At 45.6% G+C, this 133,419-nt stretch overlaps 1 protein-coding gene across 1 annotated transcript; it reads right to left on the bottom strand.

Moving 5' to 3' along the window:
* Window positions 1-21,245: 21,245 nt before the first annotated feature.
* ACO1 (aconitase 1) lies at window positions 21,246-84,562 on the bottom strand. The gene is made up of 21 exons (XM_036461312.2): window positions 84,423-84,562; window positions 63,140-63,258; window positions 61,726-61,894; window positions 60,537-60,674; window positions 50,359-50,428; window positions 50,052-50,235; window positions 49,365-49,504; window positions 47,016-47,187; window positions 45,043-45,143; window positions 43,395-43,511; window positions 42,472-42,631; window positions 41,018-41,153; window positions 40,185-40,269; window positions 38,865-39,021; window positions 37,570-37,694; window positions 35,949-36,053; window positions 34,943-35,085; window positions 32,931-33,078; window positions 28,301-28,423; window positions 25,190-25,375; window positions 21,246-21,931 (listed from the first exon to the last, which is right to left on the bottom strand). The coding sequence occupies exons 2-21, from the start codon at window positions 63,234-63,236 to the stop codon at window positions 21,818-21,820; spliced, it is 2,670 nt and encodes an 889-aa protein (XP_036317205.1). The 5' UTR covers window positions 63,237-63,258; window positions 84,423-84,562; the 3' UTR covers window positions 21,246-21,817.
* Window positions 84,563-133,419: the final 48,857 nt, after the last annotated feature.

The raw sequence follows: 133,419 nt of genomic DNA, 5'->3' as shown, positions 1-133,419 counted from the left end.
TGCATTTCCGTGGAGATCTATCTTGGGAGAGAGGCAGGCAATTGCTAGTCTAAAATTGCAGACTACAGCAATGTTATGAGGCAACTTACAGTGTCTAATGACTTCTATATATTCCCCTCTTTATTTTTAAACTGAGATAGGATTCTCATATGAGAAGGTTCCCCACATAAGCATATACAACCCACTGGTTTTGTTATATTCACAGAAAGTGGAACTATGTTGGCCAGAGGCTGGTGGGAGGGAGACATGGAGAACTGTGTTGAATGGGTGCATATTTTGTGGATTGACACGATGAGAATTCTAGTGCTTGATGACAGTGATGGGTGCACAAAATGCTGAACTATACACCTAAAAAGGCTTAAGTGGTAATTTCATGTTATGTTTATTTTATCACGATTTTAAAAGAAAACATGCCCAAGAGATAAAATGCACAGCAGACTGGGCAAAAATATTTGCAAATCATATATTCATAATGTATAATATCCAAGATATATAAGAAACCCTGCAACTCAGCAATTAAAGAACAAATAACACAATTTTAAAATTGGGCAAATAAATTGAATACATATTTCCAAAGGACATATACATAAGCACTTGTAAGATGTTCAACATCATCATTCATCAGAGAAATGCAAATCCAATCCAAATGAGACACCATTTCTAACTCTTAACAGGGACAACAGTTTAAAATGGACAGTAGGATGCCTTAGAGAAGATGTGAAGAAATCAGGACCCTCCAACGTGCGGAGGGGTGTGAAATAGGAGCCACTGTGGAAAGTGGGTCTGGCAGTTCTCAAACCCAAAGAGGATGCCATTCCTTGGAGGACACCTGCCACACAGCCTCCTGTGAGCAACTGCCTGAGGGCAGGGCCCCTGCAGGAGCAGGTGAACTATCGTATGGATCTGAGACCCCAGGGAACTGGTAAAGCCACAAATCAGAAATCTACTTACATCTCGTGATCACTGATTGGGATAAAATGCATGGTGTACTCAAAAAATACAGCTCCACTGATTTAGAATACAACATATTTTTGATCACCTAGGAGATTCAGGTTCATGTTTGAGAGAAGAGAGCTTCTATATTCTCAAAGATTTTAAATAAAATTTAAAATGAGTAATCTTTAAAAATTGCATGGGATTGCAAGGTTTATTCAATAGAGGTAGGATGATCTTTACAACAAATGATGCTTGAAAATCAAGTATCTGCATGCAAAAGAATAAAATTAGAGTCTTACCTGAACCTCTGCAAAATAACCCCAAAATGAATCAAAGACCAAAGCATGAACACTAAAATTACAAACCTTAAAATGAAAACATAAAAGAAGTACCTCATAATATTAAATGTATTAGTAATTTTGGCCAAAACAATAAAAAAGATGTTAAAGAATAGGCAACCGAAAAATAAAAAATTTCATATGATTAATTAAAAGTTTTTCAATGTCCATCCAAAGACATTATTTACTTAATAAAATGGCAAATCAGAGGATTGGAGAAACTTCTTGCAGATTATATCAGATTGGAAACCTGTGCAATGCTGGTAAGAATTTAAAATTTTGCAGCCCCTGTGGCAATAATAGAAGAAAATAAGCATAGAATTTTCAAACCCAGCAATTCATTTAACTTCTAGGTATGCACCCAAAGACTTGAAAGGAGGAACTCAAACATTTGTGCAACTATGAGGACAGCAGCATTATTCAAAGTAGTCTAATGTGGGTGTAAGCCATATGCCCATCCAGGGATGACTAGAGAAACAAACATAACACATTTACTCACAAAATACTGTTCACTTTTAAAAACTGAAAATTCTGACATGTGCTAAAATATGAGTGAACATTGAGGACATTATGTTTAGTGAAATAAACAGGTACAAAAGAAAATACTACATGATTTCACTAATGTGATATATATATGCAGAGAAGTCAAATTCATAGAGACAGAGAGTAAAACATTTCTATGTTAATGCCAGGCACTGGGGGAGGGAGGAATGCAGAGTTACTGCTTAAAGGGGACAGAGCCTGACTTTGGGGGGAGGAACAGGTTCTGAACGGAGGGTGGTGACAGCTGAGAACAATCTACACGAGCTTCATGCCACTGATCTGTGCCCTTAAAATGGTGGCAATAAGGAGTTTTATGTTACATCTACATCACTAGAGTAAAATTCAAAATTATATGTGTCATCGTGGTTCCAGAAAGTTTGTCTATCTAATTGCAAGTAAAAAATAGGTACTAATCTTCATGAACTGTGACTTTATCTCTATTTTTTAAAATGAAAATATGCCTAGAGAAAACTGATGTGGGAAGGAAGGTGAAATGAGAATAAAATTGTCTGACAGGTATTTTCTATAATGAATACAAACAAACATACAACATTTGTGGTTTGTATTCCCTAAATACTTAGCAATAGAAGTTACTATGTAATATAAAAATATACTCTCTCCATTTAAAACATTTTCACCAGAGTCACTAAAATACTAACATTAAATGTAAATCAAAGTAAAACTTCATTGAATTAAAGTCTAAAGTAAGTTTCTTGAGTGAAATCTCAAGAGCAGCCGGTTGGACACTGAGGAAGACATAATGGCTCATGGTGCACAGAGGGGCCAGGTAAAGACCATTTGCTCCCCCCTCTCCTCCATTGCTCAGCCACATTTCTCTGTAAGTGAGTCCTTCCTGGGGACCTGGAGAAAGGCCTGGGAGGGGGCACAGGACAGGAGCCCTAGGAGTGTTCCCCTTCCCTGGAGCCCTCCCAATCTGTCCCAGTCACCCCAGCACCAGGGCCTGGCCCTCCATGTCTGTGCTTTGGGCATGGCCATCCCACTCCCCATTCTTCCCAAGCCCAACTGTGCCCTCCTGAGACAGTGATCACCTCTGCCTGGGAGCCCTGCCTTTTCCACTGCCCCCCTTTGTCACAGAATAAACAGGAGCCATCAGACAGATGGCTGTTCTCAGCCCTCCTAAGGTTTTAACCAAACCCCCTAGAACTGAGAGGAAAGGCAGAGTTATGCTGAAATACCACTTGGGGTTCCCTGTGAGCTTTTGATCCTGAACCCCCTACCCAGGGCCTGAACTGCAGGTAATGGATTAACTTGGGTTCTAGTCCCTCCCTGGAGTATTGCTCAGTGTTTTCCTGGTTCTACCTGCATAGTGACCCCCAGGTGTCACCAAAGCAGATAGGATCTGCTCAGGGAGCAATTAAGACCACGTGAGCTTTGTCCCTCACCTGGAGACACAGAATTTGGCGGCCCCACCCAAGGCTATCCTAGCCAATGAGGCATGGGTAAGAGATGGGGGTGGGGCTGGCCAGGCCTCTCAGGATCCTTAAACAGGAGGCCTTGGGGCCACAGCCATGCATCAGAGACCCCTGGACCTGCCACTGCTAACTGTACCTTCTCAGCTGCGTGCACTGCAGGTGAGTGCTTCTGCGGGGCCAGGCTGGGCTAGGCCACCCCCGGACCCAGCCTGTCCACCACCTTGGGGAACAGGATGCTGGCCCCTAGTGGGAATGATCCTCTCCCATTGCTGGGCAGGACACAGCAGCCTGACCACAGCCCATTTACCGCTGGGCCTGCGCTGCCTGACTGTTTCAGCATCTGGGGAAGAGGCAGGAGTGTGGGTAGGCAGGGAGCAGGACTGCATTCCCCCAGGTCCTGCCTGCTTTCCTGCCCCTTGTCCCTGGCCAGTAACCTGAGCCTCAGAAGAGCCTGGCCCTGTGAGGGGGCAGGAGCTGGTGTGTGGGGTGTCTCTGGGCTCCATCATGTCAGGTGAGCACTTCCCTGGTTGGGGAAGAACTGGAGGGATGGGTGGCCCAGGCCATGTTGGGAAAGCTGAGCCCTGGCTGTCCTCCTGCCCACCTTCCTCTGGCTGGGCCTGTAGGAGAGAAATTCTAGTTCAAGGAGAGGCGGTTGGAAGGCACATCTCACCCTGCCATGCAGTAGTCAGGGAGGAAGTGGGAAGTGGCCCCCTAACTCCTGGGCCCTCTGTCCCTACCTGGGGTTGGGAGTCCTCCTTAGGGAGGCTCTCCTGGGTCACCTGGGCACTGTTGCTAAATCCCTGGAAAAATGGCTTTTAAATCACTCCACTGTGCACCTTGAGCCATTATGTCTTCCTCAGGTGACCCAGGAGAGCCCGAACCCCTGCGCAGGGCCTGAACTGAAGGTAATGGATTAACATAGAAACCTGGGGGTGACTATGTAGGTAGAGCCAGGAAAACACTGAGAAGTGAACCAGGGAGGGACTGGAACCCATGTTAATCCATTACCAGCAGTTCAGGTCCTGGGCAAGGGGTTCAGTGCCCACGTGACCCAGGAGAGCCTCCCTTCCCAAGCCTTTTGCTTGGTTCCTCTTTGGAGCTTCAAGATCTTGACCCATAAGCCACCTTCCCAACCTTCTCCCAACCTAAATGATCTTTGCACATCTTGTTTCCAACCTGGAGTCTTTCTCCGCTGCTTTTCCTTCAGTGACTGAATCACATACCTCCGTCTGGACTGATTTTCTCCACAAAATTCCTCATCTTTCCTCCACAGGCCTTGGATAAATTCTTAGGAGAGGGAACTCAAATATTTTGGTCCCACCTACTTTCTTCAGAAGAAGGTATGATGGGATTTTAGAAGGATCGCTCTCATCAGACTCATTTATTTTTTCTCATTAGGTGTTCGAACCATGAAAATTTCAATCTTCCTGGTAGTTCTTTGTTTGGGAACAGCCTTCGCTGCTCCAGCAGTTGACCCCAGTTTCCATGCAGAACCAAATGAATTGATTGTAATACCCGGACTTATAGTTGGCGCGGTAGGTACCATGTGAAACTGTCCAGAGGGGGCCCTGAGCAGAAGGGTCCATGTTGTTGGGGGTTTATAGCAGAGAGTAGCTTCTTCAGACCAGCTCTTTCCAAGGCCATAACTTCATGTCCCTCACCCCGCCCTCCAACTGGTCCCCCTTTAATAACTCAATAGAGCCTGTGTCCCTGTTGTGTGGGTGCCTGAGAAGAGCTCTCTGACCTATAAACACTTCCCTGGTCCTGGTTTCTCCTCCTCTCTGTCTGCAAGTGCCCTTGGGGAAGGTGAGTTAGTTTGAAAGAGAAATAGAAATAAAACATGATGTATTATATGTTTTCCTTTTAGATTAAAGGCATAATCGTAGGTATAATCCAGGCGATCATTGGCACCGTGGTTAAGACAGCCATGGATAAAAAACCAGTGAGGTTGGAGACAGAAGTCAATGTCCCCGCTGATGAGGTGAGTGTGACATGGTTGGCTGGACTCTTGTGTCCTCTCCTAGTTTATTAGCAAAATCATCTCTTGCTTCTCAACACTCTGTTTCCTTTTCCTTGAAGATCGCTGAAGAATTCCAGGCAGGAGATGTAGTGATCCCAGAGCCAGAAGCACGGAAATTGGAAAAAGCCATCGAGGATATCCTGGTGGCCATGGGCTTGGGAGAGGACAGCAACGGAGCGCCTGCGCTGAGGAAATAGCTGTTTGGACCCGCAGCCTGGGAATTTACAGCGTGGCCACCTGCTCACACCCAGGACGGGAGATCAGGAGCCTCCAAAACTTGATGGCAGTTAAGATGCACCATGGATCCAGGGGAAGACAAAGCACAAGAGACTCTATAACAAGGTCGATAACAACGGAAACTGTCCACAGGGTGCCCATGCTGTTGACAGTTCATTGCACAAAGTAGCTGCTTGAGGCCTGCTCTTCCCAAAACAATGTTTTTATGTCTATGTCCCCACAATAAAAAAATTTTTTTTTTAAATGAATCTCATTGTGATTCCAGAAAGGTTGTCAATTTAATTGTAAGTAGAAAGTAGTTACTAGACTTAATGAACTGTGGCTCCATTTTTATAAAAAAAAAATTAAAATATGCATAGAAAAATCTGATGTGGGAAGGGATGTGAGAGAAAAAGGTTTTTTTTTCTACATGCATTTTCTATAATAACTACACACTTTTAAGTAATAATGTACAATTCTTCTGGTTTGTGTTTCCTAAATACATACACTACTATTTAATACAGACATATATTTTCCTCCATTTAAAACTTTTTCACAAAATATCCTTTAAATGCTGACATGAAAATAAATCAAAATTTAAAAAAAAATCACTGAATAAAATAGTCCAATTAAGTTTCTTGAGTGAGATATCAAGAGCAGCCGGTTGGACACTGAGGAAGACATAATGGCTCACGGTGCACAGAGGGGCCAGGTAAAAGCCATTTGCTCCCCCCTCTCCTCCATTGCTCAGCCACGTTTCTCTGTAAGTGAGTCCTTCCTTGGGACCTGGAGAAAGGTCTGGGAGGGGGCACAGGACAGGAGCCCTAGGAGTGTCCCCCTTCCCTGGAGTCCTCCCAGTCTGTCCCAGTCAGCCCAGCACCAGGGCCTGGCCCTCCATGTGTGTGCTTTGGGCTTGGCCTTCCCACCACCACTCTTCCCAAGCCCAGCTGCGCTCTCCTGAGACAGTGAGCACCTCTGCCTGTGAGCCCTGCCTTCCTCCACCCACCCCTCCTTTGCTGCAGAATAAATAGGAGCCAACAGAGATGGCTGTTCTCAGCCATCCTGAGATTTTAACCAAACATAGAACTAAGTCACACTCGCGGTTAATCCACTGATGTGGGTGGAGAGAGTATGACCTGTTCTGAGGCAAGTTAGGGTCAATTAACTTGACACTCACTGGGAGGCCCCAGGAGGTCCACGCTGTTGGGAGTTTATGGCTCAGAGCAGCTTCCTGAGGCCGGCTCTGACCAAGCCTTTACTTGGTGCCACCCTGTCCTGACTCAATAGGATGTGCATCCCTGTTTTAAATGGAAATAAAGGCCTAAAGGCCATGGCGAATTCCTTTGCCTCTAGAATGAAGAATGTTGTCGAAGAGCAGAGTGGGAGAAGAGCATGAAAATGACTGACCTGCACAATCAGGAAGGGAGATGCCACTTCACCATGGCAATGACTATGAGTGTGGCATCAAGGCTTGGTTTTTTGTGTTTCTTCTCCTAGCATGCTGGCAAAAAGAATCTTGCTTTGCAGCACTCTACTTCCTTTTCCTTAAAGACCAAGAAAAAATTCGGGAGGATGGTAAATGGCTTTTAAAAGTGGGAACCCAGAAGGGGCAGGTGCTCCGAGGACCCCGCTTGGCTGTGGATTGGAGAGGGAAAGGCCCTGTGACTCCCATGAAGAACCAGGCATGCCGGCATCCAGCAGGTCTCTCCCAGAGCAAAGCCAGCATGAACCCGTGGCCTTTTGTGTAGACTATGTATCAACATGCACTTTTCTATTTTAAAAAGAGTTTTCAGATACAGGGGCTCCTGTCAGTCTTGCTATTTGTTTTATAGAAAGTGCACTTTTGAATTTTGTTTTCAGGGTCAGCATGGTTCTTGTTGGGCTTTTAGTGCAACTGGTGTCCTTGAAAAACAGATGTTCCAGAAAAATGAGTGAGCAGAACCTGGTGGACTTATTTCACTTGCAGTAATACCATCAAGGTCCATCCATGTTGTAGAAAATTGCAAGATTTCACTTTTCTAATGGTTAGCATTATCACATTGTGTTTGTGGGTGCGTGCGTGCGTGTGTGTGTGTGTGTGTGTGTGTGTGTATGTGTCTGTGTGTATTATGGGATAGTCAAGGTATGGTAACAACTTAACTGTTCTTGAATCAATAAATGGATAAAAAGGCTATTTCTTATTCAAAACACATATTCAAAAAGATATGTCGGCCTCTATGTTCATTGCTGCATTATTTACCATAGCCAAGATATGTTAAGAAAACCAATATCATCAATAGATAAGTGATAAAGAAGATGTGGTACATATCTATAATAAAAGCAGAATATGCTAATTAGACCGGATATCCTTCTGGAAAACCTTCCAGACGAAGCTGGCACTGCAGCTGCGGGATTGAGGCAGCCTGTGTAGCTGTGAGGGAGGGATCCAGGCAGCCACTTTGGATGTGAAGGCCTACTCTTGCACGAATTTCATGCATCAGGCCTCTAGTATACAAAAAGCATGATCAAGAGCCAGTACTTAATGGTTAACAGTAGTCACTACGATGTTACTGGGCCTGTGGTTAAATGCCATTTACTCAAGGACATATCCATTTTCAAGAGAGAAATTCTAGATATGATGGGTTATAAACACCTGTGTTACCTCATGTAATTTGTAACCCAAACCTAGGAGGGTTGCCCTTAACATCTTTGATGTTGACCACATGTATAAGTACATTTGGATGGTGGCCCATCCAAGGCACATGTGCTGAAAAGGCTCATTCACACTCCATGCCCATGAGTATTTGATGTTCACAGGTTCATCTGATAGAGAAATGGAGCAAAGAGTGTCTTCTTTTTATCTTAACCTTGTCATGAGCTTTGAGGTCACACTGATGAACTTCGCAGAGGTAAGTGACTGTGTCTGTGGCTTGGAGAAAACAGATTCTTTGTCCCAAATTTATTCCTATGATGAATGACATTGGATTTACCTGCATTTACCACAATGATTTACCTGCATTTACCAAGGTTCTGTGGTAGAACCTTGACATCAAGAGTTAAAAAAAAAATGTTTCAATTCAAGGATCATTTATCCATTATTTTAACTCAGACATGGCAGTAACATACAATGGTTTTAAAATAGAGGCTTTGATATATTCTGTAATTTTAGTGACCAAAGCTTACTATTTCTGGCAAAACATTTATCTACGCTCTCTTCCAGTTCAATTAAAATAATAAACCAGAACAGAAAGAAAGAAATGATTTTCATTGCTCTTCTTATCCAGAAGAAATGCAAAATGATAAATCAGAAATAAAATGTCAACCTAAGAAAAATCCAAACCTATAGATAATATTTTATATATTTTTCATTTATTTCAAAGTGGAATGGAGAGACAGAAACACTAATGCTGAGACATAATCTCTGATCAGTTGCCTCCTATAAACCCTATGCTGAGATCAAGCCCACAATTGGGGCTTATGCCCTGACTAGGAATCAAACCATGACCTCCCAGTTCATAGTTCCACACTCAACCACTAAACCAAGCCAGCTGGCTGTAGATAATTTTCACAGGTGTTTATTTGAGCCAAACAGGCAACATATGGTGGTGGTGGGAGAAGATCTCAAATATTCCAGATAATAACAGTTGTGCAGTTTCTTTTATGCATTTGAAATTAAAAAGGGAATATAAGGGAGATTATATGAAGGTTGGGAAAAGCCAGGCAAGGATTGGACTACAGGATGCTTAGTGAGATTATGTACAATTTGAGGTTGGTTACAGCTTATTGCCAAGGTGTGTTCATCTAGATGCATGGAAACAATGGACAGGGCTTGCATGTGTCAAAGATAAACCTTTTAATAAAAATGTATATAGCTGGGTTGTGACTACCCACCAAGACCTGCCCACTTAGGAATTTATGAGCAGATCGCCTTGTGAGATCACTTTCCATAGAACCCCTTTTTCATCAACAGACAGTTCAGTCAAGTCCTCATTTCCTCCCCTTTCATCATTTGGGCAGAACCATGGAACTATGCATGCTGAGGTGGCAGTTCTCCGTGGCCCTCCCTGAAGGGTTTTGTGCCTGTAGGGTGTGACTCCTACTTCTTCAGAGTGCTCAGCAGTGGTGAGCACAGCAGTAGTTTACCATCTCACTTTACCAAGCTGGCACTCTTCGAAATCACCAGGGGAGACGTTTGGTTAACACGTATATTTGCCACATGCTTGTCTTTACTACTTCTCCACAAATTGTTCATCTTTCTCTTGCATTTCCCTGGAGATCTGTATTGGGAGAAGGGCAGGCAATTGCTAGTTCACCTGCTGGAATACAGCAATGTTATGAGGCATCTTAGAGTGTCTAATGACTTGAATATATCCCCCTCTTTATTTTCTAAACTGAGATATGATTCTCATATGAGAAGGTTCCCCACTTAAGCATATACTATCCACTGGTTTTGTTATATTCAAGGAAAGTGGAACAATGGTGGCCAAAAGGGAGGCTGGTGGGAGGGAGACATGGAAAACTATGTTGAATGGGTGCATATTTTCAGATAGACACGATGAGAATTCTAGTGCTTGATGACAGTGATGGGTGCACAAAATGCTGAACTATACACCTAAAAAGGCTTAAGTGGTAATTTCATGTTATGTTTATTTTATCACGATTTTAAAAGAAGACATGCCCAAGAGATAAAATGCAACAGCAAAGTGGGCAAAAATATTTGCAAATCATATATCTCATAAATGCATAATATCCAGGATATATAGAGAAACCTTGCAACTCAGCAATAAAAAAACAAATAACACAGTTTTAAATTGGGCAAATAATTTGAATACATATTTCCCAAAGGACATATGCACATATACATAAGCACTTGTAAAGATATCCAACATCATCATTCATCAGAGAAATGCAAATCCAATCCAAAATGAGACACCATTTCTAACTCTTAACAGGGACACAGTTTAAAAATGGACAGTAGGATGCCTTAGAGAAGATGTGAAGGAATCAGGACCCTCACAACGTGCGGAGGGGGTGTGAAATAGGAGCCACTGTGGAAAGTGGTCTGGCATTTCCTCAAACCCAAAGGGGATGCCATTCCTTGGAGGAACACCTGCCACACAGCCTCCTGTGAGGCAACTGCCTGAGGGCAGGGCCCCTGCAGGAGCAGGTGAACTATCTTATGGATCTGAGACCCCAGGGGAACTGTAAAGCCACAAATCAGAAATCTACTTACATCTCGTGATCACTGATTGGGATAAAATGCATGGTGTACTCAAAAAATACAGCTCCACTGATTTAGAATGCAAAGTATTTTTTAATCACCTAAGAGATTCAGGTTCCAGTGTTTGAGAGAAGAGAGCTTCTATATTCTCAAAGATTTTCAAATAACATTTAAATGAGTAATTTTTAAAAATTGCATGGGGTTGCAAGGTTTATTCAATAGAGGTAGGATGATCTTTACAACAAATGATTCTTGAAAAATCAAATAACCACATGCAAAAGAATAAAATTAGAGTCTTACCTTAAACATCTGAAAAAATAAACCAAAAAATAAATCAAAGACCAAAGCATGAACACTAAAATTACAAATCTTAAAATGAAAACACAAAGGAAAAATGTCATAATATTAAATGTTGAAGTAATTTGGGGGAAAAAAAAAAAAGATGTTAAAAAAATAGGCAACCAAAAAATAAAAAATTTCATATGATTAATTAAAAGTTTTTCAATGTCCATCCAAAGACATTATTTACTTAATAAAATGGGAAATCAGAGGATTTGAGAAAATTCTTGCAGATTATATCAGCTGGGAAACCTGTGCAATGCTGGTAAGAATTTAAAATTCTGAAGCCCCTGTGGCAATCATAGAAGAAAATAAGCTTAGATTTTTCAAACCCAGCAATTCATTTAACTTCTAGGTATGCACCCAAAGAATTGAAAGAAGAAACTCAAACATTTGTGCAACTATGAGGACAGCAGCATTATTCAAAGTAGCCTAATGTGGGTGTAAGCCATATGCCCATCCAGGGATGACTAGAGAAACAAACATAACACATTTACTCACAAAATATTATTCACTTTTAAAAACTGAAAATTCTGACATGTGCTAAAATATGGGTGAACATTGAGGATATTATGTTAAGGGAAATAGCCAGATACAAAAGAAAATACTACATGATTTCACTAATGTGATATATATATGCAGAGAAGTCAAATTCATAGAGACAGAGAGTAAAACATTTCTATGTTATTGCCAGGCACTGGGGGAGGGAGGAATGCAGAGTTACTGCTTAAAGGGGACAGAGCCTGACTTTGGGGGGAGGAACAGGTTCTGAACGGAGGGTGGTGAGAGCTGAGGACAATCTGCACAAGCTTCATGCCACTGAACTGTGTCCTTAACAATGGTGGCAATCTGTATTTTTATGTTACATCTATTGTACATCGCCAGAGAAAAAAACAAAATTATATGTGTCATCGTGGTCCCAGAAAGTTTGTCCATCTAATTGTTAGTATAAAATAGTTACTAGTCTTCATGAACTGTGACTCCAACTTTATTTTTAAAAATGAAAATATATCTAGAACACACTGATGTGGGAAGGAAGGTGAAATGAGAATAAAATTGTCTGACAGGTATTTTCTATAATGAATACAAACATACATACAACATTTGTGGTTTGTGTTCCCTAAATACTTAACAATAGAAGTTAATATGTAATATAAAAATATACTCTCTCCATTTAAAACATTTTCACGAAAGTCACTAAAATACTAACATTAAATGTAAATCAAAGTAAAACTTCATTGAATAAAAGTCTAAAGTAAGTTTCTTGAGTGAAATCTCAAGAGCAGCCGGTTGGTACACAGAGGGGCCAGGTAAATGCCATTTGCTCCCCCCTCTCCTCCATTGCTCAGCCACATTTTTCTGTAATTGAGTTCTTCCTGGGGACCTGGAGAAAGGCCTGGGAGGGGGCACAGAACAGGAGCCCTAGGAGTGTTCCCCTTCCCTGGAGCCCTCCCAATCTGTCCCAGTGACCCCAGCACCAGGGCCTGGCCCTCCATGTCTGTGCTTTGGGCATGGCCTTCCCACCACCATTCTTCCCAAGCCCAGCTGTGCCCCTCCTGACACAGTGAGCACCTCTGCCTGTGAGCCCTGCCTTCCCCCACTGCCCCTCCTTTGCTACAGAATAAACAGGAGCCACCAGAGAGATGGCTGTTCTCAGCCCTCCTGAGGTTTTAACCAAAATCCGAAGAACTGAGAGGAAAGGCAAAGTTATGCTGAAATACCACTTGGGGTTCCCTGTAAGCTCTTGTTCCTGAACCCCTTGCCCGGGGCCTGAACTGCAAGTAATGGATTAACATGGGTCCAGTCCTTCCTTGGAATACTTCTCAGTGTTTTCCTGGTTCCTGGTTCATAGTGACCCCGAGGTGCCACAAAAGAAGATAGGATCTTCCCAGGGAGTAATTAAGAGCACATGAGCTTTGTCCCTCACCTGGAGATCCAGAATTTGGTGGCCCCACCCAAGGCTATCCTAGCCAATGAGGCATGGGTAAGAGATGGGGGTGGGGCTGGCCAGGCTGCTCAGGATCCTTAAATGGGAGGCCTTGGGGCCACAGCCATGCATCAGAGACCCCTGGACCTGCCACTCCTGACTGCACCTTCTCAGTGCGTCCACCACAGGTGAGTGCTTCTACCGGGCCAGGCTGGGCTAGGCCACCCCAGGAACCAGCCTGTCCACCACCTTGGGTGCAGGATCCTAGACCCCCCAGTGGGAAAGATCCTCTTCCATTGCTGGGCAGGACACAACAGCCTGACCACAGCCCATCCACCACTGGGCCCGCGCTGCCTGACTGTTGCAGCATCTGGGGAAGAGGCAGGAGTGTGGGTGGGCAGGGAGCAAGGCTGCATTACCTCAGGTCCTGCCTGCTTTCCTGTCCCTTGTCCCTGGCCAGTTCAGAAGAGTTGGGCCCTGTCAGGAGGCAGGAGCTGGTGTGTGGGGTTCCATCATGCCAGGTGAGCACTTCCCTGGTTGGGGAAGGAGTAGGGGGATGGGTGGCCCAGGCCAGGTGGGGGAGCTGAGCCCTGGCTGTCCTCCTACCCGCCTTCCCCTGGCTGGACCTGTAGGAGATATTCCAGTTCAAGGAGAGGCGGTTGGAAGGCACATCTCACCCTGCCATGCAGTAGTCAGGGAGGAAGTGGGAAGTGGCCCCCTAACTCCTGGGACCTCTGTCCCTACCTGGGGTCAGGAGTCCTCCTTAGGGAGGCTCTCCTGGGTCACCTGGGCACTATTGCTCAATCCCTGAAGCAGCCTCTTGCTTGGTTCCTCTTTGGAGCCTCAAATTCCTGACCCATAAGCCACCCTCCAACCTTCTCCCAACCTAAATGATCTTTGCACATCATCTGGAGTCCTTCTTTGCTGCTTTTCCTTCAGTGACTGAATCACATACCTCCATCTGAACTGATTTTCTCCATGCAATTCCTCATCTCTCCTCCATAGTCTTGGATAAGTTCTTGGGTGAGGGACTTCAACCTTTTGGTCCCGCCTACTTTCTTCATAAGAAGGTATGATGGGATTTTAGAAGGATCGCTCTCATCAGACTCATTTATTTTTTTCTCCTTAGGTGTTTGAACCATGAGAGCTTCAATCTTCCTCGTAGTTCTTTGCTTGGGAATAGTCTTCGCTGCTCCAGCAGTTGATCAGAGTGTCCATGCAGAACCAAATGAATTGATTATAATACCCGGACTTATAGTTGGCGCGGTAGGTACCATGTGAAACTGTCCAGAGGGGCCCTGAGCGGAAGGGTCCATGCTGTTTGGGGTTTTGAGCAGCCAGTAGCTTCTTCAGCAGCTCTTCCCAAGGCCATAACCTCATGCTCCCCCCTCCTTTTACTGACACTATAGGGTCTGCATCCCTGTTGTGTGGGTGCCTGAGAAGAGCTCTCTGACCTATAAACCCTTCCCTCGTCTTGGTTTCTCCTCCTCTCTGTCTGCAAGTGCCCTTGGGGAAGGTGAGTTAGTTTGAAATAAAATGAAACATGATGTATTATATGTTTGCTTTTAGCTTAAAGGTATATTCACAGCTCTGATCCAGGCGATCGTTGGCGGCGTGGTTGGGACAGCCATTGTTCAGAGCAGACCTGTGAGGTTGGAGACAGAAGTTCCCGCTGATGAGGTGAGTGTGACATGATTGGCTGGCCTCTTGTGACCTCTCTTAGTTTATTAGCAAAATCATCTCTTGCTTCTCAACACTCTGTTTCCTTTTCCTTGAAGATCACTGAAGAATTCCAGGCAGGAGATGTAGTGATCCCAGAGCCAGAAGCACGGAAATTGGAAAAAGCCATCGAGGATATCCTGGTGGCCATGGGCTTGGGAGAGGACAGCAACGGAGCGCCTGCGCTGAGGAAATAGCTGTTTGGACCCGCAGCCTGGGAATTTACAGCGTGGCCACCTGCTCACACCCAGGACGGGAGATCAGGAGCCTCCAAAACTTGATGGCAGTTAAGATGCACCATGGATCCAGGGGAAGACAAAGCACAAGAGACTCTATAACAAGGTCGATAACACCGGAAACTGTCCACAGGGTGCCCATGCTGTTGGCAGTTCATTGCACAAAGTAGCTGCTTGAGGCCTGCTCTCCCCAAAACAATGTTTTTATGTCTATGTCCCCACAATAAAATTTTTTTAAAAATGTATCTTATTGTGATTCCAAAAAGGTTGTCAATATTATTGCAAGTAGAAAGTATTTACTAGACTTCATGAACTGTGGCTCCATTTTTATTAAAAAAAATTAAAATATGCATAGAAAAATCTGATGTGGGAAGGGATGTGAGAGAAAAAGGTTTTTTTTTCTAAATGCATTTTCTATAATAACTACATATTTTTAGGTAATAATGTACAATTCTTCTGGTTTGTATTTCCTAAATGCATGCACTACTATTTAATACAGACATATATTTTCCTCCATTTAAAACTTTTTTACAAAATATCCTTTAAATGCCGACATGAAAATAAATCAAAATTTAAAAAAAAGTTTCTTGAGTGAAATCTCAAGAGCAGGTGGTTGGACACTGAGGAAGACATAATGGCTCACGGTGCACAGAGGGTCCAGGAAAAAGCCATTTGCTCCCCGCTCTCCTCCATTGCTCAGCCAGGTGTCTCTGTAAGTGAGTCCTTCCTGGGGACCTGGAGAAAGGCCTGGGAGGGGGCACAGGACAGGAGCCCTAGGAGTGTTCCCCTTCCCTGGAGCCTTCCCAGTCTGTCCCAGTCAGCCCAGCACCAGGGCCTGGCCCTCCATGTCTGTGCTTTGGGCTTGGCCTTCCCACCACCATTCTTCCCAAGCCCAGCTGCGCTCTCCTGAGACAGTGAGCACCTCTGCCTGTGAGCCCTGCCTTCCCCCACTGCCCCTCCTTTGCTGCAGAATAAACAAGAGCCACCAGCCTAGATTATACTGTTCTCAGCTCTGCTGGGATTTTAACCACGCATAGGACTAAGTCACACTTGGGGTTAATCCACTATGGTGGGTGGAGGGAGTCCTGTAAGGGGTTTGCCTTCTCCCAGGTTCACTGAGGTATGACCTGCGCTGGGACAAGTGAGGGTCATTTAACTGAGCCTTGACACTCACTGGGAGGCCCACAGAGGTCCATGCTGTTGGGAGTTTATGGCTCAGAGCAGCTTCCTGAAGCTGGCTCTGACTAATAGGATGTGCATCCCTGTTTTAAATGGAAATAAAGGCCTAAAGGCCATGGCGAATTCCTTTGCCTCTAGAATGAAGAATGTTGTCGAAGAGCAGAGTGGGAGAAGGGCATGAAAATGACTGACCTGCCCAATCAGGAAGGGAGATGCTGCTTTTGCCATGGCAATGACTGAGTGTGGCATCGAGGCGTGGCTCTTTGTGTTTCCTCTCCTAGCATGTTGGCAAAAGGAATCTTGTTTGAAAACACTCTACTTCCTTTTCCTTAAAGACGAATGAAAAATTCTGAAAACTGGTAAATGGCTTTTAAAAGCGGGAACCCGGAAGGGGCAGGTGCTCCCAGGACCCCGCTTGGCTGTGGATTGGAGAGGGAAAGGCCCTGTGACTCCCATGAAGAACCAGGCATGCCGGCGTCCAGCAGGTCTCTCCCAGAGCAAAGCCAGCGTGAACCCGTGGCCTTTTGTGTAGACTATGTATCAACATGCACTTTTCTATTTTTAAAGATTTCAGATACAGGGGCTCCTGTCAGTCTTGCTATTTGTTTTATAGAATGAACGCTTTTGAATTTTGTTTTCAGGGTCAGTGTGGTTCTTGTTGGGCTTTTAGTGCAACTGATGTCCTTGAAAAACAGATGTTCCAGAAAAATGAGTGAGCAGAACCTGGTGAACTTCTCTCGTGCTCAGGGCAATGAGGGCTGCAGGGTGGCCTCATGGATAATGCCTTTGAGTACATCAAGGACAACCAAGGCCTGGACACAGAGGAATCCTACCCATATCTCCCATAGGTAAAAGGGGCTTGTTATTCTGTTATTGTTCCAGCTCTACTTTAGAAATTCAGCACTTTATTGGACAATCTATTTCTGCAAACTCTATTAGCTTTGCGCAGTTCTCAGTTGATATGGCTAAGGTAGTTTTTCTATTAGCATGTTACATGGAGATGTACTTTCCATTCTATAATGTATATTTCTCCATGTATCTCATGAGCAGCTACATGTAGTGCCTTACTGAGTAGACACACCAGCTTGTTTTTTAAATTTCAAAACATCTAATAGCATGTCTCCTTCTGAAATGCTTTATATCAAACTTTTTTTTAATTTAGAAATTTACTCAGTTTAATCTACAAGCTTTATATAGCTTTAGATAAAACACACACACACACACACACACACACACACACACACACAGCCGAAACCGGTTTGGCTCAGTGGATAGAGCATTGCTCTGTGGACTGAAGGGTCCCAGTTGGATTCTGGTCAAGGGCATGTACATTGGTTGCAGGCATATCCCTTGTGGGGGGTGTGCAGGATGCAGGTGGTTGATGCTTCTCTCTCATCAATATTTCTAGCTCTCTGTCCCTCTCCTTTCCTCTCTGTAAAAAATCAATTAAAAATATTTTAAAAAAAATAAAAATAAAAAATAAAAAAACATGCAAAATCAACAATGTAAAAAACAGAAACAAAAACCAGTGAAAACAAGACACTATTTCAAAGTCTGGGCCCTTGTGACCTTCTAAATACAAGAGTTCTGAAGTTGTATATGCCAATTGGAAGAATAAGACAAAATTATGAATGGAGCCATGACATTTCAAGAAACAAAATTGATGTAGCTAAAATGTGTTTGCACTTTAGACTACAACATGTAATAATTGCTAGGTTGAAGTTCACCATGCAAAAAAGGGCATGGGTTTACATTGCAAAAGGTGTCCACAATGCATTAGTGACATTCTTTTATTGACAGCTGACATAAATTCATTTAAAGAGAAATATTTTAAGCCAAAAAAAGTTCCCTTTTTTAAAAAAGGGGCTTTAAATATTGTTGCCATTTTTATGGTTTCTTTAAATGCCCCTGGCTATTCCCAGAGGTTTTTTTTTCCCTTTACTTTTTCTCATTTGAGTCTTAGCACCCATTTAAGTTATGATGCTTCCAACCTTGCATGGCTTGCAATTGCCCAGAAATAAGACCACTGTTGAACTACTACAAAAGTATAAATGAACCTTTTAATGCCGCTATCTTCTCTGTTGCCTGTGGAGTCTCTGCTGAATCAGGATCAAGCTCCAGAAATAGACAGAAAATGAAAGCACGCTGTTTGCCAGGACGCTGTGGGATAATACTGATGTATATCAAACTTTTCAAATTAATTTTTTATTGTTTAAAATATCACATATGTATCCTTTCCCCCTCATTGACCTCTCCCCAGCTGCTCCCACCCTCAGCACATGCCCTCATCCCCCTACTGTCTGTGTCCATTGGTTTTGCTTATACTCCTGAATACAAGTCCTTTGGTCTCCTACCCTTCTTTCCAGCCTCCCCCACAATTTTCCCTCTGAGGTTTGATGGTTTGTTCAATGCTTCTATGTCTCTGGACCTATTTTTGTTCATCAGTTTATATTGTTCATTATAGTCCACATATGAGTGAGATCATGTGATATTTATATTTCTTTGACAGCATATTTTGCTTAGCATAAGGCTCTCCAGCTCCCTCCATGCTGTTGTAAATGGTAAGAGTTCTTTCTTTTTTATAGCAGTGTGGTATTTCATTGTGTAGATGTACCACTGTTTTTTAATCCACTCATCTGCTGATGGGCACTTAGGCTATTTCCAAATCTTAGCTATTATAAATGGTGCTGCTATGAACATAGGGGTGTTTTGATTTCTTGGGATATATTCCTAGAAGTGGGGTGACTGGGTCAAATGAGAGTTTCATTTTTAATTGTTTGAGGAAATTCCACACTCTTTTCCACTTTATAACAAACTTGACTTGAAAACTATTAATCTGCAAACTGTCATGACCTCCTGTTATCAGGGAAGTGAGTAGTAGTAATCAAGATCTTCCCCTTTAACTTTGAAAGAATGGAATCTGCAGATGTAGGCCCGAGAATTCTACTGCCAATGACCCTGACTCCATTAATATTCGTAACCAAGAGAGGCTCCTTATGGAGGAAATGGCAGCTGTGGGCTCCTCTGTCGCGATGGAGGCAGGTCGGTGTCGCTTTCAGTTCTACAAGAAGGTAAGCATTTGCCTTTGTGTAAATTGAGGCAGAGTAACAGAGAAACATTGATGACATAAGACAGGATCGCCTCTTTCTTCAGTGTGCAGACTTCAGTGTGAATTCCTCGGTGTGTGGATTTAACACAGCTGTTCATTCTGTACATGTAATGTCTGTACCTGATGTTTCTATGTGATATAACTTGACCCTTAGCTCCATGTTAAGAACTTCATAAATATGTTTAAATAGCTCTATGATTTGATTGGTATAGGAATACTTTACTTTTTGTCTAATTGTTAGACCTTTCAAATTTACCAAATAATTTTACTCTGTAATTAAATTAAAAAGACCCCTTGGATCTGGTCATTTTGTGTTCTGTGCTGTTTCCTTAGAAGAGTAGAAAGATAGTGTTTCAACTAGTGGTCTGTTATGCCTCTTAATAAGTTGATTAAAAAAAGATGTATTTCTGATATGTTACAAAAGGGCTTAAATCTCTAACCTAAAAAAAAAAGATTTTGATTTGATTTTATTATTTTTTAAAAATATATTTTATTGATTATTTCACAGAGAGGAAGAGAGAGGGATAGAGTTAGAAACATCGATGAGAGAGAATCATCGATCAGCTGCCTCTTGCACACCCCCTACTGGGGATGTACCCGCAACCAAGGTACATGCCCTTGACCGGAATCGAACCAGGGACCTTCCAGTCTGCAGGCTGATGCTCTATCTGCTGAGCCAAACTGGTTTTGGCATGTTTTATTTTTTATATTTAAATCTTTATTGTTGGGAGTGTTACAGATGTGCCCTCTTTCCTCCCCATTGCCTTTTCCAACCGGTTCCTGCCCCGCCCTGGTTCTTCACCACCTTATTGTCTGTGTTCACAAAGAATGCTTATGGGCTATAAACGTTCTTTGGTTAATCTCTTCCCATCCCCTCACCCTCATTCCCTCTGAGATTCCTCACTCTGTTCCAGGTTTCCAGGCCTCTGGTTCTAATTTATTCATCAGTTTATTTTGCTCACTAGATTCCTTGTTTGTTTTGATTTTTAGAATCAATTGTTGATAAATATGTATTTACTGCCCTTTTTTGTTGTTGTTGTTGTTCATAGGTCAACACTCAACCACTGAGTCATGCTGGCCAGGCCCCTAATTTTCTTGATGTTAAGGAGTTTTCCAATCTAGCACCCACTTATTTTCCCAACCCTATTTCCCATTCTTCCCCTTTGTTCATTGTTCACTTCAGCTGACCTGGCTTGGTAATTTTTTCCTGTTGGGGGAGTTGTTCATGGGCTGCAACTGATGATCTGTCTCCCCCCTTCTGCTGCCTCCGTACCACCTTCCCCGAATTCCCCCGCTGGCAGCGGGCTCTTTTGAATGCCCGTAACCCTCTGTAGCTCTTTCTTATAGCACTTCTCATTTCCACCTACCGGTACTTCCGGTGTAAATATACCTCACTCTCCATTTCCTAGAGGGCTCGTGAGGATCTGTGCTAGTTCTTCCTCTCTCTGTGCCTGCTCTAAGGAAAGGCCACGGGAGCACACAGCAGAAGGAAAGAGCACTTACCAGAAAAATGAATTGGCTGGAACCTTGACCTTGGGCTTCTAGCCTCCATAACTATTGATAGAAGAAAATAAGTTTCTGACGTTTGAGCCACTTAAGTCTACATTTTATTATTGCTGCCGGCACAGAATGAGAGACATGTGCCCTGAAACAAATTCAGAAATGAAAACGACCAGATAAACTAGAGGACATAAACTAGAGGACACACAAATCAAAGTGATGACCTGCTAACTATACTGCCTGCTGCCTGCTTGTCTGCTCCCCAACAGGGCCGAGACCACGCTGGCTCCCCAGCCCTCCATGTTCCCCGCAGATCACTACGGTGGCTGTAAAAACAGGAGAACCTGAAGGTCAGCCAGGCTTTGGGAAGCTAACATCTGAGATTCGCTCTGTTCTCAATAGCCCAAAACGTTAGCCACGCGCACAGCAGAATTCAATCCCAAAGTCAAAAGGTTTTCCTTGAAAATAGACTTAATTTTATTCAAATTAGAAATATCTGTCGCTCTCTGACAAACCACCTCCAAACAAAGGTATCCTCTGGACAAATGAAAAAAATTTTAAAGATAGTAAAAGAAAACTTCACATTTCTTTAATGGAGATCGATCGATCGAAAGTTACATAATCAGAAAGTGTTAACCTCTGACCTGTCCACAGGTGTGTGGACCATTCACTGGGAGGGAAAGGGGAGTGGGGAGTCGCAATCACCACTGAGATTTGAAGTTGCAGAAGTTCACATCTACCCTGTCAGTTAACACACAGTAACAGGTGAGCCGAGGAGAACCGAGAGGCAGAGGACAGGGCGTTCCTTCTGAGAACACCTATCTGTGTTCAGCTGAGCAGGAACAGGCCGAGAGTAAAAAATCAACGTTCTATGATCGGTCACTTTAAAGACAAGCTCCGTTCCTTCTGGCACTACTGACATTCCACCTCGCTAGCTTCCAAATTCTAGAAAAAGGTAAAAAGATTAAAAACAGAGAATGGAGGAACTGTTGCCGGGAACACAGTGCTCTGGGCCCCATCTGCCAGGCAGCACCCGCGGGGCAGGGCGCTGGCTTCTGCACCGGGCTCGGGGCCGGCTCCGCATGCTCCGCACGCTCCGGGCAGGACTCCTGGGAAACCGGGCTACTGGGCCATCTTGCGGATCATGTAGTTGAGGATGCCCCCGTTGTGGAAGTAAGTGAGCTCCACGTCGGTGTCAAACCTCATGACCGCCTGGAAGGTCTTCCCAGTGTCCAGCTGCGAAGACAAAGACGCAGAGAAGCATCACGGGGGAGCAGGGGGGCAGCTCAGGAGGAGGAGCATGTGCCGCCCCGGGTCAGCACCGGGGAGTGGACCAGAGGGGACCGCACACTGGCACTGCCTGGGGACGTGGGGGTCTCAGGCCCGCCCAGACCCTGATTCAGACGCTGCATTTTAAACATCCCCAGCGACTCATCCACATGGGAAGGCACTGCAGTGTGAGTGATGGACGGGAGAGGCACTGAGGGTGTGAGTGATGGACGGGAGAGGCACTGAGGTGTGAGTGATGGACGGGAGAGGCACTGAGGGTGTGAGTGATGGACGGGAGAGGCACTGAGGTGTGAGTGATGGACGGGAGAGGCACTGAGGTGTGAGTGATGGACAGGAGAGGCACTGAGGGTGTGAGTGATGGACGGGAGAGGCACTGAGGGTGTGAGTGATGAACCTGAGAGGCACAGAGGGTGTGAGTGATGGACGGGAGAGGCACTGAGGGTGTGAGTGATGGAAAGGAGAGGCACTGAGGGTGTGAGTGATGGATGGGAGAGGCACTGAGGGTGTGAGTGATGGACGGGAGAGGCACTGAGGGTGTGAGTGATGGACGGGAGAGGCACTGAGGTGTGAGTGATGGACAGGAGAGGCACTGAGGGTGTGAGTGATGGACGGGAGAGGCACTGAGGGTGTGAGTGATGGACGGGAGAGGCACTGAGGGTGTGAGTGATGGACGGGAGAGGCACTGAGGGTGTGAGTGATGAACCTGAGATACACAGAGGGTGTGAGTGATGGACGGGAGAGGCACTGAGGGTGTGAGTGATGGACAGTGGAGGCACTGAGGGTGTGAGTGATGGACCTGAGAGGCACTGAGGGTGTGAGTGATGGACCTGAGAGGCACTGCGCGTGTGATGGACGGGAGAGGCACTGAGGGTGTGAATGATGGGTGGGAGAGGCACTGAGGGTGTGAGTGATGGACGGGAGAGGCACTGAGGGTGTGAGTGATGGACGGGAAGGCACTGAGGGTGTGAGTGATGGACGGGAGAGGCACTGAGGGTGTGAATGATGGACAGGAGAGGCACTGAGGGTGTGAATGATGGATGGGAGAGGCACTGAGGGTGGTGAGTGATGGACGGGAGAGGGACTGTGGGTGTGAGTGATGGACCTGAGAGGCACTGAGGGTGTGAGTGATGGACGGGAGCGGCATTGAGAGGCACTGAGGGTGTGAGTGATGGACGGGAGAGGCACTGAGGGTGTGAGTGATGGACGGGAGAGGCACTGAGGGTGTGAATGATGGACGGGAGAGGCACTGAGGGTGTGAGTGATGGACGGGAGAGGGACTGTGGGTGTGAGTGATGGACCTGAGAGGCACTGAGGGTGTGAGTGATGGATGGGAGAGGCACTGAGGTGTGAGTGGGGATGGGAGAGGCACTGGGGTGTGAGGGTGGACGGGAGAGGCACTGAGGGGGAGGATGGACGGGAGAGGCATTGGGGTGTGAGTGATGGCGGGAGAGGCCTGAGGGTGTGCGTGATGGACGTGAGAGGCACTGGGTGTGAGTGATGGACGGGAGAGGCACTGAGGTGTGAGTGATGGAGGTGAGGGCACGAGGGTGTTAGTGTGGACGTGAAGAGGCGCTGGGGGTGTGAGTGATGGACGGAGAGTCACTGAGGTTGAGTGATGACAGGAGAGGCACTGAGGGTTTGAGTGATGGACGGGAGGGCACTGAGGGTGTGAGTGATGGACGGTGAGCGGCACCTGAGTGTGTGAGTGATAACCTGAGAGGCACAGAGGGTGTGCGTGATGGGCGGGTGGGCCCTTAGGGTGTGAGTGAGGGCCGGGAGCTTGAGGGTGTAGTGATGACCTGAGAGGCACTGAGGGTGTGAGTGATGGACCTGAGAGGCACTGCGCGTGTGATGGACGGGAGAGGCACTGAGGGTGTGAATGATGGGTGGGAGAGGCACTGAGGGTGTGAGTGATGGACGGGAGAGGCACTGAGGGTGTGAGTGATGGACGGGAAGGCACTGAGGGTGTGAGTGATGGACGGGAGAGGCACTGAGGGTGTGAATGATGGACAGGAGAGGCACTGAGGGTGTGAATGATGGATGGGAGAGGCACTGAGGGTGTGAGTGATGGACGGGAGAGGGACTGTGGGTGTGAGTGATGGACCTGAGAGGCACTGAGGGTGTGAGTGATGGACGGGAGCGGCATTGAGAGGCACTGAGGGTGTGAGTGATGGACGGGAGAGGCACTGAGGGTGTGAGTGATGGACGGGAGAGGCACTGAGGGTGTGAATGATGGACGGGAGAGGCACTGAGGGTGTGAGTGATGGACGGGAGAGGGACTGTGGGTGTGAGTGATGGACGTGAGAGGCACTGAGGGTGTGAGTGATGGATGGGACAGGCACTGAGGGTGTGAGTGATGGACAGGAGAGGCACTGAGGGTGTGAGTGATGGACGGGAGAGGCATTGAGAGTGTGAGTGATGGACGGGAGAGGCACTGAGGGTGTGAGTGATGGATGGGAGAGGCACTGAGGGTGTGAGTGATGGATGTGAGAGGCACTGAGGGTGTGAGTGATGGACGGGAGAGGCACTGAGGGTGTGAGTGATGGACAGGAGAGGCACTGAGGGTGTGAGTGATGGACAGGAGAGGCACTGCACGTGTGATGGACGGGAGAGGCACTGAGTGTGTGAGTGATTGACGGGAGAGGCATTGGAGAGTAAGTAAGGGCCTTTTTGGGCAGTAGTCACTGTGTCTGGGGCATGGTCTTTGAAGCCTCTCTCAGGGCTCCCTGCAGAGGGAAGTGCCTCAGGCCAGGTCAGCAGGTTTTGTTGGGGTCCCTAAGGCACTGGGCCCAGCTCCTCACTCTGTTCACAGACCTCAGCAGCTGCCTCTGCCAGGGAGTCTAAGCCCCCCTGGGAACTTGGTGTGGGCACGTCCTCCTTTCCTCACCCAGGAAAAACTCGGGATGGGGACAGCGTCAGTTGCCCTCCCCCTGAGCTTTCACCACTCGTCTCGTCGTCTCCGGGCTAAGTGACACTGGGAGGAATGGGAAAGGCTTGAGGTATGAATGGATCACTCTATGAATGAACAGAAATACGGGGTATGTTCTGCGGCAGGTAGAGAAGGGCCCGGTAAAGACTCTTACGTCTAATTTAGTCCTACCCTTTGTTTTTTCTTCTTCCAAGTCCCACTGATTTCCTTCTAACGATGGATTACAAACACAGGGTCCCCGGGAGCTGCCCTGGCCTGGAGAGGCCCCGGCTCACCTTGACCTGGACTTTCATTCGTGGCTTGAGGTTCTCTGGGATGCTGATGGTGTATCGCTCGCGCCCTGTGAGTCCCAGGGTGTCTGCCGTCTCCCCGGGGAGGTACTCGAGGGGGATCACGCCCATTCCCACCAGGTTACTGCGGTGAATGCGCTCGTAGCTCTCCGCCAGCACGGCCTTGATTCCCTGAGGACCAAGAGAGGGGTTTGGACACAGCCCGGGTTTTCCTTAGACACACACAGACTCAGCCAAAGGCTTCCTGAGTCAAAACTCTTCTCACAGCTGCATTCTTTGAAGTCATGGTTTACACAGAAAGCTACCCCCTCGCTATAAATAACACAGAAGTCAGTGCTAAATGAGTGCCTACACACAACAGGCACTGTGTGAGCCCGTAAGTGGCTGCTCTCATTCCCCTCACCACGCCGGGCGGTCAGGGCAGCGTCTAGCATGCTGAACCCATGCAGTATGAACACACACTGAGCCACTGTGCGACGCAACACCGCTTAGCAAGCTCCCACTGTACCTGGAACCAAGTCTATTATGACTGTAGGCCCACTGGCAGACACGGAAGACTTAATCAGAGAAGCAACTTATAGAACATACTAGCAGGAGAGTAAAGAATTACCTACTGTGTGCTTTTATACTTCCTGCTACAAGAACCAAATTCTATGGAATATAATCTTGACGTTAAACTATTTATGAAGTTCATTTTACTGGCAATCTACCAGTATAACTGGCAATACACAACAACGATCGATAAACCAGGATACTTGATTGACTAAAACACCCTATTTCCAAATATTACTTAACTGTAATAGAATATTATGGTACCCCCAAAAGGTCTCTTGATATCTAGGGTACACTGTGAAGAACATCCTTGCATAGGGGTCCCCCAGGGAGCTTGTTGGGAATGTAGAATCCTAGAGTCCTGGCCGGGTGGCTCAGTTGGGTAGAGTCATCTTGATTCGATTTGCCAAGGTTGTGCTGGATCCTCGGTCAGTGCACATACAGAAAGCAACCAGTGGACATTTCTCTCTCTGTCTCTAATCAATCAATACAAACAAACAAACAAACATGTTTTAAAAATGTAGCATCTCGGCCACTCCCCCCGATCTACTGCAGATTCTCACGCAGGGAGTGTGGGCAGGAGGAAGAGAGTGATCCTTGCCAGTCATGGAAACCATGGCTATGGAGCAGTGGCTCTCAAATTTGCTGCATATTAGAATCATCAAGGGAGGCTTTTAAAATCTGACACCAAGGCCTTTTTCCCTTACCTGTTAAACCATAATCTCTTGGGATGAGATTCAGGCACAGGTGTTTTTAAATATCCCAGAGGTGCTTCCAAATTTTAAAAATTTATTTATTGACTTTTAGAGAGAAGGGGGGGGGGGAGAGAAGGAGAGAGAAATATATATATAGAGAGAGAAACATCGATTTGTTGTTCCACTTATTTATGCATTCATTGGTTGATTCTTGTATGTTCCCTGACCGGGGATTGAACCTGCAATTTTGGTGTATCAGGCCCACACTCTAACCAACTGAGCTACCTGGCCAAGACTGTTTCCAAATTTAAAAACAAATTTATGGAGGAAGGGAAGATTCTTCAGGATAACAGATATTTTGGATACATGTATTACATAGTTATTGGGGAGGGGGAGAGTATAAATCTTTGTAAATGCATACTATTCATGTCCCTAGTTCTGTATAAATGGCTGTGCAGGCCTGTCAATGCCACAGATCCCAACTGTGTGACCCTCTCTGTATGAATTCACCCGGGAGACTGCTGAGTGGCCCTGGCTGGGCAGCTACAGGTTGAAGTACATGGAGTCTGGGCAGCCAGGACTCAGAGCAGCTCTACAGCGAAGTCTAGACTCTGGAGCGCCCCCTGGGTGCTGGTTCTCCTTCCCTCCCACCCACTGACTGGCACCACTGTTAGTGACCAGTTCCCTTCCTCAAACCTCTTCCTTCTTTTCTCTGGTTCTTTTCAGCAGATTCTAAAAGAGCAGACCCCTGACATACTACCAAATAATCAGATAACTTTTTTTTTTTCCCTGACAGAGCAAAATGATTGATTAAAAAAAAAATAGGTGTTAGTTAGTCAGAGATTTTCAGAAACCTAGCTGTCTGGGGCTGCCTACTGGACAGCCACATGTTTACAGTACTTGTGGATACCACCTATTTAGGGTTTCCCAAGTGCATGGATTGGCTGGAGCCACAAGTTATCTACATTGACATCAGCTAAGCCGTTTTGCCTGCCCTGAGGATTGGAGCCGGCAGCAGAATGCTGAAGAGGTGAGAGCTCTCTGCTGCCTGGTGTGGCCCCACCTCTGGGGAAACCTCCAGGTCAAGCCCTGAAAGGCTGAAGGGTCTACAGAGTGTCCTGTTCGCACAGAGTCTAAAGAGACTGTCACAGGCAGGAAAGAGCACCGCAGGAAGCACGTTCCCTGAGTTTACCCAAAGCTCAGGCTCCTGGCTGTTCCCCTTCCAGGACCCTGGCAGCCCGGTCAGCAGCCGCAGCCCTGGCTTGTTCCTCAAGTTCACCTGGGACAATGGCCTTCAACAAATGTCGGGTCCTCAGCCTCTGAGAACATTATGAAAACATTATGAAAACATAAGGACGCCCTCTCTCTGTGCGAACAGGACACTCTGTAGACCCTTCAGCCTTTCAGGGCTTGACCTGGAGGTTTCCCCAGAGGTGGGGCCACACCAGGCAGCAGAGAGCTCTCACCTCTTCAGCATTCTGCTGCCGGCTTCAATCCTCAGGGCAGGCAAAACATAATGGAATTTCCCCCTTAGAAAAAGACATACAACCTTTTGGATATGATTTCAGAGACTGCACAGACTTTCCACCCAGCTGTCCTACTGCGACCCCCAGAGAACACGGTTCTGGGACATGACTGGTCTGAGGGAACATTTCATCTCCAGATCACTCTTCACTGAGAGAAGGGAAGCCAGTGCACCAAGAGGCAGGGGAGGAACAAACGCCACTGCTTTTCTGAGCTGTCTCCCACATCGTGGAGAGTAAAGCACCAGGATGGATTCCTGGCCCCTCCCAGCGTCCCTTCCGGTCCATGGGGCAGCTGCCCCGGGATGTCCCTATGTCATACTCACCAAGAGGAAAGGGCCCTTGGCTGCCCAGTCCCGGGAGCTGCCGGAGCCGTACTCTTTGCCGGCCAGAATAATCAGAGGAAGGCCCGCCTGCTGGTACCGCTCAGCGGCATCAAACACATCAAGCTGAGGAAGAGAAACGGAAGGTATTACAGATGTGGTAAAGGCACAGAGTGCAGACACAGGCCTGGGAGACCTGGGAGGGTGTGCAGGGTCTGAGGTCTGCAGTGAGCCAGGTCAGTGCAAAGCCAACGGAAAACTCAGCCAATCCACAGGTTGGTCTACAGATGCTTGATCTACAGATTCCCAATGAGCTCCATCTACCTACACCGACCAAATTATATTTTACTAGAGGCCTGGTGCACAGATTCGTGCACATTGGAAGGAAATTAATTAGAAGGTGACTAGCGGGGCAGGACTGAGCTAGAGAGGCTGGACATGTCCTGGAGCCAACTCCTGCAGTCCCTCGCTGGCCAGCCGCACATGGGGCAGTGCTGGGGCTCAGAGGGCGTCTGTGGAGTGAGCAGGGTGGGGTCCCTCAGCCTAGCCTGCGGGCATTAGGCCAAAACCAGCAGTCCGACATCCCCTGAGGGGTCTGAGAGCGCGAGAAAGCATTCTGCAAAGTTGCTGCCTCTCCACAACTCCTGTGTGAATGTCTGCCCCCTGGTGGCAGCGAGCATCATCCCTACAAATAGGTCAGCTGGTTGCTTAGCCTTTTATATGCATAGATATTCTCTTAACTGAAATGGTTGGTTATGAGGGTTTTAGAAAAACATTCAAATCCTAAGGCATCAAGGGAAAAAGGAAAATAGATTAGATTGTTTTTTCCTCTTCCATTGACTTAACTATTTAAAATTAAAAAACAAAACAAAAAAAAAAAAACAACACAGAATCCCACCTAAACCTGGATTTCAACTCAATATCAGAGACTTGTTGATGGTCAATTGTGAAGGGTAGCAAAGCACAAAAAGGTAAGGTTCTGAAATCATTTAAAATGCAAACTTTTATTAGTCACCCTTCTGCATAGAGGTCAAGATAGAGAGAGTAGAAATATTGATGGGTTAATGCCCAGCATTAAAGGACAGGAGAAGATGAATATTTTAGTGCATATGAGAAATACCGAATAGATTCATTTGGTCTCACAGGGGCTCTGAATACTGAGCTGAGACTTCACAGACACACCTCATGCCATTGCTAGTGGTGGAGCAATGCAACAACTGTGTTTCCCAGGTACTAAGTCGGAAAATAAAATCCCTCTAGAGAGTGCTCCCTTTGGAAGGTATTTAATCAAACCTTCAAGCCAGCATTGATAAACTACTGTTTTGATGGACCGCAGGAGCCTATGGTTAATTCTCCAGGGCCTTGGCTAAATCTGGGTGGAAGTTTGTATCTGTGCAGCTGGACCGAGCTCATGAATAGAGAAACTTACAAAAATAGTAAAAAGCCTTTCTGTCCAACCAAATGCTCTAGACTGCTTCAAAGACCAAAAGGAAACACCCTGCCTGATACTGTCAGAGAGATCTGTTACCAGCATTGGGAGTTAAGAATGTGGGAGTTGAGTTTGAATCTGTTTTCAGAACTACTGCAAGCTGAGCACCACGGCAGAGCAGGTCATGAAACCCCCGGTCCGGGGGACCAAGCAGCTCTGGATTCCGTCTCCTGACTGCTGTTATGGGAGCCATGCTGCCTGCTAACCAGGCTAGCGTGGGAGCTCTGCTCTCTCCCTCTCCTAGGAAGTTTCTCGTGCTTCTGTGCCTCTGAAACTCCTAGGTGTTAGGTGTGAACAGTCCATTCTCCATTTCTCCAGTTTCATCACATCCCCTAGTTTGATGAGGATTAGATTCTCTTAAGCACCATTCCCAAGAATCCCTCTGCACCTCTCCTGCCCCCGACCTCCCGATAGAGGGACGTCAGATGGCTGGTATGTCAGTATTGGGTATCTGCATTATGATTATGTAAACGCTATTTACTGCTAAATCAGGTAATGTACCATGACTTATCTTTCTTGGCAATTTAAAAACTATTTTCACTGAAATTAATAATTTTCATTTTGTATGTGTGCTGACCAGTTTCTAAGTTCCTACCCATTAATTAATCCCCAAACAATCTGCCTAAAGCACAAATCTCCTCGAAAGACACTCAGTCGTATCAGGCAATCTATCCCTGAAGTCTTTTCCATGGGGCTTTGCTCCTGGAGCCAGCACTGCTCCGTATGGGCTGACGGCGCTCTTGGGGCACCTCCCGAAACCAAGGGGCCTTCCACCTGCATCCTAGGGGTTCCCAGCCCTGCCTTCCTCTGGACCCGACACCTTCCTCTCTTTTGGTGGAACACTGTCAGCTAGCAGCTTCCCAAGACAGAATTGAGGGATATCTTTTACGTTTTTGAGTATCTGAATATATTATTACTTTAATTTCATTTGACTGGAGTATGAAGGAAAGACCTGTAAGGGGGAAATCAGTCTAAGTTCCCAGTGTTGTCTCGGCGCCGCTGATCTCCAGCACATTGTATATAACCTGACTTAGCTTCTCCGCGAGTTTCCAGATCTCCTTTTTTTAATCCTCAGCCAAAGATATGTTCATTGATTTTTTAGAGAGAGGAAGGGGGAGAGAAATTGATGTGAGAAACATGGATCAGTTGCCTCCTTGACTGGGGCCAGGGATGGAACCCGTGACCCTTCCGTGCTCTAATGAACTGAGCCACGCTGGCCAGAACCCCACTGATCTTAACTCCCCAGGTCATCTTCAGGCGCTCTGCTGGGCACTCGCGGGCCTTGCAATCTGGAGTCTTCCATCTTCCCTTATGTGAGTGTGCGACCATCTCCACTCTTCTCTCTTCAGTGTCTCTCTTCAGTCAGATGTTAGGATTCCTCAGTTCAGTCTTTACTTTTCTTAGTGTCTCTCTAATTTCTGCTCTATATTTTGAGAGATTTTTTTTCAACCAACCAACTCTTCCTGTGAAATTTTTAAGGATTTTTTTTTAATTCAAAGAGCTCTTTCTTGCCCTCTGATTATTTTAAGCAGGAGTGGGGAACGTCTGGCCCCTGGGCGATATATAAGGCCACAGAATCATTTGGTCTGGCCCTGCCAAGGCGTTAGGGTGAGTTAATTAGATGTTTGACAAATATAGCAGGCTTCTTTTTGAGTTGATAATTTCGTATGGCCTGCGAATGATGTTAAAAATATCCAAATGGCCCTGGGCAGAAAAACGGTTCCCCACCTCTGCTTTACAGCAACAGAAAACCATCTCATCACTCTGAATAAACAACGTTTTTTCAGTTTTCTTCTATTCTTTGCATTATTTGTGTACTCTCCCTTCTTCCCTGTCCTTAGCCTAGGTCTGTCTTTTGAGTTCTCAAATGCCTGTCCTTCTCTGCTCTGTCTCCTTATTTAAGAAGCACCGAACATCTGGCCGGAAGTTCTGTCAGGATGGGCTCGCAGATAAGTGACGTTCCCTGCGACAATCAGTGCCCGGAGGCCCCAGTGCTTGTCATGGCAGGGCCTCCCCTTGGTCTCTTGCGCGTCCTGCCATTTAACTGTATCCTTCTTCATCTAACAGTTTGCTCATTACCCCTGATCCACCGGACATCCCTGGCACGAGCTCTGTGCTGGTCCTGGTGAGTAGTGACTGTCTGTGAAGAGACTTCACAGAAACACGATCGGCGGCAGGCGAGGCGGGGGGCACGGTGAACAGCACTGGCTTCGAAGCCACACTCCCTGGGTTTAAACTCCGTGTCTCTGCCTGCGGCCGGAGGGATACATGAGCTCTCGATGCCGTGGGTGCCCAACTTAAAATGTGGGTAACTATGGTACCCGCTTCTAAGTGTTGTTACGAGTATTAGATTAGACAATGCATGCAAACAGCTTAGAACAGTGCCTGAGACGTAGTAAGTTCTACGTAAATATTAGCTGTTATCGCTTTAGAATAGGTTGGGAAGGTTATTTCTCAAGTGGCCTAGCCCGTTTCCAGCAGCTTCGCCACATTCCTGGGGAAGGGAGGTGACACTGCGGAGTAGACATCAGACTGGCTGTTTCACGTGTCCCTCCGTGTGTGTCTCAGCCTCGGCGCCTGCCAAGGGTGACAGCGCAGTGAGGCAGGAACGCTCAGGCTCCGAGGGAAAGGCACTGCTGTGAGCCTCACAGCTGGCCTGAGGTGGAGCTGGGACTTGAACCCGGGCTTGTCCGACTCAAAGGGCAGGCTTTCCCGGCCTCTCTCCTGCCCCCCAGCAGACAATTGCACCAGCACAGGTCACATACGGGTTCCCTGTGGGACCCGAGCAGGCCTCCACATGCCTCCTTTCCTCCTGGGATGCTGCACTCAATGAGATGCCAATGCAGCCCTAAAACAGCACGTCTGGATAAACACCCCCACCTTCGCCTGAATTCCCTCCAACACTCGGACCTCGGGCATTTCAGTCAGAGCCTCCAGGAAAGCGGATTTAGTCAGGCCAAAGGCAGAGCCCCTGAGCAGGACGAGGAGGTTTCCTGGTTAAAGGGCGCCCCATCCCTGATGAGCTCCACAGGGATGGGGTGGCAGGAAGCCAGAGGCAGGGGGGCAGGGAAGGAGCTAAGAGCGAAGGCGAGTGACCAGGGAGACGCCCAACCAGCCAGGGCCGGGCGAGGGCACCATACTCACCACTTCTCCAGAAGGCAGGTGTATCGTCTGCGGTGCCTGCTTGTTCAAAAACTTGTTTAGTAAGCGAATGTTGGCAAATGTGCCCCGGGCCATGATGGCATCGTTGCCGCGGCGGGAGCCGTAGGAGTTGAATTCCCGCGGAGTCAGGCTGCCAAGCAAGTGGAGGGGAGCCGTCAGTGATGGGGGAAGATGGCCCCAGCTTCCCCCAAGGAAGGGGAAACAGGAACCTCGGTATTCCTCTCCTCTACCAAGAACGCCCTCCCAGGCAGCACACTGTTCCCACAGTCTCAACTGAGGCAGCTGGGCGTGCAATCCCAACCTCCACTCTGGGGGCTGAGGGGGGGCGGAGAGAAAGGAAGGTGGAACTAAATATTATCCCAGGCCAACCTCTGCCTTACAAATCTGGGTAGAAAAATAGGAGGAACTCTAATAAGAATATTTATTTCATTTATTCAGTAAGGAAGCCTATGAAGTTTCACAAAAATTAAAATATCAAAAACGAGTAAGAAAGCCCTGGCCAGGTGGCTCGGTTGGTTGGGGTGTTGTCCTGTACACCAAAGGGTTGTGGGTTCAATCCCCACTCCAGGCACATCCGGCAGGTGAACTGTCGATGCTTCTTTCTCACATCAATGTTTTTTTCTCTCTCTCCCTTTTTTCCTTTCTCTCTAAAATCAATAAACATAGCCTTGAGTGAGGCTTAAAAATAAATGGGTAATAAAAAGTAAAGACGAATAATCAGAGTAAGTTGGTCAGGGGTCAGGTGGAGCCCCAAATGGGGGAAACATAAACTATGTCCCATTAGCTAACCAGAAGGGGGGTTCAGATTCACCCCCCAGTTATCAGGAACTGAACTAAAAGGGAAGACACACCACTGGCAACAGGATTTACAATTTCATAAGATAAACGTCAGAGCAGTGCCAAGGAGGCAGAGTAGCTATTCCCTCTGGCCCTGAGGTCAGAGAAAAGCCAGGTCGGGGGGACCTGAGAACGTCAGAGGCAACATTTTACCACGAACACAGCGACCCCTCCACAGGCTGTTCATTAAAACGCTAGGAAATGAGTGTGAGTGTGAATGCGATTGAAAGGATAGGTCTAATTGAGGATCAAGAGAACCTATAAGTGGGTTTCAGGAGCAACTAAAATTATACCCAAAATGTTATGATATGTGCATTTTTCTGAGAAGGCATTATATTTGCTTTTACTCAATTCCCTAAAGAGTCCATGTCTCAAAAGAGGTCAACAATCACCAATCAAAATAAGGTGTTGGGTTTTGCTCCTCAGATTGGCTCTGGGCCCCTCCCAGAGGAAGCTGATGGGGAGGTGGGGATGGGAACCAGGAGTCTCCCCAGATGATTCTGATTCAAAGTGAGAGTCAGATGGCTTTGACGAATCTGGGTCTGCCAGCTAACAGCAGAAAACGCTGGTATAGCACCTGTTAAAATCGGTACAAGACCGGACTGCTGAGAGCGTGCGTGAACTGCCAGGCCTAGAAACAGTTCCCTGTAAAGAGTGTGTCTCTGCCGGGAAGGCAATGCAGTTCATGTTATGTTCCCGCTGAGCGGATCAATGCAGCCAGACTCTGCCGCGGTTAACAGCAGACCCTGTGCTTTATCTACTTGGCAAGCCGGGGGGACGAAGTGATACCATGTTTCCCTGAAAATAAGACATCCTCCAAAAATAAGACCTAGCGCATGGAAAAATAAGACATCCCCTGAGAATAAGATGTAGCGCATCTTTGGGAGCAAAAATTAATATAAGACACTGTCTTATTTTCGGGGAAACAGGGTAGTTGAGCCGAATGCATACACTTGCTCAAAGAATGTCCCCGCTTCCCTTGAGAGGGCTCACATGATGATGGATTCACCCACAGAAGCTTCAAAGCAGCCAACAAAAAGACGGACTGCTCTCCTAGCGCCACAGTCTGCTTCCAACGGGACCAGGCGGAAGAGCACTGCGGGCCTGGCCATCCCCGCTGCCCTCAGTGGTCCTCAGCTCGCCCCTCACTCGCTTACCCTCTGTTAGTCAAGTAGCGAGCGGCAGGGCTGTTTCTGGCGATGTTTCCAGCCGGAGAGATGTGGTCAGTTGTGACTGAGTCTCCCAGATTGAGCAGCACGTAGGCGTCCACAATAGACTTAGTGGGCTGCAGCTCCAAAGTCTAGCAAGGAACACAACGAGTCAGCCCAGCCAGCGCGGCCCCGTGCACCGAGAGAAGCTGGTTCAATTCGTGCGCGGGGTTTTATGCTTGATCCCTGGTGGGGGGTGTGCCGGAGGCACCAGATCAATGATTCTCTCTCATTGATACTTTTATCTCTCTCTCCCTAAAATATATATATATAATATACCCTATTTGTTGCGTTCTCTCTTTATATAAAAAGAGAATGCAACAAGTAGGGTTGGCCCAGGTTTCTGCCAACAAGTCACAAGGGAAGTCTCAACGGTGGTGCTCTGTGGACTGAACCAGGTGACAGCCCTAATCAGTACACAGGAAATTCTAGGGTGTTTTTTCTTTTCAGTTTTATCAGGGGCGCTTAGAAAAGTACTGGCCCTGTCCCTTCCAAAGCAATAGGGAAGCAGCTGCAAATGGCATTCTCTTTCTCCATGTGCACAGAACTCTGACTTCTATCCCCTCCCCTCCCCAGAGGGACCCACCCTGGCCAGCAAGGAGTCCTTGACCAGCAGTTTCGGGGAAGCGTTCCCTGTCTGAGTGGGTCTCAGGGCTAGAGATGGCAGGCCTGCATGCTCCCGGGAACAGCCCTCGGACTTCACCGAGACCATGCCCAGGTGGCAATGGATCCCCAGGGGTCTCTACACCCACACACAAGCCCTTACAGAGAAACTGAGGTCTCACTCCAGCCACTCCCATGTTCCCCTAACCCTCCCCAGTGGCATGCGCTTGGGCTTGTGGAGGTTTGAATGAAATGGTTGTTTATACCAAAACAAGGTATGGGGTAATAAAGTAGATGTTATAAGGAAAGAAACTTTTGAAGAATTCAGGTTGTTAAAAATAAAAAGTCATACCAGGTTTTCAAAGAACGGTGGTGACTTAATGTATGTAGATTTGGGATTCCAGTAATACAGCGTATCTGATGGGGCTGCCAAGGCATTCCAGCTTTCATTCACAGTCTTTACAAAAAAAAACACAAAAACACACACACACACAAAAAAAGGCCAATCCAGCTACATTCTAGTACAAGGAAAATTTAACACATAAACCCATAACACATATTTGAGCTACGAGTACAATATAAACCATTCTTATTCTAGTCACACAAAAGAATTCCTTTATACTAAGACAGTGCCATGCTAACTAACTTAACAATTCACATGCACTACAACAGGCAGCCCCCAAGGACCCCAACTGCCCCCACCCCTGGACTCACACCCTACAGGGAGCCCCTCCTGCTGAGTGTGACTCATTTCCAAGGTCAGGTTATACGGAGACTCTGCTTTCTATGTCCCTCCGCCTCTCTTGCTTTCTCACTCGCCCTGATGGTGTGAGCTGCAATGCCGCGAGCTGGGTGGAGACTACCAGCGAGGCCTGTGGCTGATGGTCATGAGGAACTGAGGCCCCTGGCCCAGCAGCCCTGAGGTCCCGCCACACTGCGTGAGTGCCTTACAGGTGCAGCTCCCCAGCTCACATCGGACTGGAGCCCTGCCACCCAGGTAAGCTACCCTTGGGCCCACAGACTGTGAGATAATAAGGGCTTGCTGTTTTAACCCACTAAGTTTCCAGGTAATTTGTTGTACAGCAAGAGATAACTAATCCATATACTTACAAATGTAATTTAAGAAAAAATAACCCAGATTTGTAGCGAAGGGAAATCATTTAATCTCTGAAAATTTGGGGAAGTAGACTTCCAGGTCACATGGTCATTGGATAGCCAATCACAACTGCTTTGCATACAAATTAGCTTGAAGTCTCTCCACAGTTCCATTAACTCAGCCTCTGAATGCATACATTTAAATGCAATGCCCACCAAACTCCCTCAGACCATTCGTTTCCCAAGGGCTGCTGGGGGGAGGACCATAGAGAGTCTGCCGTCTGGTTTCAAACCCAAGCCCTTGTCAGCAGGCTGTGAGTCAGCCTAACACAGAAAACAGGGAAAGAAATAACATCCAAGGGTCTCAACAAATAGTACTAAGCCCCATACATTTTATCCCCACTTGTAAAATGCTCAAAAAGGTTTATTTATTGAAGCAGTTTGGTGCTTTCTACTGAGTGGCTTTTATGTATTTGTTGGCTTGTTTGCTTATTTACTTATTCTTAAGCATCCAAATAATTGTGAGAGGTGTGGTCCCCCAACCGACTCCACCTCAGTGACACCTGGGGGTGGGTCCTCACCCACAGGGACGCCACAGCCCCGGGGCCTGAGAAAGGGAGAGTGATGGAGAGCTGGCTGGGAACCACACACAACCTGAGGCCTTTCTCCCCGCCCACATGTCTACATATGGCACATCTGGGGGGTGTGGGGTTTGTAAAACTGTGAGTCACGGAGAAAAATGACTGAGAGCCACTTCCCTATTCTCCGAAGAGGGAGTTATGAATCGGTTCCACCCCTATTAGCCTCCAGGTCTGCAGAGCTGACGCTAAGGAGCAGCGGGCCCTTAGGTTCTCTGGGCGGGGTGGGTGGGCCCTCACCTCTATTTTCTGATACACCTCCTTGAACATCCCAGGGATGACGTACTGACGCTCCACCGCCTGGATCTCCTCTCTCGTCGGCCAGATATCCTTCAGAAACACCTGCTGTCCCTTTGCATTCACCCCTGGGGGAGGAAAAGTGTTTATTAATGAAAAACTTCATTCACACCCTTTTTTTTTTTTATCCCATACAGTCGAGTCTTGTTCTTGGCGGTAGTTATATCTATCCAGTCCATGCCGACACTACAGGGTGAATCCTAAATCACGGCCTGAGGAAACACAGGGCCGGTGTCTGAGCCTCTAGCCACAACATTTCGGTCAGCTAATCCGTATATAGCCTGGCTTTATGTGTTTTATTTACAGGCGCCTTAGTTAACACATGTCGTTGGTGCATTAACACTGAACTCCCTGCCAAGGGCTCGATGACCGTGCCTAAGGAAGCCTACTTAGCACAGACGCTTCACAGGCCCCCTGGGCATAGGGTCACCACACAGCGCTCCGCACCCTCCTGGGGGCCATCTGAAACAGTGACATGGCCTGCAAGCAGCACAACAGTGCAAACACCTGGCAGGAGGAGCCCATGGGCAGGTCGCTCATTTACAGGGCGGCCGCTGAGGTAAGACGGTAGGGGGCTGAGAAGGTGTGCCTGGCATGACTCGGTTTCCCCGCTCTGTGCGTGCCTCTGAATGACTTCAGAAGCACGATGAGCACTGACTTTGGGGGGTAAAGTATACATTTTAGTGAACAGGCAAATCTGCAAATATGGAATACACATGTAATGAGTCCCTCCTGTACGTCTAAGTTATAATTTCCTAGAGGCGAATTAAAAGGGCATTGTTGTCATATAATCTAATTTGCTTAGAGTGAACTGAGGAGGGGACAGGAAGCAAGAAAACCAGCGGTAAGAAGACAAAGCATCCTTTTGTCTGAATGTGGGGAGGGTGTACTACCGGAAGGTGTTGCCGCAGAAGCAATGCCTGTCGTTAGGTTACAGCAGGAGATGGAAAAGGGAACTGGAGAAGCCGGCAGAAGAGCAAGCTCTCTATGACTCTCTGTACTTCTTTTCTGTCATCCCGTGCGCTTAGGGAAATCATTAGTTCTTTCAGTTACGTCTGGCTGTGTATTGAGGAATAGAGAAAAGACTCTCCTCCCTTTTCACCTCACCTCTGGAAGTTCTAGGCTTCATTATTTATTAAGGAAAGCACTAGTTCCCTTTCAATTACATTTTCAAATTCATTGTGGGGGGAAGGAGGGTTATAAATTTCAAATTTATAACCCCGTAAACAAAGTCTTACCCAGTGGCTCTTTCTCAAAGTCGATCTTGATGGTCCCAGCAATTGCATACGCTATCACCAAGGGCGGAGAGGCTAAGTAGTTGGCCCGGGTATTGGGATGGACTCGACCTTCAAAATTCCTGTTCCCCGACAGGACTCCGACAGCGACAAGGTCTCCCTGGGAGAGGCGAGAGAGGAATCAGGTCACAGGAAACGAGATCGCTCCAGCGGCTCATTTTAGGCCATTTGCTGAGTTTTCCCACCACCAGGACGTACTAGCTCTCTGAGCTTTCCTGGCGTGGGTCCTCTCCCCGAAAGGAGAGCACACAGGATCTCCCAGGGAGAGACCATGTGTGTCAAAAGACACAGAGAGACGTGGTCACCGGTTTCTGCTCATGAGAAGATGCCAGGTGGCTCAGAGGCAACATCCTGGTTATTTTGCTGCCCGGGGCCTAAGAACAGGCGGGGAGGACTAAAAGTTGAAAGCTCCAGGCAGCCACGCTGACTTGCATGGGTTCAGTCCATGCAAAGCAAACCTAATAGTACCGTATTTTTCGGACCATAAGCCGCACCGGACCATAAGACGCACCAGTTTTTAGAGAAGGGAAATGAAGAAAAAAAGATTCTGAAACAAATAGTGTCCTAAAATATTTTATGTGCATTAAAACCCAACATCACAGTCATAAACACATGTAATCAACCCTGTAAAGTAAACAGCAGCATTTAGAACCATTTTAGAGCCGGGCAAGCACACAGAGACCACACAGAGCCAGGCAAGTAAAAAAACTTTTTTTTTAGAGTATATGTGTAGGCTATATTTGGACCATAAGACGCAGGGACTTTCCCCCCCCACTTCTGGGGGGAAAAAAGTGCGTCTTATGGTCTGAAAAATACGGTATTTGTCAACGTTACAGAATTTATGGGGCAAAACCTAAGCCAGTGCAAGTCAGTGTAGACTCCTGTGGGGGAAGGCTTCTCTGACGTGGAACCAGTCTTCAGATGAAACAGTCTGGAGCCCCCTGGAGTCAGGACTTGCACTCATGCCCACTTGTGTCCAGGCGCCACGCTGTCTTTGATGTCCATTCTCATCTCAGTGTCACAGGCTCTGGAACAGGTGCTATTTGTCACCTCCAGTGGACAGTACTGACCGACCACTCAGGTGAAGAGAGGCTCATTAACCTGCCCAGGTTACCTAACGAGGAAGTTTAGCTTGGCCTCAACGGCCATACATCTGGTCACATCCCCTGCTTCCCTAATCCTTCTTTGAAATGACCAGTGTTCTGGTCACACATCATATGAGAAGAGGCCACAGCGCTTAAGACCCACAGCCCCTGGAATTACCTGCGTGATGGCTTCCACCACAGGCTCAGGCAAGGGCCCGCTGTTGCCAATGCAGGTCATGCACCCATAGCCCACGACATCAAACCTAGAAGCACAAGAGGGAATGCTCAGAACGCCCCCTGCTGGAACAGCTCCCGGAGAGCGCTGCCTTAGAGGAGAGCAGCCCATGAAATGAGCCTGGGACAGCGCAGTTCCCTTACAGCGTTCTTTCCGGAGCATCGTTGATACATTATTCATCCATTCTAGACCATTCCATCAGACTCCCTTTTGAGCAAATTATAAAAATAAGCCTAAGTGAAAGTTAAAATATGCCACTTAATTGTCTCTATTCAGTATTTTTATCATATATTCCTAAGGGTTTCTGACTGTGACAATGCACATGAATAAAACCTCTGACATCCGAATTAGGAATAGTCGGGAAGCTGGGGAAACTGTCTGGAAACAAATAACTGAAGTACCTGAGGAATGAGAACACCTCAGCCAGGGTAAGAATGCTTCCTCACCAAAGGGCAGCTCTCGGTGCCGAGCCAGCGCTAAATTGAGGCTCCTACTCCGTGGCAATGTGAAGGTTAAAGGTAAGGTGACCAGACGTCCCGATTTTTAACAAGTTGTGCCACCTCCCAAGGCGTTTTAAAAAAGTCCCAGGAGGTGAGACAAATTGTCAAAAATAGGGACTGTCCCGTCAAAAACGGGATGTCTGGTCAACTTAGTTAAAGGTCACTCACCATCTGACAAAATACCATCAGATGAGCTTACATCTGTTACAGGTGACACAGCAAGGTACATGTGGCAGACACACGACAAAGGCGACGGCGTAAAAGAAGGTCCCTCACCCCAGCTGAGACAGGTAGGGCATGACTCCGCTCTCCCGCAGGTAGTAGGTGACCACCCCGCTCCCAGGAGACAGGCTCGTTTTGATGTAGGGCTTCACGGTCAGGCCGGCGTCCACGGCTTTCTTGGCCAACAAGCCTGCGGATGGCAAACACAGGCACACTGTGGGTGGCCGCCTCCTCCAGGTCCCGGGACAGTCAGGAAAGACACTGGCTCTTCAGTCTGCATTCCCGGCCCCTGCCAGACCACGCCCCGTTCACGTGGGCACTTTCTGCTATTTCTGCTGCTTGTTGGAAACGCAAAGCTCACTGGCCGAGAGCAATCTTTCTGTTTTATTTGGATGAAAATTCTAATTGGAAGGGTCCCTTTTGAAAGCATCTGAATGGTGCACTGGCTGGTGAGGAATACAGTCGGTCTAGATGTAAAAATGTCTTAAAGTGGAAGATCAGGGGCTCGTGGGCCACAAGACTTCCACAAACGCAGCCCATCCAGGGGCCCTGAGGCCCCGGTGCTCTGTCTGAGGCTGCATCGCAGAGGCAGAAAGAAACGAGGAGAGCCCTAGCCAGTTTGGCTCAGGGGACAAAGATCGGCCTGTGGATTGAAGGGTCCTGGATTCGATTCCGGTCAGGGACACACGTCGGGTTTCGGGCTTGATCCCTAGTAGGGGGCATGCAGGAGGCAGCCAATCAATGATTATCTCTCATCACTGATGATCTCTCCCCCTTTTCTTTCCTATCTGAAATCATAAAAAAAATATTTTAAAAAGTAAGAAATGAGGAGAGGGGGTGTTGAGACACAGAAAGCTATAGACTCGCTGGCGACTGCTCTTGAGGAACCTGGTCTGTGCCAGAGAAAACCAGCTTAGCGGGCAGCAGCTGGCTCCTTGGTTTTCCTGTGCACCATCCAGCTCGTAGGGAAAGGGCTGTTGTAACTCCATCATCTACAGATGTGCTGCTCAAGAGGAACCATGGGGGAGGCTCAGAAATGTGGAAACGTAAGGAGACCTTATAGTAGCAAAAGTCTGTATGCAAATGTTAGCTCCTTAATCAGAACTGCAGACAAGGGCTGTGTCCTACCTCAGGTGCGCTTGACTACAAACCTAAGCCTGAATCCCACTGAACAAAAGGGCCCAGCAGTGTGGAACAGGGAACCACTTGCGTGGGAAATTCGGTTTTTTTCTTCTAAAGTCTGACATAAGGTTTTGGGCTTTGCCAGAAATTCATCTTCCTTTGCTTTCTTCTACTTATTTTCTGGTTTATTCTAACCACCGTTATGCATTACTTGTTCCACTTTAAGTACTTTGCTTTGGATGCTATTTATTGTGAAAACATATGTGGGCCCATAAATTCCTACATCTGGGAAAGACAAGGTTCAGGGACCCACATGCTGAGCCCCTGGGGGGATTTCCACCCTCAGGTCCCCCACGTGCCCCGGGGAGGGTTTCCAGCGCACTCACCGGCCCCGAGCATCACGGACGGGTTGCTAGTGTTGGTGCAGCTGGTGATGGCGGCGATGACCACGGAGCCGTGAGCGAGGGTGAACTCGCTGTTGTTGTAGATAAACGTCTTACGGTCGTCGTGATGGTCCGGAGCAACCTGGAACCCCTTAAACCCTTGCTACAGGAAGAAAAAAATAGATATACAAAAAGAAAACTTCTCACTTTAAAAGATGAGAAATATTTTGAAAACTATAACATTAAAGGGCAATTCTTAACAAAACATAAATATCATGGCCAATAAAATCCAAAATACTATAGTAAAATTAAAGTTCTCTTGAGTCTTTTAAAATCTTTACAATCAGCAGCCATCATTCTAAATCTTACTCTTGCTTTGAAATTAGCAATTGCTTCCTTTCTACCTAAAGACCGGACATGTTAAAACTACAAATTTAGTTTAAAGTTAGTCTCAGTAGAATTCAATGGCATTATTGTAGTTTAATGAGGTCACGGATTCTCACCAGATGGAAATTTAGAAAAAGGGGCCATTTGGGTCAGATTCAGCCATGAAGGCTCCAAAGAAGAGATGCCTGTCTGCCCTGAGCCGGAGGCCACCTTGTGAGCAGGGGACGGAATGAACAGCAGCACAAGGGCCAGCCAAGCGTGGCGAGTAGAGGGAAGGAGGTGAGAGCTGCATGTGAAAGCAGATATGCTCTAGAAGGTGGGCTGGATCATGCTTACACACGGCCAAATGCTCTCAGGAGGCAGTTTGGCCTCCTGGCTGGTGGGGAGCATTGAGGACGTCAGGATGGAGAAGACCAGCCCCGCTGGCCAGGCTCCTGGAGGAGTTATCTCGAAATGGGGTGGACTGAAGCCAGGCATTAGGTGAGCAAGCATGGGGCGGGCCGGGTTGGGGAGGGCCTCCACCTGCTCCCGGCACTGACCTTGGCTCCGAGGCAGCTCTCAAAGTCCTTTTTCATGTCGGACACAGCGACTTTGTCCTGAGGCCGCTTGGGTCCACTGCAGCAAGGCACTACCGTCTTCAAATCTAATTCCACCACCTGCCGCCCGGGAAGGAAAGGAAGCGTGGAACTGATGTTATACCCACACAGAAAGAGCAGGAGCCAAGTCAGAGATCTCAGAGCACTGCGATCATAAGAACCAACTACACCACCACATTCACAGCCAAGGAGGTCAGTGTCCGTTTTAACTCCTAAGGGATGAATCTCCAAAGATGAAGATGGTCACGCAGGCAGTGTAGACAGCAAGCAGCCAGGCCACTCTCAGGAAGAGCAGGTGGGCATGTGGCTGCTGTCTAGCACCTTCCAGCCAGCCATCTTTGAAAAGCAGCTCCTACATCCTTTTTATTTTAAGTTGATCTGGGATGGGTTTTCTACTGAAATGATATATAACCCATTATACTTTTCTAAGATGATTTGGGAGGGATGCAGCCATCAAGTCATCAATGCCAGGAAGTGGGCCCTACTCTAATGCAGCACTTCCCTCCCTCAGTGTCATATGAAGGAAAATGAGGGCCCCACCTAGTGTGCCATCTGCTCCTGGTTGCTAAGAAAAGTGTGGATTCATTTGGCACCCTAGGAAAGGCTTAGTCATTGGGTAAATCATAACTAGTTGACCTGTTCACACCTCCATTTCTTTTCCATCTACATATATAAAAGGCTAATATGCTAAGTGTCTGTCCAGGTAATGATGTCACATAGAAACGCCTGGCTTCCTCTCCTTAGCGACTAGCCTTCTTGGAGTTCCTTCAGCCCAGGAACATAACTTGCTTTACAGCCAGGTGGAAACATTTTACACTGTAACCAAATGTTTGTGAAGCATTTTCCAGTGCCTCATCTCATTTGATCCTCACAGAAGTCCTGGAGTAAGTAGATAGTACACTTGGTAGGATACTATTTTTTTTTAATTAGCCAGAAAATGGAGATTTAGAAAGTTTAGAAACTTGACCCAACTGAACAGAAGAAATGGTGGACCTTGAAAATGATTTCAGGTTTTCTCACTGTGCAGAATATAGTCAAACACTGCTGCAGTAAAATATTTTACCCCTTGTTCTTTCTGTGTGATTTACAATAATAATCTGCTTCATGTTGATATTTATTGCTGTGTTGCTAACAATTACCTGAAAGAGAAGTTGGGGTGCTTCACTGGGCTGGAAAAAGCTTAGCTAAGTCAGAAAGCAGGTCTAATTAAGCAAGTTTAATCTATATCTATAAAAGGTTAAGTTGACTCGTGCATGCATGATACATAATAAAGCTCTTGCTGGTGCCAATTACATGTGTGTGTGTTTCCCTCTGACATTGTCGATCATGAATTTGGCTTGATTGACATGATTAAGGGTGAATAGTGATGTTAAAATATTTCTTCTAATTAATTTCCTTTCAATGTGCACAAATTTGTGCACCAGACCACTATTCTTTAATAAGGAGGAGCTTAGCCTTCAGTCCTTTTGGCGAAGTCCTTCTCCAAGCTCCTCTACTAATTTTCTACAAGTACAATCTCCAAAGAAACCACACAGCACTAAAACCACAACTCAGGAAGAGGAAACACAAGTCTGTGAAGGTGCTCTCATACCTGGGCAAAGTCTGGGTCCTGGGAGGAGTCACTGAAATCCCGAAACATTCCTACAGCCTGAAGATACTTCTTAATGTACTTGACCTTCTCTTCATCACGACCTAGGGGGGCATTTTAAGAGGAAACAAGAGATGTTAATACTTCTGGCTACTACCTCCACCAGCGATTATACAGTGACAGCATTTCACTTTCACACGACAGGCCTGCTGATGCCATGGCACTCAGGCCACTAGTCTGACTCTAGCTGATCTGCTGTTCCCTGCAGACTATTAACCGACCCATGGTTCCTAAGGAAGAGGCTATGAGAGGCTCCTCGTACCTGTAAGCACTCCCCCTTCTCTTTCTTATGCTCCTCAATTAGGAGCAGCCTACGCCTTGGCACATCCTGCCTCTGCCTTCACCTCACCAGACTCCCGGCATCCCACATTATTATTGCTAACATAATAGTCCACCTCAATCCCACAAGTCACCAGCTAGGAGCACTTCCTGGGTGCCCGGCTTGAATGCATTATCTCAATCTCTAATCGTTTATCATGACCTTAGGAGACAACTACTGTTATTATTCTCATTCTCAGATGAGGAAAACTTGGCTCCAGATGAAGTAACTTTCCCATGAAATACAGCCAGAACATGAAAGAACCAGGATCAGAACCTGAGTTTGACTCCAAAGTCCAAAGTCTTAACTCATAGTGCTGCATCACCAGGAATATGACCCTGAACGCTCAGCACTTAATCATGAGACCCTGGCTGCAGGAGATATTCCTCAGGAAGTATGCCCAAAGGACATGCAGTCCACCCATGCCCCTGAATAAAACTGTTTGGAAGCCTGATTCTCAGACCCACCACACAGCAGCATTTTTATTTGCCTGTTTCTTTGACATGAATTGTCAAGGTCATCAGCTTCTAGCACCGGCCTCACAAAAGCCGACTGCCCGAGCTTCACTTACGTGTTTATCCTGACCTGTGGTTGAGCCCACTGCTGATTACGTCCCACAACATCCCTTCATGAAGATGCGCGGGAGAAATTTAATAGATGCTTCAAATGTGGTGCCAGATCACTACTCAAGGGGACCCCTCCAGCGGCAGACACTAATCTTCGCTCTGGATGGTTCTCCAGCTTTCCTCCCGCTCCCCTCCCCGCCATCCCTTCCCTGCTCTTCTTGAGCTGGATTTCTTAGTTATTTATTCTGCCCTTTAATTTCTATATCGTTTTCACTTTCTTTGGAAATCAAGATAGGTAGCAATTAATCAATTTCGATGTGGCTGTATTTATAATAAAAACTTTTTTTTTTTTTTAATTAACTTTTCATGACAATCGTAACTCTACCAGGAAACCTCTCCTTGGGAAAGTCTGGGAGAAGCTGGGAGTCAGAGTGTGAACGGGCCTTATGAGACCCACTGGGAGATGGGCACCCAGTTCTTACTGTGCCCGCTACTCCGGTTGCGAAAGAAACACTGGCCACTGTAGTGCACACAGGACATGGGTGAGGACGCTGGAGTTTGCTCCTTTCTCCTTAATGCCTTCGTTACAATTCTAAGAGTCATGTGGGAACTAAAAGGTCTCCTCTATTTCTGTCACATAGAATGAGGTAGTAAAAATAAAACTATTTCATGTTACCTTCTTGCTCGATATGACTCCGTGGCTTCCTAGAAGGTGTGGAATAAAAACCTCACTGGTCACTGTGGCCTCTGAGCCTGTGTGGATCTGGTTCCTGCCTGTCCACCCCCTAACCTCACCTCCCACGGCCTCAACCCTCGGCTTCCAGAGAAGCCGAGCTCTTCCTGATGGCTGCGCCCTACCCACTTCGCACCTGCTGGTATCCCAGCAATCACTGTGACTTACCGAGAGAAGAAAGACGTCCGCAGATCTGACCCCGTGCCCTGCACGGGCTGGAAGCAGCAGGCTGTGCCCGATGCTGTGTCTGTGAAACGTTAGGAAGGGCCCTGCTTCTCGCTTGCGGTGTTACACTCACCTGTCTGCACCAGGTACTTGATACTAACTTCATCGACCGGGAAAAAGGCAGCGGTTGCTCCGTACTCTGGACACATGTTGGCAATCGTAGCTCGGTCAGCAATGGACAGCTGGGCCACCCCTGGCCCGAAGAACTCGACGAATTTCCCCACTACCCCAACCTGGCGGAGGTGCTGAGCGGCAGAAGGGAAAGGTGTCAGAGTGGACAGACCACCTCTGAAATGCAGAACTATCACCGTATCACCGCCTTACACTTCCTACCAGCTAGCACGAATGAGCAGAAACAATAAGCTAGCTCCACGTGTTATTGGTTACTTTACAGAACAAACCTTGAAAACTAATGCCAACTACATAGAACATGGCATCCGGACTGGAAGCTGAAGCAGAAAAGGGACATTACTGCTAGTAAAAACACCGGCCACGTTTCTGCTCGGCTAACAGTGCCATTCATTACAATGCCAGCCTCTGTATTTTGATAAATGCACCACGGTAGTGCCAGGTGGCATTTGGGGAAGCTGGGAGAGAGGTAACAGGAGTTTTCTGTATCATCTTTCTATAAACTCTCCTGTAAACTTAAAATTAGGTCAAAACCATTCTTAAAAAAAAAATAGTAATGACATTAAACAAAGAAAAATATTAAGAAAAGGGTTCAAAAATGTGAAACACTTTTTCTGCGATGAGATCACTGGAAATGCCTGTTAGTGCTAAAAGTAACTGATGGCTTGGGTAAGTAAGTGGCTATTTTCAAGTGTATAATGGACAGATTTCCCAAACACAGGTACAGGTCGAATGTAACCGAAAGATCCAGTCGGGTTCCCCGATCTTTCCCAGGCGAGCCCCTGGCCCCGCAGGAAGCCAGCTCCAGGAATGAGGGCAAACACAGGGACAGGCTCTGTTGGTGACGTGGTGAAATTTTGCCAAATTTTGTGTGCAAGCCTCATATTATTCCACATTGGAAGAGCAATGCACACCCATCTATGATTAGCTAGTGTGTTCAGATAACTCCAGTTCCAAGTTCCACAGAGATTCCATCAAAGGGGACCTTTCCTGGGCCTTTCCCGGGATAGTGTCCATCCCAAACATCCCAAGCCTCCAAGCTCATAACCAGAAAAATTATGTTTTCGATAATAAGTCAATTACTTTTCCAATAATCTTTCAAAATAAAGCTGCTTTCTTTTTGCAAAGCAAGCAAATCCCACAAAAACAAAACAAAACACAAAAAACATGATTATTTCCTAAAAGGACTAAAAGAAAAAAAAGGGAAAAAACAGTATTTTCCAGTTTAGAAAAACATCTTTACAATAATGTAATTTACAGTATAGAGCAGTGTTTTTCAACCTTTTTTGGGCAAAGGCACACTTGTTTCATGAAAAAAATCACGAGGCACACCACCATTAGAAAATGTTAAAAAATTTAACTCTGTGCCTATATTGACTATATATAAAGTAATTCTCTTGAATAGGAATCAAATAAACACAAAGAAAGTATTTTATAATTACTTTATTATGAAATATTAAGTAAACAAAATAGTGAAAAATTATAAAATTCTTGTCTTGTCTGCACCTACGGCACACCAGGCAACATAGTGTGCCGCGGAACAGCGGTTGAAAAACGCTGGTATAGAGAAGGGAGTTTAAAAAGCCCAACATTAGTCACAGGAAAAGTCTGTTATTTACATTTAAGGAAGAACCATGGGAAAATGTAGTAAAAGTATATTCAGATATAAAGGAATGATTCTTACAGCCTCAGGGTAGTGGTTATTTCTGGGAACAGAGAAGACATCTTAAAGCATATGTATTACACTTCATTTCATAAGAAATATAGAGAGCTCTGAAGCAAAGTGTCATCATCTATCAAGTCTATGTGGTAGGCATATAAATATCATGTTTACTACTGTGTATTTGAACTATTTCACAATTTCAAAATAAGATCCAGCTGGCTGGTGTGGTTCAGTGGTTGGGTACCCACCTATGAACCAGGAGGTCACAGTCTGATTCCCTGTCAGGTCACATGCCTGGGTTTCAGGATTGATCCCCAGTAGGGGGCGTGCAGTAGGCAGCTGATCAATGATTATCTCTCATCATTGTTTCTATCTCTCTATCCCTCCCTCTTCCTCTTTGAAATCAATAAAAATATATTTTTTAAAAAGAAAAAGATCCATAGAACAGTAAAATGAACCTAAGACTTAACCACAGAATTATCCCTTATCCCATCCATTGCCTTTTAAAATCATCAACATACAGTTTCCTAGCATTTCCCAGAACACACGGAGGCCAAGAGGGACCCATCACGTATTTCCCCGTGTGTCACTGTGACTCTCCAAGACCACAGAAGGGGCAGCGTCTGTTACCTTGGTGATGGTTAGCACGATGTCAGTGGATGTGACCAGAGGGTGGGGGTTTCCCATCAGCCTGTAGCCAATCACCTGCGGAAGCACCATGCTGATTGGCTGACCCAGCATGACAGCCTCTGCTTCGATGCCACCCACACCTGCAAGGAGGGGCATGATAAAACAATGCTTCATTACTCTCACCGTATCCCCAGGCAGAACTCAGAGTCATTAACAGGCAACAAACCCAGTTACAACAGTACTAGCTACTAGAACAGAGTTATGCTTCTAGAAGAAGCAATGACCTTCTCCCTCCCTCCCTCCCACAGACGTTTTAATGAATGTTACTCCGAGTGTGGTTCCCCAAACACCTGCATCAAAATCCCTTTGATTTCAACCAAGTGGACCGGGGTGTATATGTGTGTGTGTGTGTGTGTGTGTGTGTGTGTGTGTGTGTACAGGAACCTCCACTTGTAACACACACACAGGTGATTTCAGTTATTCTAAATGACCCTGACCCCTATCCCGGTTCACGTGTCCAAACAAAGGCAGGAGGCATTTTTCTGGGCACTGGAAATACAGCGGCCAACAAAGCAGGCCCAAATGCCTCTCGATTCTGTGGTCACACAAACCCATGCTCCTGGGAGCAATGGCGCCAACATCAGCCAACGCACAGCTGCAGCACGGAACACAGGGAAGGACACTCACCCCACCCGAGGACGCCCAGGCCGTCGATCATGGTGGTGTGCGAGTCCGTGCCCACAAGGCTGTCGGGGTAGTAATATCCATCCTGATCAAACACCACTCTGGCCAAATACTCCAGGTTCACCTGGTGGATGATCCCCGAGCCCGGGGGGATGATGCGCATGTTGCGAAAAGCCTGAGAGCCCCACTGGGATGGAAACACGGGAGAACACGCTGAATGCCCGAGGCGCTCCCCGGCAGCCCAGCTCCCGCACCTCTCCCTCGCACCCACATCCGGAAAGGTCACCCCCGGGCCAAACTCTGTCCATACCTTTAAAAATTCAAATCGTTCTCGATTCCTTTCAAATTCCAGGTCTTGATTCTTCTGTAAACTGTCTGCCCTGTCGGAGAGAAAAACCAAATGTATGAAATGTAAGAGTTAGAACGTTACTTGTCAAATTTATTGGAAATGAATAAACAAAATGGTAATTTTATCTGCAGGCCCGCTGGGTAGTGCTGTACATTCATTCACGTGGGGAAGGAAAGGTAATCAGCAGAAGTAAAAAGAATAATGATTTGATTAAAGTGACTCCTACAATCTCTTTAAACATGGCGGGTAGAAAATGGTAAGTGAACTTAAGTTTAAATGAATTCAATCACAATGTGAGACCCATAGGAACGGACTCAGGCATTCCTGACCACACCAGCAGCTTAGACAGTTAAAGAACCCTTGTTCCTCTCCTCCCTGCTCATCCCCAGCCTCCCAGCAACTCCTGTCCGGGCGGAGCCACGGCTGGGCTGGCATTTTCACCTGTTCATGTTGGGAAACAGGGAGCAACGGGTGCTGGGAGGACAGGCATTTACAGAATCATCACCTCCTCTCTCTCGGACAGAGGTCCGGAAGAGGATGGGGCCACCCAGGAATGTCTGTAGAGCCCAGGCTACATGCCGAGGTTTACTCAAAGCCACTCAGCCCTTCCGGAATGACACCGGCCACTCAGGGCGTCAAGACACTTTCCCAGGATTTTTGTGATCCAACTACATTGTGTTGACGCAAGGTAGGGTAACTCATCGTTGCAGCTTGGCGGGTTCGGCACACAGGGGCGCTCATACACTGTATGTTTTGGATTGCGGGAACATGGGGAAGGTAGTGAAATTAGTAGCTTAGACCCAAGGATGGCCTTGTTAATAGCTAACACTTACTGACATTCCCAGGAACAGCCCTTCTCAACTCCCTTCTCATCCACAACCTCATGACATGAAAATAAAACTATTCTAATGTTTTATTTTTCTCATTTAGTCCCTATAATGACCCTTTGAGTTGGGCCCAACTAATATCCACATTTTTCAAGAGGAAACTGAGACAAGGGAGGGTAAAAGCTTGCTCAGGACCACACAGCAGGTTATGGTGGAACTGGGACTCAAACCGGAGAGTCCGACTCCAGTACTGATGCTCTAACCCCCCATGCTGTGCTGCCTCCCGTAGCTGCTGCTGCTGCGGAGACAGGAGCAGTCACGGTGGTTGTGGGAGTGGCCGCAGCCAGCACAGTAACCGCAGGAGCTAAAGGCTAGGATTATGTCCCCGGTGCCAAGTGTGAACTCAGTCAGGTACTACTGTCACCCCACCGAGAAGAAGAGGAAGCTGAGGCACAGGAAGTTTAGTAATTCATCCAAGGTCAGGTGCATGCAAGTCACAGAGCTGAAGCAGGCCTGATGGTCCTGGGCCCCTCCTTCCACCCCCACACTCCTCCTCCGCCCCTTTCCTTCAGTGATCGGTGCTCTGCAGAGCCCGCCTCGTGCCGCACGGAACACAAAGAGCAAAAGCAGCAAGGGCACCGCCGTGGCCGGGAGCTCAGAGCCTGGAATTCAGGCTTCCCTCTGGCACCCGGGACCCAGGCTTCCCTCGCAGCCCAGGCTGCATCCAGAAGGACGTCGTCTAATTAGCATATTACCCTTTTATTATTATAGATGGTACTCCAGAAATTCACCAACAGTTTTCACAGATAAGTTTTCACACTCACAAAATCTGGTCGGAAATTGTTATGATATCCTTGTTGAGATTTTAAAAATGGTTATTTCCGAGATAACTTTGTAAAGCCTTACAATAATGTGTTAGTTAGATCCTCAATGCCTAAAGATGATGTGAGGTGAATTAATATTATTCAAATCAGGCAAAGAGCTTGGAAGTATTTAACTGAGAAAATTTACCACCCTACCACCTCTACCCCATTTTTCTACTTCATTTCTGGAAAAAGCTGGAAATACGCCCACAGCACACAGTTGCACAAAGACTGACACATATCCCATTTGATTCCTTACAAACATGAGGAAAGTGACTAGGAGGTCAAATTGCAAAACCAAACCCAAGAAATAAAACAAAACAACACCAATGAAAACATTTCTAACAGAAATGTTCTGTTTAATTAGAAAAGAAACAAAACAGATCTGCTAGATTTGGGTATCAATTTAGAATCAAAGTTCACCTTATATTTGCTGTTTTATAAAAATACTAGATGCCCAGTGCACGAAATTCATGCAGGGGGAGAGGGAGTGCCCCTCAGTCCAGCCTGCACCCTCTCTAACCTGGGATGCCTTCAGGGATGTCCGGCGGCCCGTTTAGGCCCAATCATAATCAAGGATTGTTTCCTCCCAACTGCTTACCTATCTGTATGCCTGATTTCTCCTAACTACTCCACTGCCATCATGATTACTGCCTAACTGCTCCCCTGATGGCCCGATTGCCCCTAATTGCTCTCCCTTGCAGGCCTGGTTGTCCCAAACTGCCCTCCCCAGCTGGCCAGGTCACTCCCAACTGCCCCCCCCTGCAGGCCTGGTTGTCCCCAATTGCCCTCCCCAGCTGGCCTGGCCACCCCCAACTGCCCTCCCCTGCAGGTCTGGTTCCCAACTGCCCTGCCCTTCAGGCCTTATCCCTCCCAACTGTCCTTCCTTGCAGGCCTGGTTACCCACTGCCCTCTGCTGAGGGCTGGTCACACCCAACCCTGGTTGCCCCTAACTGCCCTCCTAGGCAGGACTGGTCCCTCCCAACTACCCTCCCCTGAGGGCTGGTCACACCCAACTGTCCTCCACTGCAGGCCTCTTTGCTCCCAATTGCCCTCCTCTGCTGGCCCGGTCACCCCCTATCTGCCTTCGCCTGCTGGCCTGTTGCCCCCCAACTGTCCTCCCCTGCAGGCCTGGTCACCTCCAACTGCCCTCTCCTGCTGGCCATCTTGTGGTGGCCATCTTGTGTCCACATGGGGACAGCCATCTTTGACCACATGGGGGTGGCCATAGTGTCTGCTGGAGTGATGGTCAATTTGCATATTATCTCTTTATTATATAGAATTTTTGTACTACAGTATAAATGGAAATGCCAATAAAAAATTAAAATCAGAGTTGATGATGTCAAGGTTTAAAAGTTTAAAAAATCACACTGAACTTGGTGATAACCAAAAATAATTAATTGCTTAAGTCAGGAGGTCTATGAATGGTGAGAAGCGAGAAAAGATTTCAGACATTAAAACAATTGCAATTCTGTCTCCACCAGGCCAGCAAAATGAGGTAAATCCATCCACAATGAGAGTTTCCCAGAAACATCACGTTGGCCATGATTTTGTGAGGCCACTTTTTATGGCTTCTGAAGTGGGACTTCAGGAAAACATCATTAATCTCAAATAGGATATTTTGTGTATGTATTTTTAACTCTTCCTTTGAAATCAAACATTAAATTAAGCTCATGTGATGTAAGAGGAGGGGGCATGGGGGAGACATGTTGCCTAAGGATAGATTTAGAGTCGAAAGGAAAGGAAGAGCTGGCTAGCATGCGATCTGTCTGTTCCAAGAACTGTCAGCTACAGAGCAGACTTCTCTTTATCTTGGATTTATTTGGTTTGGATATTGCCAACACCAACTGGAGAATGACCAGTTTCTACGTTTCTCTTGAGGCCGTATAGAACCTGCTTAAATCCCCAAAGAAGCAAGTAACGGTTTCCTTTTCCCCTCTGAATGGATTGTTTCATATTCTTAAATGCTATTTCATTATAAGATAATAGCTTATTGCAAAACTGAAAAGCAATTATGATTCTAGAAATAACTGCATTTCACTTTCTAATATTGTGCACCTGGCTCATGGAGCTGTACGACATAAGCAGGTTCCAAGTGTTACGTAGCACATTGTAAATATAACTGTAAAAGTTATCTTACAATTTACTTTAAGGACACACAGTAATTTAATAAATCATTCCCTTTTATCATATATTTAGAACGCTTCTACATTTTCATTATTATAAATAATGCTTTAATGAACACTAGTAAATCATTAAGCTTTTTTTCTGTATCTGTATCAGTTAAGCTTGGAAATTCCAGGACAAAGGTTATCAGTTTTTAAGGATCTTGATACAAACTGTTTTCATCATCTCTAAATTACAGTGCTATCAGCAGTGCATAAAAATGTCTCCTTCATTACACCTTTATAATTAATAATGTCTATAAGCTTGAGTATATTGATTTCCTTTTGTGACTGTGATGTACCACTTTAATCAATTCCCTATGTTGAATTATCACTGTGCCTCTAGAAAGAACCCCTCTTGATCATGATGGTAGTATTTTTTAATGTATTGTTGAATTTGATTTGCTAGTATTTTGGTTAAGATTTTTGCATTGGTATTGATATTGGTCTGTAGATTTCCCTTTTTGGGGGAATATTATCCCTGCCAGAATTTGGTATCGGTAGTATAAGCCTCATAAAAATGAGTTAGGAAGCATTGCATCTCCTCCAATTTTTTTTGAAAGACTGAGAAAAATAGGTATTAAATCTTTTTTGAATGTTTGATTAGAATCCACCCAGTCCTGGGGTTTTATGTCTTTGGAGGTTTTAATTAACTCAATTTCCTTACTATTGATTGGTCTATTTAGATTTTCCAGTTCTTTTTTTTAATTATTATTATTTTTTATTAATTGCAGAGGGGGAGAGTGAAAGTGAGATAGAAACATCAATGATGAGAATCACTGATTGGCTGCTTCTTGCATGTCCCCCACCGGGAATTTAGCCACATCCTAGGCATGTGCCCTGACCGGGAATTGAACAGCGACCCCCTGGTTCATGAGTCAATGCTCAACTACTGATCAACACCATCTGGACAGATTTTCCAGATCTATATGATTCAGTGTAAAAAAGTTATATATTTCTAAGAACTCTTCAATTTCTTCTAGGTTATTAAATTTGGAAGCATGTACTATTCTTGTATGGTCCTTTGTATTTCTGTGGTGTCCACCGTAACTTCTCTTTTTTCATGTCTGATTTTGTCTATTTCTCTTTTTTTTTCTTAGTGAGTCTTGCCAGTTTGTCAATTTTATTAATCTTTTTAAAAACTAGCTCTTGCATTAATTTTTCTATTGTCTTTTTCTTTTATATTTCTTTTAGTTCTGCTCTAATTTCTATTATTCCCTTCCTTCTGCTGACTTTGGGCTTTGTGTGTTCTTCTTTTCCTAGATCCTTATATTGAAACTAGAAGCCCAATGCACAAAATTTGTGCAAGGGGATTGGCCCTCACAACTTCAGTGGCTTGCCTGGGCCCTTGCAGTCCCGGCTTTGTCCAGAAGATATTCAGCTGTCTGGTCTAATTAGCATATTATGTTTTACTATTACAGATATGAGGTTGTTAACTTGGAATTTTTCTAAGGTAGACCTGCCCCAGAATGTAAATTTCCCTCTTTTCACCACTTTTGCTCTATCCCTAAAGTTTTGATATGTCACACTGTTATTCTCATTTGTCTATGTGTCTTTTGATCTCTCCTTTTATTTCTTCTTTGACCCAGTCATTGTTTAGTACCATGTTGCTTAATCTCCACATATTCATAGCTTTTTCCATTTTCCTTTTGCAGTTGATTTCCAATTCCAATGTATAGTGGTCAGAGAATATGCTTGATGAGATTTCAATCTTAAATTTGTTGAGGCTAGCCTGGCCAAGTGTGGTTCCATGGTTGAGCATCAACCTGGAGATCACAGTTCAATTTCCAGTCAGGGCACATACCTGAATTGCTATCTTGGTTGCCACCTGGGGGCATGCAGGAGGCAGCTGAGCAATGATTATCTCTCATCATTGATGTTTCTATCTCTCTCTCCCTATCCCTTCCTCTCTGAAATCAACAACAACAACTATATATATATATATAAATTATTGAGGCTAGTTTTGTGTCCCATCATATAGTTTACCCTTGAGAATGTTCCATGTGCAATAGAGAATAATATATAATCTGGTGTTCTGGAATGAAATACTCGGCAAATGAGATTATGCCCATTTAGTCTAAGTGTGGAGTAAGACCAATACTTCCTTTTCGATTTTCTGTTTGGATAATCTATCCATAGCTTTCAATAGGATATTTAGGCCCCCTACAATAATCATGTTTTTGTCAGTTTCTCCCTTAATTTCTGTTAGTAGTTGCTTTAGATATCTTGGTACTCCCTTACTGGGTGCATAGATATGGATAAATGTTATATCTTCTTGATGTATTTTCCCCTTTATCAGTATACAATGTCCATCCTTGTCTGCTTACTTTTTATTTTGATATCTACTTTGTCTTATATAAGTATGGCTGCACCTGCTTTTCTTCGGATGCCATTTGCTTGGACTATCATTTTCTACCTTTTCAGGCTGAGCCTATCTTTGTCTTTGTAGCTTAGATGTATCTCTTGAAGGCAGCATATGGTTGGACTTTGTTCTTTGATCCAATTGCCACAAAATCAGAGCATTTCCATTTAGGGTGATTATTGATGTCTGAGTATTTCCTATATCCATTTAAACCTTTTGCTTTCGGGTAGCTCTGTGTCTCTATTGTTTTTCCTTGTGTCTCTATTGTTTACTCTATTGTCTGTTATTTTAGTTTGGTGGCATTCTATAATGTTTTCCTGTGTTGTTGTTTTTTATGTTAAAATTTTGCTGTTGTTGTAACCATTAGGTTTATGTAATAGGAAGTTTCAGATAGGCAGCAGTCATTTTGCTTCTGTTAGCATCTTATCTCTATTTCCCAGTGCAAATTCAGACCTTTATCCTCCTCCTTTTATATTTTTGTTGTCACAAATCATCTTCTTATGCTGTGAATGTCTTTCCAAATTGCAGTAGCTATGTCTTTTCTTTAAAAAAAACAAAAAACACACGAACGTTTTTACCTCTTTTAATCTTTACACTGCATTTCAGAGTACAATAATCTATTCTAAATAATGAATTGCCATTTCCTGTTTCTGTCTGTCCATGAATCATCTTAGACATGTCTGTTTCAGGGCTTGTGGTGATAAACTCCCTCAGCTCCTGTGAATGAAAATCTTTATTTCTTCTTCATATCTAAAGGACACCTTTGTTGGATATATTATTCTTGCCTGGCAATTTCTCTCTTTCAATAGTTTGACTATTTTATTCCACTTTCCCCTAGCTTGTAGGGTTTCTGCTGAAAAATCTTATACTTTAATGAAATTTGCTTTATAATTTATTATCTTCTTTCCTCTGGTTGCCATGAGAATTATTTCTTTGTCATTAATTTTTGACAGTTTTAATATATGCCTTAGAGAAGGCCTTTTTGGATTGAGATACTTAGGTCTTCTGTTAACTTCTTGGATTTGAGGATCATAGGTTGGGGAAGTTCTCACTGACTGTTTGAACAGGCTCTCTGTTCCTTTCTCCTTCTCTTCTCCCTCTGGCATACCCACTAATCTTATATTGCTCTTTCTGATGGAGTCCAATAGTTCTCTAGAGTTCTTCCATTTTTATTTTCCTCCCCAAATCTCTTTCTTCTTCCATCTGTGCCATTTTAGATTCCTATCTCCAGAATCACCAATGTTTCCTCCATCTAGTCAGCTCTTTTTCCTCGATCTGGTCAGTTCATTCTTCATCTCTTTTATTTAGCTCTTCAGTTCCAAAATTTCTATTTGGTCCTTTTTTTTTTTTTTTTTTTTTAAGTTTCAATCTCTTTGGTTCGTGGATTTTATTTGTGAGTTCATTAACCTTCCTGAGTTTTCTTACATCTCACTGAGGTTTTTTTCACACATGCAATCTAGAATTCTCTTGTCATTTAAGGCACACATTTTGCTATGTTTATTTTCTGGAGATTTTTCATTACCTTCTGAGCTGCCTTGTTACCCTGGTTATTGGGTGGACTGTTTCTCTGTCGAGGCACTTATGGGAATGAGATCTGCCTTTTTAAGAGTGTTTAGCGGATCTCTATCAGCAGATTGATAGGAAGAAGTCTTTCTTTTGGTTTCCAATAGGTGGCGCTGAAGCATGTTTTTATTTTATCTTGAATTGCTTTGGCTTCTCAGCTCTCTGAAGGGCAGTGGGAAATGCTCTGTATTCTCTGGGGAGATGGGTGTCCCCTCACCAGGCCACCTGGGTCTCAGGACACTGCCCTCAAGGAGTAAATGTGGTGGACAATGGTGCTCCAAGCTGGTGGAATCCCAGCACTGCATCCTGCAACTAGATGCTGCTGGCCGTGTGTACTGTCTAAGCCTCTGCTGGGCTCAGCTGCAATGGTTTGGGCGGGATGGGTTGGGAAAGGCCAAGTCATGCATGTATGGCTTTGCTCTCCTCCCACTAACAGCAGCTGCCACCCCGCTAACGCCAGACTTCTGTGTTTCTACCCATCACTGGGATTAGCCATGGTGTGCCTGCTGCTCAGGCAGGAATGCTCTGCTTCTCCAATTCTCAGGGCTGCAGACACTGTGCTGTGTAACCGACACTTGCTGCTAGAGCTTTTGCTGGGGGCAGATGTGAGCTGTGGGAGGGTGAGGGAAGGCAGGCTCTGGGAAGGAGGGAAGAAGGCAGGTTCTATGGCTTTGTTTAGTGCCTGGTAATGGCAGCTGCTGATCCACAGCTGCTGCAGCTGTTCTGTGTCTGCCCATTACTGGGTTCAGCTATCCCATGTGCTGGCCACTCAGGCAGGGATGTTGACTCTACCTCTCTACTCTTCAGGATTGCAGAGTGTGTCCACTGTGGCTCCTATCTTTGTCTCCCCCCACCCCCCCCTTAGCTCTGATTTGCCCACCTTCAGATGCTTTAATGCATGGATCTCTCAGACGTGTTTGTGTGTTAAGCAGGGAATCCTCTGTTGAATTACAGATGCTCAACTTGTAATTTCAAGGGGAGAGATCAGAAGGACCTCTTGCAATGCCATACTGCTGACATCACCTTCCACATCTCCCTTTATATATTAAGAATAATAATCCTTGACCATATTTGTTGCAAATATTTTTCAAGTTATTTCCTGTTAACTTTGAAGTCATTAAATCTATAGATTTCCTCCTTTTGTTTTATTCATTGCTTCAAAATTTAGAAATGTATTTTTCATAAAGATTTTTGACACATATGTTCTTGAATATTCTTCTAAATTTTATGACTTAATTTTTTAATATCAATACCTTAATTCATATGAACTGCTATGTCTACCAAATAATTAATTTTCCCAGGATTATATGCAGAATAATTATTTATTTCCTCACTGATAACTGATAAGAACTTCTAGGTTAAGATACCAGCCTTCTAGCAGGCCCTGGCTGCCTTCCCTTGTGTAATCTTGCAATTACTTCTGTGACTTTGGACTTAATTGTGTAACTTGCTTTGACTAATGTCCTTGTGACTAGAAGTGAACGTATGCCAGTCCTGCTCTGGGCCTCAGTATATAGTGGGATCCTGCTTGCCTTTGTGAGCCTGTGAGGAGAGGCTTTCTCCTCCACCTGGGCCCCAAGAGAAGCTCACAGGGAGCGGTGCTTCCCGGCTGCCCCGCGGATGTGCAGTGCAGGGCCAGCCGCTGACCAGCCAGGGCGGGACGAAGCAGAGCTGCCCCTGCACTCAGCTTAGATCAGCTGACCTCCCAGTCAACTTGTAGACGACGTGTAAGAAATAAATTCTTATTGTCGACTGCCATGGAGATGTTAGCGTTACTCGAAGAATTCTGGGGAAGAGTGAAAGGAGTATCAAACAATAGAAGAAAGAACAAAGGAGAAAAAAGGCACAGGCATTATAGAAACCGATATGGAGAGGGGGAGATAGTCAAGATATAAAATAGTTACTTGAGATTAAAAAATAAAAAAAGTGGATTAAGAATCCAGTGGTTAAAAACAACAAGAAACCTAAAAACCAAACTCTTAAAGTCAAACAAATACTTGCATTGACTAACTCTCATGGCAGAAATTCATGTGAATGTTTCCCCCTAAGACTTGAAGCTGGATTTAAACACAGGCTGCTCACTCCAAGAAGTAAACAGGAAAAAAAAAAAGGGGGGGGGGGGGGAAGAAAAGGGATTTTAAAAATTTACCCTAACCCACAAAATAAAAAGCTTCACTGCAAAATCTATATTAAGTTTGAGTTTTCCTAAATATTCCTTTTAAATATTTTCTTCATTTATTTATTAAATAATTACACACACACACACACACACACACAAACACACGCGCGCATGCGAGAGACTTACACTCCAATACTTTGCACAGAGCAGAAAGCCCAGGTATTCGCTTTAATCTCTCACCTTCTGTTGAAATCAACTTGGATGGAATGATCAATCACAAGGTCGGCAGGGCAGATGGGGTTTATTTTCTCTGGATCTCCTCCTAACTTTTTCACAGCGTCACGCATCGCAGCAAAGTCTACCACGGCCGGCACACCCCTGAGGAAAGAAGGGATTGAGCAGAAGATAAATCTGGCAAGCATGTGTCACTGAGTTTTTTAGCTTTTGTCTCCACTGACAAAAAATTGGCAATGAAACGCTCATCAGTGGAGCGAACAATGACTTAGGAAAGTGAAAGTTTCTGACCACATTTCCTTGAGCAGAAATCACCTAAATAATAAGTGCTATGGCGGAGCCGTAGGTCTATGTGCAGTTTTATCACTGCATTAAAGTTAACAACCAAGATGGTCTAAGTAGAGGAACTTTGGGAAAGTTGGTGCTTAAAAACTCTGGAACTTTTACTGCCATGACTGTTTCCCATTCACATGGTAGGCTGACAAAGACCTAGAGAAAACATATGAACACAGATTCAACGTCAGACCAAACTTAAAGGAATGAATATAATTCAGAGAAATAGGTTATAAATCAAATGTATAAGTGAATCCTTCCATTCAGTTATATTAGAGAATAAAATTAAATTTGGGTATCTTACTTTAGTAAAATAAAATTGGGTCTCCAGAAGGAGTAAATTAATATTATTTAAAAATAGAAAGGTAGTGAGTGCTATCTTAAAAAAGAGGCCGATGGGGAGCAAAGAATTCTGGGAACAGCAGGATGTGAACTGGGGCTTCACGGCAATAGGTCAGGCATTCTGAACTCCTATCACTCCTCACGGGACTGCATGTCAGTGTTCAACTGCACATCAATGTTCAAGTACAGTTGTTTGAACCTTGTCTCCTGAGTGGCAGGATGTGGGGGGAAAAGATTCTAAGATAGCTCCACTCCTATGTCTGTCCCCCTTCGCTGGTACATTTAGGACTGCAGTCCTCAAGACCAAGGCAATGACCTTTGTCACTGGAAGAGGTGGAGGGAACACATCCCAGCTTGCCTGAAACAAGCCCTTGCTGCCTAGAATCAATAGCTCCCTTTTGTTTTCAAAAGTGTCTGGGTATGGGGTGATAAATTATATAGTCACTGTGGTTGGCTTTTTATTTAAAGCTTTCCTTAAAGGCTGACGAGGGAGGCAGAGAAGAACAGAACGAAGGCTCACGTGAAATCCTGCAGGATGACCCGAGCAGGCTTAAACGGCACTTCTATGTTCTTGTGCTGCATGACATTCCAGTTTAGGATATTTTCAATGTCATTTTTCTTCACCAGAAATTCATCACAGTTCCGAATGGCTGCCTCCAGGAGAACTCTGATCGAAAATGGTAAGCGTCCTAGGATAAAGGAGAAAGCATAGCAAAACAAACAAAAATCATGAGACTCTTTATCTTAAGAGATCTTTAAAGCCCATCTCTATATAATTTACATATATAAAAGGCTAATATGTAAAGTGTCTTCTTGGGAGTTTGACCAGACCAGGAGTTCGGCCACTCGCTATGACGTGTGCCGACCACCAGGGGGAAGCACAGAATGAAGGAAGGCCCCAGCAGCTGGAAGAAAGGCTCTGGCAGGCAGCCAGAGGGCCCAATCAGCCCTGACGGGTGGCCCAGCCTAGGGACCCTACCCGTGTACAAACTTTGTGCACCGGGCCTCTACTCTTGATATAAGGCATTAGACTATTTTTCCAACAGGGAAAGAGGGTAAATGTAAACTGATTTTAAAAGTTTAAAATGTGAAGGTATTGAAGATATTGAATGGATTTAGGACAAATTCAGTACCAGAAAATACCCACACACTAGGCAAAAACAAAATATTACAGTTAATTCTTTCAGAATAAATGGTTGCCTCACAGATCATGAAAGAAATCAATGTAGATATTTAATGTATTATATGTTAGCAAATGAAACACACATACTCAGAGAAATATTTCTCATGAAAACTAATGTCCAAGAAATGAGAAAATAACTTTTACAATTATTATAATTAAGTATAGTAACATACATCTCTCCAAGGAAATAAAATCCCAAACAGCATATAGTGTAGTAACTGGGGTTTCTAGGATAAAACAATGGTAATTCATAAGAAAACTACTTTGCTCATTTAAAAAGGAAATGTTCTATCCTGAAATATGAAATTATTCCCCAATATTATCTGGAAAAGACAAGAGTATAAAGATAGAAAAGCACAGGATTTGGAATTAATCCTATTCTGTGTAACCACAAAGTTGTTATTTGACCATGTCATTGACTCTCTCTGAAATTCAGATTCCTCAGCACTTGTTGCACTTTATAAATATGATCTCTAGGGTTGTCACTCAGATTAAATGATATAATACATATGCTCAAACACTCCATAACCTATAAAATGCTACGTAAATGCTACATGAATATCATCATTACTACTACTTAAAAATGAGCAATCCAAGGTGTGTGTGTATTTATAAAGCTTAACCCAAGACGTGTTCTCTGCTATGCCTTTTTCAACTCTCCTAAAAGCTAATTTATTATATAGCATAATTATTATGCAAATGAGATACCAATTGCTGCCAAAGCACTTACTTCATAGAGCCATGTACCTACCATATCTTGAATCGTTCAATTTATTCAAATTGAAGAATTTCTTTCCTGGCTGTGCAGGATCCAACGGCTCAGCGAGGTGTGCAAATGGGTTGCTCATGGTTCCTGATGGCTATGTGTCCCTGAAAAGGAACAAGAACATTTAATTTCTACTCTCAGAGCTGGACCTCATTTTATTTTGATGAGTGTTTGTTTCTAAAACAATTATGGTACACATTTATTTCAAGAAATCATTCATTATCTTTTCAGAGAGGAAGGTGGGACGTAAATGAATACATGAACGATCTTAGCAAATAAAATGGGTTTCTGTGAAGCTATTGTGAAACCCAGCATTCACCTCTGAAGAGAGCATCAAGTCCCAAACTTCTTTTTTCTTCTTTCTACAATTTCCAAACATTTCCCCACTGATAAGAAACAGAAAGAAGTGAAATGAAGGATGTGTCTCATGGTAAATCCTGTTTATTTGAACAGACCTTTGAGCTGGACTCATGACTCGCTTGACAGGTAATATTATGCAACTGTATAAAACGTGGACTTTGGAAATGGGGATTTAAAAGCCACTGCTTTCTGTTGTAAGTCTCTGCAGCAATGTAAGTAAATGATAAATGTGCTGGTCAAAGTGTTCCTGACTCACTGTTGTATCTGACGACAACAGAGTGTTCACAGCAGGGAATCTTTAAGGTAACACTGTGGTGGCATCAAGGCCCAAACTTCAATGATAGGTTTGCAGGAGACCCTCTACCCAGCACTGGGCAGAATTTCTCTTTTTATAAATTACTAGAGGCACAATGCACGAAATTCATGCACAGTGTGTGCGTGTGTGTGTGTGTGTGTGTCTGTGTGTCTGTGTGTCCCTCGGCCCAGCCTTTACCCTCTCCAATCTGGGACATCCCTCTCACAATCCAGGATTGCTGGCTCCCAAATGCTCACCTACCTGCTTGCCTGATTGCCCCTAACCACTTCTGCCTACCAGCCTGATCACCCCTTAACCACTCCCCTGCCAACCTAACTGCCCTCCCCTGCTGGTCCAGTCAACCCTAACTGCCCTCCCTCGCCAGCCTGGTCAACCCTAACTGCCCTCTCTTGTCAGCCTGGTTGATGCCTAACTGCTCCCCTGCCAGCCTGGTCCCCCAAACTGCCCTCCCCTGCAAGCCATCTTGTGGTGGCCATCTTGTGTCCACATGGGGGTGGCCATCTTGTGTGTTGGAGTGACAGTCAATTTGCATATTGCCTCTTTATTATATAGGATAAGCAGTGAACAAGGGAGGACATTGTTTGTGGCTTCCACACAGATAAACAGCGATTTCAAATCATATCTACAACTTAGAGCGGAACATTTTGGGGTGAGCGACAGATACTTGCTCTCTATTCCTATCCCTTGGGCAAAAATCCTTTAATGAATCCATTCCCCAACAGTGTTAATTTTAAGATACAAATAGTAACATTTCCCTAATTGATCCAAAAATTTTATGAGTAAATATTCAATATAATTTAGAGATGACTAATACAAATGATCAACATATTGCTGTAAAATGTATTAAAAAAAATGTATAGCAAACAACTCTTTGTGGAGATAAAAAGTTACAAATGGGTCTTTTATCCAAAGACAGGTCCCTATCTTCATCAAGACATAAAAGGGACTGGTTCCTTTAAGAGGGACAGAGGTTTCCAAATTAGATCGGGAAGGAGGACTCAGTCTTACCATAAACCCCTTTGCATGGTTTTGCATTTTTAGCTGTGTACACATATAACTTTGAAATAGGGCTTTGTAACATGCTGTGTACACATAGAGCTAACTTTGAAATAGGGCTTTGTACATATAATACTGTGTTTAAAGTCCAGTGCTAGGTAGTTCTGGGGGAGGAAGCTGGCTGAGAAGCAGCCCCTGCCCTCCTGAGGCCAGCACGGGTGACAAGCCAGACACCTGCTGGGCAAAAGAAGCCGGAGGAAAGAGCGGGTTGGGTGCCAGCAAAGCCATTCTCCTGGGAATGGCTTCTGTCCCCTGGTCCCTGTGGGTGTTGTAGGAGCTGCCATCATGGGGGGAGGACAGTATCTGCCTCAATTTGGGCCAATCCACTTCCTTCTTTAAGAATTCTGGAACTGAAACGAAGAAAGGCTAGCAAGGGACAATGGAACATACTCAACTGTGCTTATAAAAGTACTAGAGGCCCGGTGCATGAAATTCACATGGGGGGGGGGGGTGTCCCTCAGCCCGACCTGCACCCTCTCACAATCCAGGACCCTGGGGGATATCCTAATGTCAGTTTAGGCCCGATCCTGCAGGAATTCCTGTGGGATTGGGCCTAAACTGGCAGTGGAACATCCCTCTCACAATCCAGGACTACTGCCTCTTAACCGCTCTCCTGCCTGCCTACCTCATCATCCCTAACCACTCTCTTGCCTGCCTCATTGCCCCTAACTGCCTCTGCCTTGGCCCCTACCACAGCAACTTCGTCAGGAAGGATGTCCAGAATGACATCTGGAAGGTTGTTCGGTTGTCCAGTCTAATTAGCATTTAATTATGCTTTTATAATTAAATATGTGCCCTAGAATCTGCCTAGAATTACCTGGGATCTTTCTTGTTAAATATGAGTATTTCTGAGTATCCCCCTTGAATTACCAAATCATAATTGATTGGGAGTGGGGGGGCCGGGGAAGGGGGAGTGTGTGTAGCAGGAATCAGTTTTTAATCTCCCAAATGTTTCAGACACATTTCAGTTTGAGAACCACTGGTGGACACTGTGGAGTAGGAGCTTACACTTAATTCAGGAGGTAGCGATGTGCCAGGAGAGGTGTGTAAATGTACGAAAAAAAAGAAAAAAAAAGAAAAAAAAAGGAGGGCCAAGCTCAAAGGAGAGAGGGGTCACAACCACAATGCCTCCACGGCCCAGGCAGGGAACCTACGCAGAGCGGGCGGCAGCGGGGCGGCAGCCTGGGCAGTGTGTGCCCGTCTCAGGGGCGGCAGCCTTTTGGCTCCAGCCACGGCCGGAGGTAGGAAGGCTGGATTTTTACATGCACTTCCTTGACTTACAGATGCTGGTACATGACGTTTTATAAACTACTGTGTGTTGTGCCCCACGATGGCCAACCAAACAGGCTGTGGGCCCCATTTGACTGCTGGTCCATCTGTGACCTGTGTCCCAACCTGAACTGACAGGTGCCCTGGCCAGGAGGGATGGTAGGGTAGCCAGACAGAGAAAAGTCAGGCAGGAAACTGGTGAAGGTGAGAAGCGGGCGCTGGACAGCGGAATCTGAACTGGAAGAGTAGTGGATGGAGCAAAAGCTGAAGAGGCAAAGGCAGAGGAATGGCTAAGTGAATGGGGATCTCAGGGAGAAGAAGCAATACTGACCTCCGGTGCCAAGGAGACACCGTGGCTTCAGTGTTTGAGGAGAGAGCGCGTTTAAGGTGAAGTGGAACACAAAGTCAAGAGACTTGCCATTTATCCCACTAAATGAGGACCCCAACAGGAAGGATAAAACCACATGGATAGCCTTAACCGGTTTGGCTCAGTGGATAGAGCGACAGCCTATGGATTGAAGGATCCCAAGTTCAATACTGGTCAAGGGCATGTACCTTGGTTGCAGGCACATCCCCAATGGGGGATGTATAGGAGGCAGCTGGTCCATGTTTCTCTTTCATCGATGTTTCTAACTTTCTATCCCTCTCCCTTCCTCTTTGTAAAAAATCAATAAAATATATTTAAAAAACAAAACAAAAACACATGGATACATAGGAGAAACAGGCTAGTTTTGTCTCAAGGAGTTTACAAACCTGTGGGCTCGGAAACCATTCCACTGACAGAGTTCTGGAGAATCTAAAATGGCTGCCATCCCTTTGGTCTGTCAGGGATGCTTCTGCCCCGGACTGAACTTTCCTGCCCCAAAAACCAGCAGCTGAAATGGCAGGACTGTTGTCTTGCCTGCCTGGAGTCGCCTTCACTTCCTTTCAGGGGTGACCCAGAGCCTTGGTCTGCGCAGCCATTGTTACCTGTCCCCCCACCCTTGACTGAGCCACAGTCGGGGGCAAGAGCAGCAGCTGTGTTTTGGCTCGTCCCGTCTCCCCACAAATGGATCTGCTTGGAAGCTGGGAAGCCACCCCTCCACACGAGGCTGGAGCGCTCTGGAAACCAGAGCCACGCCAAGGTCCCCCTCACTGTGTGACCCTCCTCTCACACCCGGTACAGGAGGCCCAGTGCTGAGCAATCCCGAGAGAAAGCCAACACAGCATGCCAAGGAGGCCCGGAGGGGAAAGACCTTCGCTTGGGAACCGCCAGATTCAGAGCAGAATCCAGTGCTCCCTGGGCTCCTCCCTGCCCAGAATCCTACCCATCCCAAACGTGAGTGATGCCGTGCTCCTGCCGACTCCCAAACTGCCCCAAGATGGGGGTTAGTCTAGGAACCCTACCAACTGGCCAGGGAGCCCTGCCTGCTTTCCACGTTCACGTTAAGCACCAACCGGTGTCACTTCCTTTCTTTTCTTATCTCCCATCCTCCTCTGCTCTGCTCTGTCCCACATTTTTTCGTTTTACCTTCTCCCCATTCAATCTATTAATAGTAAATGAGAGAGTCCGTGTGATTTTTTTAGGAAGGGAGTATTGCCCTATCCTTTTGGAAGGGGAAGCGTTAGGAGGCATGGAGATACGTTTGGGCTGCTGCCTCTCCTGTCCCGCAGAATGAGGTGGCACTGCCTGGGGGGAAAGGGAGAAAAGCAAATAGGAAGAGGAAAGGAGAGCTGAGGAAATAGCATCTTTTCAGCTCTGAGGTTGGAGCTCATTCAGGACCTGTCCTCCCTGAACACCCGCCTTCAGAATGCGGGGCTGCTGACCAGACAGTCATGTGGGACAGGCGAACGGTTCTTCTAGGAAAGGAATCCGAAAAGACACACGTGACTGCATCGCAAGCCCTTCTCCCTATCTAGTCTACCTTCGAAAGTCAAGACAATTGACAATTGGTTGAGAAACAGTGACTTTCAAAGCTAAGCCTTCCTGAATCACCAGCGAGGTGACGGATAAACTATCCCAGCCATCACAGGTACATTTTGTGCCTGGAATAGTGGGGTTGGGGAAGAGAGTGTCAAACACCGAATTTTTAACTTAAATCATGGAACATATTAAATGTTAGGCACAGGGAGGCAGGTCTGAGATATTTAACAGATGAGCCATGCTCCCAGCAAAAAGGTGGAGGGAGTCCAGAGCTGGGGTTCCTGCCCAACTACAGCCCGTCTTGCAGCCAACTGACCTTTTGACCTGTGGAGGCACCTTCTCCTGTGCCTGCGTGAACAGGCATTAACCCAACACCCACCCTAGAGATTTGTGACTTCAGATGATAAGGACGTGTGAGTGGGAATCTGAGAATGTTGTCTTCTGCAAAGATTCCCCTGATGGGGAAAGCCAGGTCCTGAGGTCAGTGACTGCCTGGGGTCACAGGAAAATGGAAGAAACTAGCACTGATTTTCCCTCCGATGAGATATAGATTTCCTGCAGGGAAAAACAACTTAGTAGAGGACTTCCTTAGGCATACCACAGTCCTCTGGCACTTTTAGTTCTATTATCATTTACAGAACCTTCCATGGGGTTCAGAATTCCAGAGAACTGACGGATAGCTAAGCTTTGGGAAAACAGCTTATGGTTAAGTTTTGACAGTCTGTCCTGAGCGAACAGTTTATTCCCAAGAATAAGGGCAAACCAACTTTATCAATAAAACATCAAACATACAACTCTTTACTCAGATTCAACATAAGACATGTGAGCCCGGACTCACACTTAGTGATAGTAAGTGAAATAGAAAAAGTTACAGAAAAGATGTGTGTGTGTGTGTGTGTGTGTATGTATATGTGTATATATATATATATATATATATATATGTATATATGTATATGTATATATTATATATAAATAAACACACACACACTAGAATCAAGTTTAAGTTTAAAAACCTTCAAGACTCTTAGTATATATTCATTCACACACATATACCACTGTATTGAAAATGCATAGAAAAAGAAAGATTAAAGTTATCACTGATTATCCCTAAGAAGAAGAATAAATTCCATACGGGGAAAGGGCTTTAACTTTTTACATTATACACGGCTGAATATAACCCAAATTCTATTTTTCATAAGCATGGGTTCATTTACTACTATTTACTATTTAAAGCTGAAACAGCCATTTTCAATTTTCACATAAATATCTTCAGAGGATATTTCACACAGGAAGGCATAGTCTCTATAAAATGAGAATTTGACAGCTACGTCCTTTGAAAAGAAGATAAAACAGTTCACAACGTTTCTGGAACTACAATATATAGTTCTTTCTTTAAGAATGTCTGATGAGGATTTCTTTAAAAGTAAATCTGATCCTATTACTTTCTAGATAAGCCCACCTTGCTCCCCAAAATGTATCCTCCATTATCCACCAACGCAGTGAAGTGGCTCATGTTTCACTTCAGATGGACAGCTCCATCCTCACACAAGTCAATCCAAGCTGCACCCTCCTCTCCCCCAGCCCGTCATCCCCTCTCCTTCCCAGGGAATCCTAGCAGGTATAAGCTTGCTGTTGAACCACATCTCTGTAGGCAATGGTACCTTTAAAAATATTACACTGAGAAACAGATGCTCATTGTAGAAATGCTAAAAAATGCAGCTAAACAAAAAGAAAAGCCAATCTGTATTATGGTTGCGGTTTCATTGAACACGATTTTAAAATGTATTTGAATTTCTTAACAAAATGGATCAGACTTCAATACACATTGTTCTGTAAGTTGCATTTCTTGCTCAGCAATAGACCACAAACATCTTTATAGGGCAATCAGATGACATTTTATAAAGTTCACATTGTTCTGTAAATTGCTTTTCTCATGCAGCAATAGACCACAAACATCTTTATAGGGCAACCATATGATATTTAATATAACTTTTAACTACACCATAAAAATCTGTCATTCAGATATATAACAATTTATTTAAATCCTTAATAAAATACACACGCTCCTCAACTTATGTTGGGGTTGCATCCTGATAAAACCATTGCAAGTTGAAAAAAATCCTAAGTCGAAAATGTACTTAAATATATCTAACCTACTGAATAACATAGCTTAGCCAGGCCTACAGACATGCTCAGAACACACACATTTGCCTACAGTTGGGCAAAATCATCACATTACTGCCGCCCAGCATCCTGAGACAGTATCATATTGCATATTACTAGCTAAGAAAAAAATCAAAATTAAAAATCCAAAGTACAGTTTCTACTGAATGTGTATGAGCTGGTAGGTTGTTTCCAAATATTTACATTCGAACAATGCTACAGCCTCTGTATGCTTTTCTTTGAACAGGTTCTTAATCCATTTCCTTAAAATAAACTCGGAGCTTTCAATTCCTAGAAGCAGGACTGCGGGAGAAGGCTCTGCCCGTCTCCCCTGCCACACAGCACCCGGGAGCTGAGAAAGCGGTTCCAGGTTTGGGACCCTTGTCTGAGGCCGCGACTGGAGTTGCCTAAGCCAGGCAGCATAATTTTCCATTCTGCCATTTGCCAAATTGAAGGGTTAAAAAGCGAATCTTGGGTATTCCTCTAATTGCTAGTGAAGATGAATACTTTTCTATCTGTTAGACATCTGAATTTCTTCTCACGTAAACTGCGTGTCTGCCAGACAGGCCAAATTGAGTGCCACTGAGATGGCCTCCGGAGAGGACTTGTCTGAGCTTACAATGTGGAGGAGACTCTAATCCCGGAGAAGCAAAGACTGCCCTTGGCCTCTCTCTGATCTTCAGACTTGCATTCTACAAGATTCCCCTTCACATGAAGGGTGGGCCCTGAAACCTGATGTACGGTATCAGCCTATGCTCAGTACATCGTGAACCTAGACGGGGAGAGCAGGGTAAGTGGTCCATTAGCTTAAGACCCGGGCACAATCCCTCTGGTCAGTGGGCTTTGCCATCTGTAACCAAACTGAACGTCCTCGCCCAGGCAGCAATCTTGCCCGTGGGCCTTCGGAGGGAGCCTGGGTACAGCATGTGGGCAGAACACTGTGACACCATCACGCTTGCTAGAAGACCACCTCAGACCCTATACCCGGGCCTCAGTGAACGCCACATAGTGATGGGTGTTGGCACAGCCAGATCTGTAGAGAGGTTTGGAACAGTCGGCTGACTTTAGCCAAACTCCAGTGATCAGATGAAATAAGATTCACTTCTTCAGATCATTTCCTGCCTTTGGAGAATGTAAGTCCAAGACTTGGCTGCCCCTGCTGTCAAAAGTTGGATCCTCTATGTTGTCAGGGACATAGAGAGAGGCATAGAGATGAGTGGGCCCCACAGCCAGCTCCATGCACCTGTGGGAAGGAGCAGAGGAGAGGAGAGGAGTGGCCCTGAGCAGCAGGACCTGGTCAGCAAGGGGTGGGAGGATAGAGCTTACTGGGGGGCAGGGGGCTTAGGGGGTACAGAGTGTGCATACATGTCAGTTTCCAGGAGAGTAGATTTTTAAAATTTATGAAAACAACAAAAAGAGTTCCTTCTGTGTTTCATGTGGTTTACCCACTTCTCTTCCTCTCTTCTCACTCTCCTAAAAACACCCACCTGAATTATCATGGCTTCCAACTCCCAAGTCCAATATCACTACATCTCTAGAGTTCAATTCAGTTCACTATAAAAATCAGATATGCTGCTTTGTTTGTTTGTTTGTTTAAAGAGAAATTAATTGGTCCCACTCCTAAACTGACGGTCATGTATCTGAGTGTCATTCTACTTATAAACAACTTTTTGACAAAAGTGAGATTCCAAGGATGTCTATGTGAGCATAAACAAGACCGAGGTCAGGACCGCTCAGGCCAGCAAACCACCACAGCCTGCTATTTCGGTTCTTTCGCCAAGCAGGGAGCTAGAAATCACTTGCTTGCGGATGCATCTAGGAAACTGGAGCAGCCCAAATAGCTCTGAATTTTTCCAGAAACCAGATTATCTCTTTGATCTTCTTAGAATCATAAAAAGTAATTAAAAAAAAAACACAAACAAAAATAAAACAAAAATCTCTTAAATGTGATACTTGTGATCAAAAGAATTTTGCAAGAGAAGTGATAAGAACCATTGCCTGTTTTGGTAGAGAATGAGAAAGAGAAAAGAGAAAGAGGCAGTTGGAGAAAGAAATGCACTTTACTCTTTAAAAATGAACAGGAGTCTGCCTTCTATATCAGAAAGTTTTGCCATCACATAACGGCTTGTCTCTTTTTGCTAAATTTTTAAGTTAGTTTGTTTTCTACTTGACAATCAACCAGAATGCTCCACATATATATATTCCTAGGCCTTTTAAAGAGTTACAACAGCTTTTAAATGATACAATTTCATTTCAATAAGCCATATGACCTTTCTGTCCCTCAGTTTCCTAATCTGTAACATAAGGTTAGTTGATGATCTAAAAAGGCCTTTCCAAATGAAAAAAATTCCGACTTATTTATTCAATACATATTTATAGTATCCACATGCCAGGAACTGTTCAGGCAGTAGGGATACACCCAGGAACAATACTAACTGAGTTCCTGCCCTCATGGAGCTCCCATCTTAGTGGAAGGAGAAAAACTAACTAAATAAATAAGTAAATATACAAACGTCAGACAGGGAGCAGCTGTGTGGAGAAAGCGGGGTGACAGCAGTGGGGAGTGTTGGCCTGGAGGGACGTCAGGAGATTAGAGCAGGCCTCACTGACATGGAGCCACAGCAACAGAGCCTTGAAGGAAGAGAGAAAAGTCACATGCCATGTGGAGGAGGGGTCAGGTCATGTGCCAAGGCCCTGAGGTAGGCCTGAGAAAGGCAGGAAAGAGTGCAAAAAAAGAGGTCAAGAGGAGAGCAGAGAGGCCACTCCAGTGATTTTGACTAAAGACAAACTACAGAGTACTCTCCTAGCTTTATGTTTGGTTAAACTGCATATTTCCAACATCTGAATTTTTTCAAGTTGGGTAAGAAATCAGCCTGTAAGATAAAAAGTGGCTACTTCCTCAAAGCGAACCCTTCTGCTTCTGAACTTTGTCGTTAAGTAACACTGGAAATTTCCAGGATGTATCCTAAAATGATCGTGACTCACTCGGCAGACTGCACAGCCGCTGCCAAAGGCAGACTGCAGGCCGCGGCCGCTGCACCCCTCACCCAGCAGCCCCTGCTCTTTCTTTCAGGCCAGAAAGGAGCACCCCTGCCTCTTCCAGGCTCCCGAGTTCTAGGCTGCGACCGAGGCGGCACAATATCATAGCGATTCCCAAAGGGGAGAGGCTCGCCCGACACAGCCTTGAGGTTCACTGTATACCAGGCATTAGCTCTAACTCAAAGGACGGAATAGTGGGCTACTAGAAGCAGTGTTTCCCCCAAAAGTCTTGGTGAACTTGAGGATTTATAATCCCAGAGATGCAACAAGAAAAGAAAGGCATCTTGGGGTCAGGAAACATTTGGCCGGGAAATAAAGGAAGAAGCTGGACAGGCCTCCTCAGAACCAGGGGTCCTGACCCGGCCCGGGCTCTGCTCCCGACCTCCTCCTTTCCTCCTTACGGCCAGTCCTCAGCCCTTCCTAGAACGTGGGTCCCCTCCCCTGCAGCATCCCCCGTCACCAGGGGGCGTCCAAACGGATGCGTGCAGGGACACCCACCAAGGCCAGCCGCACCCCGGGCCCGGGAGCAGGAGTAGGGGGCAGGCAGCTGTGCTGTCAGTGTCACAGAGCATGTTAGGCTGCACCCTTTCAGCCTGGTGTCCTCAAGCTCCCACACTCGTTTCACAGATTCCTGAACTTGTCCAGCTCAGACTTGAGGAAGAGTGTCACCCCCAGAGGCTGCGGGCAGGGCTGCCACAGTCCCCCAGGGCAGCATTTATCTCCATGACTGCACCCAGTTTCAGCAGCCACCCGCCCCCACCCACCTCAGAACTGCGTGGACTCAAGAATGATGACTCACGTTGAAACTGGTTTGGCTCAGTGGATAGAGCGTCAGCCTGCGGACTGAAAGGTCCCAGGTTCGATTCCAGTCAAGGGCATGTACATTGGTTGCGGGCACATCCCCAGTGGGGAGTGTGCAAGAGGCAGCTGATTGATGTTTTTCTCTCATCGATGTTTCTAGCTCTCTATCCCTCTCCCTTCCTCTCTGTAAAAAATCAATAAAATATATTAAAAAATAAAAAAGAATGATGACTAATGATAGTCATGCTCCCAGAAGCATGAGGTATAAACCCTGTGCTTATTGGTTTTCCAGAAGAAAGGCAGCTGGTGGGGGGACCCGATCTCCTGGCTTCGGGCCCCACAGCAGCGCAGCTGTGGTCAGGAGCTGAGGTGGGAACCAGGCCCCAGGCGTGCTGCAGGGAGAATAGAACTCCAAGCCGAGTCCACCCCTCCCCGACGCGAAGGCCCAGCTCTCAAGCCCTGTGCTCTGGTCCCCCTCAGGGCACCACCGCACGGTGGCATGAGATCCACATGCAGAGGCCCCTTCACTGGTCAACGATGGGACAAGTAACGGAGTGGCATTAGGCCAGGACACATCTGGGGGCGGAACTGTTTGGGAGAAGGGCCTGGTGTGGGTTCAGGAGCTCAGCGAGGACACTTATGGACCGACCACCAGGACACGGGGGAAAAGGCACCTCGCGCTGCAGTCACACACAGACCGGCCGGGAGGCGGTGGCAGAGGGAGGGTGATGAAGGAGCCTCCGGGAGACCTTAGCCTGCCTGGGAGCTGTGAGGAAGGCCTCCAGCCACAGCAACACCTCGCAGGAGCCTTCCAGAAGGACGCAGCGGGACGGAGTCAGGCAGAGAAACCTCGGGCAGACAGCAGCCCGTGCAGAGGCCCTGGAGGAGGGCCCTGTGGGAATCCTCGGGTGCATGCTGGGCAGGGCCGAGAGGAACAGGACGTCACAGACCGTTCAGACTCATCGGAAGACAAGGATGCACAGTAAAGGGTTCTAAGCTGCAGTCTCCAACTCCTGATGTGCCTGTCAGAGATCAGCCTGGTAGTGGCGGGGACTGACTCAGGGCGGTGGCAGGGAGGCAGATTAAGGTGCTACTACAGTCATACCAGGAAAAGAGAACAGAGTCTCTCTCTCTTTCTCTCTCCCTCTGTCTTTTAAAGAAATATTTTTATTTTTATTTTTATTTCAGAGAGGAAGGTAGAAAGATAGAAACATCAATGATGAGAGAGCATCATTCATCGGCTGCCTCTTGCATTCCCCCCACTGGGTATCTGAACCCACAACCTGGGGCGAATGCCCTTGACCAGAATCAATCCCAGGACCCTTTAGTCCCCAGGCCGATGCTCTATCCACTGAGCCAAACCAGCCAGGGCCAGAAGCTCTCTTTTCGAGTTAGACAAGTTCAGGATCCCAGGAAGAGTGAGGAAAGCAGGATGCACACAGGGTGAGCCCTGAAGACAGAGCGGTCGGGGAGGGCACCTGAGTCCCTCCCGCGGGCACGCTGGCAGGACCGATGACTAACGTGGGAACCGGGATGTGGGGTGGATTTGGGGTGATGACATCCAGCAGGCAACTGCATACCTGGGCCTGGAGCTCAGGAGCCCTGGGCTGGGACAGAAAACAGAACAGCAGCAACCACCAGGCATGATGCCATGAGTGCCACATCACTCCACCAGCACTGGGCAGCCGGCATGTGCCGGGAGCCTGCGGGGTGCCAGGCGCCTCACCCCCACTGTGCGACCTGGTCTCTCGACAACTTCGCGAGAGAGCCACCGCCATCCCGTGGTGCTGAGGATCAGGGCGGTTCGGTAACTTGCCAAGGTCTAGTGACTGGTACCTGGCCAAGCTGGGCGTCAGACCGAGGCCCTCTGTGCCAGGGCTGCCCAAGTGACAGCATTTTACAGTCACTCTTCACGTAAGGACTCAAATTAGCCAAGTGGAATGAAAAAATTAAATCTCACATTACAATGATCCTCAAACTCAAAGGTACGCATGTGAGGACTAGCTAGTCACCTCTATCTCCCCTAAATCATCCTTAACTTGGACAACATTTATATGATAGATAACTTTTTTTTTTTAATGTATTTTATTGATTTTTTACAGAGGAAGGGAGAGGGATAGAGAGTCAGAAACACCGATGAGAGAGAATCATCGACCAGCTGCCTCCTGCACACTCCCCGCCGGGGATGTGCCTGCAACCAATGTACATGCCCTTGACAGGAATCAAACCCAGGACCTTTCAGTCCACAGGCCTACGCTCTATCCACTGAGCCAAACCGGTTCCGACTATGATAGATAATGTTTAAAGGGTGGGCTGCTGTCAACAGGATAGGCGCCACCAGCACAAATAAAGTAACTCGTTTCTTACCTGGGCAAACAGGGTTTTATAAAACCTACCACCCTGAAGGCTAACCCTGAGGCAGGCCGGGCCCCACCATATTACACAACTGTACCTTTGGTACGTCTGCCCTGTGCAGCTCTTGTGCAGAACAGACCGTCAGCAATGATTTTTCACCCCTCCCCGCCCAACTGAAAATCCAAACCTGGCAACTAGGCAGGAGGGCACTGTCTTACACTGACGCAGCTTCTTTGTGAATGATGCCATGGCATGAACTGTGCTTTGTAATGTCACAATAACTGTCTGAAAAGGAGGGTGAGGATAAAGAATAATGAAGTGCTCCGTAAACATCTGCTTTTGCAAATCACACTGTCCAAACATGGGCTTGCCCAGAGTCATCTGAGGTCAAGAACGGAATGAGACTCACACCAGCACGCATGCACTGGCCTTGCTAACTCATCAGAGAAGGTGGATAACTTTTAAAGCAAAGACTAGAGCAGAACACAAGGAACCTGATTAACGGATGGGCTCAGAGAGTGTGATGTCCCTTTAGTAGTTAGATCGCATTAAGGGATACATGCATATTTGCCTCAAGAGCAGGGTATGTCTCCCAAAAAAATACAATGCTCAGAAAAATAGTTCCCTGACTTTGCATGTTTGCAACATATAATCTCAAAGCCCTCTGGTTTCCAATCAACACTAAAAATCAGACTGCCACTTTCTAAAGGTAAGTATTCAAGATTCACTTACCTCCCTAAACCTCGGTTACTTCTATGCAGATTTAAGGTAATGATACCTGGCCAGCATGGCTCTGCCCAGCTCACAATGGCTGCTGTGTAACGAAACAAGATAACAGAGGAAGGCGCAGTGCACGCTGGGAACTCAATACCTGGGACCTACTGTTATTCATGAGATTGCTCTCCACTTACTTCCCGGGCAGGGGGATTCTAAACATGGCCTATTTCTTTATCGGACATTTAAATCTATACTTTAAAACGCTAGGGATACTTTAAAATCTAGCCAGAGCCCCTCTTATCTACTAAGGAAAAACATTATAAAACCAAAAAAAAACAACAACTAAAGGCTCCAGATGTGTATTTGAAAAAATGGTAACAGACCAAATTGAAGTCTTTTTATCACAATTCTTTAAAATGTTTTAAAATCAGGTGACATTAAATGTTCTTGGTACTAGGCAGGGTCTGTGAATTTTTCTTTCAATGTGATGCATTTCTTTTATAATAAAAAATTTCCCACCCTAGCTGGTTTGGCTCGGTGGATAGAGCACCAGCCTAAGGACTGAAGGGTCCCTGGTTCAACTCTGGTCAAAGGCTCATGCTTTGGTTGCCAGCTCCTGGCCCTGGTCGGGGCACGTGGGAGGCAACCAATCGATGTGTCTCTCTCACATCGGTGTTTCTCTCTGTCTCTCCCTCTCCTTTCTACTCGCCCTATAAATCATTGGAAAAAATACAACCTTGGATGAGAATTAAAAAAAAAAAAATTTCCCTTCAGTGACTTGATTCTCATTAATGTAGCATCTATTCTTTGAGCATCTCCTTTGCATTAAGCACTGCTAAGTAATACAGAAGATAAGAAAAATACTTCTTTGCTTCAAACAAATCTAACCAGAAGACTAAGATCAGCACACAAATTGCTAAAGCAGGATAAGGACTATGAGAAAGTCACCTGAGAGACAGCGGTAGCCAGGGAGAAAGGCTTTGCAGGGAGGTGGGGAAAGAAAGAGGGAAGACACATGCACACGGACGAGCAAACGCAGCCACAGAGAGCGGGCCAGCACAGCAGGTGCTCAAGGTCCACCCGGTGGTTGAGCGGCGCTGACCCTGGGGCAGAGGAGTTTAAAGATTTGGCTACAGGCCGAGACCGGTTTGGCGCAATGGATAGAGCGTCGGCTTGGGGACTGAGGGGACCCGGGTTCGATTCCGGTCAAGGGCATGTACCTTGGTTGCGGGCATATCCCCAGTAGGGGGTGTGCAGGAGGCGGCTGATCGATGACTCTCTCTCATCGATGTTTCTGACTCTCTCTCTCTTCCTCTCTGTACAAAATCAATAAAATATATTTAAAAAAAAATAAAATAAAAATAAAGATTTGGCTACAGCAGTCAGACCCTGCTTGTTACTAAAATGACACAACAAAGAAGAATGTTTTCTGTTCATTTATACAGGTGAAAATGAAGATGTCAGAGAGAAAAAGGAGTATACACTGAGTGGTCAGATTATTCTGATCTCTGGGTGCATAATAATCTGGCCACTCAGTATATATAATATATTACATTAGAGGCCCGTACATGAACCTGTGCATGGGTGGGGTCCGGCTAGCCTGGCCAGGAGCAGGGGACATGGGCGGTTGGCCAGCCTGCCTGCTGGTCGAACTACTGGTCTTACTGGTCGAGGGGACAATTTGCATATTAGCCTTTTATTATATAGAATATACACTGAGTGGCCAGATTATTATGCATTCAGAGATGGTAATAATCTGGCCACTCAGTGTATATGAAACAAGATTGGCCAAATGTTAACGTTCCTCTTGGCTGAAGCTGTAGGTTTCTATTCTCCACTTCGTATGTCTGACATGTTCCATTAAAAATGGCCGAGAAAGACATGAAGGCCAGACGACCTAGGGAGAGAGAGGGTCAGCTGGTGGCTTCTCAGATGACGTGTTTATGCAGAACTTCCCCGCCTCGGGGTCACCTGGAGGGACAGGGTGGGCGGAGGCTGGAGCCCACTCCACGGGGAAGCAGCACACGTGACGGCGGCCTGGCAGCGGGCCTGCTTTCGGTTCCCCAGGCCTGAGCCTCGGCCCCGTCTCCCCACTTCCCACCGGGAGGAAGGGCGGTAAGTGTGTCTAAGACAAACGCAGGCTACCGGGTTGTTCTCCTACTAGGTGCACAAGTAACTATGGGGCGTATTTTTGGTCCTGTCCAATTTAATACTTGTCATATCCAATGTCATACGTTTTTAATACCAGCTAGAAAGCATTGATAAGCAGAGGGAAGACCACTGAAAGCCAGCTTACTCCAGAACGCAGAGAAAAGCCCGCGGTGCGCGGCAGAGCCCCTGCCTGGGTCCACGCGTGTGCACACGCACATACAGGCACACGCTGCCTCTTCTTGAAAAGCAGGATCACAGGGAAACATTCTTGGGTAATATGTTTTTTTATTAAACTGTACTCCTGGCTACTCCGTGACACAGTATTTACAACACCACCGTAAAGGCTGCGCGACAGTCCAGTCAAGAACCCTTCGATCTGGGGCTTAAATCTAACGCTGCTGTTTAACGAAATCTTCCGGCCTGAGAAGCTGTCTGTCGAGATTCCTTTGTGTTAACATATACCCGTAGCGCACACCCTCGTTCAGAACCATGATGTGACAATCAACGTGGCTTTCCCTATCGGGGGAGAGGACGCTGCTGTGACATTTTTACGGGAGAAATAACTATCTTCTTTTTTTTAAATACAGGTTGTTGGGATTCTCGTTTCCAGTTTTGTTTTCAGGCTGTAAAAGCAATACTCGAATGCTGCAGGGCAGGCTGACATGGTATCACGAAATGCAACAAGTAAACGCCCACTGTCTCCTTCCACCCATTCCACACTGACTATAACTCCCATAGTTCGGTATATCTGTCTCCCAAACACCGATACGGCAAATTTAAATAGACAAAATAGGTAAGCATTCACCCATAAGACTTAGGTACATACCGTATTTTTCGGACCATAAGACGCACTTTTTTCCCCCCAGAAGTGGGGGGAAAAAGTCCCTGCGTCTTATGGTCCAAATATAGCCTACACATATACTTAAAAAAAAAAAGTTTTTTTACTTGCCCGGCTCTGTGTGGTCTCTGTGTGCTTGCCCGGCTCTAAAATGGTTCTAAATGCTGCTGTTTACTTTACAGGGTTGATTACATGTGTTTATGACTGTGATGTTGGGTTTTAATGCACATAAAATATTTTAGGACACTATTTGTTTCAGAATCTTTTTTTCTTCATTTCCCTTCTCTAAAAACTGGGGCGTCTTATGGTCTGGAGCGTCTTATGGTCCGAAAAATACGGTATATAGACACACAAATGCCCACATACACATACATACACACAATGTACATTTAGAGTGTATAACATTTGTACAAATAACAAGAGTTTTTCTTTTTGTTTTCTTTTTTCAATCCTCACCAGAGGATATACTTTTATTGACTTTTAGAGAGAAAGGAGAAGGGTCAGGGGAGAAAGAGAGAGAAACATCAATCAGTTGCCTCCCATACACACACGCCGTGAATGGGGATCCAACTCACATCCTAGGGATGTGCCCTGGCTGGGAATCGAACCCCTGCAACCTTTTGGTGTACAGGATGACGCTCCAGCCCACGAACACCTAACACTCACACTGCTGGTCCCCCATCCCAGCATGTCCGAGATGGTTCCAGAGAGCCAGCTGGGAACAGACACCGCCTCCCCTCCTCCACCAGGGGCTGTGTCCTCAAAACTTGAACACACTTGGCCTTCCTCTCAATAGCCTACTGTGGATTCTTCTTTGATCCCAAGTCCTTTGCAGCTGTCACTCTAGCCATGTCTGTCTTGGAATATCAAGTCCCTAATATTCACACATAACGTCCTAAAGAATTTCCTTTTCAATGATACTACCCTCTGGAAGCACGGCTCCTGTTTTGACATTCCAGCACAGGGGTCAGCAACCTGAAGCTTAGCACCTGTTTTTATAAAAAAAAAAAGTTTTACTGATTCACTCACAGATTGCCTCCTGCTGTTTCCACACTACAACAGCAGAGCTGAATAGTTGCAACACAGACAGGAGAGCGCACAAATTGTAAAATGCTATCGGACCCTTTACTGTAAAGTCTGCTGACCTGTATTCTAGAATATAGTAAACACACACTATTTTTTTTCCCCTATCAAAAATTTGGAGAACTTGAACCATGCACCCCATGTCCAGCATTTTTGTCCTGGCTAAAGAGTCTGTTTTTTATTAAAATACAGAGGAAAATCACCGGGCTCTGACACAGCAACGGTGAGCTGGTAAACTTTTAACAACCTGCAGAGTGGGGGAGCCCTGGCCTCAGAGCAGATCTCCGTGGTGTAAACACACGGATGATGGCGCACTCCACGCTAGAACACGGGATGCCACTGGAACGGAGCTGGAAGACATGCACACAAATACTAGTGCCACAACCAGCTCCAGCAAAACACCGGCTCCCCCAGAATCTGCAGGTCCCGACCTGGGACACCAGGGGCCCAAGCTCCCACTTCAAAGGCAAGGAGACCGAGGCCCCCAGAGAGGAAGGGCCGCGCGGGGCTGGGCCAGTGATTGAGCCAGGCTGGAGCTCCTTTCCTGCAGAGTCCGGCTGTCTCACAGGAGTGACTTCCTCCATGAAGGAGTGGAGGAGGCAGGCGAAGGAAGTTCTTGGCTAGGAGAGTGGCCATAAACGTTGGTTTTATTAGGACCTTCTCAGCACCTGCTCTGAGCGCACACCCGGGAGGGGACTGTTCTCCACACGGGACCATGGCTCCTGGGGACACTCTGTCTCTATGAACCAGCAGTTCCCCGAGGAACCACCAGCCAGAAGCTCCGCTAAGATGGGGCCCACATCTGTTTTTGCTCCTACTTTTTCCAGAATCCAGCGCGGAGGTGGGCACGGGCTGGGGCAAGGGAAGTAGGTCGATAAATATCTTTATACCAAGAACAGAGCTGGCGCTCAGAGGTGAATCCACTGGCTGCTCCCATCTGTGGAGAGTGTAACCACAGATGCAACCGCCCGTGTGCCTGCGACCTTTCCGAAGGGGGGGCAGCAGCCCGGAGCACAGAGGCCCTGTGGATGCAGGGCGGGAAGACAGGCAGACGTAGAGAACTACTTGTCTGTGACAATGGAACTTCTACCTGAACCTGTGCTGACCGAACTTGACGTGGAGGCAGTAACCCAGAGAGGGGTCCCGCCTACCACGCACCAGGAAGGATGCAGGAAGGGCCTCTCAGGCACACACCTCTGCAAGCAGAAAGTGCAAGAGCACCGAGACTGGGGAGTGAGGTCCCAGCAAACTCCAGGCCATGCAACGGCAAACAGAAACGCACACGGAGAAAGCAAAGACAAAACCACCGGGCATGCATGTTCTTTCGGGAAGAACTTCTGGTATCAGTCACACAGACCCCTGCACGCTCGCCAGAAGCTCGGGGTGGGCTCTGCTCTGGACCCCAGGTCCTGTCGGACCCGGACTGCTGCCATCCGGATGCAGACAGCTCACTCTGCAGGCAGAGAAACAACCATGTAAAAGCCCACTGTCCTCTTCTACTCGTTCCACACTCACTACAGCTTCCATAGTTCCGTATATCTGTCACCCAAACACCGATAAGGCAATTTTAAATAGATGGAATAGGTAAGCATACACCCATATGACTTACGTTCATATGCAGACACACAAATGCCCACATACACATACATGCACACAATGTACATTTACAGTGTATAACATGTACATATAATGCGAATTTTTATTTTTGTTTTCTTTCTTAAATCCTCACCCAAGGATATGCTTTTATTGACTTTTAGAGAGAAAGGAGGAGGGGGAGGGGAGAAAAAGAGAGAGAGAGAAACATCAATTAGTTGCCTCCTATTCTCACGCGCCCTGAATGGGGAACCAACTCACATCTTAGACAGACATGGCTAGAGTGACAATTGCAAAGGATTTGGGATCAGAGAAGAATCCAAAGTAAGCTATTGGAAGGAAGGCCAACTATGTTGAAGTTCTGAGCCACCTGTGAGCCTTGCTGAGTCTCCAGGCGGCCAGCAGGGCTCACCATCGCTGATGCGGGGGCCCCAGCACTTGGTGGCAAACAGCAGAGTTTAAGGCTGCCCATGACATGGGCTGGCGTGCGTTCCTTTCAGAGGCAAGATCGCAACAAGCAGCCGGGCCAGTGACTGAAGCCTCGGAGGCATTTCCCACACCAGGGTTCTCAGCGTGCGGAACCAGGCAGTCTAGGAATCCACAAGGTCAACACCAGTTTTGTAATAACACCGAGAGGCCATTGGCTTTCTCTCTCTCACGTTTTCAGGAGTATACACTGGGAGGTTTTGCAAGGCTACATGACACGTGATATTGCAACAGACTGGATGCAGAAGGAGATAGGAGAATCCAGCTGCCTGCTATGAAACCTGACATCAAAGGGATTTGCAAAAATGTAACATGCCACTCACTCTTCTCAGTAACAGTCTGTTTTGGACAACATGGCTACTTTCAGGAAGAAAAAAAAAAGTTAGGCTAACTATCACAGGACCACTATGGTTTTAAAATAAAGTAAAAATTCCTGTTCTAGATGGTCAATATCGAAAAATATAACCCATATACACAAAAGCTCCTGAGTATACACTCATACTTAAGAGTATAAAGGGGTTTTGCGTCTCCCCAAAAGTTTGAGAACTGCTGTCCCAGAGGCCCTGACGCCCGGAGCTGCGCGCGGTACACGGTGCAGGAGGGAAGACGTGCCCCCTGCGGGCCGGTGGCTGGGGGAGGCAGCCCGTGCTCCCCCCTGGTCTCCGAACCTCTCAGGATGTGCTCCGTGCCAGCCCGTCCATCTTCCCCCGAGGGCTGCTTTCCCCGGCCCATTTTCCTCTGCCACTTGGTGCGGACTGCCGATCCGCGGCACCCGGGGAGGATGGCCCGGTCCGGGCACCGGGGCCCGGCGAGGCCTACCCGGAGGCCGCACGCGCTCCGCGGGGCCGGGACTGCCAGCCCGGCCAGGGCTCCCGGCGGCGCGCACACCGGGCAGCGGGGCGAGGGGCCGTGCCAGCCCCGGCCCTGCTCCCCGTGCCGCGCGGGCCGGGGACGCGGTGCGGAGGTCGGTCCCCGGGAGGACCAGTCCCCGGTCCTCCCCGCGGCCTCCGGACTCCCCGCCCCGGCCGCCGGCGCCGAGAACCGCTCGGGAACGTGGCCCGGGCGCCGCGAAAGGGGCCGCGGGCTCCGCCGGGACCGGGCGCGCTCCCCGGGCCGCGGGCCGGCGGGCGGGACTCACCGGGCTGCTCCGAGGGCTGGGGCCAGGCGGACACCACGCCGCTGCGGCCGCTCCTGGGCTGCGGGCGGCTTCCGCGAGCTGCCCGGGTCCACCCGCTGCACCTCCCGGCCCTCCCCGCGCCGCCGGCCGCCAGGGGGCGGGGCGGGGCGGGGCGGGGCGGGCCCAGCGCGGCCGGGGGTAGGGGGGGTCCGAGCCCGGCCGGAGGGCGGGCGGAGTCTGCCCGCCCCGCCCCGCCCCGCCCCGCGGACTTGGCCTTGGGACCCGGTGGCTGATGGGCGGGCGGGCGCCGCCGGGACCCGCCCTCCCCGGGGCCCGGGCCGCTCATGCGGGACCAGGGCCTGCGCCCAGGCGACTTCAGCCGCTTTGGGGCCTGGAGGGCCACTGCCAGGCTGGCGCGGGGAAGTGAGCCAGGGGGTGAGGATGGGGGGGGGGGGGGGGGTAGAAATTCAGCTTTAGAAGTCATTTGGCTGCAAAACCACCCTAAGGCTCCACTATCTGGCTGCTGGGTAGGTGTGATCTCGCTCCTCCCCCGCCTCCTCCCACTCCGCCTCTCTCTCTCTCTCTCTCTCTCTCTCTCTCTCTCTCTCTCTCTCTCTCTCTCTCTCACACACACACACACACACACACACACACACACACACACACACGCCTTCATTCCTTGCCAAGCGTGCCAAGTGGGCCTCGGGGTCATGCAGACTTGATAGGGAGACTTCAAGGTTTCCATGGTTACAAACGCCAAGTTTCTGGGTGTGACTTTAAAAAAAAACAAAAAACAAAAACCTCTTTGGAACGCAGGCTGGGCCCCAGGAGAAGGGGCTGAGAGTGGCCCCAGCCTTCTCCTCCGCGGGACCTGCTTTCTGGACGGTGGTTGGAATTCTGAATGAAAGGGGGTGAGGCTTTTCTGCCCAGTTAGATGGAAAGTCCTCGTCGTTTTCTATCTTTATTTTCCGTATTATTTTGTATTCGTTTCGGGCGAACAGCGTAGTGGTTAGACAGTGTAGTTTTCTGTCTTGAGTATCTGAATAAGTCAGCGGTAAGATGAATAATAGCTAATACTAATGCCAACTGCTACCGGTTTCCATGCTCAGAGCCTGCGGAGCCCTATGGTTGGAGCTTTGCAGGTTATGTGCTGGGACTCTACCGGCTGCCCTATGCAGAGGAATAGCGCCCCGTTTTGCAAATATGAAATGTCCCCTAGCCTCGGTGCACCCTCAGGCCTGGCTGACTCTGAAGGCCACAGGTTTGCATCATGCTACACCACAGAGCACAGCTATCCCCTAGCTACATTTAATTTTCCAACATAAAGGGTTGTATTTAATTTTGAAAGGGGCTATTTCCTATATTTTCTATACCAGAGAAGACTTCTCACCCAGTTTCTAAATTCCTTCCATTAACATTCATTGAACAAACGTTCCTTGAGTGTCCACTGTACGCCAGAGGTGCAGGACTAACCCAGAAAAACAAGACTAGAGACCCCGCTGTGGAAGTCAGGGAGAGCAGGGGACAGCGGGAGGGGGAGGCGGGGAGAGAACATTTTCCAGCTGAATTTTATTCTTACGGAGGCAGCCCTTCAGAAAACAAAATGTCTTTTTTTTTTTAACATATTTTTTTATTGATTTTTTTTACAGAGAGGAAGGAAGAGGAATAGAGAGTTAGAAACATCAATGAGAGAGAAACATCGATCAGCTGCCTCTTGCACACCCACTACCGGGGATGTGCCCGCAACCAAGGTACATGCCCTTGACCGGAATCGAACCTGAGACCCTTCAGTCCGCAGGCTGATGCTCTATCCACTGAGCCAAATCGGTTTTGGCACAAACTGTCTTGACACATAATGTTTTGGCACATAATGTTAATGATAACAGACATATAATATGAGAACTGGTAATCCTTGACAGGAAGTAATCAGATAGAAAGGGAATTGGGAGATGTTAGGAAACACTCTGGCAAAACCATAAGGAGCCATTCCCACATCACTCCACCCTGTGGCCCTTGGGACTGTCCCGGTGGCCTGCGGACTGCATGCGATTCCAGCGGCCTCTCTTCCGTGCGGATTGCTCTGTGGTCTCTGACACTGGGGACTAGTCTTTTTTTAACCTCCTATTGGCCTCAGAGCCCTCCGCTCTCCTGGCGTACCCTCCCTTCGGCTCCTCCCCTGCGCTCTGCACACTCCCTTTTCCTGTGACTTCACAGAGGCGCTTTCCTTATCTCCCTGAACTGCTCCACTGCCTTCTTTGATCTTAACTCCCTTCAGATCTCCACGCTCTTTATTTCCAGCCATTTGTGGGGCATCGGCCGCCACAGGATGTCCCAGAGGTGCCTGGCATCCTTCTCGTGTGCAGTGGGACTTGGATATCCCCTCTAACCACCTGTCTGCCCTCTCCTAGCCCTGCAGCTGTTTCCTGGTTCTGAACTGGGATCTCACGGTGTGCTGAGAAAGCTAACCGTCCAAGGAGTTCAGAGTCATCGTGCTAGGCTCCTGCAGGGTCTGCCTGAGAAATAGTCCTGTCATAACAGGAGATTCCGCACGTGGCCGAGCAGTGCAGATGCTTCGTGGGCCTTCTGAGAGGAAGCCACCCTGGAGGGGTGACTGCTCATGCCCTCCGTGGCAGAAAGGTCCCGGGTGAGGTACTGGCATTGCTTTTTCTAGCTGCCTCATTGCCAGGAGCTCCCGCTACTGTGGGCAGAACCATGAGGGTTTGGCTGGAGACCCGTCACACTCTCAGGAATGTATCCTTGCACTCCAACTGGCTTCAGTTACTTACGTAAATGAGACTGACTCCGTTTATAGAATATTCCAAAAGACTGGCCCCAGCTAACTGTGTCTCTCACGCCTTTGTTTTCACACGCAGACCCAGGGAAAAGCCCTGAGACTGAAAAGCTGCCTCTGTCCGCGGACGCCGGGAAAAGACCGAAGAGAGAGGCGGGCCACTCGAGTCTGGCAAGTAGCAGGGCCTGTTGTAGGGAATGTACGCAGCAGGTGCCTCTGGAGCAGCTGCAAAGCAAAGTAGACTCTCCACACTGCTCCACAGGCGCCAGGGAATCACACAGGGGCGGGGGGGGGGGGGGGGGGGGGGGGGGGGGGGGGTGCTGGGACGGAGGAGAGTGCGGGGGGAGGGCCCGGGGATCATCAGAGATACTAGTCTGTGACTGCTACCAGTACAGGAAATTGCTTCACAGGCCAGGCCAGGTCAAGATAATGGCCTGTTCTAGGAACCAGCGCATAGCCAGAGGCAGGCAAAAGGTGATATATGTCAGAATGAACATCGTTTACAATCACACAGAGTCTAAGGGGGGCTTGGTAAGCAATCTCTGTTCTTGCCCAGGCCCAGCCTGAAGGTCCCAGCAGCGGTCACGTCAGGGAATCGTCTCCCCTCCACAGCTCTGCAGTTTGTCAGGCACGTTCAGCCGTATTATTTGATGGAAAGGAAGTGACGTAGGAGAAAGGCCGTCTAGAGGAGCAGTTCCCACACCTCTTGTTGCCCTGGAAACATACATCCCATGCTGCACTCTTACAAAGACCACGTCTGAGAGGCTGACCACCCTTTGAGAGACACATAACTCATAAAGGGTGATGCTGGGGTTTGAACAAAGGCCGTTCCAACTCCAGAGCTTGTGCTCTTAACCTCTGTGCAGCCACATGCGATTTTATTGGAGTGAAATCACCAGATCCCCTAAGGTAGGGGTGTCGAACTCAATCAGAGAAGGGGCCAAAATCTAAAATCCAGCCTAAATCGCGGGCCGAATGGTTTACTGCAGCGTTTTTCAACCGCTGTTCCTCGATGTTGCCTGGTGTGCCATAGGTGCAGACAAGACAAGAATTTTATAATTTTTCACCATTTTGTTTACTTAATATTTCATAATAAAGTAATTATAAAATACTTTCTTTGTGTTTATTTGATTCCTATTCAAGAGAATTACTTTATATATAGTCAATCTAGGCACAGAGTTAAATTTTTTAACATTTTCTAATGGTGGTGTGCCTCGTGATTTTTTTCATGAAACAAGTGTGCCTTTGCCCAAAAAAGGTTGAAAAACACTGGTTTACTGAACTGTCATAAACTGTCATTGTGATGGAAACGCAGCGGAGTCCAGTGATGACAGCGCGGTGCGGGCCACATTGCAAGGCCTAGCGGGACGGATTTGGCCCGCGGGCCTTGTGTTTGACACATGTGCCCTAAGGTCTCACATTACTTGGCCTCTGCACCAAAGAAGTGGAACTTGCAAGTTCTGGGAGGGAACGCTGGTCTGCTGTGGAATCTAGGATTCCTTATCCACTTACTGCTGGGCGCCTTCTTGGTGACAGCACACCGGAGTGCAGCCCTGCCCTGTAGGCGCACAGGCCAGTGCTCCTCGGCCTGGGAGGCCGTGATGTCACTGTTCAGAGGCACTAATTTTTGTTTTGTTTTTCAGACAATGACTTGATAACATTGACGAATGAGAGTTTAAACAGATTGCACATTTGTCGCTTATTGGACTCATTTCCATTCCCAGTTTATGAAGAGACTGCTTTGCATATCAGTGTAATTTTTACAGTCTTCTTATAAGCTCTCTTCACTCTTTCCCACACTTTAGTCTCTTTGTCCTTCATTCTGGGACCCGTCTTCCATTTACTGTGAGAGCAGTGGATTCCCCGAGCTCATTTTTCTCAGCTCCAAGGTGAACTCACTATAAGCATAGCACCCTCCTGGGCCTCTGCCTGTTGTCCCCATTGTGAACGGATGCAACATTATGTTCATGCTACTGGTTATGTATGAGTAAAAAAGCACTTTATCTCTGACCCAAGAATCTTATGTCTTCCGCCAACATCCAAGAAATGGTAACAGGTTAAATTGTTAGCTTTTTTTTTTTTTTAATATATATATATATTATTGATTTTTTTACAGAGAGGAATGGAGAGGGATAGAGAGCTAGAAACATCGATGAGAGAGGAACATTGATCAGCTGCCTCCTGCACATCCCCCACTGGGGATGTGCCTGCAACCAACATACATGCCCTTGACCGATATCGAACCTGGGACCTCTCAGTTTACAGGCCGACACTCTATCCACCGAGCCAAACAGGTTTCGGCAAATTGTTAGCTTCTGTAGAGTGAAATCTTAGGTCCTGGACTAATACACCATGTTAATGAGGAGGTGTGGGGAAGCACGGGATTCCCTAAAAGGTCAGGGGCCTCCGGGGGACCTTGCTGAAGGCCCCAGGGTTTTTACTAGAATCATTACGTTTAGGCTTCGAAACATCCCTGTTTGAAAGATACTGCAGATGCAGGTGTTTTCTCAAAGATGCTTACTGTACTGATAGCATCTAACAGTTAATTTTAGTTCAAGCTTCTCTTTCACAGAAACATGTGTCTATCATTTATCTGTTGCTCAGGGTCCGCTGGTCAGCTCTAGCAGGTAGACAGAATTAACATAATTAAAATGTCCATATTACCCAAAGCAACTTTTATACTTGATGCACTTTCTATCAAAATACCAATGGCGTATTTCACAGAACTAGAATAATCCAAAAATGTATATGGACCCACAAAAGACCCTGAATAATCACATTAATCTCGAGAAAGAACAAAGTTGGAGGCATCATGCTACTTGATATCAACCTGTACTACAAGGCTATAGTAATCAAAATAACATGATACTGGCATAAAAACAGACATATGGATCAAAGGAACAAAATAGAGATCCTGGAAATAAACATACAACTCTATCAGCAATTCATATTTGACAAGAACATACAATGGTGTAAAGATAGTCTGTTCAATAAATGCAGTTGGGACATTGGACAGATACACACAAACACAAATGAGAAACCAAACCACTTTTTTATACCACATACAAAAAACAGATTAAAGATTTAAATATAAGACTTGAAACCATAAAACTGCTAGAAAGAAAAAAAAGAACATAGTGAAATCTCTGACATTTCTCTTAGTGATATTTTTTTTTCTGATATATCTCCTTAAGAGAAACAAAAGAAAAAATAAACCAATGAATTTATATCAAATTACCTCTATAAAAAGTTTGTGTAGAGCAAAGGAAACTATCGACAAAACGAAAAGACAAACAAAATTCGAAAAGACAAACAAAATTGAAACAGACTCATGGATACAGAGAACAGACTGATGGTTGCCTGGGGGTTAAGGTGCTGGGTGAAGAAAGTGAAAGGATTAGGAAGTACAAATTGGTAGTTACAAAATAGGCACAGTGTGTAAAGTACAGTATAGGGAATCATATATAATAAAAGGCTAATACGCAAATAAACGGAATGGCAGAACAATGCGAACAAGCTTACAACTGGACAACCAGTCATTATGAGAAATGTTGCTATGACATGTGCTGACTACCAGAGTGTGTGTGCGGAACATGGCGGGCATTGGCCTTGCAGGATGGTGGAGCAGGTGAGTGGGGGTGCCAGATCAAGGCAGAGTGCCAGTTGCTGTCATCAGGGAAGCCTCTGGTGGTTACTGAAAATTCTTTGCTCCCGTGTGCTATAGTCCCACCCTGCACTTGCACCTGCTGCCGGTGCCCAGCTCTGGTACTGATCACTTGGTGCCATCAGTGGGTGTGAGTGGTGGCTGCCGGCCCTGATTGCCACTGAGAGCTTCTCTACCTCCCCCTGCTCCTAAGGGGCGATCAGGGGCGGCAGCTGCTGCTGGCACCTGCTGATGGCACCAGCCCCACTCGAACCCTCTGCTGGCCTTCAGCAGGTACAAATGGGGCTGTCATGGCAGGAGTGAGACTGCTGGCAGACAGAGGACTAGGGGAGGAAGAAGGGGATGTGGCCGTGGTGGGAGGGGCCAGATGGGGGCAGGGAGGATGGGCTGAGACCTGCCCCTGCACCTACTGCCGCAGTTTCTTTCTTTTTTAAATATATTTTATTGATTTTTTGCAGAGAGGAAAGGAGAAGGATAGAGAGTTAGAAACACTGATGAGAGAGAAACATCGATCAGCTGCTTCCTGCACACCCCTAACTGGGAATGTGCCCACAACCAAGGTACATGCCCTTGACTGGAATCGAACCTGGGACCTTTGAGTCTGCATGCTGACACTCTACCTACTGAACCAAACCAGTTAGGGCCCACAGTTTCTTTCAAGGTACACGAATTTGTGCACTGGGGCCCCTAGTATCTATACTAATTAAAGGGTAATATGCAAATTGGTCATGACGCCCTCACAATAACAACTGAACAGCAGGCTGCATGGAGCAACCAGGCTTGTAGGGGGGTTAGTGAGGGCCAACCAAACAACTGACCAGCAGGCTGCATGAAGTGACCAGGCCAGCAGGGGGGCAATGAGGGGCAACTAGGCTGGCAGAGGGAGGCAGGAAGGATGACCAGGCCAGCAGAGGGGACAGTGAGTGGCAACTAGGCTGGCAGTTGGGGGTGACATGCCAGAGAGGGGAGCAGTTGGGGGCGACCATGTCAGTAGAGGGGGGCTATTGGAGGCAACCAGGCCAGCAGGGGGGCCACTAAGGGGCAACCAGGCTGGTGGGGGGTGGGGGGATAGTCAGGGATGACCAGGCCAGTAGGGGGGGGGGATGACAATTGGGGGTGACCAGGCCAGCAGGGGAGCAAGTTAGAGGAGATAAGGCTGGCAGGCAGAGGTGGATAGGAGTGATCAGGCTGTCAGGAGGGGCAGTTAGGGGAGATGAGGCAGGCAGGCAGGCCATTAGGAGCCAGTAGTCCTGGATTGTGAGAGGGATGTCCCACTGCCAACTTTGGCCTGATCCCTGGGATCGGGATGAAACTGGCAGTCAGACATCCCCCAGGGGGTCCTGGAGTGGAGAGGGTACAGCCTGGGCTGAGGGGACCCTGCCCCCATGCACGAATTTTGTGCACCAGGCCTCCAGTATTTAATAATGTTGAAATAGCTATGTGTAGTGCCAAGTGGGTACTGGAAAGATCAAAGGAGGGGAGCACTTTGTGAAATGTATGATTGATCATTGTGTGGTACACCTGAAACTATACTGAAGTAATATTGAATGTAAAAAAAAAAAAAAAAAAAAAAAAAAAGCCATCCTCACAGCCTATCTTCCCTTCTGCTTTCTGGCCTTTCAGCAGCTGTAGCCCTTAATATGCCTGTTAGACTTCTTGGTCCGTTGGTCCATGATCCCAGAGGGCAGTGGTTCTCAATGAGGCCAATGAATCCCTCCAACCCCCTCATTTGACAACGTCTGGATCCTTCCTGAATGGTCCCAACTGGAGGGTGTATGTGTGCGTTACTGGCATTTATTGGGTAGAAGCAGCAATGCTGCTAAACATTTGAGAGTACACAGAATGTTTCCACGAGCAAACGGTTATCCAGCCCCAAAGGTCTCTAATGCCCAGGTTCAGCACCCTGCTGAGGGGGCGGGTCCACGTTGAAACTGATGTGTCTGAAAAAGGCAAGTTAAAGTGGCCTTGTAGGGAGAACCTTCTGGGCAGAGTCAGTATCATTGTGACCGTCAGCACCGAATATATGATCGATACCTACGTTGTCCGTGCTTGTACTGTGAATGTTCGTCAAGTCCAGAAGGTTTTCTTGCGTTTAGGGATTATGGCATGTAGAGAGGTAACCTCGGTCCTCTTCCCAGCGGTCTGGGGAAAATAAGTAAAATCTGAGAAGAAATGAAAATCAGAACTTCAGTTCTGTTGCAAAACGCAGAGGAAATTTCCTAATACAACACCGCCACCTTCTGGAATTAGGCATCAACTACACCTCTTTACCCAGCTCTACACTGCAGTCTGATGTCCCCATTTTGGGGTGGGTTAACTTAGACATGATAACTAATAAGGAAAAGGCTCAATATACCTCCTTTGTCAATAGAAATTGAATATCTAGGCATGCTGTGGCCTGGTCTCAGACGCATCTCAGTATATATGGAAAAGTGGCAGCTAAAGGGGAAACTTTATTTGCATTAGGCTGCCTGCAATAAAGCCACTGGCAAAACGGGGCCCCATTCACAGAGGTTCACCTTAGCGCCTGGGCCTGGTTAATGATGGGTCAGTAAGTTGACACCTCTCAGTGCCCACTGGACTGCCACCCTGGAAACTGTGTGGCTGTCCACTCAGTGGGCACAAGGCCATTCATCCCTCTGGCCAATGCTCCCTATGTTGAAACACATATATGTCTTTACTGATTCTTGGGGTATTGTCAATGACACAGCTGTCTGTCTGCTAGTTGGTCCAGCTGGGAAGACTGTGGGCTGATAGAGGAAACAACCCTGGCGCCTGTGGTGGGAACACCTTACCCCAGGTGTACAGTCAGCAGTCTCTCTGTTGTTTAGATCCAACACTGCCACTGGCCAAGTAGGAACTGCACCCGACCATCGGTGGCTTGAGCCCCAATTATTCTGCTCTGTCTGATGCCATCAATAGCAGTTCCCAACTAGGAGGTGCAAACACATGGACCAGCACAACCTGGTTTCATTGTGACTTACAAATGCGCATGCGTCTCTGTGGCTTGAGAGGTCTTGGTTTATGCCATGAATGGGAAAGGAGGCTGGAGCCAGCCAGTGACACTGCCCGGTGCCCATGCCTAACCCAAACCAAGGAGTCTGACAGATACCTATCATCCATCCATCCATCCATCCATCCATCGACCCATCACCTATCTATCTATCTATCTATCTATCTATCTATCTAAGCAACACCAGCTGTAGCTTCCACCTGTCAGGGATTCGGTTGATTTTGGTTCAAATGCTTCTTCTCTTTTCTTGTGACAATCCAAAGGCCTTCTCATGCTTCGAGATTTTGTGACTTGTTCATCTTTTTCACCCTATCCTGTGGCTGACCTTAACTTCCAGCAACTCAAAGCAGGCGTCAGTGTGCTCCCCTTTTCCATTTTAGGCGTGGGAACTCTAGCAAGGTACTAGAGCACGGGCTGGCCAGCTTTTTAGTTTTGTGGGAGCATATACGTTTTTACAGCCTTTTTAAAATGTGACAACTTTTCTTAGCTCTCAAGAATGAAAGTGGGGCTGCGGTTATAGAAGGCTGTCCTGAGGGATGAGGTGCTGAGCAGGTACACAGCCCTGGCATTTGCTGCATATCCGCACGGGTTCCCCATGGGCAAAGGCCCCACGGGGGCGCCACCTCTCCTTCCTCCTCCTCCTCATTGTCCTCCAAGGCCAGGGCGGCTTCCCGGGCTTTCTCCCACTGCGGGCAGCCCACATCCACAGCTGACACCCACCGAGGATTTGACAGCTACCGGCGGGCACAGCTGGCCCTCCTATCGCCCCAGCAACAGCACGACCTGGTCCTGTGGTACTGGCTGCCTAGCAGGCCCTGGACCCCCGTAAGCCCCAGAACCCTAAGCAGAATCCCCATCACACACCCCACACCGGAAAAAAGGTACTAACATAGGCTCCTGGCTGCGCTGGGCCTGTGGACAGTTTTCTGAAACGCTGCCCTGCAGTCTAAAGGCTGAAGAATGAAGTTCCTGGAGACATTTGCCTTCCATCCTGGGTTTCAGCCCTGACTCCACTTTTTACTGCTGTGGTCGCGTCACGTGGGAAAAAATATTTCACCTTTCGGTGCCTCAGTTTCCTCATTTTGAAAACAGTGGTAATGATTCTTACCTCATACAGTTGCGATGAAGAGTGAATGAGCTAATATGTATACAGTGCCTAGCAAAGCTGATTGTAAATGCTCACCAGACGTTATCTACTATTGTAGTATTACTAGAGGCCTGGTGCATGAAATTTGTGCATTTTGCAGGGGGGGTGGGGGTCCCTTAGCCTGGCCTGCACCCTCTCACAGTCCAGGAGCCCTTGGGGGATGTCCGATAGTGGGCCTAAGCTGGCAGTGGGCCATCCTTAGAGCTGCCACAAAGGTGAGCCTGACTTGAGCCTGACTTCTGGCTGAGCGGCGCCCCCACTGCATTGAGCATCTGCCTCTGGTAGTCAGTGTGCATCATAGCGACCCGTCGTTCTGCTGTCCAGCAAATTTGCATATTAGCCTTTTATTATATAGGATTAGCAAGCCTTTCATTTTGTATGGATGGTTTCTGTTTGCTTCAAAAGTAATGGGGAATTGTTTCATTACATAGCATAGCCAGCAGCCATCTTTCCCTTTCTCACCTTTGCTCTCTCTCTGCCTCCCTCTCTCTTCCTCCTCATTTTCTTTCAGATATAACCAAGAATTTATCATATTTAAATTTTTATTTTATCAGGTATTGTTCTTCCCACAGTCAGATTTGCTAACATTCTATAGAGAGTGAACTTATTTATTTTTTTTATCTAAGAAAAAGTCTGATGAATGCATTGTTTCTTCACAGCATCCTATATAATAAAAGCCCAGAGACCATAACAGTGTAACGATCAGAATGACCATTTAACCAGTCACTATGAGGTGCATTGACCACCTCTCGGTCCCCCCACCCCCCAATCCCCACCCTCACCTTGGCCTGCAGGTTCCGATTGCCAGATGGAGAACAGGGAACCAGGTGGGTGGCATCAGGGGCAGGACTGGGGACTGGCAAGCTGGCAGAATGGTCAACCTCTTGGTCCTTTCTACCCTCTCCCCCAACAGGCTCCAATTTAAGGATGGCAAACGGGGAACTGTGGGGAACTGGAGGGGGTGGCAGTGAGGCAGGACTGGCAGAAGATGGCCCTGATCGCAGGGTAGGCCTAGGGACCCTAACTGCACATGATTTCATGCACTGGTCCTCTAGTTACATATAATTAACAAACTAGAAGAAATGGAACCTTAGCTGGTGCAATAATAATGTAAGTAATAGGAAAAGTTATCAAAGAATTACATCCAAAAATACTAACTCAGATGATTTTGACTTTTAAAAGTGGGCTTTTCGTTATGAAACTATATACATTAAAAAAAAGGAAAAAGAATTCTATAATAAACCCTCTGGGACTCATGACCCAGACTCTGCAATTATAAAGTCTTGGACAATATTATTTCTTCTATGATATATTCTCATTCAGTTCTTCCCCACACTTGATAATTTCAAAGAAAATACCCGAGTTTATAAAATTTCATGAATCATATATTTTGTTTTAAAAATATAACCACAATATCATTTTCATATTAAGAAAGTTAAAAATAATTCCCAAATGTCATAAAATATCCCATCTGTGTTCAAATTTCTCCAGTTGTCTTACAATTGTTTTGTTTAATTTAGGCCCATAACATTTTCTCTGTTAATTTACAGATTTGTACACTCTATTTTTTTCTTCCAGTTTATTTGTTGGGGAAATAATTGTTTGATCCACAGTGTTCCAACACCTGTGTCGTTAATTGCATTTCCATGATGTCACAGTATGTTCCTCTGTTCTTGCAAAATAGGTATGTGGTAGGCAGGGACGATGGGCCAGGTACAGAAGGTCACCAGGGTGAACATTGGGCAAAACTGGGGAAACAAGGACCTTGACCCCGGGGTGACCTTCCCTCCCCCAGCATATCACTGGCCATTCGGTTTAGAGCTCCTGACCTTTCGTATCGCTGGTCATTCTGCTCAGGCCCTCCACTTACCTTTCCTCCCCTATCATGTTGCCAATCTTGGGGTAGACCCCCTGGAGGAGCAACAGGGGGCCGAAAAGTGGCCTCATGCAACTCCTCGTGGGCCCTTGTATGACCCTTCCTTCAGCATTCACCCCTCGAGATAACAGCTAAGTGTGTTTTAGCTCCCAGTCCAGAAAAGCAGCAAAACCAGATGAGCAATGTCCTGGCTGACATGGGGACCAGCCGCAGTGACTAATGACCCCCTGCCCTGGTGCCAACCAATCAGTAGAGACCGTGGCCCTGAAAGGACATGCCTGGAACATGATGGGTAATCCAGTAGGATCCTCCCCTGACAGAGGAATATCCTCAAGACGAGGACCCAGTGCCTCTCCCTCCTGGGAGCACTGCATCCTCTCCCCACCCTGTCCTCTTCCCCAGGCACATGATCTTTAGCCTTCTCCCTCCTAAGCTCAAGGCCCCTTCTTTTGCCTCTGAACTTGTTTTCTGATGACACCATTGTAGTCTAACCAATGATTAAGCAATTAACGGGAAAGGAGCAAAGGGAGGGCTGGGTAATATGGGCTCGCCATTTGTGCCAGGAAGCTGCAGTTTAATACTCTCTAGGTCTGTTCCCTGCAGATCCTGGGGGGAGGGACTAGACCCGTGGTTCCCACCTTTTCTTGGCCATGCTCCTCATAAGCATCTCTAAAATCCTGATTCCAACTGCCCTCCTCCCTCCATCCCCACACTCGTGACATAGAATTCTTATTATTCACAAAGTGAACCCTATTCATGTGGAGGAAGCCTACAAGGCCATTAACTGGTCTAAACAGGCTTCCAAAGAATATGGCATCTATAAAAAAGACAAATAAAAGAAGGAAAGGACAGTTGAAGTACTGAGAAATTACTAAGAAATTGTTAAAAAATAATAATAACATGAAGTGACATGAAAAAATAGCAAATAAAGTTTCAAAACATATAATAGAGAACTGAAATACATAAATATGTCACTATATATATTTATATAGTGTGTATCAGGCCCCTAGAACCATAAGAAATGCAAAAAATTCACTGTTAATAACTCTTTCTCTAATTGCCCACCTTAAAAATCAAATTGCTTTCTGTGGGGAATGTGCCCACTTTGGGAACTAGACAAAGAAAGAATAGATGGCCGAAACCGATTTAACTCAGTGGATAGAGCATCGGCCTGTGGACTGAAGGGTCCTGGGTTTGATTCCGGTCAAGGGCATGTACATTGGTTGTGGGCACATCCCCGGTGGGGGGGGTATGCAGGAGGCAGCTGGTCGATGTTTCTCTCTCGTCAATGTTTCTAGCTCTCTATCTCTCTCCCTTTCTCTCTGTAAAAAATCAATAAATTATATATTAAAAAAAAAAAAAAAAAGAAAGAATAGATGCATGCCTAGTGAAGTCTAGGTGACATATGGAGGGTGCTTGCCTGCCAGTCATTCCTGGGAACAGGGCATTGGCCAGAGGAGGCATGTAGGTGTGGCCAGTGCAAGCACAGGGCGATTTTATATTTAAGCACCTGAACAAAGGATTCCCTCTATTGCACTCTTCTTGCCCACACTCCTGGCTCTCTTGTTGCAGGGGGCTCACTCCCCTGCATTCGCCCACTTTGCATTGTGTGGACCCCACACAATGGACAAATGGACTGAAACTAGCCTGATGCTGCGTCGGACCCAGCTCCTCCATGGACACTGGCTGCAGCTCTGGACACTGGCTTTGCTTTCAGCTCTGCTGAATCCCCAGCCGGGCCTCTTCCAGGGCTGGTGTAAGGGGAATGGGACTTTGGAGACAGATGACTCCATGCAAGCAAAAATCACTCCGTATCCCATTCTAGTCTTAGAAATTTCTTTTCTCAAGGTCTCATAAGAATCCGATCCCCAGCACCCAGTGGGAAAAAGGATCTCCCATTTCCACTGGTGGACACCCCACCTCCACAGATAACACTCAGACCACTTCAGCTCACTTCTAGTTCTGTGACTTTCTAAATAGACATTCTCTTACATAGTTTGAGTCTTGTATTTGAATTCTCTATTAGCCAGAACTTACGTACTGGGGTTGCTAAACCAAGGTCGGGCCTGACTCCACTTGTTGAACATCTGCTGCTCGTTTTGTTTTCAGGTACAGTACATGTATCTTAAAAAAAAAAAAAAAAAAATTCCATGATTTGAGTGAGGGAGAGGGAGAGGGAGAGAGAAATAGAAACATCAATTATGAGAGAATAATCGATTGGATGCCTTTTGCATACACCCCTTATTGGACATTGAGCCCACAACCAGGAATCAAACCATGACCTCTGGTTCATAGGTCTATGGCCCTTAATAGCTTCTTTGCTTTCTGGTGTAACAAGAGGTTCTTCAGCCGAAACCAGTTTGGCTCAGTGGATAGAGAGTCGGCCTGCGGACTGAAAGGTCCCAGGTTCGATTCCGGTCCAGGGCATGCACCTTGGTTGCGGGCACATCCCCAGTAGGGAGTGTGCAAGAAGTAGCAGATCTATGATTCTCTCTCATTGATGTTTCTAACTCTCTATCCTTCTCTCTTCCTCTGTAAAAACAAAAACACAAAATATTTTTAAAAATTTGTCCTTAAAAAACAGAGGTTCTTCACTCACTTCCTACATGTTTGTCCCAGATCTACACCTGTCATTTCATAACAGGAGTTCTGGTTCGGCTTACCAGTATTTAGAGTGATCCGGACACTCACTGCTGTTGGGTTGGTATTTGTAGAAACAGTGTCAGTGGAGAGAGTTTTCATATGTTTTTGTAAGCTTTTTTAAAGTTTAATTTTATTAATGCTTATGTAAATTCTTTTCATTATTTCAAAGTTGTGATATTGTGATTGGTAATAGGAAATACGTATTTAGTGTTCCTCCCTTTTCTGACACAAAGCTCCTAAAACCCTTGGAATTTCCTGAGTACTAAGAGAATCATGAAGCACCATCAAGGTATCTTTGTTATGTTAATGAAGGAGATTTTGGAAAGCATCTTGGGATGGGGGCTGTTTGACAGAGCAGACAACCATGAAATGAGGGTTGAAAGTTTTAGTCCTTACCAGAGGATATTTTTTCATTGATTTTTAAAGAGAGAGTAGAAGAGAGAAGGAACATTGATGTGAGAGAAACATATTGCCTCCTGCAGGAACCCAACCAGGGCCCCGGCCGGTGAGGACCCTGTAGCCAAGGTATATGTCTTTGGCTGGAATCAAACCCGGGACCCTTTGATCCAAAGGCCAATGCTCTATCCATTGAGCCAAAATTGGCTAGGGCATATGTTTTCTTTTATGTTTTCAATATTTTATTATTGTTTTGTGAAAGAAAAGAGCCACATGCTAACCTGACAAGCTCAGGGAAGGCCTGTGTGGCCATCTTGCAAACTCAGAGACCTAAAATAACCACAAAAGATGGTTTGAAAATTAAATATCTAACTACAAACAGGTTATAGTGGGTAGTCTTGTCCCAGATATTTCACCTGACAAAGATCAACTTAAATCTTCTTTACTGAGCCCATCTGCCTTCCAGCCTCTAAGATAACATATCTGTGAGATGTCTGGGTAACTTGTAACTTCCTTTTTACCCCGGGCCCCTCAGGGCACAACAAATGGCCTGGAGACATTCCCTCATTGTTATTGTTATCAAGTTAATTGTCAACTGTTAATTACTTTAAGTATCCTGTATCCATCTCTGTAAAAGAAGCTCATGTCCATCATTTCACTTTTTACCCAATCCCAGAGGTTTCCCCGCTTTGCTCTGTCCCACCTCCCTAATCTATCACCAATGAATTTCAAGTAACTCACCTATGTCCATTTCCTTTGATTGCAATGTATAAACATAGAAATGTAACCCGCCATACTCCGGAGCATTATCTCAATCCATTTAGGTTCTGCTTCCTGGCTCAAATAAACTCCCTAAAATTCTTTACAGGTTTCAATGGTTTTTTTCATTAACAGTTTCAAGTCATAAATTCAAATCTATAATCCAGTTTGAGTTAATTTTTGGGTATAGTATCAGATATCAGTCTAGTTTCATTCATATGGCTTTCCAGTTTTCCCAGCACCATTTATTGAGGATACTTTTCTCGGTTGTATGTTTTTGGTTCCTTTATTGAAAATCAGTTGCCCATGTATACGTGGGTTTATCCCTGGGCTCTCAATTCTGTTCCATTGGTCTGTGTGTCTCTTTCTGATAATACAAGAATGTTTTGAGCATTCTGGCTTTGTAGTGTAGTTGGGAGTTGGGAGTGTGATACAACAGCTTTGTTCTTTTTCTGAGGATTCCTTTGGCTATTCTGTTGTACTTCTTTGGTTCTATATCAATTGGAGGATTTTTTTTTTCTTCCTATTTCCCTGAAGAAGGTCATTGGGCTTTTGATGGGGATTGCATTACCAGTAAATCTATAGATTGCTTTAGGTAATATGATCTTTTTAACAATGTTAATTCTTCCAATCCATGCACATGGAATGTCTTTCCCATTCTTTGTGTTTTCAGTTTCTTTCAACAAATCTTATAGTTTTCAGTGTACAGGTCCTTCATCTCCTTAGCTATGTTTATTCTTAGGTAGGTATTTTTTCTTTTTTTCTTAAAACTGTAAATGAGACTGTTTTTTTCTATTTTTCTTTCTGATATTTTGCTGTTTGATATAGGAAAAAAAAAGATTTTTGAGTGCTGATTTTGTATCCTGCAACTTTACTGTATCTGTTCATTAGTTCAAATAATCTTTTAATGTAGTCTTTAGGATTTTCTATATATAGAATCATGTCATCTGCAAATAGGGACTTATTCATTTTCAATTTGGATATCTTTCATTTCTTTTTTGAGCCTAATTTGTTCTGACTAGAATTTCTATCTTGAATAACAGTGACCAGAGAAGGCATCTTTGTTTTATTCCTGACATTAGAGGAAAAGTTTTCAGTTTTTCAACCCTGACATTTTCCATCAGCTGAGGTTTTGTCATATATGGCCCTTATTAAGTTGAGGTACTTAGATTCTATACCCATTTTGTTGAACATTTTTTAAATATTAATGCTTTTGTCTGCATCTATTAATATAATCCAATGATTTTTATTTTTTATTCTGTCAATGTGTAGCATCACATTGATTGATTTGCAGATGCTGAACCATCCTTGCATCCCTGGAATGAGCCCCACTTGACTGTGATGTGTAACCCTTTCAATGTATTGTTGTATTCATTTGCTAGTATATTTTTGTGAATTACAGAGATACTGGCCTGTAATTTTCTTTTTTGTGTGTATGTTGTCTTTTCTGTTTTTGGTATAAGGGTAATATAGCCTCATAAAAATGAATTAGGAAGTGTCTCTTTTTCAGTTTTTTGGAAGATTTTGAGAAGAGTGGGTATTAAATCATTGCATGTTTAGAAGACTTTTGTTTTTTGGGAGGTTTATGATTATTCTTTTAATTTACTTGTCAGTGATTGGTCTATTTAAGTTTGTTAGTTCCTCATGGTTCACTCTAGGAAGGTTATTTCTAAGGATTTGTTCATTTCCTCTAGAGTCTCAAATTTGATGGCCTATAGTATTCTGTAATATTCTTAAATTGTCCTCCCCCACCCCCCCGTGGTGTCTCTTGTAACTTTTCATTCATTTCTGATTTTACTTGTTTAAGTCTTCTCTTTTTTTCCTTAGAATGTCTAGGCACTAAGAGGTTTGTCAATTTTTGCTACCATTTCAGAGAAATAGGTCTGTAGTTATAGTTAATGCCCTCTTTCCCCCCTTACATTTATGTTATAATTAAGTGTTTAATAACCTAATCTGTAGTAGATTTGTGCTTTCTTGCTTCTGTCTGATCAGTTAATTTTCCTACTCGGTGGCGATCTCCTTTCAACATCTGTTGTAATGCAGGTGTTGTGGTGGCTGATTTCCTTAGATGTGTGTGTCTGTGTGTGTGTGTGTGTGTGTGTGTGTGTGAAAATCTTTATTACTCCCCCCTAGCTAAAGGGTGACTGTGCTGGATTTATTACTCTCGGTTAGTGGTTTTTCTCTTTCAGTATTTTGAATATTTTCTTTGCCTCTCTCTTGTAATGTTTCTTTTGATAAATCTGATGATAATTTAATGAGGTTCTTTGGGAGGTAACAGTGTATTTTCCCTGGTTGCACATGCTCTTATTTTATTCTTTTGTAAACATATAGCAGCATCTTACCTATATTTTCTCCCTGGTATTTTTTATATTTTGTTTTTCTAGCCATATATTATAGTGATCACACTATTATGATTCTCTGTTATGTACCTGTATGATTTATAGACTTTTTTGTTTTCAATAATCACTCTTATAAATAACACTTGAAGGAAAATGCTAGGCCATATGGTCTTTTTGCATAGGGTACTAGAAGTAATATTGATCGGTCAAAGGGTAAAATCATGTTATGTTTGCTAAGTATTGCATCAGTTAGGGTCTGCAATGGACTGAATATGTTCCCCAAATTCATATGTTGAAATCCTGACCCCTAAAGTGATGGAATTGGGAGGTGGGGCCTTTGGAAGTTGATCAGGTCATGAAGGTGGAGCTCTTATGAATGGGATTAGTGCTTTTCTTTAAAGTGTAGAGAGCTAGCTTGATCTTTTTCTGCTATGTGAGGTGCAATATCAGGAGTCTACAACCTAGAAGATGGTCCTCACGAGAACCTGACCATGCTGGAACCTTTATCCTGGACTTCCCGCTTCCAAAACTGTGAGACATGCATGTTTAGTTTTTAAGCTCTCAGTCTATGGTAATTTGTCAAAGCAGCCCAATTAAGTCAAGATTCAAATTGGAAACAGAAACCACACAATTTATTTGAATCAGTGGAATCTAATAGAGTTGTTCACTAGGGTTATGAATCAATGAGAAGGTTAAAAAAGAGAGCTTTTAAGGTATCAATAAGTCAGCAAATGCAGGAAGTGACTATCAGCCCTCAGAGGAGGAAACCTAGAGGAGGGGTTCTACGAAATTGTAACCCAGACATGTGAGGAGATGGTACTGCCTGACTGGTGTTTCTGAGTTTGAAGAAGGAGGTGATGTCTCAGATCTTGAAGAAGGAGGTGATGTCTCTGTGGGGAACAGGAGTTTGCAAGTAGGAGGAAAACTGAAAGCAGACAGGAAGCCTCCATGAAACAGACAGGAAGGAGCAAGTCCCTCCCTCCTTCTCTAGTGTCTCAGACTCCCTCTGGTGCCTCTGTTGACATATCCGACCCTAGAGCCACCTGACAAACAGATGAGTGGCTGGAGAGTCCTGGTCCCAGCATCAAGAAGCAGAGTGTAAGTGGGTAGATTTACAGCAGAGAGGCCATACTTTAATCATCTCTGTGGGTCCGTGGGTGTGGTATGACTGTTAGGCATTTCCACAATGAGTACCACTGCAGCTCTTCCATCACATGGCCAGCAAAAGATGACCTTGTCAAACTTAAAGTTTCTGCCATGAGATGATTCTTTTAAACAACAGGTAATTGTCATGCTTTATAAAATCTTCTGAAGTTCATAAAATGATGCAGGGTATGTTATTCCTTATTGGTTTTATGGCTTTAAAAATTCTTGTAAAACACTTCACAATTATGCAGAAACACAGCTGACACAGATTAATGAACAACTTTAGGATGAAGAATATAACGACTGGGCTGGACAGCTGAAACCATCTGTTGGCAAAAGTGAACAGCGGTGTCCTTGCTGTATTCTTCACTATTAAAATAGTGTTTTCTATATTTTTATCCCTCTGAATTTTTATGGTTTAACTGCTCAGATTTAATCCCAGAGCAGCTTTAGCTATAAAATAAGACTCTTGTTCAAAAGTTCTTATTCCTTGCCTATTTTAAGATTACATATATAAAAGGGAATTTTAAAAAATACCCCCATAGGTGTTTTCATTTCATATGCATATTTGACATTCATACATATTCCTGTGAAAACCAATTATTCATTCATTAGTTTTATACCTTTACTGATAATTGTTTCTTGATTTTCTCTGGTTAGGCAACACAATCATTTAAATACATTGAGGATCAAAGGATGCTCCCCACTAGGGAAAATCACTCAGAAATACATCCTCTTACATTCTAGACACATCCTTCAATGAGCTTTCAAATCTTTGATTGAAATCTGTAAAGGTTAAGTCATCCTATAAATAGCATTGCTATTAACAGTCATAAAATTAATGAGAATAATAATGAGCTTAAGCATGTAAAATGCCAGAGTTAGCATAAACCCTGTAAATAACTCTGTGTATGACATTTCTGTTTTGCCATAGGGAAAAGTTCTGTAAGCTAGTCCCCTAAGTAGAGCCAATATGTTATTACTGAAAATAAACTACTCATTATCAGAGTTGTTTTTGCAACTTTGGGGGAGAGCAAAATGAAGTATTCTTGAAGGAGACATTTATTGCTGTGCAGCAAAATAAAAAAGTAGTTTTAAACAGAGGTGACATTAAGAATATTTCTCTACATCACTTTCATTATTATTATAAAAGCAAAGCACAGACACTGCAAAAATGTAAAAGTATACTCATGTTTATGCATGCATGTGTGCATATTAACACACACATGCACACATTCACACTCTATTAAAAACTACCCATAATCCTACCACCCCTCGATAACATTACTGTTAATATGTTTTGTTCTATCATTCTGTCCTGTCTCAATAGCTGGAGAGTGCACAACAGTCATAGTAACTCATTGCTGTGTCAATTTCTAATTCCCCAATGACATGATGCTGAACATCTTTTCATGTGTGTACTTGTCATTTGTATATCTTCCTTGGTAAGGTATGTATTCTGGTTGTTCATTTTCTTATTATTGGATTTTAAGTATTCTTTGTACATTTTGAATGACAGTCTTTTATCAGATAAGTTCTTTTTTAAAAAAAATATATTTTATTGATTTTTTTACAGAGAGGAAGAGAGAGGGATAGAGAGTTAGAAACATCAATGAGAGAGAATCATCGATCAGCTGCCTCCTGCACACCCCCCACTGGGGATGTGCCCACAACCAAGATACATGCCCTTGACCAGAATCGAACCCGGGACTCTTCAGTCCGCAGGCTGACGCTCTATCCACTGAGCCAAACTGGTTTTGGCCAGATAAGTTCTTTTTTGCAATTATTTTCTCCTAGTTTGTTTTCTCATTCTCTTGACATTTTCTTTACAGAGCAGAAATGTTAATTTAACCAAGTCCAGCTTATTGCTTCTTTCATGGACCAAGCCTTTGGTGTTCTACCTAAAGAGTCATTGCCTCACATTAGAACCCCTTTTCCCCCCATGACAGGAGAAGATTTGCCTTTCAGTGGTGGGCACTTGGTCCTATATACAGATTTTGTAAATTAGTAATCCACACTTGAAACCTATATGCTTCTGTTGACTAATGTCACCCTAATAAAAATTAATAAAAAAAAAGTCATTGCCATACTTGAAGTTATCTGAGTTTTTTCTCTGCTGTCTTCCATGAGTTCTATAGTTCTCATTTTACATTTAGGTCCATAATTCTTATGGATTTAATTTTTGTAGAGGGTGTGAGTTCTGCGTCTTGATTAATTTTTGTTTCATGTGGATAGTCAGCTGTTTCAGCAGCATTTATTGAAAAGACTATCTTTGCTCTGTTGTGTTTTCTTGGCTTTCTTGTCAAAGATCAGTTAACTGAATGTGAGTCTCCTCTGGGCTCTCCATTGTGTTCAATTGATCTATTTGTCCATTCTTTGATTAATATCATACTGTCTAGCTCACTGTACCTTCATAGTAAATTACAGTAAGTCTTAAAGAAGAGTAGTCAATACTCTGAATTTGTTTTTCTCTTTTAATATTGAATTGGCAAATTTGGGTCTTTTGCCTTTCCATATAAACTTTAAAATCAGCTTATTGACACCCACAAAATAACTTGCTGAGATTCTGTGAATCAAGTTGGGAAAAATGGAAACCTTGACAATATCTAGTTTTACTGTCTATGAACATGGACTATCTCTCTATTTATTTACTACTTTAATTACTTTCATAAGAGTTTTATAGTTTTCCTTATATAGGCCTTAAGCATATTTTGTTAGCATGTTTTTACCTATGCATTTCATTTTTTGGAGTGCTAATGCAAATGGTAATGTTTTTAATTGCCAATTCCACGTGTTCATTGCTTGTGTATAGGAAAATGATTGACTTTTATATATTAACTGTGCCCTGCAAGCTTGCTACAATGACTTATTAGTTCCAGAAGGATTTATTGTTGTTGTTGTTGTTGATTTTTTCAGATTTTCTGTGTAGACAGCCATGCCATTTGCTAACAAAGACTTTTATTTTTTCCTTCTCAATTTATATACCTTTTATTTCCTTTTCTTGTCTTATTGAATTAGCTAGAACTTCCAGTAAGATGTGAAAACAATGGTGAGAGATTACATCCTTGCTTGCTCCCAACCTTAGTGTAAAACTGTTGAACTCTTCATTATTAAGTATGCTATTAGCTAGAGGTTCTTCTGTACATATTTGTTGAGTTGAGAAAGTTACCCTTTTATTCCTAATTTGCTGAGAGTTTTCTCACAAATGGGTATCGGCTTTTGTCTAATACTTAGTCTGCATTTATTCCTGTAATCATGTGATTTTTCTTCTTTAGCCTGATGATGTGATGAATTATATAATTGATTTTCGAATGCTGAACCAGCCTTGCATACCTGGGATAAATCCCAATTTGTCACGGTTTATAATTCTTTTTATACCTTGTTGGAGTCAATTTACTAATATTTTGTTGAGGGTTTTTGTATCTTGTTCATGAGAGATATTGGTCTATAGTTTTCTTGTAATTTCTTTGTCTGGGTTTGGTGTTAGGAGAATGCTGGCCTCATGTAATAAATATAGGAAATATACCCTCTACTTCTACCTCATGAAAGAGATTGTAGATGATTGGTAAAATTTCTTTCTTAAATGTTTAGTAGATTTCACCAGTGGCCCCATCTGAACCTAGTGCTTTCTATCTTGGAAGGTTATTCAATTTTAAAATTTAATTCCTTTAACATCTATAGTCAGAGTCAGATAATCTATTTTTTATGTGTGTGAATCTTGGCATATTGTGTCATTCAAGGAATTGGCTGATTTCACCAAGGTTAACAAATTCATGAGCATAATATTCTTTTATTATATTTTAATGTCCATGAGATCTACAGTGATATCCTCTCCTCTCTTTTATTTCCATGGCTCTTCTATTTTTAGTGTAATTAGGCCTGGATGGAGGCTTAAAGACTCAATTTTTCCAAAGAGCCAACTTTGTGTTTTATTAATTTTTCTCTATTGATTTCCAATTTTTTTTAAAATATATTTTATTGATTTTACACAGAGAGGAATTGAGAGGGACAGAGAGTTAGAAATGTCGATGAGAGAGAAACATCGACCAGCTGCCTCTTGCACACCCCCCACTGGGGATGTGCCCGCAACCAAGGTACATGCCCTTGACCGGAATCGAACCTGGGACCCTTCAGTCCGCAGGCCTACGCTCTATCCACTGAGCCAAACCGGTCCTGGCTGATTTCCAATTTTTAATTTCATTGATTTCTGGTTTAATTCTTACTTTTTCTCTTCTCCATTTGCCTTTTCCTGTCTGTTATTTACAGTCAGGAGTTATAGGGACTTCTCTTCCTGGCACTGGAAGCCTAGCTGGGGAGCCTAGCTGTGGGGCTGGGATCCCTTGCTCCTCAGGGGAGACCTCTCTCTGTAGTGGAAATATCTTCCCTATTTTAAAACCCCACACGTGGGTGTGGGATCAGCCCTTTCAGCAACTTGCCCCTCCTACCAGTTTCAATGTGGCTTTAAAAACAAAACATTCTTAGTTATAGGACTTCTGTTCAGCTAGACTTTAGGACGGCTCAGTGGTGACTGTTCTGTAGTTTAGTTGTAATTTTATGTGGTTGTGGGGGGAGGTGAGCACCTGTGCTTCCATCTTGACTGGACATCTCAGGGCTACACATTTTTAAAAATGCTATGTGATGCTCACTACAGTCCTACAAGGTAATCAGTATAGTTTTAATGTCCACACAAGAAAAGAAGGTTTTGGAGGTAAAAGCAACTTGTTCAAGTCTATACTCTTTTTATTAATGGAAGAAAGGAGTTGTAAGCTCAGATCTGTAGGGTTAATAATTTAAGAGGTGTACATATAAATAAATTAACAGAAGACATACAGAATCACATAGAGATTGCAACATTACAGGGATTTTGAGAACATTTTTTGCCTTAAAAATCTTCAAAGCTGATGTATTTTGTTTACAAGAAACTGGAATTTCCTAGTCAGATAAAGGAAATGCTTTACTCAAAAGTAGAAAATCTTAGTGTGGTGAAGGCTGGAGTGGGGGTGTAAGCAAGCTAGGAGAGGTCAATGGGGGAGAGGGGTGCAGAGAGATATCTGTAATACTTTCAACAATAAAAGAAAGTTTTAAAAAAGTATATAATCTTAAAAACAGCAAGAAGAAAGCAGTTAGTTACCTACAAGGAAGCTCCATAAGACTATAATTGATTTCTTTCTTTTTTTTTTTGGTGGTTATCAGAAGGAAGGGGTAGGGGTAGTAAAGGGTAAAGAGAGTCAAATATATGGCGACAGCAGATGATTTGACTTTGGGTGGTGGGCACACAATGTAATATATAGATGATGTATCATAGAATCGTACACTTGAAACCTATATACTTTTATTAACCAATGTCACCCCAATACGTTTAATTTAAAAATACTGGGAAAAAAAAAAAAAAAAAGACCATCAGATGATTTCTTAACAGAAACTTTTGCAGGCCAGAAGAGATTGGCACAAAATACTTAAAATGATGAAAAGCAAGGGCCTACAACCAAGATTACTTAGCAAGGCTATTATTTAAAATTGAGAGAGAGATAAAGAGATTCTCAGATAAGAAAAAGGAAATTACCATTACTAAACCAATATTACAAAAAAAAAAAAAAAGGTAGAGATTTGTCGATAGGTGAGAAGTGGAAAGACTGGTTCCATCTCAACAGTTAATATTATGATACATATTTATACAATTGATTGGCTCTTCTGAATGCCCATATGTTTTATCACTTATAAGCCATTCCCAATGAGTATTGGAATGTTGGCATGTCCAATGTTTTACGCAGCCATTAAACTTGATTTAAAAATGATTATCACATCTTAACCTGACTTAGATTATATATGTTTATATCTCTTTATTTTTTTATCTCTTATTTCGGAAACTTTAGCTTGATTCTCTTAGAGATTGTGGTCCAAGAGGCCTCTCAGCCAGTAGTAATACCATGAATTTAATTTCTATAGAATTTTAACCCCTGAGGGTAAAGAGCTTACTGCAGCAGAGATCTTTTTAATATTTGATAGTGGGAGCTGTCTAATATACTTAAACAGGGAAAAATCTTCAAAGTAATAAGGAAACACTTGATTTCAAGGTACTACTTGCAAAAAAAAAATTGATATCATTCGCAATATTAGATTGTGCCAATAGGTGGAGAAATTGTTCCATATAAATCAGAGGAATTGCTTCTCTATGAGTAATAAAGAAATTCAGGATTCTGGCAAGTTGAAAATGGATTTATTCAATAAGAATGTAAAGCAGGAAAACTGGGTTACTTATAAATATTAACAGGAAATAATTTTAACAGAGGAGAGGAATTTCACTAATTTCCATTATATGTACATGGAACCATTATTACCTGCACTGTATTTGCAATTTGGCCATAGCACTTTTAGATCTATACACATGACTATATGGATGTACATGTTTATACCTGATCTTGTACATAGAGGGTTTTAAACAATGTGCACAATTTTATAGGATAAAAGAACAAAGCATAACTAAATTGAAAAAGTGGAGTAAGAAAGAATGGGATGAAGTCATGGTAAGAGCATGTCTTGAGATGGGCCACAAATCTGGCCTGGAACTTGCTAGCAGCTATTGTAAGTACGGAAGGAGGATCAATTGCATGATCTGGTGCCTAAAATGTAAAAACATGCCAGGTGCTAGGAGAGCCATAATAATTCTTATGCTGAGGTCTGGAGTTACGTCTCTTGGGGACTCATGAAGAGGAAGCTATATAATGCAATGGATAATATCCTTACATCAAACGCATTGAGACATTTCACATCATTGCTTCTTACAGTGTCAGCTGGTGGGTAATGCCACAGTACTATTCAATTAAAGCAGTGATTTACAACCTTTAACTCAAGGCACATGTAGACTAATTATTAAAATTCTACAGCACACCAAAAACATTTTTTTTTTTTTTTGCTGATCTGACAAAATCAATTAGGTATCATTTTGATTCAGTCACACCAGATGGCTATTGTGCTGGCTGTTGTCATTTTTTAATGTGAGGGAAAAGGGGTCAATGCCCCCGACTACATAGGTATTGTGGCACACCAATTGAAAGCCATTAAAGGATTTTGAGGTGGGGAGGGGCTTAAGCACCATATACCCCAAGACATTCCTATAGTGTAGCTTTGTGATTTTGTAATTTAAGTGAACAATACAATTTAGAATTCACCAATCCTCAATAAATATGATTTATCTGAGTGGTTTGATAAGGATGGAGGGTTGCTGTGGAGACTAACCAAGATGCTGCATACAGAACTCTAGGACTTGAGCCTGGCAAGTAGAGAGGCCTCCCTAAAAGCCATTCATGACCAGTTGGATCATGCAAATCCCAGCCAAAGAACCAAAACACCTGCTGACGTGCGTGGATAGCTGTGTGGCCCGTTAAATGCAGCGGTGCAGTTGCCATAAGTCATTTGAACTGGATAGCCTGAGCGTCCCCTCTGGGAGGATTCCCTCCGCCTCAGGCGTGCTCACCCAGCCTGTTCCAAACCCTGTGCACAAGGCTCCTGTGTCTGCCTCGGGTGTCTAGACTCCCTCTTGACATCTGTTCTTGCTCGATTCTTCTCTTTGTCTGTTGGCACCTTCACTGCTGGTGACGTTCCAGAGAGCACAGCTGCTCTAGACACTGAAAACCAAGCTGGATCCCCACCTTTCTAGAAAACTGCTGCCCAGACAGGAAGATTAGACCATAGCCATTAGGTTTTACGACTTCCTTTCCTATCAACTTCCCCTAATATCTGAGAGCCTGTGACACATTTATAAACATTTTCAGAGCAGTTTCTAGGCAGGAAGCTGACTTGAGAAAGTTTCTATGGCTCCATCCAGTTGCCATTTGGGTTATTCCATACTCTCTGCCTTCACACATGGAAGCATTGCCATCCCAGGCTGAAGGTGACCAGCAGACATATAATCCACCTGCCAGATCACCACACAAATGCTTCCCTGCATCTAGCCCCCCTCCTTTCTCCATTGTACCAACTCTTCAACAGAAGTTGCAATAATTTTGCATTGTATAGCCCTAGGATATGCTAAGGGAGCATTTTTGCTTATATTTCTGCACAGCAATTGGGAGAATGTGCCGGAGTTCCATTTTGTTTCCATTAACCCTTTTTTCTGAGAAATGGCTGACCCCAAATAGTAGAGCCACAAATGGATTCTTTTAACAAGTAAGCTGTCAGGATGCAACCTCTGTGTATTATGTGGCTTTTGGTCTGCAAATGCTTCCTCTTAATGCATCAATTCCCTTAAGAGGTATATATTGCAGTGACTTTCCCTGTATTCAAGTTTTAGGAATATTTCTATCACTGCTGTTTTAGGAAACCCACAATCAGAAGGATTAACAGTTCCCTTGCTTTTATAGCTAGCAGTCGCTATTTAAAACCTTGCCTCCTAACTGTTTGAGACTTCCCCAGATCAATGATTTTTTTTTCTGATTTCTCCATAGACTTCGTCTTAATCCTGTTCACTGGGTCTTACGTGAGATATTTGTATTCTGACCTATTTCTCATGTTCCTGTCATCCTTGAGAAAATCATGCAGATTCTTCCCCAGCTCAGGGTAAAGTGGAGCTGTGCCGCCACCATTTAGCTCCGAGTCAGACTCTGTGTGGAGATAAAGTAGCACCACGGTTTTGATCTTACATTATCCAAATGGGAGCCTTTTACCGTTCACTACAAACACTAGTGTCTGAGAAAGAGCTCCCCCATGTTACCCCTGGAGGACAGGTCAGGACTGGATTTACTTCTAGAAAGCAAACCCCATGAATAGCCAGAACGTGCAGTCTTGGTTCATTCATCATTTGCAGGTGATGTTGCCAATAGTTGGGGACACTGAGGCAGGAGCCTGCAGAGACCAGGTCCATGGGCTGCCCAGCACTCTGAGACTTGCAGTGGTCATGGCTCACCAGATAGATATGGATCTGTCCTCACAATGATCTCTACTTGTCTTAGTTCTCTTCTTTATTTCCTAATGTGGTACAAATGAAAACAACAACAGCAAAAGAACTGTAATAAACAGCTCTTGATTCCTACCAGTGAGTATGTTTTGAAAATCCTTGAAATATATATATATATAGTGTGTGTGTGTGTGTGTGTGTGTGTGTGTGTGTGTAGGTGGAAGGTTAGGCAGGATCACAGAGAGGAGATAGGAGGAGCTGGAGACCCTGGAGTGGGAAGAGAATATAATCAAATGGAAAAGAAAGTGCTCCCTAAAGTCTTGCTGGAGAGTCAGCTGGGAAAGCAGAATGATGGCCCTTCAGACCACCCCTGCCTCGCTCTACACTGCTCACAGTGTTCTGACTCCTAAGCCTGAGTTATTGGTGACATGGAAATTGGGCAGCCTTCTTTCTAGCTAGCAGGATGGGCTGCAGCGAGAGAACCTTGGCCTTTGTCAGAAAGCGGAGCAGAGCTGACTCCAGATGGCCCCTGTAGGGTGCATGGGAACCTTCCTGCACACATTACCTGCATTTGCCCTTGAGAGATGTAACCCATGAAGCCAAATGCTGAGGAGAGGAGAGGCCCGAGGAAGACCCTTAGCATACCAATGTCCTTGTTTGTTCCCCATACACCAAAGACATTGGTGTATGGGGAACAAATGGGAGCTGGGATGCAGACCCAGCTTTCCCTCCCCATGGTCCGGAGAGTATGCTTGTGTGTGGCAGCAGCTGGCAGGTTCTCCTGGACTGGATGATTTCCCACGGCCTCTTTATTATGTGGAGGGGGATTTGCCCATTTTGTGGAGGAGAATTTGTCCACCGGCTCCTCCATAAGGCGAGAGCGGCCTCAACTGAGCAAGCTTGACTGAGGGCAAAAGGAAGCGCCCCTTTTATCCCAGACTGATGTCTACAGAAAAGGAAGCGGGGGAGCCATCAGTTGGTGGAAGGGGCCCGGTGAGCTGGGGAGAGGTGCAGCGAGCAAGGGGAACAAAGGAAGGGGGAATGCACTCTTACAAAGACACAGCAGTAATGAAATCAGGGTTAGAGAGAATAGGACTGGAGGACAAATGATTCAAAGTGAGAGATGAGGAATTCAACACCTTCTTCAGCAAGAGGTGACAAGAAAAGAGAAAACATGGTGAATGTGCTCTGGTTCCCCAAGACTGAAGTAGAGGCCATGAAACAGGAACTGAGTCCAGGTCCAGCACTGCGTGGGAGCAGGGCGGAGAAGCCCTGTGTTGCCCACACATGTGCTCTGCTCTGGGAGAGATGGTCCTGGAAGAACTGCCTGGTGGCCTGCTTCACAGGGTTTACTGGGCTTCGGAGTCAGAACACTGTGAGCAGTGTAGAGTGAGGCAGGGGTAGTCTGAAGGACCATCATTCTGCTTTACCAGATGTTCTTCCATTGATTTTTAGGGAGATATTTTTCCATTGATAAGAGAGAAAGACAGAAACATTGATTGATTGCCTCCCTGCAGAACCCAGGCTGGGGAAAAGCCTGCAACCAAGGTACTTGCCCTTGACTGGAATCAAACCCAGGACCCTTCCATCAACAGGCTGACACTCTATCCACTGAGCCCAACCGGTGCTAGGACAAGTTTTATTAAGCAAAAACACAAGTTACAGTATAGTAGCACAACAGAAAATACACACACACACACACACACACACAAACACACACATATGCATGGATGGAAAGTAAAAGTGATTTACCTTTGGTAAGTGGATTATTGCTAATTTATTTTTCTTCCTATGCTTGTCTGCATTTCTACAGTAAACATTAATGACTTTTGTAATAAGAAACACATTCTTTTTTAAACAGCTGCAAGTATCAATGCCAACAAGGTCCATTATCAATCCTTTTTCTGACATGCAATCTGTATGGATTCAAGACAGTCTAACATCAGTCCTTCATCTTACCTCTCCCCAGACGAGGGTCCATTCTAGTTGGGAGCTTTGATGGCCACTGCCTGGTGCCTCCCAGCTGGGACAGAGAAGTGCACTCACATTTAGGGAAGAGCAGGGAGAAGTGACTCTGTCCTGTGCTTCTCACCTGTGCTTTAAGAAAGGCACTTAACCTTTTTTAAAAAAAATTTTTTTTAATTTATTTATTTCAGCAAGGAAGGGAGAGGGAAGAGTTAGATGGAGGCATCAATGATGAGAATCACTAACCAACTGCCTCCTGCATGCCCCTGTCTGGGGATCGAGCCTACAACCCAGGCATGTACCTTGACTGGAATCGAACCTAGGACTCTTCAGTCTGCAGGCCGATGTTCTATCCACTGAGCCAAACCAGCCAGGGCAAGCATCTAACCTTTGCAACAGCATACCTTACTTGCTCACACCTGTACTGGTTAAAGGAGCCAGACTTGCAGGCAAGCTTGGATCAGGCAGGACTTTCCAAGGTCTACAATCAGCAGGCTAATTCCGAAGAGGGTTGTCTCATTGCTCGTGCTGTATTAATCTGCGGACATTGCCATGAGCCTTGGCTTTTAGCTGAGGCAACCTCTGAGGTGGCTCCGGGGAGCAGCTGCTGTGGCTGGAAAGTGCCCTCTCCAAAGGGAGTGCCTGTGAGCCACCCAGGGAGAGCTGGGAGTGCCCAAAAGCAGGCCCGTGCCAGAGGAGCGATGCTTGCCCCGGACTCTGGAAATGCCTCTCTGCTAGGATTGACCGTAGGATGTCGTGGAATCTGGGTGAGCTGTGGTGGCCATAATGGTCTTGAGAAGCAAGGACGATAGTGGTGATGTGGCATCCGGTTAGGCTGCTACAGTACAATGGGCATTAAGGACAGAAGCAGGGAAAGAGTTAAGAGTTAGATTTCCGTGCCTTTGAGTTGCTCTCCACCTTGGCTTAAGCACTGCTTTATATTTTGATCTGCTTTGGCACGTTTGGATGCTGGGCAGGAATTCAGCCTTGTCCATGGTGCCAGAGGCTGTGTGTGTAATAGAGGCATCACACGCCATGACAGGCTCACAGGAAAGGCAGCTTGCACTGAAGCAGATCAAACAGGAGCATTTTCATGGGAAAGTGCCGTGTGGGTTGGTTTCTGTATCCTAATGCTCAGGGTCACGTCCAGCAGCTGTCCAGGTGGATAACAGTGGGGCCCAACCTCCCAGATGGCTTGGTTCTTAGGTGGGCAAGCAGCCTGTATCAGTACACTTCCTGAGCAGAGGGCCAGGGCTGGGGATACAGAATCCTGAATCCTGGCACCCCATGATGCCTAAGCCTTGGGCATGACTCTGATCTTTTGTCAGAAACTGACAGTGCATGACGACTGGAAGCTGAGGCGCAGCGATTGCTCACTCCTTTTATTCCTCATTCTTCTTCCGCTTCTGCCAGCTCCCTCTGGAGGCTCCCAGAAGGCAGCAGCACGGGGAGAGGAGAGTCAGGCCTGGTTTTCCTCCATCTTGATCAGTGTTTCTATGAAGAGGCCTGGTGGTGGTAGGGACACTGAAGGGAGGAAGACACAGATGTTGGATACTTTTGGGTATTAAATTACCTCTCTACCTTCATTTCCTCTATGACTTACTGCTAGTACCAATGAACCCACCTTTCCATATATGAGGGTTAGGGCTTAGAGCCTTGGATTATATATTTGGTGTAGATTTTTTGCATTGATTCATTTGCATGTCCAGTGGGATCAATGAGCGGGTTGGCAACTCAGTGTTTTCCGCTTTGATTTTTTAAAAAAAAAATATTTTATTGATTTTTTATAGAGGAAGAGAGAGGGATAGAGAGTTAGAAACATCGATGAGAGAGAATCATTGACCAGCTGACCAGCTGCCCGCTCTGCTGGGGATGCGCCCGCAACCAAGGTACATGCCCTTGACTGGAATCAAACTTGGGACCTTTCAGTCCGCAGACCGACGCTCTATCCACTGAGCCAAACCGGTTTTGGCTCCACTTTGATTTTTGCGGAGGCTCTTTCACTGTGCTCTGTGTTGACTGATAATCTCTATAAAACATCCCTTCAACACCTACTATGCACCAAACCCTGAGCAGAGAGTCCGGGTGACCTGGCCAGGTGCAGTGCTGCCTGCATAGAATTTAATTTCTCTCTTCGGCGAAAGGATTGGTGTGCCTCTGTGATGCTGTGATATAATAAGAAACAACTAAGTACTTGCGGATTTTTAAAAGAAAATCAAAGACAATTTTTTTCATGGAACTAAATAACTTTATTCTGTAATGTATTGTCCATTTTGATCAATGACCTTTTACCATCTTTCAGGCAGCATCATAATCCCACGTTCAAAAAACTTCTGGTTTTTATTAGCAAAAAACTGAATCAGGTACGATTTGACATCATCATCATTATTGAAATTTTTACCATTCAAGGAGTTTTGTAAAGATCGAAACAAAAAGTAATCAGATGGTGCAAGGTCAGGACTATATGGTGGATGTGGGAAAACATCCCAACCAAGCTCCATTAATTTTTGCCGAGTGACCAAAGATGTGTGTGGCCTTGCATTGTCATGATGGAATACAACACCTTTTCGATTTGTCAATTCGGGCCGCTTTTCTTCAACTGCATTGTTTAATTTCGTTAGTTGTTCAATGTAGACATCAGAATTGATCGTTCGGTTGGGTGGTAAGAGTTCAAAGTAGACAATTCCTTTGTAATCCCACCAAACTGATAACAAAACCTTCTTTTGATGAATATCAGCTTTTGATGTTGTTTGAGTTGGTTCACCTGGCCTGCTCCACGATCTTTTCTGCTTGATATTGTTGTAAACAACCCATTTTTCATCGCCAGTTATCAGTCGTTTTAAAAATGGATCATTTTCATTATGTTTCTTTAGCAAATCGCAGCTGCTAATGCGTTGCATTAACTGTGATTCTTTCAGTTCGTGAGGAACCCATGTATCGAGTTTTTGAACATAGCCAAGTTGTTTTAAGTGATTTTCAATGCATGTATGTGATACATGAAGCTTCTCTGCAATCTCACGTGTTGTACTGTGACAGTCCGAATTGATTATTGCTTTGATTAGGGCGTCATCAACTTCAACTGGACGACCAGAGCGTTTTTCATCTTTGAGTGAAAAATCACCAGAACGAAATTTGGCAAACCAATTTTGACACTGCCGTTCTTTTAAGGCTTCGTCACCATAAACAGCACATAACTTTTTATGAGCTTGCAATGCGTTTTTCCCTTGTGGAAATAAAAAAGCAAAATATGACGAAAATGTTCCTTTTGATTTTCCATTTTTCAACGAACGCCAAACGAAAACTACAAAACAGATCAAAAAACTTTTTTCACTGATTAACAGCTGAATAGCCAACTACCAAATAACAAAATGTGTTTTACATTTGTACTACGTCTGCAAACCTAAAAATTCAACTGAAGCCATATGTGTGTGAAACCCGCAATTACTTAGCTGCCGACCCAATATATTCAATCTTTGCTCCCAGATCCTAGCACAGAGCTTCTGAAACTTGGAATTTTCTGAGTGATGGGATGATAAAAGCATCTTTTGGAATACCCTGAAGTTAAAAAGTGAAATGAGAGGGAGCAAGCATTAATTTGGGATCAAAGCAGTGCAATTAGGGGAGCACAGATTCAGGAAGAAACCCCAAAAGTGTCCTGATTACAAGGGGTTTTTATGAGAAAAAGATGTAATTATATAAAAAATTCTTAGCAGTGCTTGTAAGCTGAACATATCACACAAACCAATTGATGCTTAATCAATCAGAGTAGACTGCACTCGTGTGTTCAACAAATAATGATGCAAATTTTCTCATTCAGATCAGGGTGGTAATAGGTCAATTTTGGGCATCACCAAAGAGCACCCTTTTTACTGAGAATCAGCCACTTTTCTTGAATAAATACTTCTTGGATCATTGTACCTTTAGTTAATTTATAGAGCTCTGAAAATTTAATATTGACTTTTTTTTTTTTGCCAATGTTCTCATTACTTTTATGGACTAATGGGTTTTTGGAGGTCCTACTCCACCATTCTCCAAATGTTTCCGTTCTTTCACTGATGTTTTGTACATTTATTAGAATTAAAAGTTGATGAATTAAAAAGCTCCTGTGGACTCACACAACTGCACACAGGGGACAATGACATATGTGGCTGTCCCACTCAAAAGGTCTGTAGCAGTGAGTGTCTGAGCAGCTACTGGGGACTGAGTCCTCATACTGGGCATGTGCCCTGACCAGGAATGGAACCGGCTACCTTTTGGTGCTCTGGAGAGCACCCAACCAACTGAGCCACACCAGCCAGGGCTGAGCACCTGCTGTTTTACCTGGAACTTTCCTTAATTGGGAGAGGAGCAAACAATTAAAACCTGGAAGAACAGTCCAGGGAATACTCATAGCCAAAAGCAGTGTCACATGCAGAGGCTTCTGGGTAAGTATTGCATGCAAACCACTCCATAGCTACAGCTCACTTTTGTTTCATTTCACCACAAAAAATATATTAGACTGTTAAAGTTCTTGTCCAGACTTTTGTTTTTTGTGTAAACTTGGATTCTTATGCTTAGTGACTTGCCACCCATTTATGTTTCCTCAAGTTTTCTCTTGGGACCTGCTCTCTTCTCTGTCAGTGTCTGAGGCTCCACCAGTGATCTTGTCCCCACCTTCTCTCCTTCATGGCCAGAGTCCAGAGTAGTGAAGTCAGCTGGTATTATGTGAGCTAGGAAATAATTGTGTAGAGACAAATAGTTTTTATATTTATTAATTTCAAAGCATCAGGTGAGAGAGTCTAGAGCAAAGAATAATAGTTGTGTAAGAAGGCCAATTTGAGTTCAAAATAAAGAGTTACTTCTGATAACAAAGGCTTTACATCTAGCTCACTTGTCATCTCCTCCATTTTCCTCATTTCCTTGGTGGAGTGAGCTTTTCTTACTGTAGCATGGGATCCGTTTCTCCCTTTCACCACCTTCTCATTTCATTATAGGTATTTATTCACATTTCTGTCTACCCCAGTGGTTCCCAACCAGGGCCACTTTTGTCCCACGAGGGCCACTTGGTAATGTGTGGAAATATTTTTGGTTGGCACCACTGCAGGGTGAGTGCTCCTGGCGTCCTGTGCGTAGAGACTGTGGGTATTACAACATTGTTCAATGGACAGGGCAGCTCCCACAACAAAGGATTGTCCCCCCACATGACAGTGCGCTGACGTTGAGAAACCCTGCCCTAGCCCATGAGGCTGGAGGACAGAGAGCATGCAGCTAAGCATATAAGACGTAGTAAATGGTCACATGTTGGCCTGTTAAAGGAGAGAGTCTGTTCATTTCTTTATATATATATATATATATATATATATATATATATATATATATATATATATTTCTTTTATATATATCTCAATTTTCTTTTATATATATCTCAATTATCTTTTATATATATATATTTCAATTATATATATATATATATATAATTGATTTTTTACAAAGAGGAAAGGAGAAGGATAGAGAGTTAGAAACATCAGTGAGAGAGAGAGAGACATCGATCATCTGCCTCCTGCACACCCCCCACTGGGTATATGCCTGCAACCAAGGTACATGCACTTGACCAGAATCGAACCTGGGACCTTCCAGTCCGCAGGCCGATGCTCTATCCACTGAGCCAAACCAGTCCCGGCATAGAGAGAGTCTGTTCATTTCTTATCATTCTTTGCAACTGGTGGCTTAAAATTATGTATTGAAATGATTTTCTTGGTTAGTCATTGAAAGGGAAATCCAGAAAGATCAAACAATACATTTATTCCTATGTATAAATGTCAGAAATACATGACAAAAGCCAATTGGAGGGTCCTGGGACAAGATGAAACCCATGTGACATTTCTCAGAAAGGCATCGGCTAGTCTTACCTTATCTGATGGGCTGGCAGTCCTCAGTCATCCCATGTCATCCAACTTGGTTTTGCTCCTCCACGTGGCTTTGGGAGTGGACTTGATTCACTGCTCTCCATTCTGGACAGAGCACAGCATGGAGAGGCACAGAGAGCAGGAGGCCCATGCACAGAGGCAGGGGGGAGGGAAGCTGAGAAGAGAAGAGGAGCTTGCTGCCTTCCATTGATTCCGAGGTGGGAAGTGGCCTTGCTCTTGCTGTTTGGAGGGAAAGATAGAGTGTGGAGGCAGAGAGAGCTTGGCCCCCCAGTCCCCCAGGCAGTGGACGCCTCTGTTGGGTGCTGCAACCCCCAGGTATGGCCTTCGCGAAGAGAGTGAGCACACAGGCCGGATGACACCTGCACGCCTCCTGCATCCGTCAGTGCCCTGTTGAAGACGTGTGTGCGCAAAGCAGAAGCACAGGCCTCAGGCTGTTTGTTGAAAGGACTTGTGCAAAAGAATGAATGAGCACATGATTTCCAAAGAGAGGTGGGCTTAGTGCCCCTCCAAGTACCATTTTGTGTTATACATCTAGCATTTTCTATTAAACCTAAACAGAAAATGCTAGATATATTTGGGGAGGGGGGCACTTTCTGTGGTATTGGGCACCAAATATGTTTGGTTCTCAAACATTTTTTTTTTTGAAATCTGTCTTTTTAATTTTAAAAAAATATTGATTTGAGAGAGAGAGGAAGGGAGAGGGATAGAGAGATAGAAACATTGATGACAGGGGACTCTCAATGGGCTGCCTCCTCTATGTCTCCTATTGAGGATTGAGCCTACAATCCAGGCATGTGCCCTGACTGGGAATCAAACCGGTGATCTCTTGGTTCTGGGAAGATGCTCAACCACTAAGCCATGCCCACCAGCCACCAGGTCTGATTCTCAAACATTTTAAGCAGAAGCTGAAAATGTAAATTCCTTGTCTGCCTCCAAGACTCTGACTCAGGAGATCTGGCAAGGCAGAAAGAATTTTTACCAGGATTTCAGGCACCTTGGAGGCAGGTTCACAAAGTGCTAGATCCACGCGTTTGAGGAATTAATTGTTAGAAGTGATCAAAATGCACATGATAGATAAACTGTATGGTTTCTGTGTTGCTCCTCAGAGGAGGTTTCCCCAGTTTTGGGGGAGATGTGAGAACTGGCATGCTGAGGTGGAGTGAGTTACTCTTCACTCTCCGGAGTCTTCATCAGACCCTTATCAGATGCTTCATTGTGCAGTACAGCTGGCCGCACCCTCCTATGTCTTGAGCTGCAGAGTAATGGAGTTTGAGGTGGCTTCTGTCCACCACTGCGGTTCAAGGGGAGCACCTGGAGTTGATGAATCCTGAACTCACCCCCACGGGGAAAATCAAACTGTAAAGACAGATTTCATGGAAGCAATACTCAGTTCTGCTTACAAGTATCTATCTCCGCCTCAAACAGGATCGGTTAGGGCTCTTATTTGCAAATTAGAGAATCCCCTCTATGTCATTGCAACCAGAGGGACTTAGTAAAGAATGTGAGAATGTTCACAGAACCTCCAGGTGGGCAGGATTCCCTGAAGTCAGGAACGATGCTTCTTCTGCTGTTGCTATGGGAAAGGACGTAGCCACTCATACTGCCTGTGCTAGGGCTGGATCTAGAATCACCATATCACTATACACCAACTCTGCCCTTTGCAAAAAGACAGAGTCCATGCGGAGCTTGCCTCCTCACATTTCTCTCTTTTCTCTTCAAAGCTTGCTTCCCGCAGGTACATCTGATTATGGAATTTAAGTCACTTGCCTGCACAGTCCTATGGCTCAGATCAGCTTATGGGAGCTTACTGTAAAGCTTCAAAGGGCTTTATAGGCCAGGCTAAAACTATTGACAACTTGGAATAGGTAGAGTAGGAGTATGTAGAAATTCGCAGATACTACAAATCAGGGCTTCTTACCTGCTGGAAAGCTGGTTGTGACACATTTGCCATCACATCATTGCCAAGGATGTTATGTGTGAAATTCTGGAGACTCACAGGAGTGTTGTTTAAAAATGCTGTCTGGCCACTAAAACAGCAAACCATCGCTTTCAAGGTTTCCTCCCAGTGGCTCTCGTCAGACTATCTTTCGAGGTCTGATAATGTAGAGAGAGATAGAATGGCGACTATTCTTCAGGTTAGAGCCGGAATTTACAGCTGTGTCTCCCCTGTAGGGCACCCTGCCAAGCAACTCTGTTTTCCCTGAAATAGCTCTGACTGTTTATATTAAAGGACAAAAGGCAACCAAGTGGCCTTTGGAAGCGTTAATGTGAAGCATGTGGCCATGGCCATTCTGAGTTCAGTACTCTTCTAGTTTTGGGTCTCCAGGAATTATTCCCAGAAGGGAAGTAGAGAGAATAGACTCCAAAGATAAAACGATGAAGGAAATGGCCCCACAGCAATTCCAGGAGAGATATAGCAAGTGGCACCTCTTTCCCTAAAACACACACACACACACACACACACACACACACACACACACAAGAAAGAAGAAAAAAAGAGAGGGACTTCTAGGCAAACTCAGAGGTGGGAAATCCTATTGATATAAGATATGTACACATATAATACCTTAATTAAAAAATGAGGGGGAAAAAAGAATTCTTCATTGGGAGTGAAGGAAATTGGGCAGGCAAGGGGGTGAAAGTAGAGCTGCCACTGGAGGCATTCATAAACGTTGAGAAGGTAAAGATCCCATGTCCTTTTCCTGGCCCACAGTCTCATCTTCTCTAGGCACTGGGAAGACTCCAGGATTTCTGGGAGTGCAGGAGTTCTAGCCTCACCCAGGGCAGATGCTCATGTTCACAGGCTAGACCTGCACAGGGCTGCTCCTGCTAAGCTCTTCTCAAACACAAGCGTTCTCGGGTCTTGCCGTGGAGAGGGAGCAGTGGCCAGGCTGTGGTGGTGCCCAGCTGGAGCCAGTGAGACTCTCTGACCTGGGAGTAGAGGCGCAGCTCTGGGTTGCAAGCAGGGCTGTGAGAGAGACTCACAGCCTTCTCTTTGCCATGAAGGACTCTTCCGCAGTGACCGCAGCTGCTGCTGCGACAGGTGCAGGACAGAACAGACGACCCTCTGGTGCTGCAGTGACCCAGGCATCAGTGCGGGGCCCCTGGCAGGGTTAGTCACTCTGCTCGCTGCACATTAAGCTAACGTAACAGTATTATGTGCTTTAGTGGAAAATTAAAAAAAAAATATTGAGAGGTATAAAGAAAAACAATTTAAATTCGTATTATCTTGCCACTCACATTTTTTACTTATCCTTTCAGGCTTCTTTTCTACATATTTATGTTTGGTATGTTGTAAAGTTCATGCTATATGTTCTATAGGCTGTATTTTTTCTTAACCTCATACCATGAGTATTTCTATATGTTATTGCTTTTTAATAGTCATTGTTATAAATAGTTTCATAACTCTCTAATATATATGCATAGACATTTAATTTACAATATATATCTACCTATCTCTATCTCTTTCTATCTATCATCTATTGTATCTATCTATCTACCTATCTATCTGTCTTATCCATTTAAAGTAAGACTGTTAAAATATCTTGGGTGCACAATTCCAATTATTTCTTAAAGTTAGGTTTCTAGGATAGAAATAATATTAATAAGTATTTAAAAAATTTTTGATACAGCCTCCTCAACTGACTTTATAAATTATCATGTAGTTTAGTGTGTTGTGTGCAGCCTCATATTGTGGTTAAGATTGGGCTTGGAAGCCAGGAAGAAGGTGGTTTGAGTTCTAGCCCTGCCACTTCCTGGCTGTCTCATCTTGGGGCTTTAATTCCCATTTTCTCATCCATAATGTGGGGTAGCAATGCCTGCCTTCGAGCACTTGTGTGGATAAAATAAAAGAACGCACACAAAGCCCTCAGCACAGGACCTGCCCATTGAAAGTGTACTGAACACATCAAATACTATCACCTTTGCTCTCAGCCACACCTCTGATCCTGACATGCTGTGCAGGTGCAACCTAAACACCTTACCTTTCTCATGCCTCCCCAGGGCTTCTCTCTCTGACACCTGCAGAGGTCACGCCTGTGCATGCAACTCAGAAGTACAAGAGATTTAGCACCCAGTGGGCCAGCCCTGGGTCCCGAGGAGAAGGTTCAACCCTGCCCTCTCTCTTCCTCCGGTGGATGGTTCAGAGAAGTGTTTCACAAACCAGATCCTGTGGATGCAGTGAGCAGTGGGCATCTATCCTGCAGCCTGGGGCTGGCTTTCCCTGTCCCAAGCCACTTCAGACTCATGCTGTTTTGGGTCCCATTCCTAAATCAACCAGCGTGTGAGCCCTTGTCTCAGGTTCTGCTTCTGGGGAACCCAGGCTAAGATAGTAACCATCAATAAATATTAGCTTTCATGTCACTGCTAACGTTTTATATTACCCTCATCTAGCATATCCTACAGGAGATTCAGTCACCTGTGGAATCGTCCCCAGGCTTCTTAGAAATCCTCACTCTATTTCCTGAAGGTGCATCAACTTTTAGTATTTCTACCACTTTTTCCTTCTCCACATCGCTAGTCTGGGCTGCTCCCGCCTTCTCCGGCCTGCTTTAGCCCCAGCTGTGAACACTCAGGCTCCTCCTCCATTTCCCAGGAACCTTCACCCAGGGCTTTGCATGTAGCAGAGATGCATGTGGAAGACCCCTGGGGTTACTCTTACTTCACCAAATAAGGATGCTTCCCTCTTTCTTGTATAAAAAGAGTGAACAAACGATAGTTATTAAGCAAACATTGTTAAAGTCTGCGTGACCTTTCCTAGAAGATGCATCATGCATATTTTAGCAAGGGAAGCAAAGGAGACGACTGATTTATATCTCCCCTGGAACGGATAGCTCAAGAGACAGACGTTTGCTCTCCTTTTCACTTAAGTAACCTCCATCCGTCCTCAAAATTCCCACACTCCCCAGAGCATTTGTTCTTTTTGTGTGTGTGTGTGTGTGTGTGTGAGGAAGGTCTTTTTATTTTTATTTTATTTTTTAAAAATCAATCTTTATTGTTCATATTGTTACAAAGGTTCCTCATTTCTTCCCCTCTCCACCAGGTTCCCACCCCACCCTCTGCCCCCTCCCCATCCCCCATTGTCCTCATTTATAGGTGCAGTTTATGTTCAGTCTCTTTCTCCCTCCCTTTCCCCAATAGTAAATCCCTTTTCAGATAGTAAATCAGTTAGTTAGCATTTTCTCATATCAATAATACCACCACATGCCCAATGATACATTTCACACAAAAGACATTTCCAAATAGGTCAATCAGCCTCATCCAGGCCTCACCCAAGGCACTCACAGATCAACACCCCAGGCCTATACTAACTCAACACATCCAGATCTAAGCCTTCATCACTTGATTCAGCAGACCCTCAAGTTCCCACAAAAGTTTCCAGCCATGTCTGAGAGGCAGCCGTGGGGCAGGGGCAGGCGAGAAGCGAGCTGTTCTGGGCCTGGCTGCTCCGGGCCTGGCCTCTGTTGCTCTGGTTCATTCCACAACCAGCTGCTCTGGGTCTGGTCATGGCCGCTCCTGACCTAGTTGCTCTGGACCTGGCTGCTGCTGCTCCGGGCCTGTCTGCTCCCAGCCTGGCAGCTGCTGCTCCGGGCCTGGCCACACCAGACCCGGCTGCTCTGGGCCTGGCCACTCCCAGCCTGGCAGCTGCTGCTCCGGGCTTGGCCGCACCAGACCCGGCTGCTCTGGGCCTGGCCGCTCCCAGCCTGGCAGCTGCTGCTCCGGGCCTGACCACACCAGACCTGGCTGGTCCAGGTCTGGCTGCTCCCAGCCTGGCAGCCGCTGCTCCGGGCCTGGCCGCACCAGACCCGGCTTCTCCGGGCCTGGTGGCTCCCAGCCTGGCAGCCACTGCTCCGGGCCTGGCCGCTCCCAGCCTGGCAGCTGCTGCTCTGGGCCTGGCTGCACCAGACCCGGCTCCCAGAGCATTTGTTCTAACCTCATCGTGTCTGAGTGGCTGACTGGAAACATGTTACAACTGCCCTGTCCCTCTGCACTTGCACCAGAGTTGCCCTCTTAAACACAAATATGATTGTTGCACTTTGTGGAGTGAAACATATCTATGGGGCATGGCTGTCCAGATAGGGAATGGTCTTTGCATGGGGCCCAGGGTCCCTCAGGCTCCAAGGATAGACTAACTTCCCAGCATATCATATGCCTCCCTGTACTCAAGCCCCTAGCACTTGGGGATTTTGTAGAAACGCACATTCATGGGACACCTTGGCCTGTTCAGTCAGAAATTCTGGAGCGAGGCCCAGCAGTCTGTGCTTGACACATTCCCGTGACTTCATGCTAAAGTTTGAGAACCACTCACCTAAGTGGAGCAGGAATAGCCTTGACCCCCAAGATGTCTGGAAACTCCTACTGTCCTCCAGGAGCCAACCAGCCATCACCTTCCATGAAGCCTTGTCTGTCTTCACCGGCCAGCATCTCCCACGGCCTCCTCAGAGCCCATAGAGTGCTGCCGCTGGGATGTGTAATGCGCTGCATTGCAATTATAGCTGTTTACTTGTCCCTCTCCCTGCATAGACTGTGAGATGCCGGGAGGAACAGAGACTCCCTAAAACTTGTTTTAATTTCTCTCCTCCGTTTATGGTAGACTCACACTCTCACACATAGAACTCACAAGCATTCTAGCTTCTTCAAAGAAGGAGATCAAAAGATAGAATAGAAGCCACTGTTCAAACTTCATTGCCATCTCCACCAACTGGGAATCTCTTCTGCTTTTTCGGCCCCAAATATCAAGGGACCAGGTCCATCCTTAGCTTTTGAGCTAAGTTGGGCTGCTGCCAGAAAATGGTCAGTTCCTAGCACTATAGACAAGGAACTCCCTGTTTGCTCTACGACCCGGACTCTTTTTTTAAAAAAATAGATGAGTTGAAGCTGTAGCTCTCAAGCCACATGTGGCTCTTTGGTCCCTCGAGTGTGACTCTTCCACAAAATACCACCGCCTGGAGGAGTCTATTTTGAAGAAGTGGCGTTAGAAGAAATTTAAGCTTAAAATACTGGGCTCTCAAAAGAAATTTCAGTTATTGTACTGTTGATATATGGCTCTGTTGACTAAAGAGTTTGCCGACCACTGCTAGAGTTGATTGTGTTTTCTCTTCAGTCTTAGAGGTACGAAGACTCTACTTAGTAAAACCTAAGCCACTCAGAGAAACCTTGAAGTCTCCTGTGTAGAGATGCCAGTCTGTGCATCACCTGGGAACAGACCAGCACTCTCTTCTAACTGTCTGCGCTCCACAAGTCAGTTTTGGACTAGCGAGGACGCTACTGTGGACTCGGGAAAGGGAGGTGCAAGGGGAGCCAGGGCGGATAGAGGAGCACAGACCCTGTCTTACCCGCCCTTCACAATGTCTCCACAGCCATAGAGAGGTTGTTGGGTAGTGGCTTCCAGTGTTGGCAACCTGGAGGGAGGCATCTGAGTCTAGGTGGAGAGAGCAATGTAAAGCCTTCCCAGTTGGAAGATGTAAACATATCCCAAGTCTTACTGTATTCCCTTTCCCGAGGCACCCCACTGGCGAGGACAGTTCCCCCTGTACGGGCATGCCTCAGAGATGCTGGGGTTCAGCCCACCACAATAAAGTGACTATCGCAGTGCACAGTCATGGTTTGACTTTCCTGTGCATATAAAAGTTATGTTTATGCTATCTTATAGTCTATTAAGTGTACAATGGCATCATGTCTAAAAGAACAATGCACATACTTAATTAAAATTCTTTATTGCTTGCCTGGCTGGCGTGGCTCCGAAGTTGAGCCTGGCCCTATGAATCGGGAGGTCACAGTTTGATTCCCGATCAGGGCACGTGTCTGAGTTGCAGGCTCACTCCCCTATAGGGGGTGTGCAGGAGGCAGCCAATCAACGATGTTTCTACCTCTCTCTCCCTCTCCTTTCCTCTCTGAAATCAATAAAAATATGTTTAAAAAATACTTTATTGCTAAAATATGCTAACCATCATTTGAGCCATCAGCCAGTTGTCATCTCTTTTCTGGTTAAGGGTTGAATAAAGATCACAGTATCTGTGAAGCATGGTGAAGCAAAGTGAAACGAAGTTTGCAGTGGTGAGTGCCAGGGTTTGTGGGCACTCTGCTACATGAAGCCATTTACCTTCCTCCTGCAGTTTGGATTGGATCCTAGACTACTTAAAGAGAGAGAAGCAAGCAGCCTGCAGCGCAGCACAGCTTTCCTCCAGGTCAGAAGCTTTTGAGAGCATTCGATGAAGTAGCAGATGGCACAGTTACAACCTCCGTGACTCCGAGACTTCACAGAAGCCACGAGCAGCTACAGTAATGGACTGTCTTATAACCCGCACGGATGCTTGCATTGTGCTCTAATGGGCTTGTTACTTGTTCTGACACTTCGTTAATTATGACAAAAAATCGCTATAATTATATGTATTGAATAACAAATCTTTGGTCAATATCCTTTGGATATAATCTGTGTCACTGAAGACCCTCTTTTGAGAATCGTTTTAAGAACTAAAAAGGAGAGAGAGGTGACCGGAGCATTTCAAATAAGCGAGAACCAGGTTATGAGAGGCTGCGACGAGAGAGCAGGGAGAGGCTGGAGCATTTCACATTCAGCATTGCTCCCGGGTCCTGGCCGTCAGGAATTCTGGGACAAGCCTTCTCTCCAGTATAATTCCTAATTTATCCCCGCAATAGGCTGTTGAAGGCTGTGGCGGTGGAGTGACATGATTATCAGCTTAGCTTCTTCAGACTGAAGTTGTAGGTCCCCAGAGACCCCATCGTCCGCGTCTGGGTGAAGCTGCCTGGGTGTGGCCCTGCTCTCCTCCCCAGGATTCGTCCAAGAGAGAAGGCCCCGCCCGGCCAGTGAAGGCCCTGAGAGGGATGGAAAAGCCTGCCTTTCCTCAGATGTTGTCACCAGGGAGAGGGCAGTTGGCTCTGTCACCCAGTCCTCGCTTTCACTTCCAGGATGCTCCCATGAAAGAAAGGCTGGACAGAGGACGGGGACATGAAAAATGGTGGCTCCCAGGATTAGCATAACCCTCCATTCATCACTGCTCAAGGTCAAGTGCGCGGCCCTGGACACCGCTCCGGGAGGAGGGGACGGGAGAGGACGTGCAAGCCCCCGGGAATCGTGTCACCACTCCGCCGCGTGTGTCTCCACACGGAAGGGATCATGTTTTTGAACTTCTGCATATACAATGGTATTTACAGTGTGACCTTTATGTGGAGCTGATTAATCACACGCGGGCACGTGGACATTTCCCAGGCGGGCCGGTGATGTCATGCCCGTGCACTCCCTGTTCACCAAGGGCCCTCTCCACCGCCACGGTGAGTAGAATGGACTCAGCCTCCTCACCCACAGCAGACGGGTTTCTGATTCCATGGACTCTCGTTCCGTGGGGACATGATGCCATCACATCACTGATTTGCGGTCCATAGAGGCTGTGAGTCTGATGCTTATTGCTTCCCATTCAGTGCGGAAGGTTGGAGACCTCGGGATCTGGTAAGAATAAGTGTGAAAAAGGTGTGGTTTTGGAAAAGGTAAAGCCGATTCCATTTAAATGAGGCCCCAGACAAAGGCCGGGATTTGAAATAGCACCAGTGTCCCTGCAGAGCCTGGCATGACCTTTGTGCCATAAACAGGCTTCCTTGGGCTCCGGTGCCCCCAGGCAGCCGTGGGGTATAAGCAGGAACATCAAGGAAGCAGTGGTGTCCAGAGTCTGGGTCAGGACAGGGAAGGGGTGGGGACAGAAAGGGAAGCTGTGACTAGAGTTTCCCCTGTTGGCCCAGGGCAGATCCTAAGTTCTTGGGTCACAGGATCTGGTCCAGGCACCACTTTGAAATCTGGAGCTGCTGCTGTACTTCCTGTTCCTGCCCCATGGCACCTGGGGCTGTAGAGGGGCAGCAGGTGTTTCTGATGGGAGAGGCGGGAAGGCAAAAGCAGAGACACAAGGCAGGGCCCACCTCTCGGGAAATGTTTCCCAGAAGGCTCTGCGTGGGGTGATGTAGAAACCAGAGGGAAGGGCTGCTCTGACCCCCAGACCCTGGGTTGGAGAAGGTGCCTGTGATGTCCAGGAGCAGGGGATGGGAAAAGGGGGGGAAACTGCAGAGTGAGCTTTCCAGCCCTGCCAGTGAGCACGCTGAAGGTCAGGCCCTCCCAGGGTGGTGAAAAGACATTCCATGACTAGCATCAAGCAGCACACCCACTGAGCACCAAAAGCAACTGTGAATGTGGGGGGTGGTCAGGAGGAGCATGGTTCCTGAACACGAGGGAGACAACTTGAACCTGAGTAAGAAGGGATGAGTGGCATTGGCCTGAAAGTGGTTCTGCTGGGAGGCTGAGCCTGAGAATTTCTCACCAGATCTCACACTCCTCACTGAGTGTTCAGGTTGATGCAGCCTGAGGTTATGTTGGCACATTATCTATGGGTAAAATAAATGACAAAATAGAATTAGAGCAACAAGTATATGACTACAAACTTCTGATCGCTCACCAAGTAGCCATATTACAAGTCTTATCAATGGACATACGTGAAGTGGGTACATGCATTGCACAGAGAGCTCCGATGGAGTGCAAAAGCAGAACCTGCTTCCCTGTGCTCCTATGGTGTCCTTCCTCTCTGCACTTTGTTCTTACATCTTTGACTTCTTTCTTACAAACTTGCCTCCTGTGGAACAAAGGACTCATATCCATGAGCTCAGGGGTCCTGTGTCGGAAGGATTGAACCACCTGATTAGACTGGAGGTTGTAGTAAAGTGTCCACATTCTCTGAGGGCCCACGAGGCTGAATGGCATGACCTTGACCTCTTTACTTTTGAGCCGTTCATCGCCTGTGAATCTGTGGATAGGGGAGCCAGATCAGTGTCAGAGGCTGGAAAAGACCCAGAAAGGAAGCGATGGTCTTTATCGGAGGAGTAGTGTGCCACACTAGAAACAGCACATGTGCTATTATATCAATAGTTATGAAGAGTCTGATTATGTAAAAAAATTATGTAGCATAGTATTAATATTTAAAAAATTAAAGGCAAACAGGAGGAATGAGAAATAAGACTCTTTTTATGAAAACAAACTGGAAACAATACTTTAAGGACTTTAATTTTTAGTTATTGCTGCCTGTCTCCTTCTGTCTCTCTCCCTGTTTCTTCTTTCTTCCTTCCTTTTCTTCACTCTTGCGATTGGCTATTGCGACGAGAAAATGCAGGCTGCAAAGAATCTCCTCAAATGTTGAAGGAATTATTGTGTGTTCAGTTAGCAATGCTGAGCAGTTGACTTGTTTTTCCCATTAAGGTCTATTGTCTAGGATCACTGAACCAGAGCAAATAGACCAGACCCGTGGTTAAAGTGTTAGTGTAGCAGCAACAAAAGCTATCGAACACAATTTCTAATTGCAAGGGAGACGGTGTGTCCCAAGGTTTCATTCTGTCACTTGGAATTAGCGCTGCAGTCTTCCAGCTGAGCTCTCCCAGAGCCTTGCAGGCGCTCTGCCCCGGCTCTCGAGCCCTGTGGCAAAGGGGCGGTGTCTGCACTATTCTCTAGTTTTTAGGATTTTTTAAAGGTGCCACAAACAAACCTCCTTCTTCCTCCCCTCAAAACCAAAACCACATAAACAAAAACTCACTTGCAAACTCATTCATTCAAATTGCGATTTCCTTTTGGCTTCCCACTACTTCACCAGACATTTGCAGCTAGATGTGTTTGGAGCTCAATTTGGACCATTTGTCATTCATAAAACATTTGTCATGCTCACGTGCATATGGATTTCTGATCATTTTGAAACAGAAGACTGCCCTTGAATCGGAGTTGTGTGTTGTTGTTGTTTTCTGAAAAATTAAAGCTGTGTTAATGACTTTTCACTTCATCACTATTCACTTGGGCCAGGTTTGGTTTATGGTTTGGTGAATGTCAAGGGTACTCGTTATAGTGATTTTGAATGATTGTCCATGGTGCTCTGGATTTGGGCGGGATCCATCTGGCCATTGAAGATTTCAGCATTTGGATCATTTCATTGCATATCCAATAATCACTTGATAGATTCAAATGGTAACTAGCAATCGCACCCCTCAAAGGCACAGCTGAAGTCCATATCCAAGTTTTACCTCAGTTCTTGGTTGTTGGCATGGGGCTCAGAGCAGATGTTCTTTCTTTGGCCTTCATGAATGTGGTCGATCCGGCTTCCTGTGTGGACTTAGTTTAGAGGAAAAGAAGTACTCATGGAAAGAATTGCAGAGTCACCACAGAGTAAAGTTCATTTAAGTAAATGAAATATGAATATATAATATAAACACAGTAAAAAGGGATGAGGTTATTTCAACTGAAGAAAGTTGATGTTTTGGAGACTTTTGGTCTTGTTTTAATTTATGAGTTACTTGTGTATGCTTAGAAGAGCATCAATCACTTATGCCATTATTCTCTGCAACTGGTATTTCTAGATAAAAAAACCACAGGGAATAAGATGGAGCCTAAAACATATATACTTGTAACTAACGAAGAGTGACTGTATTTTGAAAGTCTCTTAT

This window comes from Pipistrellus kuhlii, unplaced genomic scaffold (genome assembly GCF_014108245.1).
Source record: "Pipistrellus kuhlii isolate mPipKuh1 unplaced genomic scaffold, mPipKuh1.p scaffold_m20_p_36, whole genome shotgun sequence".
In the NCBI taxonomy this organism is placed as follows: domain Eukaryota; kingdom Metazoa; phylum Chordata; class Mammalia; order Chiroptera; family Vespertilionidae; genus Pipistrellus; species Pipistrellus kuhlii.
This window is presented reverse-complemented; position numbering and strand designations above follow the sequence as displayed.

What these genes read in the sequence shown, in the direction of transcription:
- ACO1 (XM_036461312.2), bottom strand. Translation starts at nt 63,236, where the DNA reads ATGAGCAACCCATTTGCACACCTCGCTGAGCCGTTGGATCCTGCACAG. An exon ending in CAAGTTGATTTCAACAGAAG is followed by an intron (nt 50,429 to 60,536) that starts GTGAGAGATTAA and finishes TCTCTCCGACAG; the next exon opens with GGCAGACAGTTTACAGAAGA. An exon ending in CTTTGAGAAAGAGCCACTGG is followed by an intron (nt 37,695 to 38,864) that starts GTAAGACTTTGT and finishes TTCCTCCCCCAG; the next exon opens with GGGTGAATGCAAAGGGACAG.